Genomic DNA, 106682 nt, shown 5'->3' on the forward strand with positions numbered 1-106682 from the left:
TTATTGCTGTCGTTTTGATTTGTAAGAACACCTTACTCCTGAAACGTAGACTATGCTTGGTAGTTGAACCTGAGCTATTTCTGACTTTGAGGGCAAACCGTGGGCGGATGATAAGGAACCGATTATGAGCTTCCCTTGTGGTCTCCGTCCCACCTCCCTGGTCTGATCATCATGGTAATGGTAGCTGGAGTGGTGAATTGGTTCTATCAGGGAGGTGGGAAGAAAGCTTCCCACCTCCCTGGTTCTATCAAGGAGGAAACCTTCTTGATTTTATTGTGAAGATACTCTTGTTTATGTAGCTCCACCTATGGTTCTATCTACCTGTTATTATGGTATTCAACCCTCTCAAGAAAATACAATTATTGACTTAATACGGCGCTGTAGTTACCAGCGGGACTTTCAGGGTTAACTGAAAGAAATGCTAATGTTTTTCATGAAATGGCATTTTGATGACGAATATCATCAGACTGAGCTGTTAGTTATGCCATCTCTCGGTTTCAGGATTGTAAAAGCAGCAGTCTGCCAATTAATCGTCATGTTTTCTAGATAATTCCGATGTCGTCTCTCAGTAACCATAACGAACACAGCTGCCTCTCTACTGAGTGTAATGAAATCTGGAAACTTAATTATAATCATGGTTAGCATAGTCCATTCAGAGGAGAAGTGGCACGTGCCATTCATATCAATAATTATTTTCGTTTTGTCAGATGGGTATTATCTTTTCGAGCATCGACTCATATTGTGAATGAGTGTAGACCTTTTTGGTATTCAGGTGAGTGAAGAATCAAGACAAACACATCAATACAAACTGTACGTGAGGGGTTACTCAGCACTGATGACTAGTCTGAGATCTAAACGTTTTTCAAATGTTTTCTCGATTTGACGTAGGTAGAAATTTAGATGTTATTCGTCACTGGTTTCCACACAAATATCGAGGTACTATATAGTACTTGGATTGATTACCATTGTGGGTCGTTCCCTGACATTATGTTCGTGTGATTGTTTTTAAGTTGTGAGAGTGGTAAACTGTAAATGACGCAAAGTTTAAAGGGGATGGCTACTACTGATCAGTGGGAATCAGTGGGAATGCTGAGGGATGATTGTTCCAATCCTTGTGGGATTCAGAGTATATTATATATCTATTGTTGTGTGAAAATTATTTGCTTGAGAACGGTCTCATATTCAAGTAATGTGCAGTTTAATGCCCCGTCACTGTACAGGCATGCTAACCTGGATACATTAAACTGCACATTACTTGAATATGAGACCGTTCTGAAGCAAATAATTGTCACACAACAGTAGATATATAATGTACTCTTAAATGAATCCCACAAGGATTGGAACAATCATCTCTCAGCATTCCCACTGATTCCCACTGATCAGTTACTAGCCATCCCCTTTGGATGGTACAGTAAATTTGGTTTAGATGTGGGCTGCAGGTTTCCAATTAATTTTGTATGTGTATGTGTGTGTGTGCGTGCGTGTGTGCGTAGGCTCCTACTTGTGAGATAATGAGAAACCTCTTATAAAATATGAAATAACATTTAATTCTTCGAGGAATTAAGTTTATTTGATTAAAATTGGTCATGAATGGTTGAGATATATCCAAAAAAAGCGATCCTGATAAGATGTTACAGGCCACAACTTTTACTATATAATACATACTAGATCTCTTTGTTAATTGTTTTTGGATAACTTCGTCATTTCAGAACCGATTTTCATCAGGTAAACTTTCAATTCCCCTTTTGCTCCTTACAATTTCATAAAGTGGTTTCTAAATATCTCGCAAAACATTGAAAGCTGAATCCTCACCTCAACCAGTACCATCCGGGAGTTACTGACGAGCTCGAATGGCTTTCAACACTACAGACAGGCATGGAGCTCAGACTACATCAAGGGCAGGTCTATTCTCCCGCAAGACTGTATTTGACTCGTGGCTTTGACCTATTTCGTTTTCATGATAACAGCCTCCTGTAGTTGATGACACATGCCATGCATTTAGTTTCTTGAGTTTGTCTAAACAGTCGCCGGAATTGGCGATGGATTTGTGTATTCGCGTGTATGTCGTGTGTGTGTGTGTGGGGGGGGGGGGGGGGGGGGTGGGGGGGAGTGGGAGCCGTACACTTCATTTCAGTGGTTGCCTGGTGTGTTCTTTTCAAGAAGTATCATCTATGATCATCAGGTGATAGATTACCTGCATATCACATTCCACAACATGTTATTTGAATGTGAAAAAATGGTAAAACCAGACAAACAAAATTGCTCAAAAAATACACTTTCTACTTGAAATATCAAATCTAGTATGGCTGTATCGTCATAAATGTGTGGAATGAAAATTACCGTATTCTTTGAGTACTGCAGATGACTCATAAATTCCACCTTACATTCAAAATGAATACAGTTTATTGTTTTGTGTGATACATGTATCAATACAATGCGATTTCTGGATTGCAGCTGTAGTATTTACAATTACTAACAACGTGCTTTCTGTCGCATGTCTCATATGTAAAAGTTCTCCATTTCAATATGAGAGAGGGCGCTAAATAAAATATTTCAAACAACTGTGTTGGTCGCGTGCGAACTTAGTGACTACCAGCACACCATGCCCTTGAAAGATGCTCGGCCGTGTGCAAAGATTAGTTTTGAAAATAAAGAAGAATATGATTGAAATACTTCAAGTTATATCATGGAATAAGTTTGACGGTTAACGTTCCATGAGAACCACGATTCCACGTAGGAACGACGAAATTAAAAGATTAAGGCGATTATTTTGTGACAGTTGCAACTGCCCAACTGCACGCACCATGTTTAATGAATGGACAAATACAGTGAAATGAAGAAAATGTACCAATACTAAAATTTTCGTTTGAAGGACTCTGTAAGAGTGTGAAAGACAAAAATGATAAACGAACCGCGATATCTTAAAAAGCATATAATGTTCCATACATAATACGTGCCAAGGAAATCAACAAAATCTGACCACTAAGATGGTATGTTTTTGTTTTTGTTTTGTTTTTATCGCTGTTTCAGCTTGTTTTGATTTTCTCCCGACAGACACGCGTATACTTGCCAATATTACGCCACAATGTCATATCCGAAATTGATTGCAGCTTGATTATAGGTTGCGCGGAAAGACCTCGAGTTGCAGCACAATGAAGTCCGGGTACGTTCGGTGATATTTCCGTCACACTTGTTTCGTCTTTCAAGCACCTGTCAAGTATTGAGGGGGACAAAGAAGGGTTACAAACAACCATTGATAGACCCCTCCCTCTCCCCTCCGACCCTAACCTCCTCCCTCGTGCGACGAAAGTTTGTGAAAAGAAAAGTGAATGAAGAGAGGGGAAAAGAAAAAAAAAAATGTCGGTCTCGGGGTACAATGGCAAAGTACTCAACTCGTGCATCGGAGGTTTCAAGAGAAACTTGAGAGGAAAAGGGAATGGTGAATGAAAAAGAAATTAAAGGACAAGTCCACCTTATGTTGATTGAGTGAATGCAGCAATATTACTAGAACACATCAATGCAAGTTTGGGGAAAATCGGACAATCCGTTCAAAAGTTATGAATTTTTTAAGTTTCTGCACAGTCACTGCTGGATGAAAAGACTACTACAGTGTATGATGTCATATATGCGTAGAACGATATAACGAAAATTTAAAGAGAATTTCACAATATTTTTTTTTTTGGAAAAAAAAGTCCATGCATCTCCTCAACTTGTCACTGACGTACTATGATAGGTAATTATTCCCCTTGCCTTCTGAAAGAGGCAATCAAGTGTTCTTTTATCATGCGAGAAGGTGAAAATATGTCGAATTTTCTTTGTTTTCTTTATATTGTTGTACACATGCGACATCACAAGCTGTAGTAGTCTTCTCATCCAGCAGTGACTGAGCAGAAACTTCAAAAATTAATAACTTTTGAATGGATTGTTCAATTTTTCTCTAACTATCACTGATGTGTTCTAATAATATTGCTGCATTCACTCAATCCACATGTTAATGACGGTGGACTTGTCCTTTAAGAATGAGGTGGAGGGGATGGGAGGGGAGGGGGATTGTAATGAGGAAATTAAAAGGGATGATACAAAACATAATTATCACCCCATGAATTGCGATGCATGAACTTCACGCGGTCACTTTGCAAAACTGGTAACAAATGAGTTCATATGAACAAAATAACGAATAGATACATGAAGAGGAATCTGGCAACCTAAGTGAGAAACGGGGATTTAGAACTGCTTGGAGGCGTTGCAAATTTAAGACTTATTGATGACATTAGTAATTCAAACGCTTTTGAAAATTCCTCAACTGAATCAATTACAATGAACAACGAAACACGTCAGTAAATAACGTTTTATTTTTCACTCTTCCTTATGAAACCATAGCGAGAGATAGTAAAATAAGGTATAATTTAAAAAGATACAACACTGTATACTAGTAGGCCTACCTTTTATTTGTCCTGAGTTGTATGCAACTGACTTCTCGCTGTGCGCTACATATCTCATGAGATGGAGTTGGCTCGTTACAAAATTATGCCTCTGCATTATTGCTGTTGCTGTCATTATTTTCAATCAAGTACATGTAGTAGTGATGGACATGCGGAAATGTTTTACCACTGGTTACAGAGCTTTCTACATTTGCAAGTAAAAAAAAAAAGAAATCGTAGCTAGTCACATGACTAAAAACATATTATTGTACCGAATTGGATAAAAACATTCTTGACTTCTACATAAATGAATTAAAAATAAAAGATAAAGGAATAAAATGCCTTAGATTTAGAATCAAGCTGCTCAATTCATGTCATCATCATCATCATCATTATGATTATGATTATTACTTCATCATCATCATCATCATCATCATCATCATCATCGTCATCATCATCAGTATCACCATCATCATCGTCGTCATCGTCTTCATCTGATCGGGTTAGTGAGTGAGTGTAGATCGGATGTTCGTCTCCCTAAAATTTTCTGTCCGTCCTTTTTGTGTATTCATTTGAGGACGTGACGGTGTGTTATTTTGTTCATTATACAAAGGCGTTTGTGCATAACAAATTTCTGGTCATAAATAACATTCAAGTCTCCTGTTCTAAGCAAACAGGACGATAGACCCGATGCGAAGAGGGAGAGCCAAACGAGGTGATTAGCCCTGACATCCCCGTCGTCGCGGGCCCGGAGTTTCGCATTGCACCGCAGAAAAGATAATAGGCGCTGACAGGTCTTCGATGACGAGTACGGTACAGCACTCCTCCCTCGGGTATAACGGGGAAGTGATTCATGCCCTGACCTGGGGATTTTATCAGTTGCAGAGCGACATCGAGCTATAATTACTATTTAAAGAGAGAGCTGGGGGGAAGCGTAACAGATGGTCTTATTTACAGCCGTTTTAATTGCTCGTTCAACGCCAAGGCCGACATGATCTCATGCCTGTTTGAGTAGTTGCACTTAAAGCCGTAAGCTTGGAATGTTCATAGTACGAATAGCTGATCAACAACGACAACAACATCCATTCAGCACCCCCCCCCCCCCCCCCATGAAGAGATTGTGAAACATTACAATGAACTCCCGTTCTATCGAAGTCCTGGGGACCGGCAGTTTTCTTTATATCGAAATTTCGTTATAACGGAGCAAATAAACAATAATAATAATAATGGTGATAAAAAACATGTAGGTAGGATAATGTTACGGCCTCAATTCTAATTTCGTTATAACCTTGTTTGTTATAACGGGAGTGCACTGTAGCTCTTTCGTTTTCTCCCCCCCCCCCCCCAGTCCCTGTCATAATCGAAGAAGAAAAAGACGAAAAGAAGGTTGGCCACAGGTTTGTTTGTTTTCCCCCAGCCAGGAAATATGACTTTGCAACAAATTTGCAGTGCCGTCTTCTGTCCCCCCCCCCCCACACGCATCCTGGCAAAAATGTTCTCAATTTGCCATTTCCGTGAAAACTATACAGAGGAGGAATCGCAGAAACTGGAGCTCCAACATAGAAGAGAGGGGGAAAACATCGGCGCTGATGATTAATACTATATACTCGTGTTGCTGTGAAAGGGGTGTTGAAACCAACACGTAGACGTTGGATGGACAATGGAATCACTAATATGTGTAAAGAGACTGTAGTCGATATACTGTATTATATAGTTCTTGGCTGTATTCTCGAATGTTGGTGACGCAACACAATAGAAAATCATAGCGTTCGATAATTTCATATCAGCCTCAAGGTCAAAGATCACACATCAATTCAGGTCTAAGTGGGTTTTTTTTTAATGATGGATGTAGATAACGATTCTAATGAACAGTATCATCATATCGAGCCATCGGACACATGACAACAATAGGGACTAAAGGTGCCTATTACACTTATTAAATCTCGCACTGCAGTGCAAGTAATCAATGTCAAAAGGCAAAGACGATCGTCCAGCAAATTATAATTGACCCAATAATGACAAGGACAAAACAAAAGCATCAAAACAAAGATCATCTGCAGCTTTTCAAGCTGCACTTCCGCCACGCCGGTGTTTTGTGTCCGTGTAGTATAGTCAGTTTCTATGTACATGCACTTGTTTGAATTAAACACCAGCAGGAAGAAAACTTCAGTCTCGATCCATATCACTTGTATTACAATCTAGTCATTGCATCTGATTTATATGGGATTACAACAACAATCTATCACGCGTCTGAGTAGTCTGACAGCACCAGATGCCAATCTGTGCTAAGTGAAGCGAGATGAATGACTCGCATCCCTAATTTCTTTTTACAGGATGATGCATTATATAGATGCGCTTTGCTGATTTCAGCGCTTTGCTGATTTCAGCGTGTCCAACCTTCCTATGCGACAGTTTCTCTATCAGCGCAGAGAATTCTATACAATTCCCTTTACTTTGTTGCCGATACATCAGTCTGAATTACATTTTATTTTCTGCTGGCTGTCGTTCATGGTGAGAACATACTGGTGACATGAATCCACAATGATGAATATACAACTAAGTTCGAACTTAAAAGGTTGACGAATCTTCTCACAAGACAAAGAAGACGTGTATACTATTCACACTCGACATCCTAATGAGAATAGGAAGACGGTTGTACACAGGACTGCCATCTCAAAATTACATTGGCATTGTAACCAAACAAGTTAGCCTACTGGTATAGTATTAAGAGAGAGAATAATATGGAGGGCGGATGCCTTTCTGAAGAGTTTCGATAAAAGCATCTCCACGCAAGAGCAGTGATGTCAAATCAAGTCAAGCCATGTCAGCGAAGAGCAACCCCGGAAAGATGACGCGTTTTTCTTCGGCTTCGACTGAAATGGGGTATATTGACTACAGAGGGAAGCATGGTGATGCCTCATAGGGTTTCTAGGGCAATTACCCTCTGGACATTTACCCCGGACCCTCCCCCACCCCCAACCCTAATCCGTATCCTGAACCTAATCCTAACCTCGACCCAAACTTTTACCCTAAACCTAACCCTAACCCTAATCGTTACCCTAACCTTATCACTAACCAGTATTTAGCCGGGGTAATTACCCTGATATGCTCATAGGGTCTACCCGAGAAACAACGAGATGTTGGGTGGTAGAAGGCTTCACGGTGCACCACGTATTCTTTCTGGAGTATGTGAATAATATGAGATGTAGGCCTTTACCCAGGGGGATCGTAAACAGAGCTTTGATAACCTATACTGTTAAAGTAATGTAGTATCATCAGTAATAGTGGCAATTATAATCGAGTTAGTCGGTATGTCATGTTTTCCAAACATAGTGACTTGTGTGTCTTCCACTATCATGGTAGCCTTTGTCAACCCCTTCTCGCTGAGAAAAAAAAGAGGGCCATAGGGTAAGGCTACCTCCATGGTCGCCCACAGATGATAATGCAGACCATATCCCGTAGGTTTTCCTAAGGTTAAGTCAGGGTATGAACTTCACAAGGGGTCGCATCCGTGGTCGCATCTCGCTCTTTGTTGCCAAGGGACTGGCCAATGATGAGCCGTGATGAGCCGTAGGTGGCGCTAAAGCTCTATGACATCACCAAAGGAGAACCAGTGAACACTCGTAGTACTGTAAATGATCAGACAAAGTTCCATCATGGGCTGAAATAGACACCGATTATTCAATATTTATGGGCATACATACTTGGGTTGGACTCAACCAACGTCCTCCTGATTGTCGCCATTTTCACTCGACTATCGTCGAGCTTCTACCCAATAGCCAGAGATGGTTCTTATTCTTTATGGCAGCGGGTTGGACCCCACTGCTTTATTTTCATTCAAATTAATTGTTCTTGCATCGAGTTGTTTTAATTGCAACTGACTGACAAATTACCTTCATCGACGTAAAAAGTAATTTTGAATAGATACGCAGTCACGTACTGTCTATCAATCAGGAGGTCGCTGGTTCGAGTCCAACCCGAGTATAACAATTGCCTGTAATATTTACTGCTAAAACACTAAAGAATCGCTGTTTTTTTTTATATCGTTGCAAAAAACAAACAAACAATCAAACAAACAAATTCGATGCACTCAATAATCATTAATTTGGATATGACAGACTCCCAACACAAAATAATCACTCAAAGCCTTGGTAGATACAGTCATGTATTAAGCCTATAGAGGGCAGACTATAGGAGTCTTCCACTGTGGAATGGCCGACACTGCGACGAGTCGAGTACTATACGGTCGAGTACTACACAAATCAATTACTGAGCCACCTCTTCAAGTGCATTTTTCATCAAAGCTAAACATTGTGAAATACACATTAACTCTCATAAGTCTGGAGATTTATTGATTGCATTAGACGCATGTTTTGTATGTACAAGGAAAATAATTATTGTAAGAAAACGGAATGTGGCCAATGATTTTGACGATTTCGACCCCTCTGTAGAAGTTATTACTGTCGAGTACTTTTATACATTGTAGAACGTGGTATATGAAGGAGACATATCATTTGTTTGTTATTTGTTATATTTTGATAAAAAATAGGGATATATAGTTATGCTTACAGTTCAACAAAAGACGTATAGGCTTGAAATCATTACCTCATCTCATATTAAATGCATTGTTATTATTACTCTTATGAACCATAAAGTCTTAACATTTCTCGGATTTCATATCTTTTGTTTGCTGCTATGAAACGTTGTTCTATTAACTGTTTGATTTAACTTTCTATCTATCAAATAGCGAGTGGAAAATTTCTCTTTAGACAAAGGGATGCTCAGATTTCTAGATCAAAGAGGGAAGATGATAGCTGTATCTTTTCAACTGGTTTTGGAAGTAGGATTTCATAGATCCCTATAAATATATGCATAAGCAATGGAAGTTTGAAAAAGACATCCGTAGTGAAGAATACATAACTATTGTAAATGACCCCAAAGCGTCAGGAAGACGCATACTACAACCGCTAACTATATCCCAATGCTGGTGTTATATATTGATATACAATGTATATTGAATTACAAATTTCGTTTTTAGTATTGAACTTATGATATTTTGAACCTCAAATAGCACGAACATGGTTTCCTAAAACCGCCCTCTTGAGTCGAAATGTAACGGTTGATTGTCGACAAGTATAATATAGTCACTATTGTTTCTCCCGTGAAACAAAGCACCAAGCCAGCCAAGCATATTATATGATATTTGTTTATCAATAGGGATCAGTTTCAAGAAACCTATTCTTGTGTTTCTCTTCCGCCACAATCATTTTGATACCATGCAGTCATGTTTGTTTGTCTGTTTGTTTGTTTGTTTTAATGTTTTGTAAACCAACTCTAATATGAAAATGGAAATGAATAAAGTGAATACCTATAATCATATGAATAAAACAAGGGCCAACTCTCGTTGCATATTTTAGTTCATCAATACTGGCAATCTGTCAGTGCACAATGTAATTTTGAGGTCGCAATCACGAGAGGATTGAATTGATCCTTATGAGAAATGTAGTCTTTCGACTTTTGGAGACATTTTGTGTGTGTGTGTGTGTGTGTAAGAACTTGATCGGATGATTTTCAGACATATATTACATTTGAACAACTATAAATTGGCTATAATGGGTACGAATTTTAGAATTTATAGTGATTGGCATAAGGAATAAGAATGATTTCAAAATCTATAACAAAAAGGATGACGACATAGCAGATTCACCACAAGAATGCATAAGTGGAAGCTCAAGGAAGCAGAACAAAAGAAGAAAGCATGCATAAATTCTATACACACGTGACCTTGTTAAGCAAGCGGTATTGTAATGAAATTCTATTGCTACACATTGAAATATGTGAATATCCTATAACTCATGCATTCTTACGGTGAGCCCCCACTCATGCATTCTTTTGAAGCTGCTATCTATACCATCATCTTTGTTAAGTGTAATTTGTTTTAGGTTTTCAGAGTAGAGCATTGGGTTCATTGCTCAAGGACCACAATTGATTTCACAAACTTAATCTATACATGGACCTATCGATTTATGAACTACATGATGTGATATCACGAAAATCGCATGGACTACAGCTGATCAGTAATACAAGAGAAAATCGCGCTCCCTTTTTTTTCTCACAATGAGAATGTTGACGAAATTTACGAAGCGATGAATAAACACATACAGTATACTGTACTGATAGACATTGACTAGAGATCTGAACTGAACTGAACTGAACTTATTCAGTATTGATCGTCCACATATTATGTTCGTACGGAAATCTGTTTGTAACAGCTTACAAGGTTGCAAAGATTACTCTGCTTTTTGTACCCTCACTTCCTACGGAAATATTTTCCCCTTTCAGTTGCTCTATTTATTTCGTGTTTTTTTTTTTTTATTATCACTTCTCCTCTTTGGAACTGGCGCATTTCATCTTGAATGTCATTCTCGTAATCCTATATAGACCAGGATGGTGTCAACACTGACAATCATTGTTATATACCCCCATCTCCCCCGTTGTAGGCCCTGTACACGATGTCATTAAACATATGCAATAAAACTATTTTCCCTTTGTATTTTTTTTCCTACAATTTTTTAATCCTACAGTATTATCACCGGAATGAATAGCACTGTTTATTTGGTATTCAACATGCAATGAAACTTTTTTCCCTTCGGTATTTTTACTACGGTCTTTATGAGTAACGCGGTTTATTATACGATGCATGTTCTCAGTGTTTTGCTCAAATTGGACGTCGTTATACCATTGTGTCACTTCAATGCCGTGTTTACCACGCAGGAGATATAAAATATTTCAGTAGGTGCATTTCTTTTTATGACAGTTTGATGAACAATTCTATGTATATATTCAGATTTAAAAAAAAAACAATCCTCATTTAAATATATTTAGAGAGACAATTGATTATACCAGGGAGGTGATAGGAAACTGATTATGTTTATACCATGGAGCTACGTTTTTTTTTGTTTTTTTTTCTTAATGTATTCGCACAGCAGAGTATGAGTATGCGGCGCCCTATGAATCCGATTCGTGCCCACTTGTCTCCCAAGGCCATTGGCTGTTCGAAGGGTCCAAAGTTCTCAATATAACACGCGGTAATCACGCTATCACTTGCACAACAGCTCTATCACGAATCGCTTCTTCCCGTCGGACGAGACCTGGCTGGGGATCATTTCAGGCACTACCGCAGTAACCACCAGCCGGACAGGTGCGGAAGAAGAAAGACTGGAAGAAGGGACTAGCTACACGCAGGTGCCTAGAACTTGTGACCAATCGTCGGTGAAGAAATTTTAACGAGCAATATGCAGGCCTCTTCCGCAAAAGGTACACATTTTATGTATAATTTTAGAATCAAGGTCAAGGAGGCCCCTAGTATCTCCTATATATATTTCGATGTGTGTGTGCGCGTATGAGAGATTTATTTGTTGCGAGGTCGACCAGTCACCTCCCGGCCTCAGTATTTTTAGGATACGCATCGCTCGTTCGCAATATTAGGCATTCTCCGAAAAATGCTCAATCGAAAGCACCCCTACAGCTACCTCAGGTGACTGCCCGCCCCGCACCTCATCTGTTTTAGGCTGTTTGTGAGTTTCAGAGATAATTTTGCGTTCTGAATTGATCTCAGAACTCATACGAAACCAAACAAAATGAAAATCTCATGACATGAATGTTTGCTAATGAACTAAACTAAAGTCCTGTTACAGGAAACCAAAACCCAAATAAAGTTTATAAATGTGGCTCGACTGAGTGAGAGCAGCGATATTTTTAGAATACTCTCAGTGCAGTCCTTGCTGGTTTAAGGGTGTGTACAGTTCTGGTGGAGGTGAGGATTTAGCTCTTAACATTTTGCGAGATATTCAGAAACCTCGGCAAGACTTCCATATGTACCCCCCGCGCTATGTGTCATGTACATGTATAAGTAGCATGAATAAGTTATAAGTAAGGCCAAGTAAAAAAAGAAAGTAGTTTCTCGTCCGGGTTTTTTGAGCAAGGCGATGAGGGAGGTCCTTACTATTTGATATCTTACTATTTTTTCGAGGATTGTCAAAATGAAAGTAATATGTGTGAATACTGTGATATAAACCACTTATCATTTGAGTGATGCACAATTAATACCAAATCTGCGTATATTGCTGTTTATGCATGACAAGTATACCAATTTAACTACACTGTGACTGTATTCATTCAGTCATATCAATGGTATGGAAAAAAAACACGTTTTTTTAACATAAAATATACACATTTATGCATCACTTGTTGAACCTATGAATCCAACCATTATCTCTGGAAATGCATAGCATTATTTTTGCCTGTCAACACAACACAAACTTACTGAGTTAGATCTTTTCTCATATGAAAACTTATTCGCTCAAGGATTTAAAATGCCGCAGACAGTATACTGCCAATTGTCAACCCTGTGAAACAACCACCTGATTTCCTTTTTACTGAAAGACAGAATACGAACCAGTTGAATACTAGCGGGTATTTTATTCACTATTTAAAGCCGTTCGCTGTGCACACGTGCGCTTGAGATCGGTTCTCTCCATCACTCCACGATTTTTTTTTTCCAGCTCCAGAACGCATGCTATGCTTGCTGGCTGGTCTCCTCTACTACAGGGAAACCCCGTTATAACGAGTTCGGTTATAACGAGGAACCGCTTATAACGAGGTGATCGCGTCGGTCCCGTTTTCCTTTGCGTGTAATGGCAGAACGAATCGGTTATAACGTGTTCGGTTATAACGAGATTCTGGTTATAACGGGGACAATTTCGGTAAATCATGATAAAGAAAAACATAAACAATTTGATCGGATACAACGAGGTTCCATTTCTTGACCAAATTGCCGCTTTCAAACACGCGACAAATGAAACATTGGAAACCGAAATCTCGCTATCCACGTCTTTTCCCGTTTTGCAGAGAACCGTTCCTTCCATGTTTTCTTCTTAATCACGCGATAAGACACAGGAACACCTTCCGATGTTCCTACTAATTATTAAACATAATCATTCGGTTTTCTTTTTCGCGAGAAACGCGTGCGTGATATCGAGGTCAGACCACAGCGTAACGAGAAAAAAATAGATAACGCATTCAAAAACTTTTCGTGTAGCGACAATAAAATTTGACCAAAAATGGACAATTGGAATGCGTGTGCAACTCATCATTATATCCTTTCCAATTTTAGTTCCGACTTCCAGTTCTTTTGCTGGTTTTGAGCAAATATGAGTTTGGATGATTAAAGGCGAAATAATAAAATCATCGCCCCGATCCCGCCGGGTGACAGTAGCGTTAAAATAGTTGAGTAACGCATGTTAACCTATACTTAATCGGTGTTCAGAAAAAGAAGCAAACGCATTTATTAGTTTGAACAGATCTGGATTTGTTCATTATCATTTAACAAATGATAATTTAAATATGAGTGTGTATGATCAAAGCAGAAATAATTAGTGAAATCATCGCGATCCTGCCAGGTGACAGTAGAGTAAAAATAGTTGAATAACGCATGTTAACCTACTTAATTGGTGCTCGGAAAAAGAAACAAACGCATGTATTAGTTTGAATAGATCTGGATGTGTTCATTATCTTTAACGAATGATAATTAAAATATGAGTGTGTATGATTAAAGACGAAATAATGAATGAAATTATCGCGATCTCGCCGGGTGATAGTAGCGTAAAAATTGTTGAATAACGCATGTTAACCTACTTAATCGGTGCTCGGAAATAGACTCAAACACATTCAACAGTTCAAGAACGGATGTACAAAACGCGAAGAGATTTTCGGTAGAAAATAAAGAACGCATTTTTAATCTCTTCGAGCGCAACGGTCATACATTATATAAAATTACACCCAAATGATTCATGAAATTGTCGAATTCCCGCTGGGCACCAACAGCGTAAAATACCTCGCAAGTTAGCGCGGTAAACAACGCACGTATGTTACTCTGAAATCATCGCGATCTCGCCAGGTGACAGTAGCGTAAAAAAAAGTTGAATGACGCATGTTAACCTAAATCAGAAAAAGAAACAAATGCATTTATTAGTTTGAATAGATCTGGTACAGATTTGCGTAAACAGGATGACAACCTCCCACATTCAATCCTGTCACATATTTTCAAGAACGGTCGTACAAAACGCGAAGAGATTTTCGGAAGAAAATAAAGAACGCATTTTTAATCCATTTGGGCGCAACGATCATACATTGTACATGTGTACAAGATTACAGACGAAATGATTCATGAAATCATCGCATTCCCGCTGGGCACCAACAGCGTAAAAATACCTAGCAAGTTACGGTAAACAAGGCCTGTATGTTACTCTACAGTATATATTTGCCCCCATATTTGCGCTGGTGTTTAGAAAAAGCTTAACAAACAAGAATTACAGTAAAGAATTAACTTATCATTTCAGCCTCTATTTCTTCGTCTAATTCACAAAATCTCCCTTTATTCTCTCAATAATAACGCTCAATAATTGTGTAATAACAACGCAAAGGATATGTTTAAGTTTCATTGATGGGTATATGACGTCATACTTATGTTTTTCTTTGTTTTTAATGAGTATGGTTATAACGAGGTACCGGTTATAACGAGGTAATATCGCCGGTCCCACGGATCTCGTTATAACGGGGTTTGTGGTTACATTGCGCAATCAATCTAGCAGCACATGAAGCAGGCAACAGCACGAGAGAAATGTACAGAAGGTGCTCAACGTCCTGTCTACATCACGACGTACCGAGTGCGCTGTACATCACAGCCCAGGCCCGCCCATCCACCAACTACAGTTCAACTGCTTTGTGGGTCATTCCTTCTTGCCGAGCTCGCAGTGTGAAATGCATGCGTTATTACATACGCACTACAGAAGCTACAGCTGTACTACAGCTAAGTAGAGGACGCAAGGCGTAATTAGAAATAAGACATCACGATTGGTAGGTGAATTGTTGATTTTTTTTTTCGGCGGCCGAAAAAATAGTAAATATCAAAAAAGTCGATGCGGCAACTGAAAATCGATGCGGGCGGGGAGCGGGCTGGGACGAGAATTATGAATTTCTTGGTATTTTTAGCGCCATTTTGAAAATAGTAAATAGTAAAAAAATCGATGCGGCGGCCAAAATCGATGCGCGCGAGGACGAGAAACTGGTTTCTTTTTTTACTTGGCCTAACATGAATAAGTTTAGGTGGCTTTGGGATTAGGATTAGAGTTTACTCAGTTTAGGACTAGGGTTAGGGTTAGGGTTAGAGTTAGCACTAGGGTAACATTGATCTCGGTGTCTTAGGGAAATGCAGACTAAAAATCAGAGGAAGCTCATACAACAATGTACAATGTAGGTGTATAATAGTGGGGGGTACATATGGAAGTCTTTCCGAAACCTCTCTATGAGATGTCAAAGAGCATGCAATTTTAAGGGTTATCAAAAGTTTATTTGATGAAAATCGGTTTTGAAATGGCTGAGATATCCAAAAACCAGGAGAAGCAAAGAGATCCTAATAAAAGGCGTGGTCTCTTGCCTTTTATTATTATCACTTTTTTTTAATATTTCAGCCATTTGAAAACCAATTTTCATCAAATAAGCGTTGAATCCTTCTTAGAATTACATGCTTTTTCATATTTCATAAGAGGTTTCTCATTATCTCACTTAAGAATGTTCAAAACATGAATCCCCACCGCAACAGCTTGCCATGATTGAGGACAGACTGATTTTGCTACAACATGTTTCCCATATACACCTGCCCGAGTATACTCGGGACTCGTCCTAAACTGGTTAAAGGTCTAATAGACTGTTGTGTGTCTAAAATTCAGCCGTGGTTGTCATCAAAATTTGTTCAAATGGCATTAGATGAAGGGATGAGTCTGAGAAATGCAGAGATTTGGGGGAACATATTTTCAGTAATGTTAAATCTACCCTTTTTTTAAATTTCTCAAGAGTTCAAAGAGAAAGAAAAACAAACAAACAGATGCTCCCTTTTGAAGGAAATTTCAAGTGAAAAAAACACTCCACCATTTAAAAAAAAATTTTGAGCCATATGAAAGAAAAAAAAAACTAGAGAAGCGCTCTGAGAATGCAGACCACCGCCATGCAGCTCATTTCCACCAATTATCTTGTTCTTCTATAGAGATCAGTGATTTCCACCCATACGTATGCATGCTGAAAGTCGCTCAGTTTCCCCGATATAGAAGCCTTTTGTTATGTCATCAACTTCCAGCTGTGCAGCACGCATCGCCTTAGCAAAAACTAGAGCACACACATGAAAACTTCAAATAAGTGCATGCGCAGCTTGAACTCCTAAGTTCATTGACTCTATACTTGGCAAAGTATCGGAAATCCTTCATAAAATCCATACAAATTCCTGGATCACTACCAAAATTTAATCATCTGTTACTTGTGTCATTCTCAACCTTTCGTGTAAGTTTCATGTAAATCTGTTTTCAACTTTTTGAGTTATTTTGCACACAGGCAAACAAACCAACACCAAAGAAAACATACTGTAAAACACAATATTTTCGCGGCATGAAATTTTTCACGAATTGGTGCCGACTGCCTTTTCCGGGGCACGAAATTTTTGCGAGTTGCCTCTAACATTTAATGCATATAGTGTAGACCAGAACTTTCGCGTGCATTATAATTTCGCGAATCTTGGCTCTCGCGAAATTAAAATGCACGCGAACATTCCTCATTTTACAGTAACCTCTTCCTTTGACGTAGGTTATAAAGGGAAAATACATGATCCCATTGATCATGGAGGGACCAGGGAGGACCCATCTTTGGTTGACTACTGTGCATTGTTGTAATGTTTTACTGAGCACAACAATTATAACAGAAGATACCAATATTCAATTAAACTCATTATTAGTGCATAATGGTGAGGGAGAGGCCAAAACACATGGATTCAGTGTAGCTCAAACAACAAAGGGCTGCAGAATGTTTTGTTTTTATTTGTTTTGTTTTTTGTTTTTTCTTTTTTTGGTGAGGTGCTTTGGGGGTCAAGGGTCAATGGAATGCTCTTTTTAACTTAGAAGGAAATTGGCAATTTTGTGTGTGTTTTTGTCTGTATATCATGTCCGAATGAATGCAAGGAATGCTGAAAGCTCAACCTCACTGTCACCTCAAAACCTAGATCCCTATTCAGTCATACAATATGACCAGTATACCAAGCACCCTAGTAGGATACAAAGGATGTCTCTTCTCATGCCTATAAGCCAGTTCACAGTTAGCCCATGGGCACATTGGTACAAATGATCATTAGGTGATCCGAGTATCCTCTCGGATCACCTTCTGTATCTGTACTGATTCTTTATTCTTCTTTCTTTATTTCTTTATTTCTCCGCAAAAGTTGTGCAAGAGTTAGCTCAGAAAGTGCATTGCCTATCAATGTCAAACTTATACCATATATGTATCATGTCCCAAAGACGACAGATCAAGTAAAATCATAGTAATCAGTCGACCGTGACGTCACTATGACGTCATTATATGAAAACACATTTTCATGCATATCTCATTAATGGAATGGAATTTTTCAATGAAATTTACGTCACATATATTTCAAGTCAAGCGGGTTCTACTCATGTTCTCAAAATTCATATTTATCTTAAAACGCGCGCGTACGCGCGCGTTGAAATATTTGTATGCTCAAATCGAGCTCAAATTTTTTTTGCATACGTTTCAGATCATTTGGAGCATTTTTTGAAAAATTGAAAAAATTGGACGGACGCGTACGCGCGCGCACATATTCGCACGCACAGCTTATATGCAATAGAAATTTTCAGTTTTTTCACACGGATCGGATGTCCAAAATGTCAAGGAATATTTCTACCAAGTTTCAAGTCAATCTGACTCAATATGACGTCATACGGGCACGTCAAACTCAAAATTCCGCGCGTGCGTCAATGGGGATACACAGTGCAACTATGCCAAAAAACCGTCAATTTTAAATCAGATTTAACTCGTCAGGATGAACGGTGACCCCCCTTTTTCTTGGCATATTCTGAAAGCTGATGAGTTGTTCATGTTATTTCATGGGCTGGCTATGCTGACAAAATGATTAAAAGATATCAAATTTCTTAATAAAGTAAAAAAAGTAAATTTTCAAAATGACGTCATCAAATTTCAAGTTCATTCGAGCGTATCTCACTAGTCCTTTGTCAATTTTCACCCAGATTTCAGTATGATGTAGCTTATTTAATGTTCTTTCAAGCATAAAATTACAATATTTTGATTGGATAACGGTATCACCTCGTAAAAATGGATTAAAAGTAATCTTGTCAAATTTGACCAGTTTACGTGTTATCTCTATGGGAGTGCAGTTTTTCCGGAAATGAAAATTGACATGACTATCTTTATCGAGCACTAGCTCACTTAAGCTTCGGTAAATTTCTCCCAGATTTTAATATGTTGTAGCTGAGACTTTACGCTACCGTAAGTGTGCCCTTTGTTTTTTCATACGATGTCAGAATCACGTCAAAAAATTGGGTTGAAATTCAGGCTTATCTTCGATGTATTGAGATATTTCTTTCTTTCTGCAATTTTCTTTGCAATAACTCAAGAAAAACAGCCTCTATCACTTCCATATTTTGCACATGTTTAGTTCATGTCACGTGAATTATTTCATAAAATAACAACTTCTTGATCGAACACCATCTTTGGTATGTAAATTAGGGTCAAAGGTCATAATTGTTTCACCCTGTATCTTAGTGAATACATGTCCTATCTTTCCCATATTTTGCACACACAAAGACCATGTTACAAGGATTATTTCACAAAATAACTACTTTTTACTCAGATGCCATCTTGTCTGTGCAAATTGAGGTCAAAGGTCATATGTACTTCTTTTTGTATCTTCGTTATGACGTGTTATCTCTATGGGAGGGAATTTTCTTTAATGTGAAAATTGACATGATTGTCTTTATCGAGCACTAGCTCACTTACCCTTTGGTGAATTTCTCCCAGATTTTAATATGTTGTAGCTGAGACTTTGCGCTATCGTTTTGTTTCCTTCGTTTTTTCATACGATGTCGGGATTACGATAAAAAATTGGTTGAAATTAAAGCTTATCTGCCATGTATTGAGATATTTCTTTCTTTCTGCAACTTTCTTTGCAATAACTCAAGAAAAACACGCCCTATCACCCCCATATTTTACACATGTTTAGTTCATGTCTCGAACATTATTTCATAAAATAACAACTACTAGATCGGACAACATCTTGGGTATGTAAATTAGGGTCAAAGGTCATAAATGTTTCATCTTGTATCTTAGTGAATACCTGTCCTATCTTCCCCATATTTTTCACACGTATAGACGATGTCGCGAGAATCATTTCACAAAATAACCACTATTTAATCAGATGCAATCTTGGGAGTGCAAAGGTGGGTCAAAGGTCATATGTATTCATTGCTGTATCTTCGTTATTCAGTGTATACAGAATTTGGTACCAAAGATGGCAGATATGACTCCCTTTTCTAAATGAGAATGCAAACATCACACGGCCAATGTCTCTAAACACAGATGAAACTTGTATGGTCATGCCTATTGCGATCAGGACTCGAATCATTGATAAAAAAAATCGGATCACCTTAATTTGTCAGTGATGACAAATTACAATCTCTAGTTCTTTCTTTCTTTTTTTAAAGGTCAAAGGTCACAGTAAAATGCCTCAAATTTCTCTATTTCACCATTTCTCCACAATGCCTGAAGTCATTCTCACATACATGAATTGCCTAGTAAAGATCCTGTAGAAAATGCTTTTGGACTACTCGTCTGTAAATGCATTTGTGTCATGAAAGTAACTTTTGTGAATTCGCAAATGGCATTTAATGCATCATGTAGAAGAAAAAAGCAACTTTTAAGTGCATTTTACTTTTGCAAATCAATTCTCCTGTGAAATTCGCATAAGTTTCATGCACATGAAAATTTATACAAATAAGCCATGTGAAAATGTCACCTTTTCCACATCTCGGAAATGGCGAAAGCTATCTTCATGAAATGTTGAACTTATAGGGCCTATGTTCTGCTGACATTAGGTTTTGTTGTTTGTTTTTTGTAGGAAGTTTGGGGTCATGAGGTGAAAGGTCATATCTCAAAACATTATCTGTGAAAGTTAGTTTAAATTTGTATTACCAGTTGGTGAATATTTTAAGAAAGTTGTGGGCCATGAGGTCAAAAGGCAAGGGTCAAAGATCAAGTAACAAAGCTAAAATTTCCAAATGCTTACTGTATTAAACAGATCTGCCATCCAAGTGAGACTTGGTTCAAGAAATATAGTCTCTCAAAACATTTTTGGGTTGTGCCATCAAATGTTCAAACAATTAAACATTTCCAATTCCTTGCCAGTCATGGAAACTTGTCTCGCATTGTCAATAACTAGACCTTTTGGGAGAATAATGCGAGAGTGCTGATGCATACTAGTCACCATGGCAACACTTCTAGTCATATTTGCTTTTTGTTTATGTTGTTGGTGTTTTGAAAATCTGAAATCACATTTCTTCTTTACCCATTTATTTAGGAGTGTGAGGTAAAGACGTACCACATTATATTATTATGTGTAGCAGAAAGTTGTGTTCATAGAACCATCTAATTACGTTTCTCCTCCAGCGGGTTGCTGTGGTGACGATGGTCCCGGCTATCCCACCCCGAAGGCCGCACTGAGCGCACCGAGGGAGAAGTTGCTCTACGTGACGGCGGTCCGAAGGAACACCCCTACAGGAAAGAAGAAGCCAGACTTCCTGGCAACCGTTGATGTGGACCCACTGTCTCCAACTTACTGCCAGGTGAGCTTATAATTTGTACTAGTTGTTACAAAAAAAAAAACATTTCCCACTTTTGACCTTTAATAGTTCTAAAACTATATATCAGGTAACACTGACGTTGATAGGAGGAATAGCTGAATAGTGTATGGAGTAATAGTATGAGTATAGTTTGATGGAGGTAATTCAAAAATGAAAGCATAATTCAGTTTCATGAAATTCAAGATTGATTTTTAAGATAGTTTTGAGTTAGTTTGTGTATTATTCAGGGTCATTGTGAGCACGCACTGGCATACACATCATTGGTTCCTGTGCAAAGTTCAATTTTTTTACAAAGAGTTCAAATTTGACCAAAATCTGGAAGTTCACTTTGAAATTAATCATAGATTATATGAAACTGATTCATGCTGTCATATTCAAATTACCTCCAACTAGATTGTACACTATTCAGCTATTACTCAGTGACAGTGTTTTCTGATATAAAGCTTTCGATTGAAAGTGGGAAGTGTTTTTTGTAACACCTAGTACCTGTAATGGTTTTGTGTATCATTTAGTTCAGTTTATTCATCATCTTGAACGTCACTTAAATTGTGTCTAAAAGGCATAAACTTTAGAAGTAAAGGATCGGATGAACCACAGTGTGTGCTTGATTGTATTCTATTTATGCTTTATTGTGCTTTCACTGTGTGTTTTTTGCTTTTGTATTTTCTATTCTGTCATTATACCCCTGCCAAACGAAGTTTGAAGGGGGTATATAGGAATCAGCGGACGGTCGGGCGGTCGGGCGGTCGGGCGGTCGGGCGGTCGGGCGGTCGGGCGGTTGGTCCGTTGCAAATCTTGCGTCGCGAACTACTTCCTCAGTTTTCCACCGATTCCTATAAAACTTGGCACAGATGTGTGCCTTGGGTTGTAGATGTGCAAGACGTATTTTTTGACAGTACCCAAAAGTACGTTGCCAAGGTAACGGCATATTATGGGCAAAAATGGGTACAAATTTTGCGTCGCGAACTTCTTCCACAGTTTTTGATCAATTTTTATGAAATTAGGTACAGATGTTCATCTGAATATGTTAATGTGCAAGACACATATTTCCGCAGTGGCAAAAAGTGCGTTGCCATGGTAACGGCATGTTATTGGTAAAATATAGGGCAAAATGCTTCATGGCAAAACTGCTTCATCAGTGTTCTTCCAATTCTCATGGAATCCATATCGAATGTTTGTCTTAGGATATAGGTCAGCATGACACATTTCTTGACAGTGACAAAAAGTATGTTGCCATGGTAACAGCACACATATTATGAGCCAAAATGATGGAAAATTTTGTGTTGCAAACTACTTCCTCAGTTTTTGCCCAATTTCCATGAAACTTGGTACAGATGTGTGCCTTTGGTTGTAGATGTGCAAGACGCATTTTTTGACAGTACCCAAAAGTACGTTGCCATGGTAACAGCATATTAATGGCAGAAGATCAAGGAAAGATCTTGCGGATTTAACTACTTCTTCAGTTTTTTGACCAAAGCTTATGAAATGTGGCACACACCTTGATCTTGGTGGGAAGATGTGGAAGACATATTTTTCGGACGTGTCGGAAGCTTAGTTGCCATGGTAACGGCATATAAATGGCAGAAGATCAAGGAAAGATCTTGCGGATTGAACTACTTCCTCTGTATTCGACTGAAGCTCATGAAATGTGGCACACACATTGGTCTTGGTGGGAAGATGTGCAAGACATATTTTTTGGACGTGTCGGAAGCTGCGTTGCCATGGTAACGGCATATTAATGGCGGAAGATCAAGGAAAGATCTTGTTGATTGAACTACTTCCTCAGTTTTTGACAAAAGCTTATGAAATGTGGCACACACAATAGTCTTGGTGGGAAGATGTGCAAGACATTTTTCGGACGTGTCGGAAGCTGCGTTGCCATGGTAACGGCATTTAAATGGCAGAAGATCAAGGAAAGATCATTCCTTGGGTAAGACTGTCGTCACGGGGCGGGGGTATTAATCACCTTAAGTGATATTTCTAGTTAATTTTGTTTACAATATCAAATGTCTCTGATTTCATGTTGTGTGGTCTATCAGGTTACTATATTCTAAGGGACTAGCTCAACAGAACGTCTGTAGGAACGTCTGTATAGTCATAACTGTAGTATTTCTCGGAACATCCGAAATAGGCAGAGAATACAAGGGGTAGTATGATTTGTGTTGGGTCTTTACTTTGCGTTTACTGTGCAAGTAGCATTCTCCAATCAAGCCATTATTGAATATTCCCACAATAACCAGTGCTGTATATTAGATATCCAAACATCACTGTATATGCTGAACTGGTTGAAGCTGTACCGCTTGATTTCATATGCTCTTTAGGAGCAGCAGCTTGCCAATATGGCTATATACATTTACCATACTCATGTGTCAGGAAGGCACTTGCATAAGGGGCATTTAGATAGCAACCCCCCCCCCCCAAAAAAAAAAAAAAAATAAATAAAAAAATAAAAAAATAAAAAAATAAATAAATAAATAAAAAATAAATAAAAAATAAACAAAAAAAAACCCCCAAAAACCTCACACGAAACATACCAGCAGTTTTCTGCACATTCAAGTTTTTCCTTGGAAGTTGCTAGGCAACTACCTGTGTGAACAAAAAACTGGAATGAAGAAAAAACCTTCCTCAGCAGTATAGAATTTCAGATCCTGGCAGTTTGTTCAGGTGTTTTGCCAATAAAATGCTCATTCCTCCGCTCGATCGTCAGTTTTATTTTTTATTTTTGGTCGTGTGACATCCGATACAGGGATCTCCTGCCTGCCAGTCTGCCTATAATATACCACTGATCTCTATGTATGAATCACACAGATCATTGGCTAAGCTCAAAGGCATTGGCATGCTGCCCATACACAGTACTTACAAAAAACAAAAAATGAATAGATTCTGATATTTTCTGAAAAAGAAAGGGAGTCCAAGGACAAGTCCACCTTCATGTACATTTAGATTGAGTGAATGCAGCAATATTAGTAGAACACATCAGTGAAAGTTTGGGGAAAATCAGAAAATCTGTTCAAAAGTGATGAATTTGTGAAGTATCTGCACAGTCACTGCTGGATGAGGAGACTACTACAGAGTATGATGTCACATGCGTAGAATAAAAGGAAAATATAGAGAGAATTTCACATGATTTTATTATTTTTTTTAAAGTGCACTTTCCTCGCCTTGTCACTGACATAAATGTTATAATGTAGATATCATTTCCTCTGCCTTCTGAATGAGGAAAGTCAAGTGTTCTTTCATTATGCGAGGAAAGTGAAAATATGTTGAATTTTCTTTAATATTTCCTTTATATCGTTCTACACATGTGACATCATAAGCTGTAGCAGTCTTCTCATCCAGCAGTGACTGAGCAGAAACTTCATAACTTTGGAACAGATTGTCCAATTTTCCTCAAACTCTTACTCATGTGTTCTGCTGATATTGCTGCATTCACTCAATTCACTTGTCTCTGAAGGTGAACTTGTCCTTTAAGATTCCACTTTTTCCTGTGCATGGACATTTCCTGCCCCAAAATGCAATATTTGTGTATGTGTATGTGTATGTGTGTGTGTGTGTGTGTGCGTGCAACTGGTGGAGCTACATGCACCTGTTTTTAGGTTATCAACACTACCAGTTCACTTTCCTAGCTGTGCTCAGTACCGTGGACCTTGGCAGTTTTGTGCGTGACTGCTCTCATGCAGAGTAAATAAAGGACATTATATATTTCATCAGAACAGTCAAGGGTAATCTTTAGAATCAAACCATTAGAAGGGAGATTCAGTTTATTGAACATTGTTCAAATGTGGTAATCTTTGTCCTTATGAAACAGAAAATGGTGGTTAATATCATAATTATCATGTTTATGCTTCCGCCTGAAGGGTGCTGGAGGCATTATGCTTTCAAATTGTCCGTCCATATGTACGTCCGTCCCCATTTGTTCACACAATAGCTTGAGTAATTTTATTATTGTGATCATGATTATCATTGTTCTTGATTTTATTATCACTATGAGTCAAGTGATGACAATGATGATGATGATGATGATGATGATGATTTATTGGTTTCATTTGTAATATGTACAACAGATACATCTGTTTCTGTGATGGTTGACATGTTGGGCAAATTGCATTTCACATATTTCAAGTAAGGCAGCCTTAAATAAATCAGAGAGCTGCATTGAATCTAACCATTCTCTCCCCACATGACACATAAGAAAGTTTAATGTGTGCCATGAATTACCTTTATTTAGCTCACCTTTTCATGTTGAAAATGTAAAAAAAAAGGTTAGATGTCATTAGCTCCAAATATCATTTACTGTATGAATCATGAGTGTTTGTGGGGATGATATGTGTCAGCCTTTTCACATTTTGATGTTGATGGGATACTGCTATCACTCAAAATGAAGGTTTTGAAAATTGATACTTGCAATGTGATGCAAACACTCAAACATACACATATCACAAATTATTGTGATCAGCATCAACTTTAAGAAATGCAAATTTTGGTCTGTATATGACTTCCAAAGTGTGTGTGAACAGCAAATGAAAAGAAGTATTTTTTTTTTTTTTTTTTTTTTTTTTTTTGATCTCATAGTTCAACTCAACTTTGGTCCTGGTGAGGTCTGAGCAATATAGACAGGAAAAATTATGTCAAAAATTATATCACTGAGACAAAAGAAAAAAAGATAAAATGAAAGAGATGAACGCATTTTTTTTTTATCATCTGAATGGATATATCTTTGTATTCACTCTGTACCAGGACATAAATGAGGGTATCTTAGTGAAGTTCTTTGGACTTTGTCAGGTCTGTCCGTGACTGATTTCTCCCAAAGTAAACATATAGATATTTTACAGCTCATTTGTAAGCATGAAGTGCAAACACTTCACATTTTTATAGAGGAGTCTAGTCACTTGTAGGGGAGTTATTGTCAAGGACAGTGTGTGATTTCCGTTTCTCCTAGGTACCAGAGACTGAGGTCCCCAGTGTTTCGAGTCCTGAATATCTTTTACTGAACAATACATGGAGTTGTAAGCCGTTGAAAAATTCACGTATTTCTTGGGCCCTTAAAACACAAGGCTTGGCGATTGTGTTACTGAGGGCAGTTAAAAGCTCAGCATGATGTCTTTAATTACTAACAGGCCATTCAGGGTGTGATCAAAAGTAATAGGGATAGTTTGATTGAACTGCATTTCCATCATTTACACCAGTATTCTTCTGGCTTAGAGGTTGGTATTGCAACTTCAATCAAAATAATGACTTACATAATAGTCACATATAAAATGTATGAAAAACATTTTGTCATCATTGAATCTTTATACCTAATTCTCATTACAATATATTAATTACCAAAACCTGCTTATAAATATAATTGTAATAGATTGGTAAACTACAAAACATAACAACTGCTTCTTTTTCTTACCTCCTTCTAAAGGAGGATCTCTATTGTCCTCCTCTTGATGCCTTTTACAGTTTATATATCATTTTCTTTTAGTTGCCCAAGAAAACTTGTGTTGCATGTCAAAGAGGAATATGAGACATGATTACATGGTGTATCAAGTGAAGTAGACATAAATTTTATAGTCCTTTGCCAAAAATCCACCTTGGGACTCACATCAAGAATTCATCAGTGTTGAATAGTATTTTTTAATATTTCCATGGAAGTCTACTGACAGATATAAGATGGTTCTTTGCTGCCCATTGTCTTGGACCGTCATTGAAGAAGAGAACAGAAGGCCTTTGCATTGTGTTTGACTAGCTGTTTACAACTCGGTCATGCATGCAACTTGTAGTCAAATAAGAGCAAACCCATGATAAATTGCAGAGTCAGCATGAGTTGCAAAATTTGCCAGCTGTTGAAACTACATGTAGTTTTCAAATTTATCTTTTGTTTTCCCCTTTTTTTTTTCTCTCTCTCTATCTTTCATTGTTATGCTTCCATTCCAAAAGGTGCCTCAGACAATTCCACAAAATTGCATTAAAAAAAAATGAAAAGTACACATTTCTTCCACTTTTTACAGACATTTTGTTAAAAGGAAATTATACCTCCTGCCTGATGTAAGAGGAAAGTCAAATGCACTTTCATTATGCCATAGCAAAAGGAAAATATGATGAATTGTCTTTACATTTTCTTCCTATCATTATCCTACTGTGACTTAATAAATGATTTTAGTCTTCTTATCTAGCGATTTTGGTACCAAAACGTTGAAATTTCATGACATTAAGACAGATTTTTTTTCTTGAAACTTTATTAATCAATGTTTCAATTAATCTTTCTGCATTCACTCACACCACATCTGTCTTTGGGTTTCATTCCCCTTTATAATGCAAGGTGCATTATAGCAGTGACAATCTTTTAGTACAAAATGAAACTGTGTCCTATCTCAATGGAATCCATTTTCAGAATTGTCCAATAATTGATTGAAGATTGTCTAGAGTTGTAAACTCAAACATGTTCAGTTGTTGTTAGGTATTTATATTTTGCAATATATTGACATTTATTTTGCCAAATGTTGTTTACTCCAAAAATCATCTCTTTTTTTTTGGGGGGGGGGGAGGAAAATCTTTGTGAAAGTAAGAATATATGTGAACAAAATGAGTTTCATGCTCAAGGGTTGAGGCTTGGCAGCCCTAATAAAGATTTCTACAGATTTCCGAGAAAAAAAAAGTTACTAGCAGGAATAAATCCATAGTGTGTATTTATAATTAGGTACATGAACTCTACTTGTACTGGTGTGGTTATGTGAGATTAGCAGTTTGGGTGAGCTTAGTGTGCATTTATTTGGATGTTCGTGGTGGGATTTAAACTGTTTGTCTGAATGCTCGTGTGGGTACTTACATATTTTCATATATATATACTGGTATGATTTGATGTAATGTATTCATATTAGAAACCACCAGTGAAATGCGAATGAAATGTTGAAACCAAATATTTGTGTGAATGGTGTTTATATAACTTATTCATGATTTTTCATGCAATACTGATAAGAATTTGTCATTGGTTTTATATTTTTCAGATCATCCACCGCCTGAACATGCCCTATATTGAGGATGAGCTGCACCATTCCGGCTGGAACACCTGCAGTAGTTGCTTCGGTGATTCCACTAAGAACAGGAATCGTCTCATCCTACCGTCCCTCTACTCCTCCCGTGTGTATGTCATCGACACGGGCTCTGACCCACGACGTCCGGGAATCTACCACGTGAGTTTCAACGAGTACCGTAACCATGTGTTGTCATGAGATACAGCTTCACTGTCTTAACAATTTAATGCAACATGTTGCAGTGAAAGGGGAATTCTGGACCAGTTTAAAATGTAGTCTAGTAAAACAAAGAGTACCAGTATGATTTCATAAGCACAACAGTGAAGATCTGATCACAATTGAATTGAAATTAGAGAAGTTATATTATATGAAGTTTTACTAATTTTTGCAAAACATTTCTTGAACAGTCAATATGAAATTGCAGATGAGTGAGCTGAATATGCCATCACCTCACAATGTTCAGTGTGATCTCAAAAATGGCATGCGGCACAACGCCTCGGCATGGTAAAATAGTGGAGAAATCACGCCATCTGAACTTATACACTGACATACACTGACAGCTTTTAACTTCCTCTGTGAAGGACTGGGTAGTATCAGGATAAATTGCATTACCTAGAGGCACAACCACTACTGCCAAGGGACTTGAACCAAGGACCTACTTAATTGAGAGTCACTAGTCTTATTCGCTCTTCCATATAAGCTGTTTTGACCATATCTTACCGCCCAGTCAAAATTCTGTTGTTACTGCACGTAAAAGTGCCTATGGTGATGAGAAATTTACAAATGTATTCTATAAAGTATTATTTGGTTCTTTGAGTATTGCCATTATCCTTTCATGTATACTCCAGAGCTGTGTAACTTGGAAATTTAATTTTGTTCACATCAACAGTTCATGATTTTTGGCTTGTACATATAAATGTAGGACTTCTCTTTTTATTCAGGGCAACCAGAAATTCTCAGTAAAAATCAGGGAAGTTATGAAATTGTGAAATTTGGCTATTTTTTTTTTTCAAAATAGTTTATGAACAGTTGATATGAATATGCATATGAGTGAACTAGATAATGACATTGTTTTCACTCCACTATTCTCCGTTAATCATGTACAAAAAATTTGACAAAATTTAATTCATTTCTTTTTGCTTTCTTGAGATTGTAACTATACATAAATGTATGAAGATGAGTTGCTGGGTTTGGCAGACCATGATTTAGTTGTGCTGGCATATAGACAACACCGGAGGTTACTTCTTCAGGTCTTTAAAAATGAGGCAAATACAGTACAGTTTTGGCGCATTGGTTATTGCAAAAATATTTCAGGCCAAGGTGATGTCATCTGGCCTCTCCAAGTAAGATTTACCTTGAGAGCATCTTATATCAGACATATAACCGGAATGTCCTCCCGGAGGCTACTCTGAGTCTACTCAGGACCAGTCTAGGGTAGAATTTACCCCAAAGTCCTCTGGAGCTACCCAGAGACTATGTCCACAGTAGCAATGTTCTCATAGTGTTCTCTGGAGTTTACTCCAAGTTATATGGTCTGTGAAGACTGGGCATAAGGAAGAGTTGCGGTTTCTTGACAAGGTATTCAACTATATATACATACAATACTTCAAGAAGCAGTTACTACCTTAATAGCCTTTATTCCCATCTTTTGTGCACAACCAATGGCCTTGTACACAAAAGGATGGGACTGTCCCAATTTACTGGCCTGCATTCATTTCTATATTCAGGTGGCTGACCTGGGAGGTGTAATTGCAGATGAATGCAGTAAAAAACACATTCCCTTGCCCCTGTGCTTTCAGAAAGTGCGTTCACTGCATACTGCTTGACAGTGTATACTGTATATTATGCAATGTTATGTTATGCGATGTTATATAACAGCAGTGAATTACAGCAGCAGTGAATCTAGTAAGCATTGAAAGGTAGACACAGTACTAGTACTCAGGTTCTTTTGGTGAAATATATATATATATATATATATATATATATATATATATATATAATACAAGAAGCAAACTATGAAAAGTTTATATGGTAAATACAGGGGAAACTCGGTATAACGAACACTGCTATAACGAGATATCGGTTATAACGAGGAAATTTTCTCGGTCCCAAATTTCCTTCTACACAAGTCTATGTAAAATGCTACTCTTATAACGAGATCGGCTATAACGAAATAACTGCTATAACGAGATAAATTTTGTGACTTCCAAACAAAGAAAAACATAGTAAATCAAACCTGCTATAGCGAGGTAAAGCAAAATGCCTTCGGTAAAGCTTTACTTCGCCTGTGCTATCATCTTCCGAAATTGTAAAGCTTGATGCGCCAAAAACTGTCTTGTACACACATAATCATTTTCTTCAGTGCACTCCAGCTAGCACTGCATGTTGTACGTGTGAAGTGTGTGTGCACGCACACTGATACATGCAGAAAATGTGGTGGGACGGCCATATGTATACATGACATCATCATGACGTTTAGCAGGTGTGAGGCAATCTGATGCTGTGATTGGCCTTCTACTTAGGGAATTCCCCGTCTTCACACACACGCAGTCATAATGTACATACAGAATGTGTCACATACATGTACACACACAGCATTGTGCAGACCATATTCAAGCTTTCCACACAACACACACCCATACGATAACCACATACCAATCCACAGACAATCTTGATACAATCGCAAGCTATATTAATTTACAAATTCAAACATCTGCAATTAATAAGAAACACATTCTTGATATTGGATTTCCTTGGCGAAAAACATCTTCTTACCCATAAAGGTGAGTAATTCCCTCACACACAATATCAAGTTATCAGTATTGATTGAAGTATGATGGGTAGTCCCACATGTGCAAATTAATGTCTTTATTTTATGCCTTCTTTTATGCCTACTGATATAACGAGATATCGGCTATAACGAGGAAAATGACTCGGTCCCGACCATCTCGTTATATCGAGTTTCCACTGTAGTACAGTTGAAGGCAGGAAACTTTTTTTTTTCCTTTGGGGGGAGGGGGGGGGGAGGGTATATAGAATGGGAACAATTGTTACTCAAACTTATCTGCACATCAGCAAGAGTGTGTGCCACCTGTAACCTATACACACTCAACCTGATTGTTTGGAATTGTGTCATGGTTTCTGTTATGCTGCTGCTTAAAAAGCAATGAATGCATGTACAGAGAGCAACTATGGGATCAAAGAAAAAGGAATATCTGTGCAGTGAGGATAAATCACCTTACCTAGGTGCATAGATAGACCCTGCGTAGCCAGGGTGAATGAACCACAGACTTAGGATTGATGGTTCATTTGTTGTATCCACTGAGCCACACAGTTAATTGCCTACCTCGTGATATAATGTCAGGACTGGGAGGTGTGGAAAGAGCTGCACATTTTTCATGTGTGGTGTTTAGAAGGAATGAAAATACAAATGTATAAGTATAAGAAGTTGTGACAAGAATGTGGACTTTCTTCTGGTCACACTTCAGGTGAAGTTACAAGAAATTACACCCTAGTATATGTGACCCGCTACAACAAAATGATCCTTAAGTCGGGCGAGGTCGATTATTTGAAAATTGCATGATATAATCCCCTAATCTTTCTGCTTTAAATTGATATATAACACATTTTATAAAAATAATCGGCTGCAGAGATATCGATATTTAAAAGAGAGCATGTCGAGACGTGTGGAAAATCACTGTTTCGAGAAAAGCGCCCTAAAAGTCTTCCTTTCGACACAATCGTGATCAAGGGACACGCAAATCAGTTTTCACCTCTGGACGATAGAAGGTAAGCCCTAGCAACCCCCGAAGAGTCCATTCAGGCACATCAGCGTCGGCGGTCTCCTCACCAACCAATCAGTGACCAGGATGTGAGAAGCGAATGAGCATAGCGCACCCCGCCCGCACGCACCAGTCGACTGGGCAGTGTGCGAGCTTCACGCTTCGGTTAGCAGCAAGCAGCAAACTGACCAATGAGATCACTCTGGTCGTTGTTAGGGGCGGAACCTATCTGTGGCGCTCAATCCAAATTTTCGAACCAATTTCTGCTTCGTTGAAACGCCAAAAAACATGGCTCAGAAAAACCCTATTTTTTGGTCTTTCCTTTGATCATTTTGCTTCAAAATTTCGACAGATGATAGAAGACAAGTTAGACTCCAATAATATATCTACATCAGAAAATCATAAGTTTTGACCAATTTTAATGCTCTGACTTCAAACACGATTTTCACGGCTTCGACCGTGCGCGACTTTAGGACGTTTTTGTTGTAGCGGGTCACATATGATTTCTTCAGCAATGTTTCATTTATTTAGCTTTTGACACAGTTGCCCAGCAACTCGTGACCTTGCATTCTTGGCTATCGACTATGATACCCAGTAGTCCTCATTGTTGCATTGGAATGAAAAATAAAAAGATAGAATAATAACCCCAAAACACGGGCACTCTATTTGCTTGAAAATCCCAACAGTCTCCATACAATTCATACTTTTCATTGAGTTCCTGTGATTTCTAACAACCTTCAAAGCCCCTATCTAGACAAACAATGATATCTAGATCTACATGTAGTCTGCTTCCAGACACAGTGGAGTCTTTTCCACTTTATCTGATTACTGGTGCAGAAGATTACTTACAAAATTATGTTGTCTGTGTGTGCCATCTGATCTGAACAGTGTGGTATGTCATCTTTTACAGATAGATTATGATACTTCGATCCATTGTCTCAATTTTTTTACACCATGTACAATGCCATATGCTGTTCTAGATTGAATGCAGAATCATGTGGCGTGATATGTATCACAGGTTTTAGTTCAGATTTGGCACGTAAGAAAGATAAGATAATCCATTTCCCCCACCCCCAGCAAGAGACAAGCTAGTCCAAAAGGAAATGGTAAATCTTGTATGATACAAGCAACACTGTGCTTCAAATGAAATCTCAAATTGTGGTTCGAATACTACGTCCCAGTATTTTTGTTCTGTTTTGTTCTGGGGTGTGTCTTTATAGATCGTTGAGCCAGAGGCCATTGGAGAAGTGACCGGCTTGACCACACCCCATACCAGCCACTGTCTGGCCAATGGGGAGATTATGATCAGTTGTCTTGGTGACTACAAGAACAAAGGAGAGGGCAAAGGTAAATTGTGTTTCTTTTTCCTCGCCCCTTTTGTTTCCCTTCCATTCAAAGAAATTCTTTTAGTGTCATCAAAATGGTGAGGATGATAATAATAATGAAATTTACTTGGTGATGACATTAGTAATTATGATAATAAACTTCATCATTTTTATCATTATTGTTTTTGTCACTGTATCATTCCTGCTATAAAAAAAGTATTGATAGTTCTTTTTAACCTGTTTAGGACTGGCTGATTTTGCTTTAACACGCATTTCCCATAGACATTGGCCTGAATATACTCAGGACTTGTCCTCAATAGGTTAATCAAGAAGACTCCATTTATTTTTAGTTTTCACAAAAGATTTAAGGTGGTTTGCTACGCCTTCTCTCTATTCTGTGCAGACTATTGTGCTGATCTGCACTAAGAGCTTTTACAATCACTGGCCTATGGTTTGAATCAATGTTGAAACTGAAAAAGCTCTTGTGCAAACAGCCTATCAGTGGGGACAGGGGTTTAAAGGGATGGTACAGTATTGGTGGAGATGAGAATTGGGCTTAACTTTTTGCGACATACCATGAAAACACTTATGAAATAGTACAGAGCATACCATTTTAAGAGGAATTCAAAGTTCATTTGATGAAAATCGGGTTTGGAATGACCGAAACATCCAAAAACAAAGTAAAACAAAGCGATCATAATAAAGTGTGGGTCCCACACTTATTAGAATCGCTCTGTTTTGGATATCTCAGCCATTTCAAAACCAATTTTCATCAAATAAACGTTGAATTCCTCATGGAATTACATGCTCTTTCATATTTCATATGAGGTTTCTCATTATCTCACCAAAAAATGTTAGAAACCTGAAATTTGGTCTTAACCAAAACTATACGATCCCTTTAACAGGGTTTTTGTGGTGGCCTGGTTGACTCATGAACCCAGTAGGCCTATTCCTGAATGAGACACTCTATCTCAAACCTAAAATGAGAAGTGGCATTGGATTTTATGTTGTTATTCGAGTGTGAATGGCATACAAAATTTGTTTAGTTTAGTTAAAATTTAGTATGTTTCTTTCAAAATTATCAAATTCTGCTTTCAGCTCAAAGTGAACTGCTTCTTGGCAAGACTGTGCATAAAAATGTTGGAATAAATTAAATAAGACATATAGGTCTCACCATTTATGAACTGTGCATTCCCTGTGTGAAGACAGACTTTATTTTAATGTGATTTTTGGTGTCTCTTATGAACTGATATTTTCTGTGAATCAAATGATATATGAGCCCTTTATTTATCTATTTATTTTTCTTTCTCTCTCCGTTAGATCTCAGAATTAAGAATAAAAGACAAACTTAAGTCACAAAGGTTACGATAGTTAATGATAAAATCTCTGTTGATATCGATGATTTTTGTGCATCTGCACTGTCATGATAATACGAGAGTGTGGTCAAAAGAGAACATCAATTCTCAGGGTATTATGGAATGAAAGCTACAGCTGTAGCATATTTTTGCTGATATGTGAACTTCTGACCCACAATCCTTTTCAGGTGGCTTCCTGCTGCTGGATGGACAGTCATTCAAGGTCAAAGGTAACTGGGAGCTCCCCGGGGAGAGTGTCCGCTTCAACTATGACTACTGGTACCAACCCTACCACAACGTCATGATTAGTACCGAGTGGGGCGCCCCCAAGGCTTTCTTGAAGGGATTCGACCCCGCTGACTATGCCAATGGTAAGATCTGGTGTGCTTGCATGCATGTGGTGGCAGTGATAGCTACAAGTGTGACGGCTGATTGTGATAGGTAGACAGATCAGAAAAGTGATGATCGATGCTTTGTAGGAGATCCATTTCGGAAAATGGTAGATGATTGAGAAAATAACCTATTCAGTACTGAATTGTGAAATCCCAATAGGCTTATTAATACACAGGCCACCATCAGGTTCCTGTAGGAAACAAGTTAATGTAAGTAGCTGCCTTTCCTGTTGTAACAACATTAAACAGTGATATCAGCAATACATTGTGTATGGTCTAACTATTTGCCTAAAGTGACCTCTGCCATGTTTGCCCTGCTCTTTAAGAAGATCCTGCCATTATTGTTATACCCCCTGCATTTCAAGATACCCAGTTTATTCACCTCTTGAATGAGGAGAGATATTGTGGAGAAAAACATCTTTTGTTCAGGGATGTCCGTACCATATATGTCCTGGATTGTGGATGTTAAATAAGAATTCAGTGTCTTTTGCAAGTTATCTTTCATATGTTTCATAAACACACACTCTGGCCAAAAGTTTTCCCATCAAAGACATATCTGCCTGAAGTTCAGTTCTTATGGCTCAATCCAGTACTTGGAATTGTAACCTCATCTCTAGGTAAATAAGATGTCATGTTCAATTAGTCAGTCTATTGCAAACAACTGGGAATTTTATGTATTGTTGTTGTTGTTATTATTATTATAATCATCGTCGTCATTATTATTGTCATTATCATCATCATTACTTATTGGACCAGATAACGAGCATAATACACATCATAAATATTACGGATATTAAACTAAGCTACTGAGAACATTACAAAAGGATACACACTACTTTATAACACAAATAGATAGAGGCAAAGATTGTGACAATATGTGGGGCAGGGCACACAAAAGTAAAGTCATTTACTATTATCACCTGTAAGCATATGAACCCACACATGTTGCGCGTGCCCCTAGAGAACACTGATGAAATACATGCAATTTTCAGACTTAATGTATACACGCTAATATGATTACAAATATTGTATCTTAGATACCTTCTCATGTATTACCTGGTATGTTTTTGTCATTAAGCGTTTCATACAGTTGGATCTAACAAGTTCATTCTATGATTTGATAGGTCTGTACGGGAAGAGCATCCACGTGTGGGACTGGACCACCCACAAACACCTGCAGGAGATCAACCTCGGCGATGACGGAGGCATTCCCCTCGAGATCCGCTTCCTCCACAACCCGCGGGCCGCCGAGGGTTTCGTCGGCTGCGCACTGGCCTCCACCGTCTATCGCTTCTTCAAGAATCCCGTGAGTGGCTTTGTGCTCTTCTAGCTGTGCAGGATGGATAATGTCTGGAAACTAGAAAGAGATTGAGACTGAGAATATGACTAGAGGATTTTCATTATCTATCTCATTCTTCCACACTTCATTTCAGGCCATGTTCGAGTAAAAAGTGCAGTTACACATGCAAAACAACTAACCTGCCAAAAGATACATCATTCTCTTTTCGTCATTACTTTGTTCAAAATTGTTCTATGGCAGTCCATCTAGTTGCCTCTGTGCCTGAAGCTGCACTGTACAATTCATGTGTAGTGGAACTGAGGCTCTCATGCAATGTGTATTGTTTTCTTTGGATGATGCAAAGTAGAATGATAAGAGAAAGATGATATATTTATTTTATATGACATAATTCGTGCATATACTTCATATTATATTCGGGAAAAAAACGGTCCTTATCAGATGAATGAAAGACAAATCGACAACTTGTACCGTTTTGAATCATGTTTTCTTTATTCTTTTTTGATGATGGAAATAAACAAACTATTTAATTGAATTGAATATAATGATACCCTGAAAATTGTGCAGCATGCATTGAAGGATTTTGACTTTGTAAGTGTTGATGGCATACCTGAGAGTGTGGATTAAAGGCATCTGGGCTGTAGAGAGTAGGATTGCAAGTGAAAGATGGCATTGTTACAACTGGAGATAGGACATTGTATGGGTGGCATTGTTAGTGGGATTTTTCAGTAATCATAGAGGAGAATACTTTTCCTTTGTTGTATATAATCATCTCGAATGTTCCACTTCCCCTATATGTCTGCTGCAATTGTGTTTGACAGGAGAACGTTACAGATTTCTTTCTTTTTTCACATCTAGAAAAACATGAAATCATATAATATTAGTTACCACTTTATATACTGGATTCATTTTAGTCATGAACAAAATGAATTAGTGGTATAAAGATGCACTGAATTAGGAAAAATCATATTGAAGCAATTTAACTTTATATGGAAATCATGAAAACTGATCAATGACCAAAAATAGAAACATATCCCACGACTTATCTTGGTCTTCTTCATTCTGACCTCGTGCGTGTGTGTGATAATGAAAGAGCAAACAATAGTGTGCCAAAGATCAAGACTCATAGTCAAAGTTAGTCAACTGCATTGGTAGGAAAACGATTTTATTACGAAGCATGACTGTGCTAGTTCAGGTCATTTGAACAGTGACAAAAGTGTACACAAAGGTGTTTGTACAACATTACCAGCGCACTGATTGCGAAAAACCAACAATGGATGGATGGGATAATGAGCACAAGCACAAAATGGTCTTTTATGCAAACTCAGCAGATTTAGCAATCCAGGGCAACTAGCTAGGCCTTGTTCTCAGTTGAGTTGGTACAAAGTGTAAGAGATATTGCTGTGTGTGCCATAAATTTCATGATGATTGTTACCCTTTATTTTGGACAGGTTCATTGATATTCGTAAAATCAACCAAATCTTGCCCTTATGAGATAAATATGTATATTGTCTCAAAAGGTAGGGGTTGGGGGAGGGGAAGAACCAGCTTTGCTTCTTGAAAAGGGATGGTGTATATGTTTTTATTCCATTCCTTTGGTTATTCTTTAATTGAAAATTTCACTACTTGTGACTTTGTGTCGCAAGTCAAAACGAAATGAATGACGTGTAGAATATAGTGAAATATATTCCAAACTGGTGGTATTAGTAGGGAAAGGGAATGGTGTGCGGGAATGAGTTTCATGAAGAGCTTAAGTTTGTTGTTGTGTTGTTGTTGTTTTCAAAATCATATAAATATTTTATATTCATTTGATTTAGTATATTTATGCATTTGTGTGTGAGGGACTTTGTAGAATTGTCTTTGTTCTCTTGTTTTTCTTGTTTATTTTACTTTGTGATGCATTGACATACTGAATATCCATTGACACTTTTCATACCACTTGCAAACTTTGTTTATAATGTATAGTTTCAGAAGAAGTAAAGTGCTAATGCAAGGAGCTAATAGTCACTTCATGGCAACAACTTTTAAAACTATGTGTAATCACAGTGATATTGTCTGAGCAAATACCAAGCATTGAATACACACCTCGCAAGAGAGGAAGATCCGAATGTGGTGGTAAAACAAGGATCTCATGCATTTAGTCTGAAATCTGACTTGAAGGAATTAGACCTTTATTTCTTTGTATGTATGAATGGGGGAATTAAACCCTGATTTCATGTAGAGTTAGTCTATGAAATCAGTCCTGAGGGATGTATATCTCCTTTGATGCATGAATATGGTAGTTAATCCAGAATTTCATGCAGCTAGTCTGTGGAATCACAGATCTGATTTATGTATGTTTATTTTTAAGTAAGAATGTGGCAGTTAATCAAGAATTTCACACTGCTAGTATGTGGAATCAGATCTGATGTATAGAGAGCCTATATTTCTCTTAAAGTATTGAAGAATGTGGCATTTAATCCAGAATTTCAAACAACTGGTCTGGGGAATCAGATCTGACTAATGTATATTTCTTTTAGAGTAGGATATGACATTTAATGCATATGTGTCGGTCTGTTGTACAGCAAAACATCCTATCATATAAAATTCTCAGGATGAAGCCTAAAAAATAAGGGAATATCTTTATTTTTCTCAATAAACGGTAACTGTAGACAGTTTAGTATGGAAACATTTTTTCCCCCCATAATCGTTGTTCACATTTGGTTTATTTATAATAGTACTTAACTTCGATTATACGGATTTAAATTTCAACAGTGGTTGTTTCTATCCCTAAGTCATATTTCAGAACTATTTTAAAGCACTAATGCTGGGTTTCTATTTCATCTGCAAATGATAAATTATGCCTTCAATGTATGAATTGTGATGATAATTGTTCCACCACTCCAGGAGGGAAGCTGGTCGGCTGAAAGGGTGATTGCCGTCCCTCCCAAAGCTGTAGACAACTGGGCCCTGCCCAACATGCCTGGTGAGTTTCTGACCTTTGGAATACTACCAGGTCATTGAGTAAACATTACATAATGAGATTTTAAATATTGGAGTTAGGGAGAGAGAAAATGAGAGAATCCTGAAGTAAGAGAGAGAAAAAAGGTAGATGCTGGTAGACAGAAAGATAAAGAAGGAGGGTGAGAGAGAGAGAGGGAGGGAATTAAAAGGAGGAGGGAGAGGGGAAGAGGGATTAAGTCAGAATCAACCCAATCCAAAGTTAGGAGAGAATGAGAGACTCTGTTAGCGGTATAATCTGAATTGATAGCATTATTTGCAATAGATTTGTACACTAGGTGACATTCAGCAAGCTGAGGTACGTGTCAGAAAGAATTTAACCTGAATTGTAAGTCACATTACTGAGTGGGGCCAGTCGTGATCCAGTGATATTCACTGATGACTGGTGATTGAACCATGACAAGATTGGGTGAATTAATTGAAGCTCCATGATTACTGTATACGCAGAATATTTCACTTGTTAGGTTTTTATGTCTGGCTGAGGTATGGGTCAGAAAGAAATCCGAATTGCAAGTCACATTACTGAGTGGGGCCAATGATCCAATGATATTCACTGATGACTGGTGAATGAACCCTGACAAGATTGGGTGAATTTGAAGCTCCATGACTTCTGTATATGCAGAATATTTCACTTTTTAGGTTTCTATTTCTGGCAGATTTCGAGAGTCTGATGCTATTCGCAAATAAAAAAACAGCCAAAAATTTTAACTGTGATCCAGACATGAGTGTGACATACACTCATACATTTCTCTGTTCAGTGCTGTTCTCCACAATCGCGAATTTTAACCACCCCAAAATTGTTTGAAAGTCCCGATTCGTTAGAAATTAGACTCGCTAAATGTATGGTGTATACAGTATCATTTCAAATGAGAATCTATGTCTGTCATGCCAGTTTTGTAGATCAAGAGGTGCATCAAATCAGTTAATGATTGAAAAATACCATCAAAGTTCAATAGAGTTAGTTTGTAAAAAAGTAGGAAAGGAGGGGGGGGGGGGAGGAACAGATACTGCAGAAAGCCAGGTTATCACACAAAATGGAAAAATACATATGTTGATAAAGAAAGAAAAAAAGGGGGATGTAGTGCTGACTACATCAATTCATGTCCAATGCAAACTGTGAATCTTACAAGTCATGTACGTACTTTGACAGTGAGTTACGGAAGCTTTTGCATGTTTTATTGTCACTCTAAAGAAAAATGTTAGTTTGCTTTGCACAGGTATTCATCAGAAAACAGGCTTAAGATAGGAGCCCCTTACCTGATAGCCACTATTGAAACTAGGTATAAGTCCTGCGAAACAATAGCTGAATGATTTCCACTCATTGTGTGTTTACCCTGAGATCTATTTGTCAGATAAAGAACAACTCGACACAGGTATTTGTCCTTATCCAGTGTACCAGTGATTCTTATTCTGTGATGTAACCCTTTGTGTAACCACGTGTATGGCTCATGCTGATTTTATTCTTATTCAATTTCTTTTGAGGGGGAGACTGCATGATATGCATGCCATTTTCCTTCAGATCTCTTGAGAAATAGAAGTTGGAGCGAAGCGAATGGGGGGGGGGGGGAGGGAGATATTGAAAGCTATAATGCTTCTTAAACAGAAAATTCTCACTTTGCTGCTACAATTCAGATCTTTGATAGTACAAGTCAGATCCTCCACATTCACAAATCCAATGGTTCTTGTGTGATATAGTCAGCAAAGGAACTATACCTCATTGGAGAGAAATTTATGAAAGAGGCTTTTGAAATAGCGTTAGGCATACGTAAAATTAAACTATCAAATGTCAATATGTTGTATGCCGTAGTGATATGGGGACCTGGAGGTCATCATCTTGATCATGTGATTGTGACCTTGCTAGCAAAGACATTTTTTGTCCTATCACATTGTGAAGCCAAAAATTAAATTGCTTTTCAAGGGTTGGATACTCACTGTCCTAGAGGATGCTTTGCAATGAAAATTTTTATGTTTATTTTGATCAAAGGTGTGGAAAAAATACTTAGTATGCCCTTTGAGTATATTTGCAATTGGTTTCATTTCTACACCAAACAAATGATAAGTTTTCATCACGTAAGTGATGCAATAATTGCAGAGAAGAACTTGGCTTTGCCATTACAGTACCCATCTAATGACGTGTAAAAAATCACCAATTTTCAACTGGACACAACCTTTTACTGTGGCCAATCAGTTCAAGCTTTTAATGACAATGCATGAATACAACAGTGATCAATGATTTATTTTTGATGAAATCGTTTTCGATCTTGATTGCATCGACAGGCCTCATCACTGACATCATTGTCTCCATGGACGACCGCTTCCTCTACATCAGCAACTGGTTGCATGGTGATCTGCGGCAGTATGACATCACGGACACTCGCAACCCAAAACTGGTCGGACAGGTGAGCTGGGTGGTCCGTGCCTAATTGTACCTCAAGATGAAAGATCTTAAGTAGAAAAGTGCTGGGAAGTTGGTTGTGTAATGTATAGTGTAGAAGAAGAACAATGAGAATTTCCCCGACAGATTTAATGTGGGTCTGCAGTTTGCCAATGTCTATGATAGAAAAACTGAAATGCAAGACTCCTCCTCCTCCGACAGTCTCAGCAATGATGAGGTGTACAAACTTTGGGCTAAGAGTGTAATTCTAGAGTGGGATGCCAAGTTTCCTCGGGTCTGTTCTGTGAGATGCAAACCTTAAAATGCGTAGGAGCTTCAACAGATTTGAATACATTGTTTATTTCAACATGAATCTGTATTTTTCAGCCAGTGTCTGGAGGTAGAATCTCCCAGGAGAGCAATACAATGTATTTGAAGACCTAGGGTAAATAACTAGTCCACTTCCACAAAAAACTTCTTAACCCATTCCTCCCGCAATTCTCTGAGAACCTTCAGTGCCCCCAAAAGAGATTTGACCTTTTAGCGGTTAACAAAGAACAGACAGGCTTGTAACCTGTCTTGTGCGAAAGCAAGCGAGCAATACATGTAGCCCCTTCCCATAGTCAACATACTGCTCGTGCCATTGAAAAATGCAAATTGTCAATCGGATGTGAGATATGAATAGAGCATGCACAGGCCTTTTTCATTACACACTTAGATCAGAGTAATTTTTGTGGTCAGCATAACACGAATAAGCATGAATTTAGGTCACAAATGTGGACATTCTTTTGTACGTATTGGGAACCTGGTATACCAGGCTCCCATTTATGAGTTGACACAATGAGAAACTAGTATACCAGCTAGGCTATCGTATGGAATGGGTTAAGAGATACCGTAGTAAACTCGCGGGCTGGGGTATCATCTTAACAATGGAATCAGTCCTGCAGTCAATTCAATCCACCTGGAACTATGGGAACATGGAGCTCTTTCATGTTAACTGCGAAGATATGTGAACTTTGAGCCTTTGCCTGGGGCTTCTATATACATGAGTGCAGTACTCCTCTGTTTAGAAACAAATTTGTATGAATGTGGGTATAAAAGAATTTTCAGTGATAATTACGTATGAATAGGGAAGAATGTTTGGAGATAAGTACGGGGTATGTATGAATGTAGGTAGGGAAGGATGTTTTGAGACAAGCATGTATGAATATAGGTAGAGAAGAATGATTGGAGGTAAGTGTGTATGAATGTAGGTAGGGAAAAAATGTTTGAAGAAAAGTATTTATGAATGTAGGTAGGTAGTAGGGAAGAAGGTTTTGAGATACTTGCGTATGATTATACGGTTGTAGGTAGGGAAGAATGTGTAGAGATAAGAATGTATGACTGTAGGTAGGGAGGAGTCTTTTAAGGCAAGTACATATGACTGTGGGTTAGGGGAAAATGTATGAATGCTTGGGAGCAGATACAGTTGTGCATGTACAAATAATACACTTCAGCAGTTAATTGCTAATCTTTACAGAGTCATTTGACAACCGATCTTTCACTAGTGAAACTTTTTTTTTCCTTATGTGAAATCGAATAATTTCAGATTTCAAATAATACCATGGGCAAGAAATATTTACATATTGTATGTAAACAGAATTGGAAGGAATTGAGATTACCATCACACTCAAAGTTGGCAGTTCGTGATAGCAAAGCCCTGTGGCACTTTTATGGAGATATTAGCTGATACTTTTGCAGGCTCATAAGTGGAATCTGTTGGCTCTGAAATCACCTTTGCATTTAATGTGTAGCCTGCTACATGAAAAACAAACAACCAAACAAACAAACACCTCTGCTGTTAGAGATAGATGGCATATAGCATTGTGCACTCTATCTGCGATGCCACAGCCACTAAGAAGAAATGGTAGAAGTAGTAGTAGTAGGAGGAGGAGGGTAGTAGTAGTAGTGGCAATAGTAGAAGTAGCAGTAGTGTAGTAGTAGAAGTAGTTTTGGTGGTGGTGGTGGTGGTAATTAGTAGTAGTAGTAGTAGCAGCAGCAGCAGTAGTAGTAGTAGTAGTAGTAGTAGTAGCAGTAGAAGTAGCAGTTGCAATAGACAGAGACTCCAACTCTCCCGTTTTCGACGGGAGATCTCCCGCCGAAAACCCATTTTTGCAAAATCTCCCGTTCTCCCGTTTGAGATTTAATTTCTCCCGCCCTGGCTCAATGTCTCCCGTTGGAAAGGATTTCTCACTTATTGCTGTCGTATATTGCAAAAATAAGCCTCAGATAGCACCAGAGAGCATCTGTAACCATAGGAACTTCGCGTTTCCCACACATAAACTTGGAGTCTCCCGTTTGCTAGGGGTTTCAGGCGGGAGAATCTCCAGATCAGAAGGTGCTTCGGGTTGGAGTCTCTGTATAGAAGCAGTAGTAGTAGTAATAGTAGTACTAGCAGCAGCAGTTGCAGCTGCTGCCATTGTGCATTTTTTGTAGACTTGTGGTCATCAGTTCTAGGACGTGTCTTATCTTTGTGTCCAAACCAGGTCTTTCTTGGAGGGTCCATCGTGGCCGATGGGCCAGTCAAGGTGACCAAGGACGAGGAGCTGACCAGCCAGCCCCAGCCCCTCTTCATCAAGGGTCGCCGGGTGACGGGAAGCACCCAGATGGTGCAGCTGAGTCTGGACGGGAAGCGACTCTTTGTCACCATGTCACTCTACAGTAACTGGGACAAGCAGTTCTACCCTGACCTCATGGAGTGAGTCTGGCTGACCATACCTTCTAGCCATTGTTGTTGTTGTTGTATGTTGTTGTTGTTGTTGTTGTTCGTCTACTTCTTCCTCTTCTTCTTCTTCTTTGTTCTTCTTCTTCGTTCTTCTTCTTCTTCTTCATGTTGCTGTGTTTTGTTGTTGTTGTTGTGTTTTGTTGATGGCAGAGACTCCAACCCAAAGCACCATCTGATCTGGAGATTCTCCCGCCTGAAACCCCTAGCAAACGGGTGACTCAAAGTTGATGTGTGCGAAGCGCGAAGTTCCTAGGGTTCTAGATGCTCTCTGGTGCTATCTAGATTCTAAGGCTTATTTTTTCAACATACGATAGAAACAAGTAAGAAATCCTTTCCAACGGGAGACAAAGAGCCAGGGCGGGAGAAATTAAATCTCAAGCGGGAGAACGGGAGATTTTGCAAAAATGGGTTTTCGGCGGGAGATCTCCCGTCGAAAATGGGAGAGTTGGAGTCTCTGTGATGGTGGTGGTGGTGGTGTTGTTACTGTTGCTGTTTTCTTCTGCATTTGCCTTTTTCAATCCTGAAGATTCTTGGAAATTGTGTGTGTGTACATGTGTATGTGTGTGTGTATGCTTAGGGGATTGTTCATGTTGAAGTGCCATGATGTAGGGTGCATGAAGGTACGGGTAAGCGCACTTTCATATGTAACCAGTGCCATCCATCCATTAGATGGTAATAGATGATGCCGTGACACTGTCTTTTGGCAGGTTGTTCCACTGCCTCACTGTGCAGGAAAAGAAGAATTATATGCACTGTTTAGTCCTGGAGCAGGGTATGATAATAGCCAAGTGGGTGTAAGTTCCTTGAGAGTCTGGTTGATGGTGGTATGCATTGACTTGTGTTGAAATATACGGGTACAAGGGAGTAGTGTGTCTTCTAGATCCTTTCTTTTTCTGTCTTTCCTCTTTTTCCAAACTAGCTGTACATCTTTGAGGGTTAAAAGGTACAATTGTTGGCAAAAGACAGAAATTAAACAAACTTGATACATAGTCAGAGATAATCACTGCATTTTGAAGCATGTGTGTCCATCATTAGGACCAATGAAAGAATGTACCTCACAGGGACTTGTAGTAAAATTCATAACCAGTGTTAGATTCTTTTCAATTTAAAGTTCCACACTCTCTGTACATATGAGAACAATATACTCATGAGAAAAGTGAGAGTCCTTGCCCCTTTAATCCAGTTTTGAGTGTTACATTTACATGGTGACAGTTCAATTTCTCCATTTCATCACACACAAAGTTAATGGAGATTGGACATTGAAGGTTAAGGTACTACATTGTTTCATTTCAGTCAATTTGCAAAAGAAAGAAAAAAAAACTGTTTGATGAATTCCCATACATGTCTATGTGAATCTATGACTTTTATTTTCTTAATGTTTCTATGCAAAGATTCTCACATCTCATAAGAGAGAGAAGAAAAAAGTAGCATGTGTCACGAAGAGGGATAGGCCCTATAAAGTTGACTCCTATCGTAGAGCAGTGTCGAAGATGGCATCTCGTTACCATGACGTTTCATCTCCCTCGTTTCTCCTCCAGCACCGGCTCCGTGCTCCTCATGATAGACGTGGACACGAACAAAGGTGGCCTCAAGGTCAACCCAGACTTCCTGGTAGACTTTGGAAATGACCCCGATGGCCCCGCCCTGGCCCACGAGATGCGCTACCCAGGAGGGGACTGCACCTCGGACATCTTCATCGTCGACACAGAGTCGCGTGAAGTTCAGTCCCAGCTGTAAATTCTGCCTCACAGTAAAACCATGCTTCAAATCACAAGGCTAACTACAAGGCCGCTGTCTTGGTTGAGATATTTCCAAGGCAGGACTAAATTCTAGTATTGATGGCAGCTGATTGCAGGACAGTATGTGCTATGACAAGATCAGACTGCCCTGTCCCTTTACATCTGGAAAAATAACTTTTGTGAACTCTCTTACGATACTTATCTACAAGTACACATGGCATCTTGTTGTCTTCCAAAGATCCTTTGAGAATCCGTCAGTGACTATTGCATTGACGCCCTGAATTAAATGAAATTAAAAAAAAAAATCAAAGAACAAAATATATTGTTCTGGGTCATTATTTTAAAGATTCCAAGAGTATTCTGCTCTTCACCTCTTCCAAAGTTCTGCTTTAGCAGTTATCTACCCCAGACATCACATTCCTACTATCCAAGATTAATCCACCCGAGATGTACTCTTATGTTTTGTGTATATGTAAACCATACTGTAAAAGTGGATATTTTCGCATGACTAATTTTTCGCACTTGGCCGGGTAAGAAGAGTTTTGCATGTTTTTAATTCCACGGAATCGAGATATCAACTACTGGAACATATGGCACGCAAAAATATTTGCACGCTTTAATTTTACCCGCTAACTTCTGGTTGCGCAAAATGCAAAAAAAAATTCAGCATCGCGAAAATTTCCACTTTTACAGTTAGTGTAGCATGTCCCTGTGGATGACAAGCTTCCTGCTTTGTGCATCAGTGAATTGGAAGAAAAATTTTTATAAGAGGAGATCAGGATCATGTCACACAAGTCCTTGACTGAATCGGGTTTTTTTTTGTATTATCCATGTTAATCTTTGGTTTTTGATATACACGGCTCTCAACATCATTCAGAGTGTACTCACAGTATGTACTCAAATATATGCACATATGGCTCCTCGATATTTTTGCTAACATTATATTGTGTGTACTAGCTATGCGAACTCAAATTAGGTTTATATCAAACTGTTATTGTATGTGCATAATGTGTGCATTAGTGGTTAGGCTTATTACTAATATTATGGGATCAAAGAAAACTGTTTTTCAATGAAGAGTGTGAGAAATGTATCTCATAGATTTAACAAATAGTGTGTCAGTCCTAACTCACTACATATTGCCATGTTAATCACTTGAACGATGGAATGATGATTGAATTTGAAGCTCACTTATACTCCTGTAGATATACATGGAGAAAGTCTTTCTTGCTTTTTTTTTCCACACGTGGATTCCTTTGCCTTTCTTTCTTTCTTCTTTGTTTTTTGTGTGTGCGTACTTACACTGTATATCGACAAGAATCCATGTTGGTCGCGTTTTGATATATACAGTATATCTTTTTTTTTCTTGTCATGAAGAGCCAAGTAGTTTTTGCTAGACACTTAGCTTAATGTTGACGTACGATCATGATCCTTGTTTGACATTGGTACAAATGTAAGGAATTTGCAGAAATGCAAATGTAACATGCACACACACCTATTTTGTACTGCTTGTGAAAGTGTTTGACCACAAAATGTTGGATGCAGCCAGGAGTTCGTTACCAATAAGCGATTGCTCCGACTATGAGAATTGAATTACAGTCAATTGTGGGGTATTGCGCATATGATACATTCTTCCACTTTCTCCAAAAGAATGATTGGGGCATGAATTGTGTTCAGGGACATGATCTTGCTTTAATCTGCACCACATGAAGCATTTTATTTTCAATGAAATTTTCTATGAAAAAGAGTGAAAGAGAAAGTATTCAACTGTTATGAAAAAAGTGACTTGTTTGAAAGGCTGTGTATGATATGCTTTGAATGAAATTCACTGGGGATTTAAAAAAAAAAGTACTTGCACTAAGCAACTGGAATATATTAGCCTGGATATGCAGGGCAAAAAACAAAAACAAACAACAAACAAAAACAACAACAAAACGAATCAACGACAACAAAAAATAATAAGAATAAAATGAAAAATAAGAATAAAATGAAATAATTCTTTATATTCTTTGTCACTCTGCCACATCCAAAAATTGTTAAACTACATGGCCAAGATGCAATCATGTAATGAAAAAAATGTATTGCCACAGGGAAAGTTTCATTTGGAATTTGACAATAGGTCACCTGTGTGCGAGGCGATATATCCTCATGCGGCACAAAATATCCTCATGCTGCACAAAATGAAAAAAAAAAAATAAGCAAATCACATTAAGCTAAGGGAAATTAGACATTTAAGGCCTGAAGGTGTATTTTTATAAGACATGTATCATGAAATGACTGTTTGTGTCAAGTGGTGTAGCAGGGATGCTTTAATTACAATGTAATTTGTTGTCACGGGTATCCATTGATATATCTGTACTTGTTATTGTATGCTATTCAATTGTACAATTTTATATTTTTCAATTACATCTCTATCATGAAGCTCTACCTCTGTTCACTGAGTTTTTATCAATTTCATCCATATGAATGTGACTGTTTGAAAACCTGTCTTCCTGTCTATCTACTTACCTATCTATCTACTATCTATCCTGTCTATCTACTTACCTATCTATCTATCTATCTACTTACCTACCTATCTATCTATCTATCTATCTATCTATCTATCTATCTATCTATCTATCTATCTATCTATCTATCTATCTATCTATCTATCTATCTATCTATCTATCTATCTATCTATCTATCTATCTATCTATCTATCTATCTATCTATCTATCTATCTATCTATCTATCTATCTATCTATCTATCTATCTATCTATCTATCTATCTATCTATCTATCTATGATACAGTGCCCTCCCATTATAACGAACACAGTTATAACGAAATTCCGGTTACAATGAAGTAAAATTCAGGCCGCAAAATTATCAACTCTATGTTTTTTATTGCTTATTTTTTCTGTTACAACGACATTTCAATATAACGAAAGAAAACTGCCGCTCCCAAGGACTTCATTATAACGGGAGTCCACTCTATCTATACTTATCTATTTATCTTGCTATCAAGCTATATTCATCTATCTCTCAAATTATCTAAATCTATCTAATTACAATAACTTGTCATGGGACTTTTTTCCATTGACTTTTTTTTCTTGACAAGACTGCATGGTATAACATACAAATGATTCCACGAGGGAGGTGTCAAAGGAGGAGTGGCAGCTCTTCTTCATCCATGAAAAAACATGTTTGGGTTCTATACTAAAGCATTATTATACTAGGTGTTACAAAAAAACATTTCCCACTTTTGATCCTTAATAGTTCAAAAACTACGCATCAGTTAACACTGACATTGGTAAGAGCAATAGCTGAATAGAGTGTACAATTTTGTTGGTGGTAATTTAAACATGAAAGCATAAATCAGTTTCATTAAAGTCAAGATTTATTTGTAAGTTAAGTTTCAGATTTTGCTCCATTTTCGACCCTCTGTACAAAACTTTCAATTTTGCACAGGGGTCAATGGGTGTGTATGGGAGTGTGTGATTAACACCCAGACAATGGTCGTGAGCAATGGGCAGGGTCTGAATGCTCTATTACATATTCATGGGAAATTCTACTATCACAGCTAGTCTTTATTCATCCTAAAATGTAGTGTATGCAAGCTCATGAAAACATGTGCTTACTTTTTCATGTGCATGCATTTTACCCTTTGCCATGAATTGAGACTAGTAGTGCCCAGGGCAACCATTATGAATTACTAATAAAGCATTCATGTGCCTTGGAGCAAGAGACCAGAAGCCTAGTCAGCAGGGCTCAGAAAGGTGGTATTCGAAGTATTCATGTCTATTGTTCAGGGTCATTGTAAGCACACACTAGGCGTTTCCACATCAGCCCGATGTTTCGAAATAGCGCGCTATTTTCTGACTTGGGGGAAATTGGAAAATATCTCGAGCTTGGACTTTCATCGGGCTGATGTGAAAACGCCTAATCACACACACATCATCGGTTCCTGTGTAAAGTTCAATGTAGTACACAGGGTTCAAATTTGACCAAAATATGAACTTAACTTAAAAATCAATCATGGATTTAACAAAACCGGTTAAAGCTCTCATTCAAATTACCTTCAACAACATTGTACACTATTCAGCTATAACTCATATCAAGAACAGTGTTATCTGATGTAGTTTTCGAAATATTAAGGATCAAAAGTGGGAAATGTTTTTTGTAACACCTGGAACAAAATAGTGAATGTGATGGTACAAGATTTTGCACGAGGTTAAAGATCGAGGTGCTCTATTTAAATTGTCAAAGCCACGTTGAATATTGCGCCTCATCTTTCATCGAGTGCGAAATCTTGTTCCATTGCACGAGTAAAGACCATACACTTATTTGTTTTATACAACACCTCGTACATCAACAGATGTGGTCCACACAGATTATTGAATTTAGCACCGAAATGGCAACCATTTTCTGTGAAAGGCCGATGAGTGTGCAAACTGCACCAGGAAAGGGGGGGGGGGGGGGGTGTCTTTTCGGCTTTGAAAACGGTAGTCCCGATTACTCACTCATAGTTAAGTGCATAACTACTTGGCAGTGTCACACAGGACTTCAAAGGAGAGCACTTACAGTGTAGATTCTACTCCATCTGTAAAACCTCCCTGATTGCAGAGAACTGCACTGTATTGCCACCATCAAAGGTTTACCAACAAAGCTTTACCAACAATTTTACCCCCACCCCCTGGAATAAGTTCCATAAACTGTGTGATAAAAATTGATAAAGTTACTTCACAAACACAAGCAAACTCTGACAAGTATACACTTGAAGGCATTTGCAAACACACGCACACAAACACACAAAACTATGACTGTGTGATATGCTGCAATGAAAAGGCAAATGACGGGTCTCGTAATTTTCCCAAACATTTTATTACAAGTAGACTGGCCTTATCAAGTGGCCATATAACACATCTGTACAACCATAATAATATTCTTGCTTTTTCACATCGTTGTAACACATTTCCATTATTCAGATATTTTTCTTTCATTTTCTGTACCATGAAAAAAAAAAAAATGGCATTGTTCTTCTGCATTCATCTCACAACTGAACAGTCTGAAAAGGCTGAATCGAGAAAATGAAATGGGGAAATGTATCCACATACCCTTAAAAGAAATAAAATCTAATATCAGATTTCTTTTTTACCTTTTTTTAAACCATGGTTCGGCTCATTTATCAAGATTTTCCTTTTGGTAATGGTGAAGTGAACACAACTGAGTATTCATTTCACCCGGGCTTCCGTGAATAAACAAAGAAATTAATGCATTATCATCATTCCCTATTAAAGCTGTGTATATATATACCTATTTCTTTCCCATGTATCAGTGTTTTTACTTGCAAATTTTAGCCATCGTCTCAGAAGTGGAGATTGCCCGATGCCATCATCGGGGCAATCTATGAACGGGACACACCAAGGCATGGACTCGGCAGCTAAAGTTCATTGATACATGCTTGCATGAAAGTCTGCACAACCCAACCGGTTAAACTTGTCAACGGCATCTCTTGGGTCGATTTCAGTACGTACTGGGTTGGATCCTACCCAAAGTGACTTTCTCCCCATGGCTTGCTTCATAATGTTCAACCTCTTTGTCCGTGACTTCATATAGGCTCTCCTACGTAGGAACTACAACAATGACGGCAGACTAAATAAAAAGTGGCGAGGGGAAACAGATTTCCGGATATGCTCGCATATCCACAGAAGGCCCACTCAATTGTCACTGAGGTCGAAAATACAACTTATCCTGACGAACAGATAATTTATATCATAAATAGTCTTTACAATGCTATTGCTACAATCTTGCAAAACCAGATCTTGCCTGGTAGGCCGTAAGAAGCAATGCGTTAAGTAAAAATAAAATACAAGAAAACAAAAATGAAAAAAAAAAGTTTTGCTCCCCTTGATTGAGAAATAAATAGATAAATAAGGCTAAAGTGCATCTTATATCTCTCAAACCTCAAAATCTTACAAGTGGAAGTCTGAAATATCAAAAAATGACAATAGAGTCTTCATCAATCGAAATGTTTCTACAAAATAGAATCAGAGTTCTCATGCCCACCTTTCACCAATGAATCCCTGGACATACTCCTTTGCTTGCGCCTTCATGCAGACCCCTCTTAAATGTCTCTTCAAAGTGTCTCCTATCTACAGCTTGCATCTCAGATTCCATTCTTGAGCCTTTCCACTGTACAAACTTATACCAGCTTGTACAGAAAGACAAAGGTTATATATCACAGATTTGATATGTCACACTCTAAAAACATCATTTTTTTATTTGTATTTCATAGAAAAAAGGATATTTATACAGAGTATTCTGAACCTGATAGTCACATATTTATATGAATGTTTGAAATCACCGTTTGCATTGTCCTGTACAAAAACCTATTTACAAATACATACGCCTGTATTTCGCACGACAGGTACCAGAATGTTGACATAGAATTGATTTACAATGCACATTTGTACAGTTGGACAGGTCACACAGTGAACACTGAACAGCCACTATATACAAGACTTGGTCCACAGAAGACCTTTATAATGATGTCACCACCTTCATTGTCACACCACCCCTTCTGGCTACTCCAGGAACCTAGCAGAGGAAGGGGAAGATCAATAATCAGTCCCCTCCAAAAACAAAACAAAACAAAACAAAATAAAAACAACCCAATTGAATATGGTCGTCATTTTGCTTTTTGCGGAACTAGCAATATTCACACCTACAAAACTATGATTACCGAGACTGAAGTACTTGCTTGTGCCTTTCAATCTCGGTATCTGTTTATGGAGGATATGTCAATCCATCCCTGAATTTCTATGTATTTTCCAGATGCCAGCATTGAGCCAATTAACTTGGCAAAGCCAAAGTGAAATCCACAAAGACCAGACACAATAAATAAGGCAGTGAACAGGAGAAATACAATCATTTAACAGCCCCTCCCCTCCCCCTCCCTTCTTTGTGTGCATCGGCACATACTCAGTTTTTGCCTGTTACCAGCACTGTGCCGGTTGTATGCTTATGGACATGAGCTACTGATGATGTTTCTTTATCCGTGGTAATTACTGGCACTGCTGTCATGAGTGAGTCCTAGGCAAGCATCATGACATTGTGGAATGTAAATTGGTGTGCTTGAAATCAATTTTGGCTAATATTAGAAGAAGACTCGATACAGGCATTCCTCCAGAAAGAGCCTTGAAAACATAACGGTAAAACTCCGAATTTGTACTCCAGCACAATGAAGTTATTCCCAAAAACGGACAGGACTGTAGTGATCAAAATTACTAGAAAAATAAAAATACTGGATCATCATACAAATGCAATGTGCTGCCGAGGTAATGGCAAATGTTGCATGATCTTTGCCAGGCCTTTTGACCTGTCTCAAAGAGACCTGCCTGTTCCATTGGTGGACTAGCAAGCATGACCTCCAACTGATTGCAACCAGCAGAAATCTTCAGCTCCTCCCTGCCGTCATCTACTAAGCCTGAACCACCGGAGTTTGACGGGTGCTGACGGCTGTAACAACCACTACATACCACCATTTGCAGTAAGTGATTTCTTCTGAAGGAACCAGTTACCGGTGGGCAGTGACACAATGGGCGGCTGGAGGGAGTGCACCGAAGATGGCACCAAACAGAATGTGTTCGTGCTCATGGGAAACCCGCACCTCCTGGGGCTGGTCACGACTCTTTACTGCTCTCCTCCTCCGTCCTGGCGATGTAGGTGACTCTGTACTTGTGGTAGACTCCATTGGGACTAGAGAGGTCCACCCTATGGGTCTGGCATGGCACCAGGTTGTCCGTCTGGCCCAGGAACCACTTGTCCACAGCCTCTGACTGGGCCTCTGTCACATGGCTCTCTCTCCACTTGTCGTGCCAATTGTGGAAGCGCCCAGATTTCCTGGCAGTGATCTTCGGATGTGCCTGTGTAACATACAGCAGAGGAAAGTGTCGTGAAGTAGTTAGCTAGTTAGCTTTTGCACTTACAAGCTGTTTAGAGAGTTGAACCTATACTTACAAACTCCAAACTACATGTCTGTCATTTTATCACAAATGTATACTTCTTACTCTCTCGTGCATGCATACTCACACATGATGATCTGCTTGAAATTTGATCTGCTTAACTTCTGAAGATCACACTGAAAATGTGATACATACTTAAAAACCACAAAATGTCATTTTTTTTTTGTTAGTAAATAAAAATGTCACGTGATGAATACAATATTTCGACAGACAAGGAGAGGGCTTTCCATGTGCCAAAGCCCACCAGCAAGATCCCCTTCTTCCCCTTTGGTACTGCTTAGAGGCTCATTATATTCACATACCAAATTATCAAATGTGCAATACGTAATCTTCGAACTTTGCAGTTACGGAAGTACAGAAGCTCAGAATAGTCATACCTCCTTCTTTATGCATGACATCAATAAGCGGTAAAAGACATTTGGAGCACTTTGCACAAAATCAGTTCAGTCTAGTAGGGACAAGTTAAAAGAAAGGGTTGCATTTTCAGTGGCAATGATGTTATTGTGCCGTAATGACAGGAAAAGAACAAACATGCACACTAACCTGTCCAGCTTTGGAGAGTGACTTTCTTCTGTACATGTAGTCTTCCGAGTTGACCACGTAGACCATCTTGTAGGAGTTGAGATTAAACTTGCACTCCATGTTATTCACCATGTCGACGCCTTCCAAGGGGTTCATGACCCCACCCACCACCACCTTTCCTTCCGTCTTCTTGTCCCCTTTGGTCACCACTTTCGACAAGATCTTCCTCGCGTCCTTCTTGGCGACGTTGGCGTCCGTACTCCCACCGATGGCAGGCTTCCCATTCGCTTCCTCCGTCAGTGACTTGGTGTCGGCGCTGGAGTCGGTGTCTTGTGAATTCTCGTTTGTCTTGAAGACAGAGTTTCTGTTGGCATCTGCCTCTGATTCGTGCTTGCTGTCTTTATTGGTGGCGTTTTGGCCGGCCTGGTCTTCTCCTTCCGGTTTCTGTTCCCGCGTTCTTCTCAAATTCCTGGAAGACAATATGAAATGTTGTCACTATCTCAACACCACAGTCCTACCCAGGAATAATTCCAGTGAGTTATCAACCACTACGACACATATATATTTTGCATATCATACATGAACTGAAACATGAAATAAGGCAACAATACGTGGTCAGTAAATACTATCATATCAAGTCACAATTGCATGTTCCATGATGTATTATACTAACGCCTTGCTCTAAAAAAAAACAAAACACAACTTATCATTTAAAAAGTTCACAATGTTGAACTGTTAGCAAACCAGCTCATGACTTTTTTTTTAAAAGCAATGAAGGATACATGTTCTACTGAACTCATAGTTGCAAACTCAGAATGAAATGGACTAGTGATCAAGTGATGCATGAATCTTGCAATCCGCATTAGGACAATCACCCCCTGCTAAATACTGGTTAGTGATAAGGTTGGAGTAAAGATTAGGGTAAGGATTAGGATCAGGGTTAGAATTAGGATTAGATTCAGGGTTACAATTAGGGTTAGAGTTAGGGGGAAGGGTCTGGGCTAATTTTCCATGGAACAATTGTTTTAGAACCTACAATCAAATGTAATAAGCTAACATTACATGACTAGTTATGGGTAAAAACCAAGCTTACCTCGGCAGGAAGACTGGTTTCTTTGTGAGCTGTTCCCTCAGCTCGGGCGAGATGCTCTCGGAGAGGACAAACTTCTCCACGTAGTCCACCCACTTGTCAACCTCCACTGGGTCATCACTGGGGTCCTCTTCAGTGTCCAGGAGCTCAATGCACAGCTTGCTATCACTCTTTGCCTACAATAGTGGACAGAATATGGGGTGGACCTTCAATTATGGAACACATGACATCAGTCTCAGCTTTCAGATGGTAAATACTCATGAGCTGGAAACTCTTCCCATTATGCATTCTTAAAAAGAATAGAGTATCTTTCTTCATGCCTATAATCAATACCATACTCCAAATCATACACTGTTTACTGGCCATAGATAGTTTATTTGTATTCAAGCATTTTCTCTCAAAGACAAATAATCCATAACAACTTGTAATGCAACATGGCTTAAATTATTTTTTTTCTTCTCCTTCATCTTGCATATTGAACTTTGTTCTTCATCCAACATGAGATAAACATTCGTTAGACAGCCTGTCTTGTGTGGTGTTGTGTATTACTCACTGTTCAGACAAGGCAGAAACCCAACCCGCACAGCAGTATTGATCATCTGTGATGATCACTAAAGCCTAATTCTACTAAGAAGTGATGTATGAGAAGCACGAACCAAAGGTCAGTACTAGTGTACAGTATCACTTCACCAGAGCTAATAACTGAAAAGAATACCATACACGCAATACAACTCATTGTTCGCTATAATACAGTAGTGCAATTGCAGTGCTCATTTCATGCTGCTTAGATTTCGTTTTCAGTTGGGTAACAAGAATGAGTTATAATGTTGACCAACAATGACATTTCATGAGATATGGAAAATATTGCATCCTGACTGGACTGTTGACTTGTGCTTTATATGCCATTCTGTATTTCTACCCCAATCCCCATCTAGGCTTACCCTCCAATTCATACAGAGATAAACGTTACATTTTTCATGAGTAGATTGCAAAAGATGCAGCACATGACAAAATGAAAGAAGCTTCAACTCACATATGTAACCTTGAAGCAGTTCTCCTCAGACAGCAGCTGCTCAGCCTTGCGTTGGTACGATGCCTCCGAGTTTGCTCTGACCGACATGGTGGCCAGACTTCCGCCCGTCCCACCGGTCTTGATCTCGTTCATGAACAGGTCTGTGACCTGCTGGCACGTGTCCTCTGTCACTATGTGTTGTAGCTGTAGCGATTCAAGGAGACAGACAGTCCTGTGAGAACACATTCATTTCTCATACCCTTTTCCAAACTTGTGAGCTTATGATGCAGCATGCCTTTCACTTACCGGCTTTATCAATGGAAAAAAAATTATGAGTTCCATATTAATTGCATTAAGTTAACTGCTTCTGCAACTTTACCGCAGATATCAACCGTGCCATCTTGTGTACATGCAAAAATCATTTATAATACTTCTGTCTGCCAAATACTATCACTTACTTATTGCACATTAAAAAAAAAACATTTGTTTACAAACACATTTTTTTTTTTTAAATAGCAGCGTACGTGCATGCATGTGACCATGTGTTACATCTATTTTATGTGCATAACTTTTGTTACCCTATAGTTGTACCTCAATTAACATGATACAGTGCACTCCCGTTATAACGAACACGGTTATAACAAAATTCCGATTATAACGAAATTCTGGTTACAATGAAGTAAAAATTCAGGCCATAACATTATCCACTCTATGTATTTTTATTGTTTATCTATCTGGTTATAACAAATTTTCGAGATAACAAAAGAAAACTGCCGGTCCCGAGGACTTCGTTATAACGGGAGTCCACTATACTCCTAGCACATGATACACTCCATCCCTCCTACAATGCCTCGAGGCTCCTCTCACCTGTCTGACCGTGTTGGTGACCACCTTGTCCAAAGTGAAGGCCATGTAAGCATGGATACCAAACATCTCCCTCAGCTGGTCCTCGTACGTCCCACTCTCAATGTTCCCATCCAGAAGACTTCGCACCAGGTCCAGCAGAGAGTTGTAGTACTCACTGGGGTCCAGCTCTGAAGTGGATTGTTGTAAGACAAAGAGAATTAAGCCCCCATGGAGGAGAGCGGTCTTTTTGTAGCTAGAGCAATTTAGCACACACTGTAAAACCAGAAACATTTGCAGCATGAAGCTTTTCTAAATTGGAGCTGATGGCCTTTTTTGTGGAATGAAACTTTCATGAATTGCCACTGCATTTACTGCTTATGTAGACAAGAATTTTCACATTCCTTTTACTTTTGTAAATCTTGGCTCCTCGCAAAAAGTTTCATGCACGCAAAAATGTCTGGTTCTATGGTATCTTCATTTCCACCTCAAGCTCATCCCTGCACGTACATGAAGATGGCTTGACGTTCTGATGTTCACTTTCAATCGGCAGAAACATGACAATGTTTCATGTATACAGTTCATATGACACTCATATTATGCCAATACAGCATGCAGACAAAAACTAAATTCAAAGAGATCTCATAGCCACATGCCGCCTGCCCCGCAACCCAGGACACCTGTAGCAGGATCGAGTCATGTTTAATGAAACAACAAATTATGGATCACTCTAGTGGAAGGACAGGAAATGAATTGTCATAAAATCTGCCTCGCATGACTCTGGTAGGGAAGGAAATATGAGAGGGTATGTGCAAAGAATTACGACAATCGAAGGGCCAACTCACGAGGCTGCTTGAGGCCCAGGGCCAGGGCAGTAGACTCCTTGGCTGCCCGTCTGTTCAGGCCACCCTCTGTCTCCATGATGACATCACAACGTTTCTTCATCTTCTCCAGCCTCTCACACAGAATGTGGTACAGCCGAATGAACAGGTACCAGTTGTTATTGACAAAGAACAACCGATACGAGTCGGGCTGCGGAAAACAAACAGGAAAATAATTGACACATGTAACTACAAACAATCTAAAATAGGTGTTCTTTTTTTTTTTTTCTCTTTGATTTCCATCACAAAGTGGGCTGGTAGTCTGAGCAATGAGACATGTAAACAAGACTATATCAAGGTTTTTGACAGAAATCTGGACAGAATTTCAAACATTCCATACATTCCAGTGAGAAACAGGGACATGCAGTCACTATACCTTCTCTATGTCTTTTTTTATCTTACACTTTACTCTTTGCAGCATTCATGGAAATTTTTTTTCTAATGAAGTTTGGAAACATGTGGACAAAGACTACAATATCACTGCTTTTCAATACGACACAATATGGGTACTTATACAGCGCTCCAACAGTGAGTGAACATGTATCACATCAATTGCATACATTGACCAACATTAATTTCCCTGTGCCATTACAATTATGAGAGAAAAATAAATATTCAACAGAAGCAGTTCAAATTGGTGGTGGATTATGTGGCCTCTGAAGACTGTCATAATGTGGCTTCTGATGACTAGGAAAAGTGTAGACTTATGTAGTGCTTTGTGCACACACAATTACAGGGAATGCTAGTACAAACAACTGAAACAACGATCCGAGAACCTCCGCATATTAGCCTCATTTCATACACTGCTTGATTAACCCGTTGAGGACGAGTCCCGAGTATACTCGGGCAGGTGTCTATGGGAAATGCGTGTTGTAGCAAAGTCAGTCTGTCCTCAACAGGTTAAAAACTGCACTGAAATGCTATGTCTCATGAATCATAAATGCAAAGATGTTTCGTCACACTCACAGATTCCCAAATACTTCTGTCGAGGGGCCCGTTGACAATCTTCGTCTTTTTCACCTCTGTTTGTTCTTTCTTGCCGCAGGATTCCCCTCCTTCGTCGGTATCCATATCTGCAATGAGAAGATGAACAATAAACAACAGTCCAAGGAGGAAGAATCTACCTTCAGAAAACATCTTCATTCCACTACTTGGGGGGATCGCATGCTAATTAGAATTAAAAAACTGATTAAAGTCAGACATCTCTAAGCCATCTTGCACAAAAATCTCCAGATACACTAAAAGAGTAGGTTCAGTTAAGTATACTCGAACAATAGCATAATAATCTTCGTCTGCGGCATATTTTACATTTGTACTATTCACTCTGATTAAGATATTATCAAGGAACAATCTGCAATACATGATCAAAATAGGCAACTCCTACTACTCCTGAGTTTATAGATCTCTTTGAGGGGGAAAATCTGAGCAAAGACTGGATTATTTATTACACAAGTGGATAATTATCCCATCAACTGACTCACAACCAAACACACAAGTTAAATGAGGCACATATCCCTTTCCGAAGAAGGAACGTCAAAGGCTGCAAACCTGCCAGCCCTAAAATTCAGTAAATACAAATAAGTGAGTGAAAAAGTGAGTGAAAATGATGCAAACATAAGGATTTTCACAGATCTTCCATACATCACTACTAGCAGGCGTTGATAAAATTAGGAACACAAGGTTGAACGAAGCTTCTTCTTACTAAGAAATTGGAATGTCCCTATTATTATGGGAACAGTTGGCAGGTACGCTACTGCATGTGGTATCAAGAAATTGGAATGTCCCTATTATTATGGGAACAGTTGGCAGGTACGCTACTGCATATGGTATCAAGAAATTGGAATGTCCCTATCATTATGGGAACAGTTGGCAGGTACGCTACTGCATGTGATATCAAGAAATTGGAATGTCCCTATTATTATGGGAACAGTTGGCAGGTACGCTACTGCATGTGGTATCAAGAAATTGGAATGTCCCTATCATTATGGGAACAGTTGGCAGGTACGCTACTGCATTTGGTATCAAGACGAATGAGATGCTTCTTACCTTCATCTTCATCCTCATCGTCTGATAACTCTCCTCGCTCTGAGAAGGTGAGGTCTGGGAGGAAGTGGAGCAAGAGCTGCTTGATCTTCTGCTTCTCACTTTTGTGGATTCCTGGGATTAGTGGGAGAGAGTAACGAAGGGAAAAATACTGCTCACTCTGTCTGGAGGTACTGAAATACATTGGAATCCACATTAACTGCTGCCACATAACCATCTGTCGACGCAATGTTAGTGAAACTTTACGACAAGTCAGGGCAGTTATCACAAGTGAAAAATGAAGTAAGCAAGGCTCCACTGCATATATTCTCAAATATCAGATAACAGATTTCAGATAACAAATTTCAGAAATGCAATGCAAAAGACTATTTTTTTTTTTTTTTTTGGGGGGGGGGTTGTATGGAAATGTGAACCCAGCTTACATTGAATATTTACAATACTTAAAGATATCTTGGAAATACAGTACTGTATACGCTGTTATTTTCGCGTTCAGATACTTTCGCGTACAGATATTTTGGCGAATTGACGCCGACGCTAACGTAAATGCACTGTTACCCTAGCGCATGGAGATATTTTCATGTGTCGTTAAATTTGTAATATAACTGTGATTCGCGAAAATTAAACCCTCGCGAAAATAAAAGCTGATACAGTATACTATGAGTCAGTAGGTGACAATGGTAGTAGATAGGTGAGCAGAGTTGGAGGGCTAAGCATCTCATACCTGTTTGCCTCTTGGTATGATGGATGATAAGTGAGGAGGCGTCCTCCATGATGTGCTTGTCCAGGAAGGGGAGAGAGAGGTGTGATCCTGTCGCACCTGCTCCATTCTCCCCGGCACTGAGGCCCTCCTGCCTCTCGTAGAATATGGCCTCGATCTCGTTCAGCAAGCTCTTCGATCTCAATGCCTGGAAAGATGAAAGTCACAAGGTAAAAGTGGGATACCATATGAGACACATTCCAAGGGGTATAAAAAATTGTTTCCCCCACACAACATACCAACTAGCATAGTAGTGGGTACCAAGTTGTTAATTTTCTGCCTTCAATTCTGAAAGATTCTTCCTTTTTTTTTTAAATCTCACCAACAATGTTTTACCCTATCATTCAACATCAATCTTCTGTTACCATACAGTCATTCTCTTCCATTATTCTTAATCTACTCTATCATCATAATCAAGAATTCATTCAGCAGTGAAGAAGACCTAGCAGAGTATCTGGAGTAGACGATGAGGATGATAAAGTACCTTGATGTCATTCTGCTTGAAGTTGAGTCCCTGATGATCCAGTGATTTGAGGTAGTACTTCTCGTTCTGCTCTCTCCAGATCTTGTTGAAGTTTCTCTGGGCTTCCCTCCACTCATCCTCCTTCAGTTTTAACCTAAGACAAGCAAAAGTCACATCATATAACAAGGTGAACTACTACAAAATATGAATTCAACCATCATCCTATCCTCAACAACACAGGGAACAAGAAAACCATGTATAAAACCTTGACAAACCAGGCAGTGCATCACAGTACATCTTAAAAAGAAAAGGAAAAAAAAAATATTATTCGAAGTTATTACCTTTTGAGAACCAGTGGTACAGCAACTGCAGGGTTCTTCTTCAAACCTTCAACGATATCTGGTGCCTTGTCTCCATATATTCTGTAAGGCAACAAATATACAAATAATTTTACAATGGTACAAAATCTATACATAGCAAGTTTAAGTCAAATGAATGGGAGAAAAGATTCTCAAGAGGTGAATTTTCTCCATATGACATTTCATTTGTTTCATTTGGGATTACTCAAATAAAACAATATGAAAGTGAAAATATGACTGAAAGAGGGATTTTTTTTCTTCCCACTGAAAATATGGTCTTCAAAAGGCGCTCTTATGAACAGTAGGGCAGGTGTAAGTCCCCATACCCCCATGACTCTGAAAGGTCCTGGGATGATAGTTTAGGCAACACTGACCTGTGGATGGCTTTCCTGTGGATGACTTCCGAGGTACCTCCCAGAGAGTTGTCCAACCTGAATTTGGAGGCTTCCTCCGGGGACATCCTTGACAGCTTCTTGGCGACGTGTTCGAGGACACGGATGGTGTGCGCATTGATCTCAATAACAATGTCCAGCTGGTAGTGAAAGAAAGATACTGGTCAGCTGTCTTTCCCTGTCATGCCCATTACAACACAACACAATTGTTTCTAATTCACACTGTTAGAGAAAATATGTTAGAGGACGAAAACAAAAAATCTTTCTTCTAAATGACACGAATATTATAGATCTTCTTACAATGAAAAATAATTGCTCACTACACTCTATAAAATTCACAGAAAAAAATACCTGAATTATGTTGTGTACTGTAATGTACATCTGCTACTGCTCAACTTTCCATAGAATAGAATAAATTGAAGTAAATTTCTCACTACTTGTCACAAATTGCAATAGAACTTGTATGTGTCTTGGGTAATTTAGGACATACGATGGAGGCAATGATATGCATGCATGGTAATGTTCTAGTTGCCTTCTACACCGAGTCAAGCAGAGACTTTTGTATATCAGATTTCCATTAAAATGTAACAATGCTGGCAACAAAACCACCTGATCAAAAACTTTACAATACAAGGACTTCTAAACCATTGAGAGATTGTTGCTTGACTTACCTCATATCTCTCGTCCTCACATCTGTAGATGTGCTCTTCATACTGCGTCTTCCGTGATGCGACAAACGTGGAGTCCTCTGACCAGGAGGGGAAAGACACCCAGGTGTCGTTGATGACCTGGTTGCAGAGTGAAGTACGCCCACCGCATTTGGGCTGCTGGTAGCTCTTGGGAAGAGCTCGATAGCTGGCACCACATCGTTTGCAGTTGGAGAAGTCTACAACGGAAATCAGGTTGTTCATTCAAATCACTTGATTGATGTTTTTAAGTATCTCACATGCAAAATTTGTAAGACTTGCTACCGCTAACTGGTATACCAACATCCTATTTACATTTTGTCAAGTTGCACAACATACACAAGAGTCTACCTGCAAAGGTTGAAAATGCAGAATGCTAAATCGTTAACTGATGATACGCTTGATGAGCACAAACACAGATGATATTGGGAAAGACTTGAAACAAGTTAGAGAAGCAGCCACAGATTTCACCCATGAGATTACAATAATAGGACATACCAATTTCAGTGTAGAGTTCTCCTTGTGTTCGTTCCTTTGGTTGGTGAGGTGGTTCAATCTTGTCTGATTCCTTGTAGCCAAGAAACTCCTTAAACCATCGATACAGCTCTGGAAATTTGCTACAGCACAAAATTGAAGTATATTATTATTGTTAGTAAAGCAACATAAGAATGACATAAGTATGACCAAGGTTATACTCCCTACACATCGCTAAATTAAAAAAAAGACTGTTGTAGAGTACTATACACATTTACTTAAATATTCTAAAACTGCTACAAAAGAAAATCTAACATGTGACAGCAATGATATCAAATATCTAATTTTTTGTTTGTGATATTTTGATGCGCAAAAATGTATGTATTGCATTTAACATTCACTGAAGAGTCTTGTAGATCATCATCTGTTCCAAACTACAAAATATCTCAAGGCTTGCATTGAAACAGACTGACATTTACACAATTCACAGTTACTAGGATAACTTACCCAAGGAATGGATTGACAAGCTGCACAAGCTCTGCTCTGGACACGATTTCTTGGTTGAACAAAACCAAACACCTCAGAAAGTTGTCATACACCTGCTGACTGTTCAAGGCTTTCCGAACCTATTTTTAAAGAAGACATATAAGCCAAGATTAAGAAAGGGGAACAGTAACATATGGAGTTTGTGCAACTTAGACTAAAATGTATATAGTAAAAGTATATAGATAAGCCTTAAAATAATGATATATGTAGAAGGAATACACGCACACACAAGAATGTGAAAGCCTGAAAAATGTAAACTAACCCCATAAGATTGAAACTCTTTTGAATTGGCCTTCAAAATTGTGGTCATTAAAGGCTTAAAAATGGTATGTTGGACAATAGCTCTTGTTTGCATGGACTGTTATCGATCACATGCTAGTTTACAGACATTCAGAAATATAAATCCTACTACTCATTTACTCCCAACTCATGAAAAATATAAAACAACGAAAAACAGAATAAACTTCAGCACTACGTATTTAGTACCAGAAGCACAAGACATTAAAAACAAAGCTTTCCAGTAAAAACAAATACACATATATCTTTAAAAAAAAAAATTGTACAGCATCAACTACATATCTTTGCAAATGTTCATTTCTATATTTCTCTGCCTCATGAAGGTGGTGACTCAAACCAGCCAAACTACGAACATCACCACATAGAGAGATGAGTGTAAGATTCAGAGAAAGGTGAGACAGTCTGCATGAATACACTCACCTTATCAAAGAATGCAAACTCGCTGAGACTTCCATGCTTGCCTGCTTCATCCAGAGAAATGTCTTTGGTCGGACCGATCTTTATTTTCTGTTAAAACAGAGAATAGGGGATGTAGAAAAATTGTCAGTATATTGGTTAAAGAATGACAACTGCCTATCAAAGTTTTCATCTTGACATAAAATTTGGGACTACTCTATCATGCAAAGAGCTACAATTGCAAATTAAGTCTTGGGAAAACAAACTTTTCAATTACACACTATAATTACAGATATTTTTCTATGGACAGCACAGTTATGATCCTATGAGGAAGCATTATCTTTGTTAATTTCATTTATTCTAATTTTTTTTTTTTTCAAACCAGTATTACTTCTTTGTGGCAAAATACATTAAAAAAAATCTCTAAATACATGACAAAATATCATAATTAGCATGTATTCTCACATTTATTTGTTACAGCACAAAAACACAACATTGTTAAAGAGAGGGATGAGAGTGAATCATTGGCAAGTCTACCTTATTTGGATGGTGGGATCCTTGACTTTGTCTCTTCATCTGGCTGCTGTGCTTGGGGGTGGGGCGGGATTTCTTCACTTCTGTGTGGTCTGTGTTGCGCACAAGCATGCTTGACAGGTTGTCCTGGAAAAGGTATCAAAAGTATCAAACGTGATCAGTGATGATAGAATGTACAGACTGCTATCAAGCATATAAATATATTCACACTGGATTGTTTATCATAAACTTACTTTTAGATCTCTGAAGTAGATATGTTCTGTTCATTCAACTGGATTCATGAAGATTGCATCTAGTGGATACATTTTCAATGTACTTTTTATACCAATATCAAATTTTGAACTTTAGCAAAAATATGATTTAATGCCAAGAGTCTTTAAAGGATGGAAATCTGAGGGTATTAGACAGCTGACATGCATAATTCATCAAATGCAATATCTTTAATGTGAAAGGGGAAAATGAGTCCAAGCATCTTCCACTTTGTTTGATACATATCAAACACAAACTGTAGATGAGGTATCAATAGCACACCAACACACACCCAAACCCACAGATATGTGAGAGTGCTAGAAAGGCATATTTTGGGAGGAATAACAGTATTTGTACCTTTCCTGCACAAGACATGTGTAGTAATACAATTTGGTGAAAACATCATTTCACACAAAACCCGTAGAATTTTTGGCAAAAACAGGACAAAACACTGTACAAAAGCAACAGCTGGTATCTCTGCACATCCAAAAATCTTTTTATATTTAGGATCTGAGTACAAAACATACGACAAACACCTTTACATCTGATGCAAACGAGCAAGGAAATTATCCCAACTACATTTATTGTGTCAATCACGGACATAAATCCTCACATACACCACCACTTCACATGTGTCATACAAAAAGAGGACATACACACACACAAGCACACACCGAGAGAAAAGAAATGCATTCAATAATTACCTTTTCCATACTCACCCTCCCCATGACGAAGGAGGATGCTAGGCCTGCAGCCCCATTGGCGTCAGGCAGGAAGTGACCAAACTCTTGGAGGAGGTCTTCTTGGTTTTCAAAGAGCTTGGAGACTTGGCTGAAGACCTGTGCTTCAGTGAGGGAGGGCTGGTAGGTTCCCCCGGATTCCTTGACGGCACGCTGCTCCTTCTGGTACGTGTGCAGGATGCCCAGGAAGGCCTTGTAGATCTCTGGCTGGTTCTGGAATCGGTTCTGTGGAGGCAAACAGGTGGTCAAATTAAAAGAATGTGGATTCATTGGTTTACATATGTTTCTGTCAACCTGTCAACTTACTGAAAATGTTCCTGTTAGTTGGCATGAACTGCCTATTCTATTCGCAAATATAAATTACTAAAGTATTTCATCATGTCCCTTTCTTAATTTTGGTACTAAAGTAAAGCCACACCAGATATGACATTCATGCCTCTTAATTGCTTTTCAAACAACTGCTACTGATGCACATCAAACAATTTTAGTATGTTCAGTGTCTACTTGGAACTGTAATTTTGCCTGATTCACAGCCTTATAATGCTCAACTAGCCAAAGTGTATACCAGTCAATGTCACAAGTACTATCTTACATTGATATCGTTCCAATGCAGTACATGCTAAGAACTGCAAAATCAGCACAGGGAAGTTATTTCTTTACATACGTGCACACAAAAGCTATATGAATGCACATCCACAGCGATTCTCTCTCAATGCAGTCTTTTACGGAGACTCCGGAAGTATAAGAAGCATATTCAAAGTAGTTCATAGTCATGGAATCTTAGTTGTAAATATGGTACGAAGACACAGATACTTAGAGGCAGAACAAGAAGATTTTACAAAGGGGTACCTTGATTTTGTTGACGTAAGTAATTGCATGGTTGAATTCCACAGGCTGCCCCGTTCCACCCCCTGCAGCTGTTCCACCAGGTCCTCCAGCCCCTCCATGACCCAGCTGTGACTGGACAGGGCTAGTCTGAGCTGCAGGAGGAGGCTGGGAATAGGTGTGACCACCAGCGGCTGCCTGGTTCTGTGTGGGATGGCTGCTGGCCATGGGATGGTGGCTGGGCTGCTGAACGCAAGGTGAAAAACATGGCTTTTATACGTGGAATCTGGACAGTGAGGTCTTGCAAAATATGAATGTTATATAATCTATGACAAAATGGACAGGTTCATGAGCTTACATGTGTTAGTGATTGCAAAAAGACTGCCTTTGATCATTAGTGATAAAAATCATCAAAATAATCAATTCTGGCATTAAAAAAGCATGTAAAAGCCAGGTTGCATAGATTTGCACAAAATTTATTTTTTTCATCTACCTAGATGTCAACAATGAAGAGTGCATAAATATGTCTCCATTTATGACATCATAACTCAAATTGTCTAATTTTCTGATAAAGAAGCAAACTTGAATTGAACGCTTGTGCAAGGGTGTGAAAATTGGAAAGCGGCAGATTACATTTTTATTTTTCACATACTCTATGGACTTTAAATGTTAGAAAAGTCTTTACATGTGTATGTTAACAAATCACGTCAACACAAGATGATCACAAGTGGAAGAGAGGACCTGAAAATAGTCTAAAAGAAGCTGGTTTGTACATGAAAGGGCCCAACATTTGATTATGCCAGGGACTGAATTTAGGCTTTTGCCTGAAACTGGCATCCCTGAAAAAAAGTTTACATATGTTGCAGTGGTATGCTGTCTGTGCAGCTCCAAAACATTTCAAACTGCCCTACTTTGTAGTGCCTGAGAGACAAATATTCCTTACTTTTGTGACAGTTGCTTGTCCATAGGGTCCTGGCAGTGTAGCCTGTTTGGCTGTCTGGGACACTGTCTGTGGCTGAGAGCCCTGTGATGGTGGACCTTGGGCCTGACCTATAGCTGATGGACCATGGGCCCCCGCAGGCCCAGAGGACTGGGTGCTGGTTGGTTGCAGACCAGTAACTGTCAGAAGCTGAGAAAATAATAATAGAAAAATACTCATTATAGCACTGCAATGTATATAAGAGTAAACATAACAGCATGTCCACAAAATTGATTACGGGCAGAAGGACGGACGGAAGGACGGACGGACGGACGCTACGACGGACCGACGGACACGAGAAGGGGATAAAGACTTTCAGATATGAAAGCTGAGAGACACTTGCAAATGTTTTGGACTACTTGGCTTCGGAAGTTATGCAGACTACGTTCCCCCTGCCTCACTTCACTTTAAAATGATGTAAATTCATCATATCTGTGAAAATTCCAGACTCGGTTGTGCCTGAATGGAATAAAGTTATGCCACACTTTCACAGGTTGTCATCACACATAATTAATTACAACATACTTCTGTGAGTGTGCATATTTACTAAGTGATGAGTTTTATCGTATGTCTGTCTTTAAAGAAGAAATCCATCCCTAAAATACATAAATTTTTCTCTTTTTTGTTAAGTTTATTCATTTTTGGGGTGGATTTCCTCTTTAGGTTACGGTTTGCATACATTTCCATTTTGTTAACAAAACTATTATTCACAAATAAACATGGCTTCAGAAAATGAAAATGATATCAAATGGAAAGTTCCAAAAAGAAAATTTCTGTTTCAAAAAGACATGGTTCCTATCGCGAAAGATCAAGAAAGTAGGCAAACACATTCTAATATGTGAAAAGGAAACTCCCTAAACGTAAAGTATACCAACATTTTAGGCATCTATTTCACAATACATAATAGCGATGTCTGTACACCAAGTCATTTAAAAGTAACATAAACAGCTTGTACACTCCAACACTATGCTTACACCTTCACTTCACTACTTTTTAGTGTACACTGTCCATACCTTTGGTGTTGGGTGGCCAGGGGTGCTGACATTGATTTGCGAGGGGTCATTGGCCTGAACTTCAATCTTATAGCCTGGCGGCAAGAATGTGTTGAAGCCCACGATCAAGTCAGGATGGCCTTTGAAGAGGTTGGACACACGGTTGATGACACCTGGTGTATCGATGCTGCAAGTACAAAATGAGTAAAAGGTTTTTATTAAAACTATACAGAAAATGTAGTCTTGACTTTCACAAGGGAACACAGCTATATGAGTGACTGCACAAAACCAAGCAAGGAAAACAGTGAAAATAGACAGTTTAATGGCTATTGTCTTTGTTAGTCTGAGGTTTTGAATCATCCTGATACACAGAATTCCCAAAATATACATACTATTTCCTTTCTGTCGAAAACTGTCAATAATCTGGGACAGCTTACATGCTTTGAATCAGGTACAAACTGGTACAATATTCATCCTTGAAAATGTTAAGATATCAGTATGATGAAATATAATCCTGAGAGCATTATCACCTCTGTGACTTGAATTCCTTCATAATGTCCAAGAAGTCATTGTAGACCTGGGGCTGGCTACCAAACTGGAGCTTGACCTGATCCAGGTAAGACAGGGCATCTTCAACCTTCAATCTCTGGTACTGCTGCTGTTGCTGCTGCTGCTGCTGCTGCTGTTGTTGCTGTCCCTGGACTTGAGCAACATGTGCCTACAACACAAAAACAGCATCCAGCTTGCCTCATTCCATATTCATTGTCATTGTGACCAACAACATGGAATAATTTTCCTTCTCAAAATTTAATAGCAATTTTAGTCAAATGATGTACAATTCGATGTAATAAAATTGCCAAACAAATGACATTTTGTATAGCCAGGAAAATAGTTCCCTAAACAATATTCAAATTATTTCTTGCTAACTATCTATTCTGATCAACATCTGAAAAACAACTACTAATACCTTCTACTTGGTTTCATATGAAAATAAAGTAAGTTTCAGTTGAACAAAAAGGTTATGCACCGACAAAGAAAAAAAATACAAACAAAAACATAATGAACATTACCTGCCAAGTATGAAAACTTGGCAGTTAATCACATTATGAAATGTGTGATGCTTTAGATAAATGAAGTCACTCATGACCACTCATTTCTGTTGACTGATGGGGAAGAAACATACTATTCCACCTTATCTAAATAGTCCATTGGATGTAATATTTCTGTAGCAGGTTCCAATGATAGGCATACAAACTACAATTTTCATTATCTTCATAATTATTACATCTTTTTAGTAAATTAAATATTGTCATTACTATCATCATCATTATCATTACAACTGTCCAAATACCGGTAATTGCTTCTGGACAAGCCATGCATAATAGTATAGAAAGCAGACCCCCTTTCACAAACAAAACAAAACAAAACAAAAAACTTACAGAGAAAAAAAACTTCACACACACACACAACATAATGAACATTACCTGCAGAGTATGAAAACTTGGCAGTCAAATCACATTATCAAATGTGTGAAGCTTTATGTTTTATGCTTTATAAAGTGTGTGAAGCATTATAAAATGTGTGAAACACACATGAGGAACAGCTACCTGGGACTGTGCTTGAGCTTGATGAATAGTCTGCTGCTGATGGGCAGCTGCCTGTTGAGGGGTGGGGTGGCTTGGATGGGGGTGGGGTTGATGATGAACCCCACCATGATGGCTCACTGGTTGCCCAACTGAAGCCACTCTGTCCGGATCAAACATTGCAAGAGACTCATTCAAGCACATGCATGAAAATGTGATCAAAATGTATCACAGAGATGTGTAGTATCTTATTAATTAACCCTGAAAAGAAAAATCTCACAATGCTATTTTCTTTTTAATTTGGTCATGCACAATACCCCCAGAATTGCATTTATATCACTGGATATGGCAGTTATTCATTATAAAGAAAATCTGTTTGCAGATTTTTTAAACCAACAATGATTTTTTTACTACATTGTATTATCCATGTCATACATGTATAATGCATATCTTTGTTGTTGTTTTTCTAAGTACAAAGAGTACTAGTAATATGAGACGTGAACAGTGTCTGATCCCACAAATGTGGAATCAAACATGTGCAAGAACACATTGGTATAAATAACATTGGTAACATGGTAAAAAGAAAAACCGACACTACGCTTAACATCACTGAAAACTGTTTGGACAAGTGGAACTGGATTTCACATTTACACTGTACATTGCTTCTTATTGTTACCTCCTTTCAGCATTACAATGTTGTTGTAATCTGTAATTAGTTATAAAGTAATTGCCCAGTCTGCATCTGTGCATAGCTTACAGGAAAAGAGAAATACTGTCAGAACTTACGAATAGCCAGGCATTGCTTGGTAGTGTAACCCACTGGCCATATTCTCAGATACACCCTGCTGCTCAAAGACGGGTACCGAGGGTGCAAGAGGCACACGCTGGTTGCCTATCACCCTCTCCACTGGCGCAGTCGGGTTGACTCGCTGGGGCGGGAACGCACTCTCTTGAGGTTCCACACCAGCACGTTTCATTCTGTTTTGACACTGGTCAGGAAGAGGTGCGAGGGCTCCTCTGCCACTATTCCAGGAAAGGGGGAACAATTAAAAAACAAAACAAAAAAAAAATTATTCAAATTCCTACTACATAGAAGGAATGAAATCTCTCACTAGCACAGCCATCACTTCCAGTGGTTTACACAGGCACCAGCAGTGCATCGTCAAACTGCCCTATTCATGAAAGACTTTAAATACTGCCAGGTCATTAGCAATGCACCCATCTCCCAAATGAAGTCACCCTCCTATGCTCTTTCTTATTACTGACCATCATGTACAACAATAGAGAGGGTGGCATCCACACAATTTTCTGAAAGTAAAATCAGAGAAAAATCTATTGCACTGCACAAAATATAATACTCTTAAATTATGCCTTGGCACTGCTAGCATATTAGACATTAAATAATTTAAAATATAACATTATGCTTAATACTGTCAATGATCTTTTCAGCCTAGGGTCAGTGAAAAATAAATATCAGGCTGGCAAAAAAAAAAAAAAAAAAAAAAATCCAGAGTAAAATTTTGATGGCCCAATGTGGTAAATACAATTTTAATCCAACTTTGTAGAAATAAAATTCCACAAGTGTTTACCTCATCATATACCTTTCAAGGATACTGCTTCTTCTAGTGTGACTCAAAGAATTTGAATTCTGCGGGGCAGGCATCAAGATGATGCATAAAACATACTGCTGTACACCCACCCGTATCAATGAAGTCGCATCAATAAAGTATCAATAAAGTCGCCCTTATTCATTCAGCATGTAAGCTTCATGTACAGCAGTGCATTTTTTTTCAAGGCTGCAGGGCCAACTGAACCAGCACTCGCCCTTATTCATTCAGCATGCAAGCTTCATGTACAGCAGTGCATTTTTTTTCTTACAACATGTAACCATTAGCTCAAATGTCGGGAAAGCCAAAAAGACATAAATAAAAAGCCGTATTTTCTATCAGCCAATTGATACATTATTATCACTTTTGAATTTTGTAGTGCTAATGAAGAAATATAATTAGACCCACTACTGTAGTCATGGAGGTACATGGAAAGGAGAGTCAGATTCAATACAGTACTACAATGTACAATGTACATGTATGTCACAAAAACATAATGATATGCTTCCTCTGCTGCTCTACAGTATCATATGGGGTGAGGCTTTTATACTACATTTCATGGCATTACAGCAGCAAAAGCATATCTATTAAGCTGAAGCATTGGTCACGATCATCTTACGGTCCATCAAATGAGTGCATATGAACAAACTCATATATCCAACTAGTTGGAACCAGCAAACCCATATATGATGTGACATAACACAAGGTCATCATAAAACGCTAAGCATTGTTTTATCTGAACTCCATTTTCACTAGGCCTCAATAACTATTCATAGACAGTGTACCTCTTTCCTGCCGTTACACATTCAATGCAACACACGTTGTATCTATCACAGTGGCAGGTTTATAAATGTTGAGGAATTTTACAAGAAAATGTATAGCATTACAATGGACTTGGGATCTTTGGATCTACAATACTATTTATGGCATGTCTATAGACACCTGTGTGCATGGTGTGTTCTACCAAGAAAAATTAGAAGCAACAGACTCACTGGAAAGCCTAAATGATCAAATCATGAGAAGCAAGCATCAAATTGGGTAAATTAATGACTTACATGATGGAAGGCATTTTCAGATACATGAATGAAGCATTTAGAAGTCAAGCATACTGTATGACAGCGTAGTTGTGCGTTCAATATTTTGATGAAATCGACCCTTCTACTCAGAATACCTACAGTGTATATGACCATTTGCTTATGGGTTCCTTGTGCAAATGAATAACACAAGTACATTACACATATTTATTATTCTGTAATGGAATAACACTGTTGGAGGTTTAAGAATGCCATTTTATTACTGCAAACACAAATATTCTATTGCACTTTGATGTTTTTAAATATTCTGTTAAAAGAATGAAATATGACATTAACTACAGTTCAGAAGACAGCACTGGCAGCGACTGTACAAGCAGATACATTGTACATAATTATATGTACATCTGAACATGGTACTATATATATGCAGTCACAGGAGTAACTTGTGCACTCAAGGCAACATACAAGTTGTACACCTGTACCTGATAGACAGATACATGTATGCAACCAGAAACAAGAGAGTTCCTTTCCCACCCACTCTCTTCATTCTACATTGTACATCCTTCCCATTACACTCTTATTTTGGACATGCTGAAACTTATTTACATAGAAATGCATCAAGCCAAAATTCATCTACCTAGCTTGGTACAACTACAGCGTACATATAAAGTACAACACAGGAGTCTTGCCCATTTGCCAGCAATTCAGTGCACTGATGTCATCTACATGTGTCGTCATCAGCCTGACTGAGCATGTGACACGAGGGAAATACCCTCCTTTATATTCATGAACTTAAGCGCTTTTTATATCTGGGGAGTTCTCACAACACAGGAAAAGACCCATTATTGCGAATCCTCACTTTGTACCTTAATGGCATTCATAAATTTGAATTTAAACGCCATTTATTCATTCTTTTAAAAAAAAATCAAAACCTTTTTCCTCAGTTGATTTTGAAAGGAGAGTTAGACAGCTTCAAGTAGCAAAAAAACAAAAACAAACTAAAAACAGAGACTGAAAAAAACACATCCAAATGAAAAAATTAAAGATACATTATCAGCTCTTCTTAACAGCATTGTATGGGAATAGCAAAGACCTCTTTCAGCTGTTTGTGGTGGTTATTTACAGTCAAAGCAAACCATGTTGTACACCTTTATAGCACACATAGTAATTCAGCTTTAAAACCAAAATCCTCTCTTTGAAGTTAGAAATAAAACAAACAAAAAAGCCAACCAAAGGAAGCATCTCATTTCACAGTCAAAATATAACCAAAATGATACCTACATGTACACACTTGTATGTTCGGCCAATTATTCAAATTCAAAACACCTTAAAAAAAAGAAACAAACAAGCATTGAACAAAATGAGAAAATAAGTCAAGGTTGACTACTTGTACAATGTAGCATGTTACATCAGTCTTTGAACGCTCAACAGTGATGTCTTCTAGGTAATGTCTTGTTGTCTTGAATACATAGGACACATACATGTAGTACACATGAATGTGACAAATTCACAGCAGGTCTCAGATACACACGTATATCATTGATGCCAATTGAGCAAACACTAGACCATATGCGCATATCATAAAGTGTGATTCACTGTGTATTTATGAACAAAACCAGAACTCATGTCATTTTATTTTCTGAGTCTACTAATAACTACTGTAGATCGGGATTATGGTGCACACTATATTTACTCGTAGTCAAATAAAGCCTGTACAAGTCCTCATATCTGCATCACTTGTTTCTAGAATACATTCGCATAGATGCCAAGTTCAAAAAATTTTTGTGAGATTTTCATGACTTGGCATCTCGGCGTACCCGCATGTATGTGAGCGAGGGACTGAAGCGACCACGAGCGAGGGGAGGGTGTGGGAGAGGAGTGTCCGCCCTCCCATGGAAGGGAGCTTTTTCAATTTTTAGCTCTTAATGGTGCGATACAGGAGTGACTATCTTTTACTTATTTTGAAAGACAAAAGGGAAATATGCCTTCAATTGCAACTCTTACTTCAAGCTATGCTCCCGATGCGTGAGAAAAATGGGTGCCGTGCGTGAGATCGTGAGACTCACGCAGAATACGTGAGACTTGGTAGCTCTGCATTCAACGGATTCAATCAATAATATGTTTCATGAATAACAGTAAATATCCAATTATTGAGTGTGTGTTCAGGTTAAAGTACAGACCAGGAAACTATGGTTTAGTATCCATGTTTATTTCATGTATGTTTCTTCATACATTCCATGAGGGAGAGTGGGAGGGTACAAATGAACATTAAAAAAAAGAAAAAGACACAGCTTTTGCATATATGGGGGACCTGGGTAAAACAATCTTGAAGAGAGATGAACTTCAATACTATGGAGAGAAAAGAAGGGAGAGAATGATGTACAAAACTCAGGGAACACAGCATTTGCTATTCATGAATAATTGAGAAAGAAAGGAACAAATTGAGCATAGTACAGAGAAATCAAGATAAACAAGAGGACATTTTACTAATGTTCACTCATAATCTCAAGGGACTGTATAATGCATGTGGAGACTGAATGATAGAAACCACAAATTATATTTTATGTACTGTATGTTGTGAGGATTAGCATATGTTTACAATGACTTGTTAATTATTGTTTTAATTTAAAATTCTTTATCTAATCATGCCACATGCATACATTGTACATGTATGTTTTGATGTAAAGCATGACTACATTGTATTAATAAACTGTTTAGTCTGCTTCATACACTTATTTTCAAAGCCGGAGTGCGATTGCAGTTAGAGAATGACATTGACAATGATGATAAATATACATTGTATACTGGGTTGTACAAACAAGAGATGAGGGGTAAAAAAAATGTCTGTCCATGGTTATCAGTGTACTATTCTGCAGATGTCAGTACTCCCACATATTACCGAATTATATTCAGTATTTGGTATCATCACAGTGGCAGGAACAAAATGATAAAGATAAGATGTCCTGATGAATACACATAATAACGGTCATGATGGCTGTTTGTCTAAGGCTATAAAATTGCTTAGCTGACATCCATACAATTGATTCTAAATGCTAGGACTGAATAATGTTAATCAAACTTCAATTAAAGTCCTAGAATGTTAACAATTATATTCCTGAATGCGATAATGTCTCCGAGGTCACAGATGTAAAGGATCTACTATACCTGGTAAATGTCACAGGGTTATGATGATGTAAATATTAGCACTTGCAATGTCTATGATATGAGCTTCTATCAATTTCATGCTGCAATGAGCTAAAATCTGTTCAAAAGCTCAATGTTCATTGTACAATGTACCTCCTTTCACTCGATTTTTGCCATGAAGCAATCAAAGAAAACAAGCAAGTCTCATACCTCAACATGTATTTTGAACTCACTTACAGATATCATTTATCTATATTTGAATGCCTAATGTGCCTTAAAAGTAACTGGCCTTCAATTAATGATACTCAGAAAGCATCTCCCCCCAAAAAAAGGTTACTTTATGACCCATGATCATGAGTACTGTATGCGCACACCCACGAGGTACAATTTGAATGCTGGTAGGTAATCCAGCGTAACAGAGCTACACTTTACTTTCATTTCAATACAGTCATGATCTTCATGTGCTAAATCACATACAAAGAATGGTGAAAAAAAAGAAAGAAAAAGGAGTATGTACATTGTACATCATATAATAAGTCAAGGACATACAGTCGTACATTGTACATTGTAAATCACAAACCTTGGTACTTCACTGTTTTCTGAAGCATTTCGATCAGGTTTTTTGAATGCCAAGTGCTAATAACATAATGTCACAAAATAACATGGCAAAAATCCCCTGTTGGACATGGCACATCTACAGTTGTGTGCTTATTGTAGCCCAGTAAGTATTTTATTTTTTGTTCTGTACTTCTTGTTCAGTGAACAGAACAGTGCAGGAGAAATGTAGGCAAGAGTCAAGTGCTTTTTTAGAGCAACTCACAAAAGTCTGCCTGTAAACCATATGTTTGTAAGGGTGCTCCTCGAGATCTGGATCTTCCCTGTACATTTGATTATTTCTAATAACAAACACTGGCTGAAAATTAAAACACGCAAACACAAACAAACAAACAAACAAACAAACAAAACAAAACAAAATCACACTCACTCCCCTCACCTGAACATTAAGCAGTTCTGACTGGCCTCATAGATTTGTTTGTAAATACCCACTGGCAATGTGCTACATACAGTGTAAGCACTTGCCCAATTGCCCGGGGCAAGTGAAAATCAAATTCGGGCAAGTGTTTTTGAACATTGATGATAACAAATGCTTGCCCAAATTGGGCAAGCAAAAGTTTGAAGCCATCTTTTTTTTTCACTTATTCCCCCCAACAAACCTACAAAGTCAACCATACAGAAGCCCAAAGATAATGGCTGTTTTAGTGATGCAACACACATTATATTTCACTTCAGCAACTTTCCAACACTTACTTGAAGAAGTTCCAGTGCAATGCAACGGCAGCACTTGATCAGACCAAGTTGTTAGTCCATTGTGTTTAAGCATGCAATCAATGTGTGCTGTTTAATCAAATGATTGTGTTTTATCAAGCCCTTGACTATCACATGATTTTCTATGTTATTTAGTTCTTTCTTGGATTTCTTTTGGGCAAGTAAAATTAATGTTCGGGCAAGTAAAATTAATGTTCGGGCAAGTGTTTCCACCAAACTTGAAAATCCGCTTGCCCGACTGGGCAAGTGGTAAAATAAAGTTGTGTAGCACCCTGCACTGGTAATTCTTTAAACAATTAAAAAAAAGAAAAAAAAAACAGATAAGAAATTAATGCTAAAATTTAAATTTATTCTGAACAAGCATTTAGACTGCACACTTGTTTGACGAAAGAAATCCTTTGCTTCTTTCACATGATGTGTTTTTCAACATGTGTCTTGAAGAGAAATACTTCAGCCTAAAATACATTTGAGAATCAATCTGCTTGGTCCTCTTGTTCCAGCACTTTGAAGGTCAAGGTGAAGTAGAGGTATCAAAAGCCGCATTTACACCTACTAACTGCGGCTAGATTTTTAAATCACGATATTTTGGTTCCACCGTTTACACTTGCGCAAAAGCATGCGCAGTTTGAGCTTCACGAAACATCGCAATTTTTTGGTCGGTAGTGCGCATGTGTAGTTTACCTCTCTTCAACACGGTATACGAGTGGAAGCGCGGGCTATCCGATTCACTGCAAGTGCAGTGCAGTCTATTTTGCTCACACTCACAGAGCTAGCTAGCTGGTTGAAACGTCGAGCCAGGGCTCTTTATCAGTCCATATACACACATACTGGGTAAATGTGTGTTTCTCGAGAGTGTAAACTTACCGTAAAACTATATAGCTTGCTATATTAGATCACATACGTAGCAGGTGTGTAAAACTTCAGCTTAGTATGGAAAAGTTGATGAAAGTAGCATTCAGGAGGATCATGAAATTTCGCCGATATGACGAAAGTGAGAAGTAGGACTTAGGACTGGTATTCATTAGGCGAAGCAACGTATACCGAGAGCAGTATGGGCACTCCCAAAATCAACGCATTTCTGGGAGAACATTATGGGGTGATGATACGTGGTCTGGAGAACTACAGGTTTGTTACTAGTTTTCATATACAATATAGTTTCATCATGGAAGTGAGAGGCCACGAGCCGAGGATGGGCCGTTTACCTGCAGCATAAACGTAAACGTCCGGTGCAATCCGATACCGAAGGTCACGTGATGAAGAAATCGCGATATTTCTGCAGCTTGGGTTTACACTCGCCAATACTTTGCCTCAAACATCGCGATGTTTCAAAATATCGCACTCCGGCTGGCGATTTTTCTGTCGATGTTTCGAGGTGTTTGGGTGTAGTTGCTTAGCAACTTGCACCCAAATGTCGCGATTTTAGAAAAATCATGATTTTTCCAAGTAAGTGTAATGGGCCTAAAGACAAAGTACTCCTCCCTGCTTTTCATAGCAATTCAGGGAGTTTTTCACTCATCATCACCATCACCATTGTCTGCAAACAGACCACCACTGCTGTTCAGTCAAAACAAAATTGCCAATTCACATTGCTTTAGAGCTTTAAATCTGTGTATTTCTACCAAGCTATGGTGCTATACTGTACATGTAGCACAGGGGCACGTGCATGAAAGCCTATATTCTGGATTGTACAATTGAATTGACCGGCAAATTCTCTGCAACAAACACAGCTTCAACAAGAAACCCATAGTCTGGTGCTATTTCCAGGTATCTCTACACTAGATTTTCATTGGTGGTTACAATTTTTTTTTTTCTCAGATTATAAGATATTAAGGAAAACAACAAGAAAACATTCCATCCAGGGCAACATACAAACTGTATATCTGATCCCACTAGTTACAGTAGTACTTTCATATTTGCAATTCGGGCCAAAGAGACTCTCAAGCCATAAGGAGATACTGGCTACACTCTTTTATGGTTCATATTCACTATTTTCCTTTCCAATCTCATACGGGGCGTCATAGTGCCAAAGTAGTACACGTACAAAGGCTACATCCCGAGGTTGTTAAACAAAAAAAAAAAGAATGTGGTACAAAATTTGTTGTGTCGTGTAAGATTTCATTCTGATCAAAACTTTCATCACTTTTCGAGATATTGATGACAAATTTCATTTGTACTTTCTATCTGTTTTTGTATGCCAATAACATTCATTTATTTTATTTTCATTTTTTTTTTTTGGGGGGGGGTTCAAACATGAAGTGAAATGATGTAAGTTCTACATCAGGATCTGCAGTATGACTGATGCATTTTTGTAATATTTTCATTAGCACACACTATAGGGCTTGCTTTCCGATAGCCCATGTATTGTGTGAAATAGCCCTACTTATTGTGAAACGCATGCAGTCCCGTTATCACACTGTAATCGCCGCTGTGGCTATTAAAACTTACTCATTTGCCCTGTGAAGATTCCTAGAGAAAAGATTTTACCAGATTTTCTTAAAGACCCGTCAGTTGAGTGGGCAGACAAGATTGGCCCGATTGAATCAAACTTCATTCGATGCCACTGGGGTACATTCAAAACCCCGGCTAGCGCAGGCTTGCTGCAATAGAATTCCATCAGCAACTGTCCTACACTTGTATGTACATGATGTACAGCTGTATGTTTGTACATGTACACATTTATACGTTGCACAATAAAGCCCATGCTCATCATAGCTCATTTCCAGTGGAGACTTCTTGACTGTGTATAAAAGCTGTACACAATTTGTAACTGGGATTTATGAGTACATCTGAGTCAAGTCAGCTTCTCACTCCACCATATCTCTACACTACTGGTATCTAACTAAAGGTCCTGTTTATCTTTGGGAACAGTGATTCAAAACGTGTTCAAGATATCACATTTGATGCATATGTGTAGGTCTGTTGTATCAACAAAACATCCTACCAATATATAATTTTCGCACAAAAGCCTAAAATACAAGGAGATATCAGTATTTTCCTAATTAAACCATAACTGTAGATGGTTTAATTTGCCAATATTTATAGCATAACTATTGTTCACATTTTATCCATTTATATATCTAACATTGATTATACATGTTGAAAATTTTTACAGTGGTTGTTTCTATCCCAAACTCACATTTTGGAACTATTTCAAAGCACTAATGCTGGGTTTTTGTTTCATCTGCAAACGGTAAATCATTCCTTTAACAGAAGTCACAGGCATTCTAAGGATATTCCCTGGCATACAGCTCTATACTTTCATGGCAAACACAGATAAACAAAGGTCTTCCTCAGCCTGATGGTCCCCTTTAATAACTCATTATACTTAACCTTGGGGATTTACATGTAGACCCATGTGAGTGTTATGAGTTGATGACATCACCTCCTCCAAGAGATACATTCTTGCCCCTAATATTACTATTTTGTTGTGACTTTGATAACTTTCTCGTTTTAGATGCAATTTTCAAACTTCTACTATTCTGTTCAAATGATTTCATTTTTTTACTAGTCCTTTACATGCGGGGTAATATTGTGTTAAATAATAATCTGGCAATATACATGTACATCTTTATCTTCGGAAAACAGCACATTCATAAAGGTCTTGATCTTCAAACACAAGGATAAAATTGCATCAGAGAGCATTCATAACCTACAGCATTAATGGCCTGCTCTAGAGCCCTTAACTCTGTTGCAAGGGATTTCACACATCACACACATACAATACATAATACTGCATACATTGACATGCAACATCAAGTTTTTGATTGTGTGTGTGTGTGTGTGTGAGTGTATAAAATGTGGACCAGCCTGCATTGTATGTATTGTTTGTAGACAAGCAACAATCACAACATCTAAACAAACTTTAGTGAAATGTCCAACTCCTGACAATACACCTCGTGTGGTACCTGTACTACAATACTGAAGGTGCATCTACAGATCTATGTACTTTTCCAAGAGAAGAGATTTACAAAACACAATATCTAGTCAATCTACTTTTTCTTTTTCTTTTTTGCGAATCGGGACTGGAAGATAATTTTGCAAGTGATTAAAATAGCCATCATAGAGTACAGCAATAAAGGAAGAAATGTACAACTGTATACGTGCAGGCTGCATTAATGTCAGGATCAGAGTTAATATTTTCGTCTGCTGTTAAACTCACAAAAAGCATCTGACTTGCAAAATCTACGAAAATAAAATGATGATCAGATGATCATAATAAAGCTTGGAAAAATTTTGGATGCAAACATGATAGGATCGCTGGTATAAAATGTGTAGCATGTGCAATACAACTTCTGCATTTCATCTTATTGAGCTATGAAATTTTGTGCCAATAAAAACTGAAGAAACTCAGCAGGCTGCCTAACCATACAGTATGTTTGTACCATATTTTCTCATTTCTCAATGGGTTTGAGTTTGTTTCCCTAAGATGAATGCTGGTAAAAAGGTTTACATCATAGTGTGCACAACATGTATAAAATAATGTACAAATTGTACAGTAATTTCAGTGCCATAGGGAATTCTCTTTCCTGTCATTAGCTACTGGCCTGCATAATTTCATTACAAATGACATTGCCACTAGATGGCTTGTAGGCCTATATATACACGTAAGTATACCTGTGTTACTTACAAAAAGCAATCTTGTAGGAAACTGTATATTGACAATATTACATTTTCACCCTGCAAATAACCATCACTTGTGTCTGGCATTCGATTCTTAATGAAAAGCCCTTTGATACTGTATAAGCTGTTATTTTCCTGTACAGATATTTTCGCGAATGAGGTTACAAACATTTTAGCAAGATGTTGCTTTCAACACCGAGGCTATTAAAAATGCACTATTTCTCTAGCGCATGACGACCAACATTCTCGTTCTTAAATTTGTAACCGTGATTCGCAAAATGCACGAAAATTAAACCCTCGTGAATATAGGACCTGCTTTAAACAAAACACAGAAACTTGAACTATCACAGCACTGGTAACATGAAGAGCTAAGAGGATGATATGTAGGCCTAAGCTGTGGGATGGTCCCAGCTGTCTAATTTTATTGCTACTCCAGCAAATCTGTGTTAAAACTACATTGATTTGTATCTACATGTACAAAGAAACAGCACCTAGATCAGTGGCTATTAAAATAAAATGTACATATACATACACTCCCAGTGTACATATGTACATGTACCTGTACATGTGGTCTACTCGTACAACGTACAAGTGTGCCAGTACTCAGTCAAGTCAACATACTAGTAGTATAGTATTGAAGACTTTCTCATTCATGTTTTGTATGATAAAGGAAAAACCCCACTAAGTGTCAGCACATTCTCTGACTAATGCTTTACCATTTGTGCCATGTCATGATACTCAGCCTACACTGCACATGTAACATGGCCCTTTTAGGACAGGCTAGATTTTACTCCTACAGACGGTACATAGATTATCTACACATTAATACGTACATGTATGTACACTGCAGTCGTGACTAGATATTGTGAAATAACCCACATGAGCACAGGTTTTGTAAAGCTACTGGGACTGCTATTTTCACCAGTGTCTGAACTGTGCATAGAAGTCTATACATTCCTCATAATCTTTTAAAATATAAATATACAATGCCGGTTAATCTCTTGGGGAAAGAAAAAAAAAAAACTGTGTGGGATGCTAAGTCTCTAAATCTGCCTGCCGCACACTCGTTTATGTCAGCAGCATAGTTGTTGCTGTGTCAAATATGGCCGACGCAAACCATCAGGTTGAGCAAGCATGAACCATTTTAGTACAGGTATAGTGAATAAGAGTAGCATTTTATTGGTTATATATCATCTTACACTTCATGTCAATGTGCTGCACAAAATACTCCAAATCTAATAAAAACATAACTAGATAACAAAATCTTTATTCCACTTCATGTTATTAGGGAGAATAAATATCTAAAATGATAAATTGCACACGAGCTTAATTCCCTCTGAAAGGCTGATCTGACATGACACCCCTGCAGATTCAAAATGGTTTCAACCGATAAACAAAATCCAAGAAAAACCAGGAAGCCGTAATCAGCTCCGTTTTGAAAAGACATTATGCATTTGTCGATTGGATTGCAAATAACAAGCATTTTACAGTGACTTAAGCTTAACCCAAGTACACAACATGATCCTTAGACTTGAGAGTACATAATGTACGCATATCTCCAATTTTCACAGCCCAGAGAGCAGAATACAACACTCGAAAATCGCGCACCTACTGATCTGTGCTGTCCTGCGTACAATCAATTCTCATTCACCCATTGTGAAAATGTGCATACGTTGTGCGTCTTTTGCGTCCATCTACTACACGCCGTATGAGATTTGGGGCACAGCAAACATCCGAGAGAAAAGCATTTCGAGTGAAAGCGATTTGGAATATATTCACTACATTACACTTCAAAACCGTAAGATACTTACCTATTAGATACATACATATTAGACATTCACTTAGTAGAAAATGAGTGCAAAATAGCTTGCGAAGAACAACGTAGGACGATTTACTTTACTTACTTTGGAAAGAACGGCACGCATTTTCGAGACGGGCTTACCTGTACAATCCGGTCGAATACCACCCTCCTGATCATCAAAACATTGACTTTCTGGCGATATTTTACCACCTATGTGAAGTGACAAAACTACCTCTCGAAGGCTGATGTTTACAAAATTGGATTGCGGAATGGAATTTACCACAGCTACAGCAAACTTTCTAGCAAACATAAAAATATGAAGGAAAACAAGAACTGGTTGATCACTCGACCAGCTGGTCGTGTACGGTGGAACCTCGCAAGCAGTGGGGTTTACTACGCGAAACTCCGGTGACGAGATCCAACCATCTACGCTCACAATACCAGCCGATAATATTCACAGGCAATCCTGAACAAAATATTCCCAAGAATACACTTCATAGAACAGTAAATTTCCACACTTGAACAAAACTGAAAAAATGAATCATTACCGATGAAATTTATCCGATGTTAAAGATTCCGTAAGATATTAGCACGAAGCTGACAAGGCCTTCTTCACTCCCGTATTTAGCTGCATACCTAATTTGCATATATAAATGAAGAGATGACCCCAAACGTCATTTCAATGTACGTCAAACAACCAATGGCAGTCAAGTATTTAGGCAGACGAAATGCGCGCCCTACGCCCCCTTTCCTTAACTAACCAATCAAATGTAACATTTTCAAGACAGCAATCCATGTTCAAAGCACACGGCGCGATACCGTAGCAGTAATGCTACAAATGACACAGACCACGATGACAAGTATTCGAAGATTCTAATCAGATCTTTGAGCAAAACTATGAACCGCCAATCATGCATGATTTCTATCATATTCATCGAGACCTGATAATAGTTTGCCACTAGGACAACTACATGTATGTGAAACCATACATACATAATAATACTTGGAGGCTGGTCAAAAAGATTGTGGTTTGCCTACATCGTAAGATCAATACAAAAAAGTACACGACTGAAAAGCCAATCCAACTACATGTAACATAAAGAGAGAGAGAGAGAGAGAGAGGAATATAATTAATATATCAGTATGTCAATGCACAAGTAGATCTTAGAGGCTGCATTGTGTGTGTGTGTGTGTGTGTGTGTGTGTGTGTGTGTGTAACTCAAAAGATTTGATTATGGTAAATATATATTTGCTTTTGTTATATTGGTATATTCACCATATTTTGTATGAATATTTCATGAAGTGGGACTTGCAAGATATATATCTAATATATATATCAGATTATATACCTAATTTCATTGACCCACTTTAACAGAATGAGCAAGATGTATCATCACTTTCAAAAGAAAAAAATACAGTGACTTCCAACAAGTACTAATGCACAGAACCTTTTGTGCTGCTGGGGAGCCTACAATTATTTGTAGGTTGTTCATTTTCGTGAATGATAGCTGGCTTGTAAAATCACGAAAAGAACGCATTGCCTCTGTCTGTATGACAGCATGTGCGCTTACTGCTTCGTGAGTTATCCATTGAAAAAATATATATCCATCATTCCCTGGAAAGTAGTATGCTACACTATACAATAGATCATATATTATTTTGATATTCAGTCAACCTTGCTTTAAGAAGTCAACCTCGCATAAGTCAAAATAATCACCTATTGAAAACTCGAAGGTCTTTTCGAGTTCTCTTCTCTTATATTCCATTGATTTTAATCCCTCATAAGTCGAATTTTCTATAAGTTGAGGCTATTCCTTCAGTCCAAATAGACTCGACCTATGCAAGGTTGACTGTATTCTATCTAGATAAAAATCATGGAGAAATGCTTTTGTTGATAACTGGTACCATGGATGGATCATTCATAAATATTCATAGACACATGTATACTGATATTATTGAGAGCTATAATTTTTCTGATGGTTTCAACATAACAAAACAATTAAAGCATATACACAGGCAAGATCATGGTGTTCACATAGCTTTTAATGAAAGCACTTGAAGTTATCACATGGATGACAACGTGCACAGAATATGGAAATACTTACATTTCACAATACATCGTAATTCATACAAATGTGAGAAAATAGCTTTGCAATATTGTAAGAATCTTACAAAGAAATATTCCATAGTACATAATAATTTGCAATAAGTACTTTCCATGGAAATAACAATGGGTACAGAATTACATCTCACATGTCTTACAAAGAAACAGTCATAGGATATTCAATAATCCTACAACAAATATTTGCATATACAATGTAACACGCTTTATCCAAAGTGCTATGGAAATCATAAAGCAGTTTCAGTTTAAACCCTGGGTAAATTGTGGAAAGAACTGATGAAAAGAAACCAAAACAAAACAAGATATTCATGATGATATAGGAGGCAGAAAATCACATATAACATACTGTGTGCACAATGTCCATACACAAATAACGAGTAAACATTTGCTCTTAATCAAACCATGACATGACACAACATATGAATTGAAAATAAAAAGATACCTTATAACCCCTCAAAAAATCCTACTTGTAATACTGGTACCCAGCACTACCCATTATTTATCATATAGGTAGAGTTAATTACATTTCAGGCCACTACAAACCTTCTTCACACCTGCCAGGTGCATATAGATTTGCTGTTGGGTAACACAAATACGCATTTGGCCAATGAGGAAAGCATTATCACTCAAAGCAAGGTAATACCTTAAAAAGTCTTTTCCAAAATGTGACAAACAATGACTACATTTTCATCTTTATTTTTATTTCTGCTTGAATTTGTATCTAGGCTTCACTCTTGTGCCAAGTTCCTCAATAAAATGTTTCAAATAAAAGCAAAAAAAATCTCTTTAGAAAAACTTTCTACAAATTTTCAAGCTGTTCATCTTCTTCAAACTAATGTGCATCAAGTTTAAATTGACTGATTTTGATTTATTCATCTGAAAGAGTGAAAATCACAGCAATGTATTAGATATACCATACTTCTCTTAAGTTAGTAGACCACACCTGAAAATAACATGGAGTTCTCATATAAAATTAATTCACAGCAGGCTAAAATTGCAGATTTTGAAGTAGGATATCTTAAAGCAAACATTAAATTCACAGTGCTAAACACCATTTACCTGGTAAAGAAATTAAAGACTTTAATCAATTAAGCAATGAAATGACAGCATGAATGCTACTAAACTCCAATCATGTTTTGTTTGTTTGTTTGTTTGTTTGTTTGTTTGTTTTTTTTTCCGGGGGGGGGGGGGGGGGGGATGGAGATTACACTACAGTGACCTTCCAATCACTCCAGCAGAAAGACGGCTCAAGAGTCATTGATGGGAACTTGTAAGAAGCCAAACCTCCCCTCCTCACTCTGAAATTCAAAACTGCAGAATCCGTGAAGCCTTCCTCAATCGTGTAAATGAACAATGATTCGAATCTTAATTGAAATCATTCATCGTTCAAATTAAGCACTCTTGGTACGTGTAAAAGCACGGTAAGTTTCCAAAGAGCCTCCAGCAGAACCAGGGAGGCTTGGCAGCTCTGCTGGACATGCATTCTGATTATTCTGTTACAGCACCATGGCTACGTGTAGATGCCAAAGAAGTGGGTCAAACATTTTGTGAACAAGACTTCTTCAATACAATATTCTCTTGGTGAAAAAACTGCAAAAAACAGATCTCTTTAAAAAAAATGAAATCAAATGCATATATAATTAAATCCTCAGGCCTAGCCTGCTTTAGATAACAACATAAAAAAAATAGTGTTTGCAAGGAAAGGTTGTGGTTTACATGTACAACATATGGGTGAATACAACTGATAATCATTGCAACTCTTTCATACAATAAATATCATTACATCATATCTAGTGGGACAGACCTATGTAAAATACACATAGCAGTCTCTACTAAAGAGTAAAATTCTGTCCTTACTGATATTCTACAGTATCACAAGGGCTGCTCATAACAATAATAATTATGATGTGCATTCATTCATTCATTAAACATGGGTTAGTTATTTTCAAAGACTGAATATCCATGAAAACTTATTACAAAACATATACCCCAACTTGTTAGAGCATGTCTTTTCAGTTGTTTCAGGACATATGAAACTGAACATTTGTGTTGAGACCAGTAAAAGCAGAATTACAAACAACAACATCCACAATTTCAAACAACACACACAATTTGCAAAGGAAAAAGGCTGTGGTGGATCATATGCAATGAAACTTGGTGTATTAAAACAACTGTATTTGATTTCTTCCTTTCACATATATTCCTGCCAAATGTATCTAGTAAAGCAGTTCAATACAATAATAATAATAATAACAATAACAATAACAACAACAATAAGAAGAAGAAGAAGAAGAAAAGAAGTAAATAGATAAGGAAAGGTTACAACAGTAACTAGCATAGCATGACATTTATGATATCAAACCACAACCACAAATGTCAAGACACAATAAAACATCTACAGAATAATCCTAGAAACTATGAGCTGAAACATTTTTGAAGCTTCATAAGCTAACAATGACAATGGAAGAATAGTGTTAAGACTATGTCTACATCTTTATTCCTGATACACATACAATGAGAAAACAAGGCACTATTGTAAATCATTCTTCATCCTCCACATACATAAATATTGCATTCTAACCCATAGCATCCAAAGGCATATATTGTATACAGCTACAAGTGTATATGAAATATTTTGCCAAGCAAATATACAAAACAATCGCGATTCATTTTTGTATAAAAATGGAGGAAGAGAAAAAAGCCTCTCTGCTGGTGATCATGTGATAGAAAAGAATAATCTACTGTCCTAAATTGGCTGTTAGCCAAACATCAGAACAATCCGTGGCTAAATCAAAAGAAAATCAGTTGAGTGTGATTCAATGAGTGACAGGTCAAGAAAGCATAATATATAATGCCTAAAAACATAGCGGCAAGAAAATACTTCATTGAAAAACATATGAGTTGCACTAACATATATACTCAAACAAGCACATTTCTTCTTTTTTAGTTTTTAGTTTTTACATTCATAATGGACTATGACTCAATGCAAATTAATGCATTACAATCAGAACAACTAAGAGGTCATTTCAAAAAGGCGATTGGCAGAAAAGTCCTAACTTGTCAACTAAAAACTTTTAATATTGTACTGCAGTTATGTAAAATGCTGAAGACCAAAAGAAGCAAGATAATGACTAAAGCAGGCACACTTTGCACTGACTACCCTACCCTATCCAAGAGCTAGAAATGCATCGTTTAAATATTTGCAAGGAATTGTAACTGATGATCAAAGCATCAGCCAATCAAAATTGTCAGCAATTGCTATCTGCATGCACTTCCAACTAGTATACAAGTGGAAATTTTCACAAAATTTGTGTGACATAAAATTAGTGCAAAAAAATGAACATTTTTTTTCTTATTATAAGTATATTGTAATAATATTTCACATCATTTATTTCAAGGAAGGCGTGTTGTAGGGATATCACCATTATGTCATGTCTGAAATGTTCACTCATTAATTTGCCATGACCGTAACAGCGTTCATGAAATGAAAATCATGCAAGATTTATCTTAAACAGAAAATGACTTGTGCAACAATTTGAATGCTTTTACACTAAACAGCCATTACTACAATTATTTCCAAATGGCTTATGCTGAGACTGAGACTATCATTTCAAAGGATCTTTTTTTTTTAAACATTTTTGTCAACATTTCACTTCTTGTATGCATTTTGCTGCAAATTCCCAATATCTACCTTCTATCCAGTTGTACACACACACAATTTACAAAAAGACATTCTCCTACCCGCTTAAAAACAAAAATAGGTTGACATACACCTCTTTCTTTTCTTTTAACCCATTTAACATTTAAGACAGTTCTTCCTTTCAGATTTAATGCATCCATCTTCAAACATATATACTTCTGCACAAATCTAAATTTAGCAGTTGCAATGTTTCATGAAGCACATTTTCTTAAACTTAATCCAGAAGTACAAGATGAAAAGTATGCATTAATGACAGTAATGATACCATCATCTCTCTACCCTCATTCTGAAATTTCACAATTTTCAATTGCTTGTGACTCACAAAAAACAACTTGGAATTCCCAAATAGTGCAGCAAGTGGTCAAAATACACATCAATAATCGAAATCACAACATCTCAAAAATTCATGTAAAAATGGTGATTTCACTCTAGATACACTATTTATACTTGTCAGTCAATTCTGTCAAGAGTAAACATCCGATTTGGACAGATTTTTACCTAGCATTAGGCCAAAAAAAAAAAATTGTTGCATTGGCGTAACCCGCCCGACCCTAAAAATTCCGCCGACCCCATGTTTTTTTATTATTTTTTTTGCTATCGATATCAAATATCTTGTTGACTGCGATCGCGATCGCACAAACCCGGAAGTGGAAACGGCTCTGGGGATATCGGATGTACGAGGGAGAGATCTAGCGCCTCGCATAAGCCTTCCTTGATCAGTACGTCATCTGTTTCCAACACGGACACGTACTCTAACAAGATTTATTCAGTGTATACGTAGCATTCAGACTGCGATGTATTGTGCACAGTTTTGCCATAGGTTTCTTGTGTGGAGAACTTACACGAATCTGTATATGTGGGACTGTAATAGAGATCGCCGTGTGCGATGAAAAGATCGTACATATGGGTCAATTTGCATCTATCTTATCTAAGTCAAAATAGTAAAATATGAAGTGAAAACATTCAGGATAGGGATTTCAACATCTTTAAATTCTGTGAAGGGGTATAATTCCAGTAATATCGGCCTCATAAATGATTTGTAGAATAGATGAACACAGCACATTCGGTGCAGCAGTTGTAACTGTTTACTGAGCTGAGCACGAGTTTTACACGTAAAATGCAGGTAGCAAAAAAAAAAAAAATCCGCCCGACCGACCCTATTTGAAAATCTCATGTTACGCCAATGCAACAATTTTTTTTTTTTGGCCTTACCACAAACACCAGTGCAAGGACATGAGAAATGCATGCCAATGACCAACACTGCATCAATCTAAAATATAGATTCATCTGACAGGAGATCACATCCACCAGTGCAGCACAGTACCATGGCAGTGAGATTAACGGTCTACATAATTTGCAAAAGTCCTTTGAAAACCACTTATAACACTGACCTGAGATAAATGTCTGAGCATTGTCATGTAAGCTCTATGATTTCCTTCAGTGGCACTTATTGCTATACCAATTTATGCATGTGGGCAAACAATATCTAGTGCAAAATACATTGGCAGCTCTCACATATATTGTAATAAAAGTATACTTGTAAAATTTCAAGATGTCATTTTTGTACTTAACGTTGCAAAACAATCTCTTCATGCTGGCTGCTTCATACATATTTCAGAATATGAAAAATCTATCAAACTAACAACAGACACAAGCTGCTGCAAATCCTAGTGTTTGATTTGCTGTGAAAACTTCTGTAGTGAGTTGTGTTACTGCCAGTGACAAATTCTGCAAAAATGGCCACCTTAACAAGTAATAATAATAATAATAATAATAAAAAACAAAAAATCCATGAATAAACCCTAGCACACAACGGCACTGTCTTACTAAGTTAAGCAAGACATAGGGTGGGTAAAGCATTATACCACTATATGATCCAATCAAGGAAATTGTAAAAGTCAATCTAACTGATGTCAGATTAATGCCTAGATGTTCTCACAATTCTGTCTTGTTTTCTTCAACTCTCTTTTCCTTCTTTGGTTCGGCAGCCTTGGCATCATTCTTCACCTTATTGTCATCTTTGGATGGTTTCACGTTTTTCTTTGATTTCTTCGTCGTCGTCTTCTTCCCGTCTTTCTTCTGCGCCTTGTCGTCCACCTCTCCTTCCAACAGGTTTCCCGCACTGTCCGTCTTCTTTCCAGATCCTCGGCCATAGTAGCTCTTGTTGTCAATAGTCACTTCTTGGCACCTGTCCTGCTGGATGAGGAAACCTTTCATTTCCCAGGCAAGGGAGCCGTCATTCAGTAGGAAAATGGCACGGTTGCTATCTACCATGTACCTGTGATCAACAACAGCAAGGCAAACAGCATGTTAAATGGTTTTCACTGAGGCCAATGTGAGTTCAGAAGTGATCAACTTGAGCTCGACAATCCTTACCTTATACTTTCTTTTCTTTCACAATTACAGCTAAATAGATTAAATATTCATTTAGTGTTCTGGTCATCAGAACTTTAGCAGGCTTATTATCAGTACTGGTAGTTTTCGGTTGACTTTCCATAGTTTGCTTTAAATACGTATGTATCTTAAAAATGATGTAAGATACAAGAAATGATGACACCGTAAATTACAACCAGTATTTGTTGCTGTGTCTGCATTTGAACAAGGGGAAAAGGTTAGGTATAAAGTAGATAAACAGCAAGAGTAGAAAAACAAAATATAAAAAGAAAAGAGAGAGAGAGAGAGAGAGAAAAGTAGCAAGATCAACACAAAAGTGAAATGGGAGTTCAACATCTTTCTTTCTCACAATCATTTGAATGTACAGTGCACTCCCGTTACAACGAACACGGTTATAACGAAATTTCGTTATAACGAAGTAAATCTTCTGGTCCCAAAATTATCATCATTAAAGTCTATGGTATAAAATTCGCTTATAACGAACACGGTTATAGCGAAATTTCCGTTATAACGAAGTCTTCTCCGAGCGCTACAGACAAAGAAAAACAAAAGAAATGTGTTCCGTTATAACGAAATGCGAATTGCTTTCGAAAATACGTAGCGGAACAATAGCGTCTCTGCATGGGTGGACGCTTCACACCACTGTGTGTTCGCTCCTTGTGTCACGCACAGTTTCTTAGGGGAACTTGCGTTTATTATTGTAATACAGTTATCCCATCACATTTCACCTAGCTTTGCAGTGTATGATGAGTATTCAGCAAACAGAATATGATATATATACGTGGTTTCCTTGTTTTCGTTATATATCGTATTTGTTCGGTTATAACGAAATTTCGTTATAACGAAAGAAAACTGCCGGTCCCGAGCATTTCGTTATAACGGGAGTGCACTGTACTTAATTATCCACTCCTGAAGACTCAAATTTCATTTGTTTAAATGAAAATCAGAGCCCAAGTGACTCGAGATTCCATTAGACAGCAAAATATTCCAGAGGCTACATCTTACTTCCCCTAGAGGTTATTCCACAAACAGCAGGTTACTGAGTAGAAAATATGGTTTCATGACGTTTGTTCCTGCAACAATTGCTTCCATGAAATATCTGCATGCTAAGCCAATCATAAATTCTACCCACAAGCATAACCCTAACCTTAATCTTAATCTTTTCATCAAACTAAACCTAAAACCCTATTACAACCCTAACCCTATGTCCCTGGATAAAAACTGAGACCGAGGCAATTGTCACAGGAGCATACATGTATGTTGTGTCACTGGAAAGTATACCTTTGCAGTTGATAATTGGCCTGGAACAGCTCGTCTTGCCATCTCTGAGTGATGGTCTCACTCTCCTCTTGAGGGGGATTCCCAGAGACTGTGACAAACATCATGACCGTTTTGCCCTTTTTGCTCAGCTTCAGGACGGATTCCGGATTCTGTGGGTTGATCTTGGAGAAGTCAATCTTGGGGGCGGGGCGTTCATGCTCCATGAGATCATCAGGGTCCTTTTCTTCATCCTCCTGTTAAGACAAGCATCAAAGTACACAATACTCGGATGAATTGAGAAATAAGATGTCCAGATTTATTTGAGCATCAGGCATCGATACAGATGAAATAAAGAATTCACTTCCCAAGTAAAATCAATATAAAATTTCTTAAACGATGATCTCCAACAACCATGCTACACATGTTGTATATGTTGTCGCAATTCTTTCAGCAAATTGGAAAGTAGGATTGACTATAACCAATATTCATGATTGTTAACAGACTTGAGAAAACACGGCTATCTTATTTTTTTTTCCAGCACATGTAAAATGGAAACAAAGTAATCTGTAAGTACAATCAGTTTTGTCAATAAACCATTTTAATTTTTTTTTTTTGCTTTTGTTTTTCTGGTTGTTTGTTTTTGTTTTTGTTTTTTTGCTTTTAGGATGAAATCTGTCCTACAAATGAAAGGGTGTCTATGCGGGAAAGCTGTTAATGTGAAAAACAAAAACAAAACAATAAAAAACTCTTCCAAATAGACATATCTTTCAGTCTACAGGTGGCTCAGCTAATATTGTAATAAAACTCTTGATTGGTCTGTCCAGCCCCAAGTGAGAGCAATTGAGCCCATGACTATGCCATGCATGCCATCCAAATTCTGGCTCATATCATTCCTCCTTTTGCCGATTCTACAGAATAATAATAATAATAAGTACAGCATTTGTAATGCGCCATCGATCTAGTAGCCTATTCTGAGGCGCAGAGGGACATAATTATAAAGAGAATAACATACATTACAATCATAGTTGTACATAAGAAGGTTGGAGAAGAACAACAGACAGAAATATATACCCGATGAGCAATTCAATGAATATTCAACCAAAACAAGATGCGAACATATACGACTTCAGAAGCTTTTTAAATGTTTCAATGGTTTCTGCTGATCGGATCCTCAGTGGAAGAGCGTTCCAGAGAGATGGGACTGCAGAAACAAAGGCTTTTTCTCAGAGTCGAGATTGTTCTTTTAATTGTTAATCGTTTACTATTACATGAACGGAGATTTCTGGCAGGGACGTATTCTGAGACAAGGTTTTGCAAATATTTTGGAGCTGAAAAATGTACTGCTAAGATGTTGTCTCTTTGTAGTGACTAGTCTTGTTAGGGAACAATTAGAGTGCTACTAGCATTTTACCAAAGGAGCTTTATTTTTTCCATTCATTATTTCAATAATATATCTATTTAGATCTAGTATACCGGGACATACTGTAAAAACTTAGCGGAATAGCCTCCACTACACTGGATGAAAATAAGTTGAATTGGTACAATAAATCGTAATGTTAATATGCTTGGATATGGACATGCAAAGTAATGAAACATCAGAAGAAAAACTGTGGCACATGCTACATGAAATACATTAAAAATTCAGGAGATGTGGGCTGGGTCAGGAGAGATTCTTGGGCAGAGGGGGAAAAAGAAAAAGAGGATCGAGGAAGATGAAGATGAAGAAGAAGAAGAAGAAGAAGAGGAGGAGGAGGAGGTCGCGGAGGAGGACGAGGAGGAGGAAGAAATTAAGAAGAAGTAGTCAAGAGCATGGGGCATTTCTTGAAGCATTTTGTCAGATATTTTTCTCTGACAAATTTGCTCTCAGCCAATCAGATGCAATGCCTTCAGTAGCTTATAACAGTTTGTCAGAAAATAAAATACCAAATCCAACATATTCTTCATGAAATGCCCCCCCCCCCCCCTTTCTCCTCGGAGGAGGCTTCTACAAGTACAATAGCTTTTTCATTATAACGCCTAAAGAGATCTGTGTCATTTGATTGTTAGTTTTACATTGATCATTCGGCCCATTTCACTAAGACGTCATCATCCATGCAATTGTGGCTCCATTTACCATGCAATTTTTGATCCATACGATTTTGCTCACAACAAGAGCCCCGCACACTACACGTGTAAAACGCTTGCATGTGCAGTGTGTGTATGCGACAGCGCGCTAGCGTAAAACGCTCAGTGAGCACTCTTGCGATCTCAGATTCTCTAGTTTCTAAATTAAGAAAACATAAAATGACAAGGATCTATTTAAGGCGTTATATAAAACAAATGATAAATGTTTTTCATTAGTGCAATGGACAGAATATTTCATTTGGTGAAAGATGGAGATGATCCATTCAACGATGCACAGCTGAGTTGAATGGATCTAAAATACATTTCATCTTTCACCAATGGCAAATGAAATATTCTGTCCATTGAACTCTTAAACATTCATTATTTGTATACTATCCTACACACACACACGGCGGTGAGCCTTTAATTACAAGCTATGGCCATGTTGATAAATTACACACCTCCCACTGCATAAACAACCTCTCCATGTCTGCATCGTTGTAGTCACGGATATCCTTCTTCTTCCACTTCTCAGCTGCATTTTCCTTCTCAGAACCACTTTCTTCCTCTGACTTCTTGTCCGCGACAGCAAAAGAACCAGCGACGCACAATACTGTGCAAAACACAAGTATCTTGCGTGATCCAACCATCGTAGCTAGCAGAATCGACAAAAACACGAAATTTCCGTGGTACACAGGCACGTAGTGTTAACTATTTGTGAAGTATCGGTGGTCGTCGATCTCTGAAATAAATGGAATTCAAAGCTAGCTATCTAGCGATTGTACGAGACCTAGAACTCGTAAGCAAACTGTGCTTTCAGTACCGTATCTGAAACACACGTGTGTTTACCGAGTGTGTGTGTTTTTCAGTTTCGTCTTCCTATTCCACATGCAACGCGATAAATACTATACGTGTTGTGTGTATGTGTGGATTGAGGGCTATGCCATGTGTGCGTTGATTATTGGCCAATCGACGGAGTGTTATGCACAGTGCGTGCCACAACCACAGAACTCTTACACATAGAAGAATCACTCGCCACCCGTTTTGTCGCCGTCGCTCGACTCATTGTCACGTGACGTCCGCCATTTTGGTTAGCGGAACTTTTTTGCGTGCAAATCCCAGCAGACGCTATCCACACACAGTGACTGCATGTTGTACCGTGTTTTTCTGACGTTCCGAGACCCTGAGCGAGGCATTAAAATGCCATATTGTGCGGCTGTAAACTGCACAAATCACTTGACAAAAGAATTTGGAAACAGGTAAGTTTGACACCAAGCCATGATGAGAATAACAAGTAAATTAATTCTCCAAGTAACGTTACAATTAGGCGGATCAGTCGTATGTTGGCTTTCTTGTGAGCGCAGTAGCAAAGGTAGTCCCAGACACTGGATTTTGTGTTTGCCGTCGACATATCTGTTTACCACCAACTATACTAGTACTAGATTTAGTACTATGCAAAATAAAAAAGATCAAGTAGGCCTAATTTAGGCCCTGGGGCTATATTACACTCTGTACGTTGTGTGATGGGGCAAACAGCTTTGTACATGAAAAAAGTGTAAATTTATGTAAATTTGAGCTTAGGTGTAGACTTTACACGTAGATTTATTCTTGTCTAGCTAGAGTCACAGTACCAGTGGTGGGCCAGTGTCAGTGTCAGTGACAACACTACAGTCGTTTAGATACTAGATTGTCTAGACTGACTGTGTACTCTAGTATTAAAGTAACCCCGGGACATTGCTTTCGCAATATGCAATATTTGTCATACATGTATTTGCGAGACTTGTCTTGCCTACATATTGTTGCCACGTTAACATTTCATACTATAGTATAGTATGTTTTGACACTCATAAGGAATTCATTTTGAATTGTGCTTGAAGCGAACAAGTGCAAGTGAAATCTTGGATTATACAGTATTGCCTTTGATATTTTTTTTTATATTCTTGCCAGTGTCCATTATTCATGGTTTTATTTTGCTGCCATATTGTATGCTAAGTGATTGTACATGCATGTGCTTTCATGATATACAATACATGTAGTTGTCTTATTTGTGACACTCGTTTTGCCTACATGTACATACTTTGAGATACAGTGTAGTATGTTTTCACACTCTTTAGATTTCACATTGAATTTCGTTTGAAGCAAACGGGTGCGTGTGAAATCTTGCATTATACAGATGTTCACGTATTGCCTTTAGTTGATATTGTTATGCCAAGAATGCATTTGATATTCTTGCCCGACAGTGTTCATTGTTTATGGATTTTATGTTGTTGCTATATTGCATGATAGTTGATTATACAGGCATTTGCTTTCGTGATATACAACATTTGTTGTATATCTGTGATACTTGTTTTGCTTACATGTTGTTACCAAATTATGTTTTCATACTACACAGTGTATGGGATAGTGTTTGTTAAACTCATTACTAAGGATTTAATTTTGAATCATGCTGAGCTAAGTACAAGTGAAATCTTACATTTACAAATGTATTGCCTTTAATACTGTTGCCAGGAATGCCTTTGGTGTTCTTTTCAGTGTTCATAATTCGTAGATTTATATTGCCATAGTGCATGCGGATCAACACATTATGTTTTCATACTATACCATAGTGCGTTTTTACACTCATTAGGATTTTCTTTTTGAATCTCGCTTGAAGCTATCAAGGGCAAGTGAAATTGTGCACTATATTGATGTATTGCCTTAGATAATCTTGCCAGACAGTGTTCATTATTCATGAATTTTATGTTGTTGCCCTATTGCGTGTCCATTATAGATGTATATGCATTTGATTTTGTGATTACAATAGTTGTCACAAATTTGCGACACTGGTGGTCTTGCCTATCATTTGCATAATATGTTCCTGACGCATGTACTGCCTGTGATTATAGCCGCCGTATTAGGTATGATAATGGTACGTGTACTTCAAGCAAATGGTATATCACTGTACTGTGGTTGATTTTCAGCAATCAACTTTGACCTTGATAAATGTCAAATAAATTTTAAAAAATCAGGAAAATTAACTCTGTCCAACTTAACTTTCTGTTTTTTTGTGGGAAGACAATCTTGAAAGGAGTTCATGCTTGTAATGTGTGTGTGTGTGTATGAGTGTGTGTGAATATATATATATATATATATATACATATATAAATTTTGATTATATATATATATATATATATATATATATATACATAGATAATATATATATATATATATATATATATATATATATATATATATATACATAGATAATTTATATATATATATATATATATATATATATATATATATATATATATATATATATATATATATATATATTGAGTACCGGGTAGTCTACATGTTAGTGCAGCAATATCATGATATCAAAAGTAAAACAGAAACCAAGTTCATGTTGATCACCAACAATTTATTTACAGCACACAAATATTTGAGCGATTCGCTCTTTCTCAAGTGTTGTTGCAAATCGCTCAAAAATTGGTGTGGTGAAGTAAATTGTCGGTGATTAGCATGAACTCGATTTCTGTTTTATTTCATGTATACAGATATACAGTGTATATATGCCTATAGGCATATTGCTTCCTATACCAATATGTGCAATAGTGGTAACTACATTGTACTACACACTACAAATGATAATGATAACAGCAGGAATATAGATAATTAAGGTGATGTTGTCTTCCAAATTTCTAATATGTTAAACGAGTGTCAGATGAGGAAGATGTATTACATGATCATATCCACAAATCATTGATTTTAACAACTGGACTGACTGGAAATTTAATTTGACCTGTTTAATGGGAGAAAAATCAAAAGCACGAACACACATCTTCTTACAATATCATTGGAGGGAAAAAAATGCAAGACATAGGGTTGAGAGGGGTATCAGAAAATACAGACAAGGACAGGCGCGCGTCTTAGATTATTTTATACCAAAGCAGATCACGTCTCCGAAGTCAAATAGATCATCCGAAAGGGGAAAAAAACACCTGTTTCAATACAGGCAACTTTCAGGGAAGAGTGTGAAATAAATAACATAAATGAGTACATGAATCTGTGGTCAACGCTGGATTGAGAAGTACCAGTTTGACAGTTTACAAGTTCAAGTAAATATCAAGGGCTATAGAGCGGATGTCCGATCAGTGAGTTGACCGTACCGTACTCGCGAGGAGCTGCGGAGGTACCGCTAAGCAACATGGCGGCGTGTGCACTGAGGCGTCGCATCCGGGGTGCGCGGTGGCGACACCGAGCTCAGCGGGTTGTGAATGGGTGTGATTCTTCTATGTGTAAGAGTTCTGTGGCCACAACCCGCGCAAAATCGAATACAGGGCCTATATAATATACATGTACTAGTAATACATGTAGTATATTGTAATACATTGCTGTAGATGAATATTCCTGTTTGAAAAACAAAATTTAGTTGAATAGTGCATTACATGTATGATCATTTTTGTGCAGTGTGACCTTCCAGACTTGTAAGACTTTCCTTGTTTCACTGCATTGCTCTTCAGACAAATCACCTTTTAAATGACTTGGTATTTTCGTTCTGTGATTTTAAGGGCATTTACTTTCCCAATGTGACCATGCAGCTGTTGATCTGGTACAATTCAATACAATGTTGATTGTTTCAATCTCTGCTTTTATTAAATAGAGCAATTTTGAAATAACACGAGGCCTACAAATGATTGGGCAGAAAAACTTGAATCATAAAACCAAAATTTGGGATTGCAATAACCTCTAGCAATAATGGCCAGTCATCTCAGCTGATATGTTTATGTGTAGGGCTATGTATGGTTTCAGCTAGCCGTTGTCACATTTCTGCCATTAGCATGTGAAACATAACGGGTACATATTTTTTCATTGTCCAATTTCTGTGAAAACCCTCCCGTGGTTGTGATGTTACTCGTCAGTTAAGGGGAATGGCCCAGACTAATATGTGGATTGAGTGAATGATGCAGTAATGATTAGAACATAATGCAGAAGTGAAAGTTTGAGGCAAATTGGATAATCCCTTCAAAAGTTAAGAATTTTGAAAGTTTTAGTGCTGCCATCGCTGGTGAAAAGACTACAGTTCATGTCAAATATGGAACACAATATAAAGGACCTATATGGCGAAGCAATCAAAGGACAAGTTCACCTTCATAAACATAAGGATTGAGAGAATGTAGCAATATTAGTAGAACACATCATTGAAAGTTTTAGGGAAATCAGACAATCCGTTCAAAGGTTATGAATTTTTGAAGTTTTTGTGCAGTACCCGCTGGATGTGAAGACTACTGCAGTGTATGAATAACTTAGATGTCACATGCGTACAACAATATAAGGAAAATATAAAGAGAATTTCACAAAATTCCATGTTTTGAAAAAAGTACACATTCCCCTGACTCGTTACCGATAAATGTTATGGGTAATATTATTCCTCCTGCCTTTAGAAAGAGGTAAGTCAATTGCTCTTTTATTATGCGAAAAAAGTGAAAATATGTTGAATTTTCTTTTATATTTTCTTTATACTGTTGTACGCATATGACTCACAAGCTGTAGTAGTCTCCTCATCCAGCGGTTCCAACACAAAAATGTAAAAAATTCATAACTTTTGCATCGATTGTCCAATTTTCCTCAAACTTTCACTGATGTGTTCTACTAATATTGTTGCATTTTCTCAATCCTTATGTTTATGAAGGTGAACTTGTCCTTTAATACATGTATATTTTTTTTCACTTTTCTAGCACAATGAAAGAGCACTTGACTTGCCTCTTTCAGAAAGCAGGGGAAATAGTATTACCCTGAACATGTCAGTAATTGGTCAAGGGAATGTGTGCTTTTCATTTTTTTTTTAATGAAATTTTGCAAATTTTTCTTTATATCCTCCTGTCCATATGATCTGTGCACAGTAGTCTGCAGTAGTCTTCTCATCCATGGTGGTACCAAACCTTTAACATTTCATAACTTTTCAGATATTGTCTAATTTTTCTTAAACTGTCAGTGATGTGTTTGACAAATATTGTGTCATTCACTAAATCCATATATATTTTGTGTTTCACTCCCTTTAAATTCATCACCTGTTACATCTAGCAAGGTGAAAGTACAGCCACACCTTCATGAAAATCCATATAATGGAAAAATTTTGCATTTAATTTAGATTCAAAATCATCTTTTGCCTTTTAAATTTCAGTGTATCATTAAAATCATATAGTATTCATTGGTAGGCAGTGATTCCATGAAACTGATTGAATCAGATACTCAACTAAATGAGTACAACTTATACAAGAAAAAGATTGAAATTTCCTTCATAAAAAGCAGTTACAGCAGTTTTGGGGACATGTGAGATGATGATAGTTTTTGTTTGTTTTGGGTTTTTTTTTTCATACATGATAACATCACTTCCTCTACAGTCAATGTGAATATGCCCACCTGCTAACTGCATGCTATCCTAGGTAATGCAATTATTGGGTTATGATATCTGTCTTGATAGCACTGATGCCAAATATTTGTGAAGAGAAAATCCAGTCCTACCCAACTTGTCTGGAGTGTGAAAATTGGAATACACAGTCCGATAGTCCCAACAGATTTGACATCTAACAAGAATCCACACCTACATTAGTATCACCACATTTACACACACCACTTTGTTGTAAAAACACATATCACACATATCACACATGCACACACACACACACACACCATCACATTTTCTCTAAACAGCATAATATCCACCATCATTGAAGGAATGACTCTTGAAAGAGATAATCATTTGTACACCTGCCATAAACAGATTATATTTTAATGTTGACAATATTTTCCATCCTCCGTCGTTTGTGGCAAAATAGTATTTTTTATTCTCTTGTAAAAAATATCCCACAATACACTGAATGCAGACTGGGCTGCACTTCCTCATTCTCCATTAACATATATTACAAAAATGAAACAAAGACATGATAAACACACAGATATAACAATTTTATAAACAGTCAAGTACATTTCTAACATAGAATATCTTCGAAGAAAATTTTGCCTATAGACTATTTTAAGAGCAAATCGTCTTCTGTGTTCTCACTCGTACAATTAATTCTGACGTGGATGCCTTGTGTTAGAGAGAAATAATGTTGGTCGGCACTGATTTGCTGGCCTCTGATTTGTCTAGCACTCAACATCTGTATTTAACTTTTCTGCCAGGAGGTCGATGGAGACCAACATTACTGTGTATTTGGAATATTTCGCAGTGTTTCTATTTTTGCAATTTAGCAAGTTGACTGATATTTGCAAGATTAACAGCTTGCCAAAATATCACTTCCCCTAACACAAATGCACTGTATATTGTCTCCTGAAAAGGGATGAATTGTATTTCTCATTGTCACTGCAGTTCTTGATCACAAATTCCACCACTCACAAAACTGTCTTTCAAGTCCTGAGTTCTCTGAGTTCTCTTCTAGAGTGAAGGGTTTCTGTTGGACATGACCAAAAGAAGACGGGGAAAGGGGGGCACTGTGCAGTTATACTACAGTATATATTTCATCTGAGGGAACTGACACATACATACCTTCAGAAACACATTTTCTTCGATTGCTATAATGAGGCAAGCAGCTGAGTAGGGTATGGTAGTCATGTGGTACAGTGGTAGTCATGTACTACATGTACTAAATTTGCGCAATATAGGTTACAACAATGACATTGCAGCTACATGTAAAGTTTAGTGAATAAGTCGGAATTGTGGACACCAATCCATATATGCAACCCCTACTTGCAGGATCACAATTACTTCAAGGCTAACAAGACAGTCTCCAGGCCACAAAAATGAAGGACGAATGAATAAATCAAAAATTAAATTTACAATAGATCACTACCTACAAGTAGCACCCGTTTCCTTATCCTCTGGCTAACAAATATTGTGATGTGGCATCATAAGAATGAGTCAATGAAGGGCTCCCTCATCCCCCATCAATGAGAAGGTAGACAGGCTCAAGCTTAAGGGGTTCTAATGCACATGACTGGATCATTGCTTATCAATACGAAATTCAGCCTATTTAAAGACCACTTTTTAAAAGATAAAGTGTCTTCCACAATGAGTACATAAATTTGCTCAAACATATTCATGTTTCAGATGGATTCTGCTGCTGGTAAAAAGTTCCAAGTACAAACTAGGAAATAAGTATGAATATGAGTACTTTATGATTCTGAATGGCTATGTTCACTTTCATGTCATTTGGTACACATATGTACATAATGTGACAAAACAAAAACAAACTATAGCATGTAATATAGTCAGTGAAATTTGTTTCAGATATACTTTTCTGTAATTGCATATGTCTGTTATTCAATTTGCTAATGTCCCACTTCAACCTGGCCTAGAACCTACTCATATCAACGTTCCTCTCACAAAAACTGGAGACAATACTGAAGAGAGTTCTTGTATATGTCAGAAACCAACATCATTTACATACGCTACTACTTAGATGTCATTTTAAAGTTGCTGCACTTGTTCTACATTACATCAGAACACTATCAAGTTTATCAATGCAATGGTAACTATTATCAAGTATAATTTGCGTACCAAATGCAATTAGACCTGAGAATATTCACAAGAAATCTTTTCATCTACACATAGAGAATTGTATGAGTTACCTGTACTCAGTTCCATAAAGACATTGTCACATCACCCAAAATGCATACATAAACAAACATACATTTTTAAAATCAACAGTTAGTTGGCAAAATTCACATGAATCAGTAGAGGTTGAGAAGTTCCATAAGACCTGGAAAACAGTTACAAAATGCTGAATACTTTAAGTGCATAGCATTTACAACAAGTTTCCTACTTAGCCAGCATAGCATGACTGTGATATGTAGCTACTGCCATATATCCTACAGGAGATCTTTTCAAATTGTGGTATTCTGCAATGCTACAACAAAGCTCACCTTTAAACCACCAATGTGTCCAGAGTGTGTTAATTTTTTTTGTGTATCAATTACAATATACTTAACGATGAGGGATGTTGGTTATACCAAGGAGGTTAGAGAGATGGAGTTCCAACTGGCCGTAATCATTCATAACAGCTGTCAGTTTTCTATGGATATACAAAAGAATTCCACAGGTGCATTTGTGTATTTGATTATCAGGATTCGATGCTGCCGTCTTTCTAAGCAGTCTGAAGATTCTTTTTGAATGCTGAAATAACATCGGCTTTATTCTGCTTGTTTATTTACCAAATGAAAATAAATTTCACACAATGACAACGCATATAAAATGAAAAGTAAATCCCATTCAGAAAAATAAGCAAAATGTAATTCTGAGTTATACATTGTACAAAAGTACTTATCTATTTTGAAACTTTACCCTCAATGGAAAGCAGATTTTTTTTTTTTTCGGATCACTTCCAACAAAAGAAACTGATATGGTATAATCTTCAAGTATAGTTCTTCATTCATTTGTAAGCCAGATTAGTGTAAAGACATGTGATGTCAAGAAATTTTTATTTTCATTTCATCAATTTTTGCACAAGTTTTATTCGTGCATCCCAGTGTCTGTACCAGTATGTACCGCTCATCTTTTATAACAAAGGACGGCAGAAATTCATTACCATCGTAAAATGTCCTGAGAGAGTGGCTGGTTATTATGCAATGAGACTTATGGATCAATTGTCTTCGTATCTGTAGGAAAGCTCCAGTTTGGCACATACTTCAAATATCTTTGTGTGGCGGCATCAAATGTGGGTTCAAAGGGAAATAAGACTGTTGTGACTCCATGTCTTGAACCTCCTTGATTATACATGCATTGGGTATTTACATTCTTAATATTTGGTAAATTGTCATTTAACAAAAAAGCAGCAACATGAGAAATGGAACTATTACATATCCTGAACAAAATTATAAGGGGGTCACTTTATTTGCCATGATTGCTAGTTTTTCTACAAGCCATAGTGGAAAAAGGGAATTCATTGACAAAGTTACTTCGTTTTTTTTCTACAATAGAATCTATAGATATATATGGGCTCTTCTTATTTCCATTTATCGCAGACAGCTAACTTTAATTTTGACCAACAATCCAGCATTGTTATATGAATTTGCATGTGTACAGAAAACATCTCACAGACAGCTAATAAATTCATTGCAATTTCTCTGCATTTAACCAGTTATCAGAATGAAAAAGAAATGTTCTCATGTCATATGAGTGTGACTGATGCTACGGTTGTTCTATGCCATTTCACACTGCCAATGAAAATATTTTAGTAGTTAGTTAACTCTATGACTTCTTAATTCCAAGCACAAATTTTGTGTGAGGGAGTTGCATGAGACAAGAGTGCCTCTAGCTGTACCACTCCAAACCTGGTTTCACCAGAACATATTCTTCACTATTTGAAAGACAACTAAAGATGTGAAATTCCCAGAAAACAATGGCAATTTGATTTCTTCAATTCAAGTAGATTAATTTCTATTCATTAAAAAAAAAATGCTGTCTCTTGATCTCACGTGAAGGTCAAAGAAGAGAAACGCAACAACTTCAGCAACGAAAGAATTATTCTGTAGCTTCTTTGTGGGATGTCATCACACAAACTGTTTGCACTGCACAGAATATCTATACTTTCATTACTACACAAAATATATATATCTGTATAAAAAATATCTCACATGAAATTTGGTCCAGCAAACAGATGAACAAGACAAAAACCTTTGTGTTG

At 37.8% G+C, this 106682-nt stretch overlaps 3 protein-coding genes across 3 annotated transcripts; 1 reads left to right on the top strand and 2 right to left on the bottom strand.

The window, feature by feature from the left end:
- The first annotated feature begins 11556 nt into the window (after positions 1 to 11556).
- On the top strand, positions 11557 to 48653 carry LOC139740306 (methanethiol oxidase-like). Its single transcript, XM_071650892.1, has 10 exons — positions 11557 to 11738; positions 21000 to 21175; positions 28186 to 28371; positions 33215 to 33341; positions 34863 to 35045; positions 36191 to 36372; positions 39250 to 39328; positions 41641 to 41762; positions 44263 to 44474; positions 46040 to 48653. The coding sequence occupies exons 1-10, from the start codon at positions 11717 to 11719 to the stop codon at positions 46236 to 46238; spliced, it is 1488 nt and encodes a 495-aa protein (XP_071506993.1). The 5' UTR covers positions 11557 to 11716; the 3' UTR covers positions 46239 to 48653.
- Positions 48654 to 51092: 2439 nt separating this feature from the next.
- On the bottom strand, positions 51093 to 85067 carry LOC139740307 (paired amphipathic helix protein Sin3a-like). The gene is made up of 25 exons (XM_071650893.1): positions 84985 to 85067; positions 71691 to 71927; positions 70929 to 71067; positions 69852 to 70039; positions 69343 to 69508; positions 68294 to 68479; positions 67375 to 67593; positions 66490 to 66750; positions 65540 to 65662; positions 65027 to 65113; positions 64271 to 64389; positions 63788 to 63906; positions 63275 to 63489; positions 62586 to 62743; positions 62194 to 62274; positions 61874 to 62006; positions 61354 to 61537; positions 60636 to 60746; positions 59556 to 59662; positions 58554 to 58740; positions 57733 to 57899; positions 56887 to 57069; positions 55857 to 56029; positions 54785 to 55232; positions 51093 to 54142 (listed from the first exon to the last, which is right to left on the bottom strand). The coding sequence occupies exons 2-25, from the start codon at positions 71879 to 71881 to the stop codon at positions 53900 to 53902; spliced, it is 4188 nt and encodes a 1395-aa protein (XP_071506994.1). The 5' UTR covers positions 71882 to 71927; positions 84985 to 85067; the 3' UTR covers positions 51093 to 53899.
- Positions 85068 to 92188: 7121 nt separating this feature from the next.
- LOC139740318 (LDLR chaperone boca-like) lies at positions 92189 to 96737 on the bottom strand. Its single transcript, XM_071650912.1, has 3 exons — positions 96477 to 96737; positions 93934 to 94166; positions 92189 to 92536 (listed from the first exon to the last, which is right to left on the bottom strand). Exons 1-3 carry the CDS (start codon positions 96663 to 96665, stop codon positions 92194 to 92196), a joined length of 765 nt encoding a protein of 254 aa, XP_071507013.1. The 5' UTR covers positions 96666 to 96737; the 3' UTR covers positions 92189 to 92193.
- Positions 96738 to 106682: the final 9945 nt, after the last annotated feature.

Source organism: Diadema antillarum, unplaced genomic scaffold (genome assembly GCF_040938485.1).
Source record: "Diadema antillarum isolate AM-2024a unplaced genomic scaffold, OU_Dant_1.0 seq00000847_RagTag, whole genome shotgun sequence".
NCBI classification, from domain to species: domain Eukaryota; kingdom Metazoa; phylum Echinodermata; class Echinoidea; order Diadematoida; family Diadematidae; genus Diadema; species Diadema antillarum.

Bases quoted from the DNA above. Each gene is read 5' to 3' on its own strand.
- LOC139740306 (XM_071650892.1), top strand. From the start codon at position 11,717: ATGCAGGCCTCTTCCGCAAAAG. The intron at 39,329-41,640 runs GTGAGTTTCTGA...TTGCATCGACAG, and splicing joins GGCCCTGCCCAACATGCCTG to GCCTCATCACTGACATCATT. The intron at 41,763-44,262 runs GTGAGCTGGGTG...TGTCCAAACCAG, and splicing joins ACCCAAAACTGGTCGGACAG to GTCTTTCTTGGAGGGTCCAT.
- LOC139740318 (XM_071650912.1), bottom strand. From the start codon at position 96,665: ATGGTTGGATCACGCAAGATACTTGTGTTTTGCACAGTATTGTGCGTC. The intron at 94,167-96,476 runs GTGTGTAATTTA...TTGTCTTAACAG, and splicing joins GGTTGTTTATGCAGTGGGAG to GAGGATGAAGAAAAGGACCC. The intron at 92,537-93,933 runs GTATACTTTCCA...TGTTGATCACAG, and splicing joins GCCAATTATCAACTGCAAAG to GTACATGGTAGATAGCAACC.
- LOC139740307 (XM_071650893.1), bottom strand. From the start codon at position 71,881: ATGAAACGTGCTGGTGTGGAACCTCAAGAGAGTGCGTTCCCGCCCCAG. The intron at 71,068-71,690 runs GTAAGTTCTGAC...TGATCCGGACAG, and splicing joins CAAGCAATGCCTGGCTATTC to AGTGGCTTCAGTTGGGCAAC. The intron at 54,143-54,784 runs GTTAGTGTGCAT...TATGTTACACAG, and splicing joins CACTCTCCAAAGCTGGACAG to GCACATCCGAAGATCACTGC.